Source organism: Echeneis naucrates, chromosome 24 (genome assembly GCF_900963305.1).
Source record: "Echeneis naucrates chromosome 24, fEcheNa1.1, whole genome shotgun sequence".
Classification (NCBI taxonomy): Eukaryota; Metazoa; Chordata; class Actinopteri; order Carangiformes; family Echeneidae; genus Echeneis; species Echeneis naucrates.
Window position 1 is genome coordinate 18,686,954 of NC_042534.1, and position 144,179 is coordinate 18,831,132.

General features: G+C 42.5%; 3 protein-coding genes and 1 pseudogene across 3 annotated transcripts; 3 read left to right on the forward strand and 1 right to left on the reverse strand.

Annotated features, from left to right (window-relative positions):
• The first annotated feature begins 17,051 nt into the window (after window positions 1–17,051).
• Window positions 17,052–55,615, forward strand: lrfn2b (leucine rich repeat and fibronectin type III domain containing 2b). The gene is made up of 4 exons (XM_029496293.1): window positions 17,052–17,135; window positions 25,729–25,817; window positions 41,884–43,280; window positions 53,343–55,615. Exons 2-4 carry the CDS (start codon window positions 25,812–25,814, stop codon window positions 54,310–54,312), a joined length of 2,373 nt encoding a protein of 790 aa, XP_029352153.1. The 5' UTR covers window positions 17,052–17,135; window positions 25,729–25,811; the 3' UTR covers window positions 54,313–55,615.
• An 8,743-nt stretch (window positions 55,616–64,358) lies between these two features.
• LOC115037984 (ankyrin repeat domain-containing protein 9) lies at window positions 64,359–65,511 on the forward strand. Its single transcript, XM_029496784.1, has one exon. It carries the CDS (start codon window positions 64,570–64,572, stop codon window positions 65,452–65,454), a length of 885 nt encoding a protein of 294 aa, XP_029352644.1. The 5' UTR covers window positions 64,359–64,569; the 3' UTR covers window positions 65,455–65,511.
• Window positions 65,512–74,446: 8,935 nt separating this feature from the next.
• Window positions 74,447–82,723, forward strand: olfcb1 (olfactory receptor C family, b1). Its single transcript, XM_029497143.1, has 6 exons — window positions 74,447–74,644; window positions 76,496–76,787; window positions 77,666–78,508; window positions 78,667–78,876; window positions 81,114–81,231; window positions 81,422–82,723. The coding sequence occupies exons 1-6, from the start codon at window positions 74,448–74,450 to the stop codon at window positions 82,555–82,557; spliced, it is 2,796 nt and encodes a 931-aa protein (XP_029353003.1). The 5' UTR covers window position 74,447; the 3' UTR covers window positions 82,558–82,723.
• Window positions 82,724–141,349: 58,626 nt separating this feature from the next.
• LOC115038275 (uncharacterized) overlaps window positions 141,350–144,179 on the reverse strand; it is a 4,351-nt pseudogene continuing 1,521 nt past the window's right edge.

Here is a 144,179-nt window from a genome sequence, read left to right on the forward strand (position 1 = left end):
CTGCAACTGCCTCAACCTCCACAGGGATATTGGAAAAGCTCTGCTGCAGGCGGTAGTTGAAGGCCTCTGGGACGGGAGCTCCTCCAAACATTCCCAGTTCATCCGCACTACACGTTTGGGCTTATATCGTCTGTCCTGAGGCTTCCCCTGCCACTTGACCCCCAACTCACCACCAGAGGGTGATCAGTTGACAGCTCAGCCCCTCTCTTCTCCCGAGTGTCCAAGACATGCAGCCTAAGATCATCGACCTTCAGCCTAGGGTGCTCTGGTACCAAGTACGCTTATGAGACTCTTAATGCTCGAACATGGTCTTTGTTATGACCACTCTATGATGAGCATAGAAGTCCAAAACAAAACACCACTCAGGTTCCGATTGGGGAGGGGACTGGATTGGATAGAGTCCCCTACCAGGGATCAATGCAGGACCTCATTCAGGTTCTCGAAGAAGCTGAACGAGCTGCTGTTCGGTGCATATGCACAGACAAGATTCTGTTTTTCCCCCTGCCACCTTAAGGCACAGAGAGGTGACCTTCTCATCCACCGGGGTAAACTCTAACACAGCAGCACTCAGCTGGGGGATTGTGAGTATCACCACACCCACCTTGGCAATTCTGGAGAAGAGTCCAACCCCTATCAAGGAGCACGGTTATAGAGCCTTGGCTGTGCATGGAAGCCCCACCAGATCCAACTGGTAGCACACACACCTCCCGCACCAGTTCCAGCTCCTTCCCCCACAGCAAGCAAGGTGATGTTCTACGCCACCAAGGCCAGTCCATGCCACTCGGGTCTGGTCTGCTGTGACTCTCCGCTTCCACAGCCACCCATTTGGCAGCGCACCTGACCCCAGATGGTGGGTCCATGTGGCTTCTTCAGGCTTGGCCAAATCAGGCCCTGTGGCAGACCCAGCCATCTGGTGCTCGCATATGGGCCCCCCTTCTGGGCCTGGCTCCAGACAGGGGTCCTCTGTCCTCTTGTCTGGGTCATGGGCCTTTTGGACCATTCTTTGTCTGGCCCCTCACCTGAGACCAATTTGCCACAGAGACCCTACCAGGAGCACAAAGCTCAGGACAACATAGCTCCCAGGTTCACAGGGACACGCAAATCTCTCCACCACTATATGGTGATGGTTCCCCGGAAAGGGGGACCATTTCTGTCTCTCTCTTTTTGTCTCTCCCTTCTCTTTCTGTTTGGTGTGTGGAATGTTTAGTTATTCAATGTTGATACTGATTGATGAGTCCCTCCAGGATATCGCTGAGTTTTTCTGTGATTGTTGTGGTACAATTTTTTATTTCTGATTTTATATGGAGTTTTCTCAAAACTTTTCTCAAAAATTGTGTAGCAATTTGTAATTTAAATCAAAAACCACATCTCCAGAACCGTTGGGCTGATCGGCATGAAATTCAAAACGCATCATTTTGAGCCAGGTCTCGACCTAAATTGCGAAGCAGAAGATGGTACATCAAAAGACCTGGCCACCACAAGTCAATCAATTTGCTTCCTTTACTCATTAATATGCAAAGCTCAATGCCAATATCATACACCTTTGCATTAATCGTTCTGAAATTTCTTGTGCACATTGATTCACTGACAAGATATTCCAAATTTGAAAGCAATACATCAAAAAAATATAGTCTGCAGAAGCACTTGAACACACCCATTTTTAAGATAATATTTAATATTTAATATGTGAAAAAAATACTTAAAAATTATCTTCTTATGAACCGTTGATGAAAAAAATGTACTTACTGAGGCTTTTCTTTATGCTCTATTTAAATTTAATAGTGGCTATGTCAAATAATGTCAGAGCTATGTGTCAATCAAATTGCAACGGTGACATAAAGAGTTTCTTAGATTACAGGAGGAGTATGTCAGACTGCTCCTTCGCAGAGTAATACTATTTTAGCCCAACAAGGAACCAGAAGCATTCATACTGCCTGGCCCAGGTGATGAACAGGACAAGTTAAAAAAAACAGTTTCTTAGAGGTCTCATACTTATGTGCTTCTGAGGCAGTATGCTGATTAGCTTAAAAGTTGTTATGTAGCATTCTTACTCTGACCTCTGTCTAATGCTACTTTTTTTTTTTTGTGAGCATTACACTTGAAGAGGTAGTGAACTTGATTATTAATTCTTGCACCTCTAATTCAAACACATTTTATACTGTTCGAACAACCTTAGCTATGTTAACTTACCTTTTATCAATTGAGTCACCTTAGTTTTTCCTGAAGAGTATTTTTGGGCAGTAGCAGAGTCCGGGAACATGCCAGCAACACTCTTGTTGAACTTCTTGTGGAAGGTGAAAGGAATGTTATTCTTGGCGCATAACATTGCCATTTCACCTCTGCATGTGTGACCTGGTCTGCCTCGGTGGTGCCTCTGGTCACACACGCCGACATCGCTTGGGCATGCTTTTGCGCCTCTAGCCCGCGCTTGTGCTTCACTGTATTTGAGTGTTGGCTAACGTCATTCTTTCCACCGTGTGAGATGCAGAAGTCGCAATTACATATTTTACAATAGGCGTGACAAGTCTGCTCCTCCTAAGAAAATCGAACTCACTGTCCCATTTATCTTGATATTTGCAAGGGGTTCTCTTTTTTTTTTTTTTTTTTGCCCGTCTACTATCCATCTTTGCTTTTCCCCGCCATTATTTTTTTCTCTTGCGTTGTTGTCACTCTTCTAACCTAACCTCACGACAACTGCCACCAACAGTACATGCAGTAGGTTTCTGTAGCGAGTGGCAGAGCTCAGACTGGGAATGGGCCGGCTCGCCCCGGGGTAGTATTATTATTATTTTTAATAAATGCAGGGAAAATACTAATACGGGAGGGGGCCGGGAAAGGAGGGTAAAATACGGGAAACTTGAGGTATGAGTGCTGGCAACCAACCATCATCCAACATTCAGTCAATGTTACCTTAATATAATTAGACATCAAGCCAACGTTAGGTTTTTAATGTAAACCCAATTTTCAAATCATAATCATATCATAATCCAATTAAAATCAAATGTTGGGATGGGACGTCACACTAACTTCAGGTTTATGCCATCGCTGGCAATGATAAACCAATCAGAGAACCGTACACAGTACGCTTACCACTGCCACTTTTTGTAATACCAAGGCCGATCACGGATCCTCTCATGGGTAACATGACCACAGCAGATCTCCGCATATCCCTTCAAATAAAGGAGGCAGAAACCAGAAACAACCAACTGGAGGTGCAAGCCATGCATCTGCGCATAAGGGCGCTTGAGCTCGAAAAAGGAGCTCCTGCAGTCTCCACCCCTGTGGATCTTTTTGGCCGCAGCTCTGTTTCTGTTCCCACTTTTGACATTAGTAGGCACATTGCATTAGTTCCTCATTTTCATGAGTCTGAGGTGGACTCATATTTCAGCGCTTTCGAGCGGATAGCTGCCGCCCTGAGTTGGCCCAAAGAGTTCTGGTCACTTCTCCTCCAGTGCAAACTAGTGGATAAAGCCCAGGAGGTCTGTGCCAGTCTATCAATTGAGGATAGCCTTGATTATACGTTAAAAAAGATTGTGTTGCAGGCTTATGAGCTGGTCCCCGAGGCATACCGCCAAAAATTTAGAAACAGTGAGAAAACTGCTAACCAGACATACGTGGAGTTTGTGCGCGACAAGAGTGTTTTGTTTGATAAATGGTGCCATGCGTGTGTTGTGGAAACGGTGGCGGACATGAGAGAGCTCATTTTGTGTTAGCCGGAACAAATTGTAGTTTATCTGAACGAACAGAAAGTGGCGTCCATAACCAAAGCAGCCGTGCTGGCTGACGAGTTCATTTTAACTCACAAAAGTGTTTTTTCTATGCCAGCACCTCGCTCCCTGCCCGAGCGTCGAATAAGATCTCCAAAGCTGGTGCGTAAAAGCACCAAGTATAAATCCTTTACGGGAACTAGAGGTGAACGTGGAGGTTGACCCGCGTTTCAGACCGTTTGTGTCTCACGGGTTTGTGTCATTAACCGGTGAGGAATTGGATAAAGTACCGGTGACAATCCTGCGAGATCCTGCCGCCTACCATTCATTTATGCTGGCTAGTGTTCTACCGCTTTCAGATGTAACTTCTTGTGGTTCAGATTTGCTAGTGTGGGGAATTAAAATGAGTGAACTGAACGCCCCACCTCATATGATCCATTAGCATTCCCCGCTTGTGTCGGGACAGGTGAAAGTCGCCGTGCTCCCACGGTTCCCGATTAGTGGCATTCTGTTTATTTTGGGGAATGATTTGGCCGGAGGAAACGTGTTCCCTCTGCCCGAGGTTGTGAGGGATCCCACTTCGGCTGCGTCTGCTGCCTTCCTCGCCTCTGTCTCTCCGGGTGTGTCTGTGTCAAAGGTGTTTCCTGTGTGCGCAATTACGCGCGCACAGGCTCGAAAATTGAGTGACATTGTTGATTTGTCGGAGTCATTTATGGCTACTGTAGACGAAGGGGAGCCCTCCTTTTCAGTGTCCCCCGCTGCTAAGCGCTAAAAAGTACCAAAAGGTGCTATTGAGTCTGACCACTATCCTACTGACACAGACCTGAGTTTGAATGTAACACGGGAAATGTTGATTAATGCTCAGAAAAATGATCCCACTCTAACTTTGTGTCTGTCCTCTGTTGTAGCCGCCAAGGAAGACAACAAACCTTGCATGTTTTTTCTAGATAACATGTGTTGCGTAATTTCTTTTGGCCAGGAGTAAAAATTTACGTAGCACACTATTGCCGCACTTGTCATACTTGTCAAGTTGTGGGAAAACCCAACCAAACTGTTCCTCCGGCCCCCTTGCACCTGATTCCGGTGCTTGGGGAGCCGTTTGAACGGGTGTTAGTAGATTGTGTGGGTGCATTACCTAAAACCAAATCCGGACATCAGTATATATTGACGGTGATGTGTGCTGCTACAAGGTACCCCAAGGCCATTCCCCTGCGCATTCTAAAAGCAAAACCAGTAGTGAAAGCTCTCACAAACTTTTTTTCAACTTTTGGCTTACCTAAAATCATTCAAAGTGATCAAGGTACCAATTTCATGTCCAAACTGTTTGCTCAGGTCATGAAAGAGCTGAAAGTTAAACATATAACATCAAGTCCATATCATTCAGAGTCTCAAGGTGCGCTAGAGAGGTTCCACCAGACATTAAAATCCATGGTGCGAAAATTCTGTTTTGAATCCAGCAGAGACTGGGATGAGGGCCTCCCTCTTCTGCTGTTCGCAGTACGTGAAACTCCTCAAGAGTCCTTAGGTTTCAGTCCTTGTGATCTGGTCTTCGGCCATACGGTGCGCGGTCCACTTCGGCTCCTTAAAGAAAAGTGGCTGTCAGAGTCGCCTAAACCGGAGCATAATGTGCTGGACTATGTCAGTTCCCTTCGTGAGCGTCTCAAGCAGGTGGGTAAGTTAGCCCGTGAAATTTAGCTCAAAGCCAGGCCAAAATGAAGTGTTGATATGATAAAAAGTCTGTTCTCCATGTGTTTCAGCCAGGTGAAAAAGTTTTAGTGCTGCTTCCGTTACCTGGATCCAGCTCACAGTCTCGGTTTTCGGGTCCATACAAGGTGGTAAAAAAAGACTATGATGTTCAAACCCCAGATCGGAAAAGTAAATCCAGAGTTTGCCATATTAACATGATGAAACGTTATTTTTCCAGAGCATATGATCCTTCGCCACCTCCCGCTGCGCCTATGATGTCTGTATCCGCTGCTTCTCCTCATTAACACCTTGCGGATGATGAGTTAACAGAAAAAAGTGGTTTGTTGCCGGCCGCTCGTTTGAGAAACTCAGAGATATTAGGTAATTTGGAAGGGTTTTTGTCCCATTTGTCCGTTTCAGCCCGTTCGGCTATTATAGCGTTGATTGAGGATGACCTGTTGCTTTTCTCTGACCGTCCCCGCCAAACATCTGTCCTGTACCACAACAATGATGTTGAGGGCCAGAGACCCATTAAACAACATGCATATCGGGTTAACCCCACTAAACGGACCCTTATGCAGCAGGAGGTGAACTATTTGGTTGAACATGGGTTAGCCATTCCCAGTGCCAGTGCATGGAGCTCACCCTGTGTTCTGGTTTCGAAATCTGATAACACTCCTCATTTCTGTACTGATTACAGGAAAGTAAATGTCGTCACAAAAGCCGACTCTTTTCCTCTCCCAAGGATGGAGGATTGCATAGATCACGTAGGCTCTGCCAAATATGTGACAAAGCTGGATCTGTTAAAACGTTACTGGCAAGTTCAATTAACACCGTGGGAAAAATCAGCATTTGTCACTCCCGACACTTTTCTCCAGTATACCGTTATGCCATTCGGACTACGTAATGCTCCCGCTACATTCCAATGTCTAGGGTCAGTCCCATGGGGAAATTTGTGTGGTCCCCTGCTTGCCAGGCTGCTTTCGAGTCTGCCAAGGCACTACTGTGTAGCGCGCCGGTCCTCGCTGCACCCTGCTTTACGCGACCCTTCAAGCTGGAAGTAGACGCTGATGTGCTTTTGCAGGAAGATGAACAGGGTATTGACCATCCAGTCTGTTACTTCTCCAAAAAGTTCAATAAACAACAGCTCCATTATAGCACCATCAAGAAGGAAGCTCTAGCCCTCCTACTAGCTTTACAGTACTTTGAGGTTTATCTACGGTCCAGTCCGCAGCCTGTCCAAGTTTATACCGACCACAACCTGTTAGTATTCCTTTCACACATGTGCAACACTAACCAGCGGCTTATGCGCTGGTCTTTGCTTCTGCAGGATTTTAATCTGCAGATCTCCCACAAGAAGGGCACGGAAAATGCGATGGCAGACGCGCTGTCTAGATGTTCCTCAGACCTCACATAGTTAAACATTTAGGGGTATGTTTCATTCTTAGGTGTGGGGGTGTTATGACTGGAGTCATTATGTTTGTGAGAAGTGCATGGTAGTGTGGGTTGGACCTGGTGTGTGTTTCATAACATGGTTCCATAGAAGAGGTGCCTGATAAGTGAAAGATCTGCCTCCCGATTTACTTTTGGAGATTCTGGGACATATGTAGTTTACTATTGGTCTATGTAAAATAAAAGAACATATAATATGCTTTATTGAGCCCCAGAAGACAGAATTTACATTGACACAGCCAGACAAGAGTAACATTAGAAAGGGAAGATGAAATTAAAAAAAAAATTCAAATAGAAACACAATCAAAAAGATAAAAATATGAGCATTATTATTACATATAATCTATGTATTTATAGTAAAAACACAAATGTACAATAAATTCAATCTCCTTCATGAAATGTTGGATGGAGGCCGCTGTGGCATTGTGCAATCAACAGCTAACACACCCAAGTGCTGTGAGACTCATGGCATTCTTGAGTTCAGTTGAAGCTAATGCGTGACTCAAGCAGTTGGAGTTTGGCAGTGTGCACTGATATATTTGTCCTAGTTACTGAGCACGCTCAAAAAAATTATTTGTTCAATGTACTTAATATAGTTATGTCAACAATTTCCACAAAACTGTGTTGTGTTCAAACTAATTTAATACTACTATTACAGAGAAAATAATAACCTTATGTGAAACCAACAAGACTGTATTAAGTAATTTCAATATTATCTGGTCAAGTTAGCCTTAATTGATCAGGCAATGTTCAGCTAACTAAACAGGTATTCATAACACTGACCTAACTCACTAATGTAAATGTAACTCAGCTGCATTGAGTAAGACTAATTGAACAACCCCTTGTAGTTCCAACTTAACTAACTTGAATAATCCGTACTTAAACAGTTTTCATTGTTATCAAGTTACTGAATAGCGTTGGACTTACTAAACCTAGTTATGTCAACAATTTCCACACAATGTAGTTAAGTAAATTTAAATTACAATGCATTAGTTCTGTAGAAAAATGTTATTTATTGCCAACAAGCACAAACAAACAAATTTAAAACCACAAACTTTGAATTTGCGAGAGTTATACCTTAAAAATGCTCCTGCATATCAAACAAACAATTTTTCAACATGTATAGCTTATTTTTATTTCCCCATTTCTAAATAAAAATGTTTATATTAAAAAATTTTTTATGCTATAAAGTACTCTGTTTTGTTTACAGTTAAATTTGTATAAAAATTAGATACTGATTTTTTAAAGATGAACCATCTACATGAATAGGGTGAACAAATGTCAAGTAAAAATACTTCAAAAATATTTTTTTCCTCCCTGCCGCTTCAGCATTGTAGGGGTTAAAAAAAAAACAAATCAGTGCAGTGTTTTCTAAAATTAAACCACAAAGGGAAAAAAAGGAAAAAAAAAAGTAGTCCAACATACATTTTCAACAGACAGTACCAAATCCTATGAACGGGAACTTGGTCAACATTTGATCACAGCACCATAAACACGATTTCCATTTGTTTCTCTCATCCTCCTTGCTACAACGTTCAATATTCACCTATCACTCTCCATTTCACATTGTTGATGTCCACTTCTGCAACTGACATGAATTCAAACTTCTCGTTTGTGTTTTTCAATTTTGTTATTGTCTCTTCTATTTGTAAACATTATCTTAACTTAACAACTTAACATTCAGTGCATCTGATCCACTCTTCACTGTTCACAGTTCAACATGCAGATCCAAAAATCAGTTTTATGCCAGATGGTCTGAGATGGAGTTTGTCCTCCAAGCTTCATCTGTGCTGCTTAGGAGCACTACACTTGTCTAAAATGTTCCTTCAAGTAGTTTGTTTTTTAGCACTTGGGCCTTTGTTGAGAGTTTCTTGCCATCTAGTTCCATCACAAGTTTTTGCAGAACCTCAAATGTGTACTTCAGGTTTTTTGGATAGCTCAGGTCCAGTGAGTACATGAGGCCAAACAAAATGGCGACTGCATTTGCAATGTTATCAAGGTCATGGAGCACTTCCACACCTTCAATGATCATCCCAACATCTGCCAGGCCATCTGTACACTCTGCACCTTCCATCTTTATGGCAAAGATTCCCAGGACTGTCTGGTCCATAGCCTCCTGGTTGTCTTCAACATCCTCAAACACAAAACAAATACACCTTCAGTTACAACATACACACCATGTATTATCTATCCAGCCTTCAGGCAATCTGATGCTTTTTTCTTGTTGTCCATATATATCATGTTTGGATCCAAGGCACTAAGGAACTGCCAACTAAGAAGTTTTGTATGTGTACCCTAAGCCTGCATGGTATCTTATTCTTCTGTGTGATAGACTTGTCAAAAACTACTAAAATAAGAATCACATTTTCAGTTTCTAGAGAGAAAGTACAGTAGAAATCAAAGGCCAAAATACTCACCATGTACTCTCTTATGAGATTTTCAGGGTCTTCATTGAGGTAAACCATTAGTGCTTTCAGTACACAGGCTCTTCTTGTTTCAACAGCATCATTCTGCAGCAGAGAACAAGGGAAGTGTGTAAGAGAGGTTATATTGGTATTGCATTGTGCAGCAATTACCACTACAGATCATCACTGTTCAGCCAAACTGGTCAGACTACTAATTTTCAGCCCTACAGTAGCCAGCTGGTTAATCTTCATCATAAAAAATAAATAAAATAAAAAGTACCTTATCCAAGTCTGCCATGATAGTCCTCATTTTCCGCCCTGCTACTCCTCCTTTACTTTTGAAGATTGTCATCAGCCGTGTAGAATGATGATCCAGCTGTTGCATGAATTTCGATCTCTGTGGTACAGTGGTGATGCGAGTAAACTCTGCTTCTACCTACAGACATTTAAGAAAGTATAAAAACATCAACACAATACAGGTCAAAGAAAACAATCAAATTACCGGACCAACAAAATGTTGTTGCGACTTCCTAAGATTAAAATGTTGTCACATGATCAGGTACTGTGTGAATCATTTAATTAATGCAATATAGAACTACAACAAGGATATCCCTTAGTTATTTCTCAAAATATCTCAAAAGTTATAATTTTCACAGATATGATTCTGTTGCCCAGTTCCAATGACCACCACATGCTTGCAGTACAACAAATTTGACACAATGATTTTCTTTTAAATTCATAATTCTAATTTTCATCTTTGGGTGAAGATTAAAGCAGCAAATAATCTTGAGATTTTTTTGCAGACAAAAAAATGCCAAAATTGTCCAGTTTCCCTCTTACTCTGAGTGTCTGTGTTGCGAATAAACAGACATTTGAAGACATAATTTTTTATAATCAAATTGATGAAAATAATCTGTTGTTGCAGCCCTAGTGAAGATTCCTTTTAATGTCATCCCTTCACCCCCTAAAATGTAAAAAACTTAGTTATGACTGACCTCATGTTCAGAGAAAAGAGCTGGCCACCTTCTTTTGAATTCAGCAATGAAAGGTTTTTGTTCAATCACTTCATGCCGCCTGTAAGCAAATGTTTTCTCCATTTTCTCCTTAACCACCTGTTGGTTGTTGCTCTTTCTCACTTCGGACAATAATGCCAGTCTCTCTTCCTCAAAGCTCTCTTGGGATTGTCCTGTTGGATAATCTGGACAATAGTTCACCTCTGCTCTTCTAGCTTTCTTCACTTGATTTGGAGATGTGCGTGGATCACCTTGTTTACGCTTGAAGGAATTCACATTCAGCTCAGAACATCCAATATTGCGCAGTTTTGTGCGGTAGTTTGCCATTTTATATTTCAAGCTTATTTTCCACCCATAAAAGCCAGAAACAGAACCTTGCTCCTTTAAACATGGGTGTTTCTTCACGAGTGCTTCAGCTACTGCATCAAATTCAGCATTGTACGGATAAGCTTTATATTTGATTATCTGGGATGCCAAACTTTCAAGAATGTCTGACTTCATTCTTGGACTTGGACTGAAGAGGATACCATTATTTTGAAAGTCAGTATTAGCACGCTGGAGTTGGAGCTCGACATCATAGCCGAACTCAGGCACAGGGAAGACGTCTGGCCATGGCTTACATCTGAGGGACGATGATGATGAGCTAGAAGATGAGAGAATGTCAGTGTCCACAGATGAAATGGAAGCAGTGTCATCCCAACTGGGTTCCACTGAAGACAGGCAAGGGCTAGTAAGAGACGAAGCACTTGGGAGGTAAATCACTTTGAGAGTAGCTTTGTTTTGAATGTCTGAGGTGGACTTCAGGTTTATGAACTCATCAAAGTCACTGTCCTTGTACTGCAGTCTGAAGTCTCCTGACACCTCACATTGTCTCTTTATCTCACTTTTTATTTCCTCAACAGAATCAGGTATTCCTGAAGGCAGGCTTATCTTGGAAGAGTCATTTTGTCCAAGGATGATGCGAAGCACTGCCGATGTAGCCATATTGCTTGACAGGTTATTCTGAAGAAAAGCAGAAAAAAATGATTAAAACGATATGTAACAGAAGTTTGAGCAGACAGCATTCATTGATCATCAGTATGACTATCATGGAGATTAAAAGCATAGGGATAGTGTAAAGAAAGCATCCCTCAGAATGACGCACAAAAGTCAGACACTTGCTTCTAAATTAGCTTACTGTTTATTATGAATCTTGATTTTATATAAATTTACAAAGTCGTCATCAACATTATTTTATGATGCAGTGTAGTGTCATTGTAGTGTTTATTCTGGCTCAAATAACCTCCTCCTGAAGCCACAAAAAGTCTTGTTCTACTTCTGACACATTAAAAGGCACTCATGTTCCTGTGTAAAAATAGCTGTCTTTGAAGAGTTATCTTGTGTATCATTTTAACTGTATTCCCATAAACACGGTCAACATCAAAAATAATCAAGAATAATTACCAGACACGTGTATGTATCTTTTAAGGGTTACCATTCAGCGGGTTCCACACTTGTAGTCAACCAGGGGATAGTCGTCAATTAGTTCACTTAATTCAGCCAACACAATCTCTGTTGCTGAGGATGCTTGTATCTCAAAAGCCCTGTAGTGCTCTCTGTACCATGATGCCAATTTTCTGCATATGAAGATCAATGTGTTTTCCAATATACACATTTGAAGTATCTCCACAAATTCAGGCAATCCACCAACTGATCCATGCACAATAATCATTCCATTTCTATATTGTATGCCATTGGTAGAGACACTCTGTGCTAGAGTAACTGTTGTGAGATCAGGGTATTTTTGACATAGATGAAGCGCCACATCCTCTTTCATGACATCTACAGGAATTGACGAGACATGTGTCACATCAAAGGCTGATCTCGCATAACTCCCTGTATAGATGTGATGGCCAATCATCAGCTGGTGCTTATTTGCCAAAGACAGTGTGATGTTCTTGAAACACTTTGTGTGTCTGACAACCTGTTTGAAAAAACTGTGTTTGGCCTCAAAACGCATTGTCCAAAACATTACTATGGGGCCAAACAGCTTTAGCTTGTTTTGGTAGGAGTCTGTGACCTGGAAATACCTCCTGGTATCGCTGTCTGTGCTCTGAGATTTTATACTCTAAATATGCCACAGACTCATCACAGTGGACAGGAGCAACCACCAGCTCAACAATATCTTTTAAGTCTAGAATCACTTTCCAGGCTGGCTCATCTTCAGGGATCAAATGACCAATCATAAATGGTAACAATCTTAACAAACACCAATTCTCGTGTGCGTTACCACCAATTGTTTTGCGACATGCAAAAGTATGTGGCACCAAGTGAGGGCGATTTTTTTTGTCACCCCACCTGTATTGAAAGTTTTTAATGTGATTATTAAGGTCAACAAGTGAAAACAACTTCTTGGAAATGAGAAGTCCCAAGCACAGTGCAAGCTCAACAGGGACTATGCTCTCAAAAAGATCATGGACAACATCAGGGGGATACCCTGATGTGACACAGAAGTTGGCAAATCTCTCTGTGAAAATACAAGCTTTCTTCACACCAAAAAAAGTACCTCCTTTTGCCTGTGCAGTATTAACATGTAAGTGTTGAAGTTCTTTGTTTCTGAGGGTAAATGCACCTGATTTTACTTCTTTGACTTGAGTTTCTTCCCGCTGAGCCGTGCAAAATCTACAAAAATACTGGCCAGAGAAACTTTCCACAAACCCAGCTATTCCATGTGCTGCAAGGTTGTCTGCTACCACACTCTGAAGTGTCCCCTTCACAAATGTACCCAAATGTGAGACAAAAACACCCTGTTGCTCTAGGGTAACAAGATCTTGGAGTAGTGGCTCAAATATTCTGTGATAGCCAAAGATCTTTACATCATCAGATTTACATAGGAGAGCCAGGTATATTGAGGCCAAAGAGGAATGGCTGCCAGGGGGCAAATTTCCCAAAACCCAATAGACAGCACACAGTTTGTGTGTTTTCCGTGATGTACCGAGGGGGTTACAAACTTCGAAATCATCTATGTATAAACAGAGAGAGATTCTTAGTTCCTCTCCTGTAAGAAATACATTATTCTTCAAGTGCTGGCCATCTTCAAAGAATCTGTAATGCTGCTGGTCACTCACTCTCTGTTGGAGTCTTCTCTTTTCAATAACTTTGCTAAGTACATCCTTTTGATTAAGTAGCTGCTGTAAAACCTTTAGCAAAGGGACATACTGAAAACTTCTATTAGCTTTTGCATCAAGTATAAACTCAACTGGATCAACAATATTAAAATGATTTCTATAATATTGCTTCCGCTTAAATGCAGTGGCTAATGGCCCCTCCTTTCCCAAAGCTTTTGACAAAGGGTTAGATGAAGAAAGTGTGCACTTTAACTCTTTGATGAGTAATTGGTCAACCTGCAAATTACGGTTCCTAAAGAAGTCAGCAAGAATGTTGTTAGCTACAGGCACCAGGGCAGAATTAACTAAATAATGCAACTCATTTAACAGCTCATCAACAGCCGAGGCTGGTACATGGAAACAATTCTCCAACTTTAATAAGACAGATGCCAATTTCTGTTCTATAACTTTGGGCACATCCTCAGGTTCTGGGATCAGTGCATCATCTTCAAGTTCAGCATTGTCAAGTGACTCATTACTATCTGTCAGACATGCTCCTCCAAAAGAACAATTTAATAAATCTGCTGTGGCATTTTTCACAATTCCAGCTTTTAAATCATTCAGTGTATATGTCCTATGTTTTCTGTTCTTGTGAGTTTGATATTTTCTGTAAATATTTGTTTGAAAGGAACAATTCTCAAAAATGCAACATATAGTTTCGTGTTTTTTTAGATGGCTATTAACATGAGTTAAAAATTCTTTCAACGAAGCAATGTGGCTATTTGAACAATGGTGGCAGTTGAATGTTGTGCAATCTACTGATTTTTGAGAGGTCTGATCAAAATGTGATCTACACAGGTGACTTCGCAGTTCTATGTTCTATCACAACATACAGCCACATCGTGGCTGACGTATTTCTCAAACTCTGCTTTCCTCAAAGGCACTGCATAGTATATTTTATCACAAAATGTGGCTCTATACTTACACACAACGCTATATTCCTTTTCAAATGCTGACTCAGCTCTGAGTGAGCAGCGCAGTCTGTCCTGACCAAGCCCTGACTGAACTCCCTCACTCTTGGACGCCCACTCACTCACTCCGCTAGCATAAAAAAAAAAAAAGTCACTCAACTATCTTACCATTAGCTGCTGGCCTGCAGCTAAAACACAAGCTAATGACACTGTTTTTAACCAAGCTGTTTAAAAAACTTATGGTCCCCAACTTGTAAACCGCCAACACAGCTTTTAAGGTCGCCTTACCATGCTACCAGGAGCTCTGCAATGAATTGTAAAAAAAAAAAAAAACGGCATTAAAACTAAACCAATGTGATGTTGCATTTGGTGAGATGCTAAAACTAGAATTCCAGAATTAAATTGTTATTTTAATGTATGTCTGTCATCTGCCATTTTGTTAATTGGCTAGCTTGTTAGCTAGCTAGCATGAGCTAACATGTGCTCATATATGCTAGATTTTAGCAAGACAAGTACAATAGCACCAACAATATCACTCTCTAACCATTCACAAATGTTCCAACATCAAAAAAATATACTTACTCAGACAGAGATAGATGTCAATGGATGAAGGGTAAAAACTTGACCAGAACACAGCCGCCCGCCAATTTGCCCACAGCAACAGTTTGTGGAATCAGCTTCTGAGCATGCGCAGAAAGCCATCTAGAACATTCTTAGTTTGATTGTGCAATTCACTCAACAGTGTTATGTTGAATTTACTTAACTGGCTTCTTTTGCTTTGAGAAGTTTTCATTTTCAAGTTAAGTTAGTTATTAAAGTGGACTTGGTTTTAAAACCAAACACAGAAATGTTAATTAAATGTAATATATGATCATTTATTTAATTCAACAACTCACAGAGTTCACTTTTTTGAGTGCATGTAGGTTCCTTTTAGTGCAATGACTTTGCTTTACAAAGCTGTGACACAGCAGCTCTGCAGTGTCATTGTTTATACCAGTGGTTCCCAAACTTTTTCTGCGCTCCCCTTTGGTTGATGAGAAAACTTTCACACCCCACCCCCCAATGCACAGACAAATGTTTTGTGTCCAAAATCCATCGCAGTTTATTTTACACATTGTAATTAATACAAACTGCTACTTTTTTTTTAAGCAAATAAATGCAATTTGCAATAAATTACAGATTGCAATAAACTACAACCTCTTTTGGAATAAAAAAATAAACAATACAATAAAAAAGCACCTTAACAGTGTAATTATTTTCTTCTTTTTTTTTCTTTAACAAGGTAATAGTATTCAATATTGTTGTGGGTGTATGTTTTTGCCCTGCATCTACAAATTACTTTCATTTGGATTCCAGAAAGCCATCACTGAGGAATGTAAGCTTCATGAGGAACTTGTTACAGTTAAACTTGCGAGAAAGATCACTGCCCTCTTTCTCCAAAAATATGGGTTAGGGCTAGGGTTGCGTTTTGATGTAGTTGACTATGGCAATGACAAAAGTCAATACATTGTTCAGCTCAGGACATAGCTTCACAGTGTATCACCCTAACCCGTCCTGCAATGGCTTTGCGCCCCCACTTTGGGAACCACTGGTTTATAAGAAGGACCATCTGAACACTGAAGGCAGCTGATGTAGCGATCAGAAATTGGGACATCCCCTAACACACACGTAGGATGCAGAGGAACATGGTGGGACGAAGCACAAGAGAGACTTATCCTTTCTGTCTTGATAACTAACATGAGATCACTGAACAGCAGAGGTGACAAGTAACAAAGTACAAATACTTTGTAACTGTACTTAAGTTGAGTTTTCAAGTGTCTGTACTTTACTTGAGTATTTATTTTTTTGATGTGTTTTTGACATATGTACTTTCTACCCATTGCATTGTAAAAACAGTCTCATTACAGGTAACAGGTAACTTTTTTTAGTACTGCCACCTACAGTACATGCAGTAGTACATGCCCTAATGTGGATCTTTGTGTCTTGTCTAGTCACTATGTATTTAAGACCTGTTTTATAAAGAGTTTGGTCTAGACCTGCTCTATATGTAAAGTGCCTTGATGTAACTTTGTTATGATTTGGCGCTATACAAATAAATCTGATTTGATTTGATTTGATTTGATTTGATTTGATTTGATTTTCTGTTTAGTCCGCATCAGATCCTTGTCCCTTGTTCACTTGGTGGTGTTTGTCTCGTTTCACCTGCCGGCCCTCTTTCCTGACTCTTGCCTGTCTCTTTGCTTGTGGTTGCTTCTCTCTGCCCCCCTGCTTGTCTCTCAGTCTCTCTACCTGTCAGCCTGTTGTCTCGGCCCGTTGTCTGTGTTTGTCTACCTGTCGTCCCTCAGTCTCAGTTTTGTAGTTTTGCTTCCATGCTTCTTCACAGTGTCTCAGTTATTATGTAGTTTATGGTTTCCTTTGCTATTACGTATACTTATTATATTTTTCACCTCCATACCCAGTCTGGCTCCTGCATTTGGGTCCTCATTCCACCACCATTCCCTCACACAACACCACCAACCCTGTGACAGATACAGCTCCAGGAAGAAACTCAAGATCCTGTCAGCTCCATCCTAGCCAATATAGTACTAGACTACCAGAGGTGAAGTGGACCTTGGACCTGATTTGTGCTAATGTTACGGAGGGCTTTTTGCGCTCCCACATGCATGACATGTGCCTTGGTTGTCTTCATTTTCAGGACCAAAACGATATCTGTCTTTCCACAACAGGTGGTGATGGTAGGGATGTGTCCTGAACTTCATACACTCTGCAGTGAAGATGGACTCCTGAACAGAGACAGTTCCTCACCCGCTACACTGTGAGTTTTACATCTGTTTAAGTCTATGTAATAGTAAAGTTCACATGAGGTCATTCAAATCAAATCAGATTTATTTGTATAGCTCCAAATCATAACAAAGTTACATCAAGGCACTTTACATATAGAGCAAGTCTAGACCAAACTCTTTGTAAATTTATTTAAAGAGACCCAACAGATCCCCCAATGAGCAAGCACTTGGCAACAGTGGCAAGGAAAAACTTCCTTTAAGAGGCAGAAACCTCGAACAGCACCAGGCTCAGGGGGTCGGCCATCTGCCTCGACCGATTGGGTTGAGAGTGGGAGAGAGAGAGAGAGAGAGAGAGAGAGAGAGAGAGAGAGAGAGTGAGATAGGCATTGGAGGGGGGTGTAGGCAGGAACATGTTGCTGCATGAAGTTCATGGAGTTGAGCTGTAATACAGAATTCATGAAATATGGGACCAGCAGGTGTTGCAGGAACATGGGATGGCGATGAGTCACCACCTGCAGGATGAGGACAGGGAGAGAGAGAGGAGAGAGAGGAGAGGAACTGGGAGAGACAGATACTTTGGCAGAACATGGTTAGTAAATGCAGTATAAATGCTTAGAACTGGGTGAAACTGTGTTTTTTAAGAAGGATGGTTCTTATCAGCGCAATCAAGGGGGGAGGAAAGGAGAGTGAGCGAGAGCAGCATAGCTAAAGAGTAGAGGACTTTAACTTTTTAACTATAAGCTCTGTCATACAGGAAAGTTTTAAGCCTGGTCTTGAAAATGACTAAAGAGTCCGCTCCCCGGACCGATACTGGAAGTTGGTTCCATAGAAGAGGAGCCTGATAACTGAACGATCTGCCTCCAGATTTACTCTTGGAGACTCCAGGAACCACAAGTAAACCTCCATCTAGAGAGTGGAGTGGCCTGCTAGGACAGTAAGGAACTATTTATATGTTAAAAGAAGGATTTTGAATTCTACTCTATATTTTACTGGCAGACCATGAAGAGCAGCTAACACAGGAGAGATATGATCTCTTTTCCTAGTTCCTGTTAATATTCCCGCAGCAGCGTTCTGAATTAACTGAAGGCCTTTTAGAGATTTGTTTGGACATCCAGATAGTAATGAGTTACAGTAGTCCAGCCTAGAAGTTACAAATACATGGACTAGTTTTTCTGCATCATCCTGAGAAAGGATGTTTCTGATTTTCCTAATGTTTCTCAGGTGGAAGAAAGCTGACCTACTAACTAACTATCTGATAAATAGGATTTGAACTGCCTTAGTGCAGTTCCTTTAATCCCAATTTCATGTTCCTGTGTCTGTACTAAAATATTATGATCTATGGTGTCGAATGCAGCACTAAGATCTAGAAGGAGAAGTATGGAAGCTGAGCCATTGTCTGAAGCCATTAGAATATCATTGGAGACTTTAACCAGCGCTGTTTCGGTGCTATGATGGACTCTAAATCCTTACTGACACTCTTCAAACACACTATTCCCATCCAGGTGGTTGTGTAATTGTTTTGCTATGGCTTACTTAATGATTTTAGAAATGAATCGAAGGTTCAATATGGGTCTATAGTTTGCCAAAACATCTGGCTCAAGATTCGGCCTTTTTAAGCTGGGTTTTGATGGGTTAGGTCTTAAGACTCTGAGGTACATAACCCAGAAATAAAGTCAAATAAATCAAATCTAGAATGAACGGCTCAATTAAATAAATTATCTCTTTAAAGAAGCTAGTTGGTACTGGGTCAAATAGACAGGTTGACTGTCTGGATGATGAAACTATGGAAGCTAGCTTTGAGAGATTCAGAGGTGAGAATGATTCCAGATGTACAATAGGCATTGCAGTTGATTCAGGAGTTGCTGTATTTCATAGAAGATTATTGTCTAATGTAGGTAAGACCTGATGAATTTTCTTCTCTGATTACGAGAATTTTATCTGTAAAAAAGTCCATAAAATCATTACTGTTGAGAGCTCAGGGTATCACAGGATCAATTGAGCTATGACCCTCTGTCAGCCTGGCTAAAGAGCTGAAGAGAAACCTGGGGTTGTTCTTGTTTTCTTCTATTAGTGCTGAGTAATATGATCTTCTAGCACTACTGAGAGCTTTTTTATTTGTTTTTAAGCTATCTTTCCAGGCTCTGTGAGACTCTTCTGACTTACTGGAATGCCAATTTCTTTCTAATTTCCTTGATGTCTGCTTTAAGGCACGGATTTGGGAATGACACTAGGGAGCCAACCTCCTCTGTTTGAATACTTTCTTTTTGAGAGGGGTGGCATTGTCAAGATTTGAACATAGTGTGGCCATAGTGCTAATAACAAGGTCACCAACCTCAAACATAATGAGGTAATGGTTGGTCAGAAGAGTGTTTTGAGGAAAAATTGTTAACTTGTCAACTTGAATGCCATATGTTAGAACAAGATCAAGGATATGATTATAGCAGTGAGTGGCTTCATTCACATGCTGGGAACTAAGGCTGTCACTTTCAACATTAAGATGTATATTGAAATCTCCCAGGATAATGATTTTATCTGTGCTGAGTACTAACTGATATAAACTCAGAAAACTCTGATACGAATTCTGAGTACGGACCAGGTGGACGGTATACTGTAACTAACAACTGGTTTTTCATCTTTCCAGTTTGAGTGGGAAAGAGAAAGAATGAGGCTTTCAAAAGAGCCTAACCCTAACCCTGGGTTGATTAAGAGGCTTGATTGAAATATCGCAGCCACCCCTCCTCCTTGACCTGTGGTACGAGGAATATGAAAATGAACATGAGTGGGGTGTGTAACTTCATCAACTAACATACTCATCCTGCTGCAGCCAGGTTTCTGCTATACAAAATAAATCAATACGATGATCAGCTATGAGATCATTTACTACTAGAGATTTTGATGATAGTGATTGAATATTTAACAGTCCACATTTAATGGCAGTGTTATTTGAGACCAAATTTGTGGCTGTTTTGATTTCAGTTAAGTTTTTGTTTTTAGCTCCTCTTCTGTTTAATTTTGGGTTGAGTAACTTTTCTAAATGTAGGTGGTCGGGGGACAGACACAGTTTCTATTGACCTAAAAATAGACAGAGACTCTGTTCTGTTCTAGGCAGGTGACTGCTCTGACTGAGGTGCAGAGGAGCATGCTAAACTGCGGCTCTTCCTCCTGGTCTCGACACGGGATTGTCAGGGTTTTGGATTTCTAATGAAATCGGCCAAATTCCTAGAAATGAGAGCGGCCCAGTCCACAGTGGGATGGACACCATCTCTCCTCATTAGACCAGCCCAGGTTATTTTCGGGACTCTGCACAGAAAGGCCCCACGCCCGAGAACCGAACCCATGACTTTCTTGTTGTGAGGCAAAAGTACTAACCACTATGCTACTGTGCTGCCCGGCAATAATTCAAGTTTGGAAAAAAATAAGAGTGTCTATCTACTGATGAGTTTTCTTTTGTGTGCTGTGTTGGAGGACCAAATGTGTAGAGTGGAAATCAGTATGATGCGAGGGAATATGAAAGAGAAGAATATGTTTTATCTTCCTCCATGTTGAGGTTGAATATAAAGTGAAACAATAATTAATATTGTAATAATGAAAAGAAGATAGTTAGATAAGATAAATTAGATGAGATGAATTTATATAATCAGAGAGGGGTTCCCACAGTGGGGTCCAAAAGTCTAAGGCACCCTCTTTACATGCACATGTAGTGGGTCCTAGTTTAATTTAGTCAGATTCACACATGATTCTCGTGTGAGTCATGCTTACATTTTTTTAGTGAAGGAGTAATTTTCCTCGGAAGCTGCGAGCCCAAAGCCCAATTGATCACAAATAATAATTGTTTTTCATTTTGTGCGGGCAAAAAAGCTCATGAAAGAAGGCAATATATAAATCCTTAACATGTGTTTATTTAAACTGAAGAGCAGATGTGGACTCCAGATTGCAATATATAATGTAAGAACAAAACAAAACAAAACAAAAAACAACCACATCATATTTAGAAACCAGTATTTCTTTCTTTAACCCTTTTTTTTTTTGGGGGGGGGGGGGGGTAAACAAATATCCACATTAATGATGATTGATGTATCGATTACATAAATAAAGTCTCAATACTAATTCATAAATTTGAAATAAATTTACATGTGTCACTTCAGAATTTTTTCCTGTAACTTACTCCAAGGTTTTGTGCCTTCTCCAAGGGACAATCCTGGATACCAATGCTCGGGCGTGCTCTGTACTGCCGGCTGCCATCTTGGACAGCGACTCACGGCAACTCTGCTAACCCACAGTTTCCTCACTGCCTGATATGTCTAACCAGAGATGTTTTTGTTTTCTTTTTTCAGGTTTTTGAGAAGCGTTAATTGTGTTAAAAAAATAAAAAAGGGAATGAATGTGTTCATGTAAGGGCAGCAAGGCAGCATGGTTGTTAGCACTGTTGCCTCAAAACAAGAAGGTTGTGGATTTGATTCCCAGGCCCTGGGGACTGTCTTTGTTTGCATGTTCTCCCTGTGCCAAAATGGGTTTACTCCCGGTACTCTTGTTTCCTCCCACAGTCCAAAGATATGTATGCCTAGTTTAATTGGTGACTCTAAATTGTGCATAGGCGAGAGTGTGAGTGCTTGTCTGTCTCTGTCTGTCTCTATGTGTTGGCCCTGCAATAGAGTGGCACCCTGTCCAAAGTGTACTCCGCCCTCACCTGGAGCACTCGCTGGGATTGGCTTCAGTATCCCCCATGATCCAGAAACATACAAGCGAGACAAAATGATTGAGAGGCTTCACCTACGTGTAAGCCCTCGTGTAGCCTACCTTGTGTTAAGACCAATATCGGTCTACAGTGGGTCGTAGTTGAATTTGGTCAGATTCACACAGGATTCTGACGTGAGTCTCATGTCTTTTTAGTGGATGAGGAATTGTGTTTTCTTCTGCAATGTACCCAAACAACTAACAGGGGGCATCTGTGAGTAGGAGGACACCAATGAAATAGAACAATGCAAGTGTTCCGTATTCAGAAGTCTCAGGTGGAGTTGCAGGGTTGAGTGGTTAATTTGTCCTAACCCCCAATTTGACCAGTTAGCCATTGGAGGTCCTACCAGGAGCATAAAGCTCATTGTCCATGGCAATGCTTTTTGCAGACAATACGGTGCTGTTTGCACCATTGGTCTGTGATCTTCAGCTCTCACTGGATCACCACCTCTAAATCAGAGGCCATGGTTCTCAGCAGGAAACTGGTGAGTTGTCTACTCTGAGTTAGTAATGAGTCCTTATACCCAAGTGAAGGAGTTCAAGCACCTTGGGGTCTTGTTCGCGAGTGGGGGGACTTTAGAAAGTGAGATTGGCCAGAGAATCAGAGCAGAAAGAAAGCTCAACCAGAAAGCTTAAACTTTGTTCCTATGGTCATGAGTACAAGCAGCCAAAATGAGCTTACTCAGAAGGGTGGCTGGCTTCTCCCTTCAGGATAGGGTGAAGAGCTTGGTCATCTGAGAGGATCTCACAGTAGAGCCACTGCTCCTTTGCATTGAGAGGAGCCGGCTGAGGTGGTTTGGGCATCTGGTTAAGATGCCTTCTGGGCGCCACCCTTAGGAGGCATTCCAGGTATGTTCAGCTGGGAGGAGGCCTCGGGGCAGACCGAGAACCAGGTGGAGAGATTATAACTCCACTCTGGCCTGGGAATGCCTTGGGATCCCCCAGTCAGAGACCTTACAGATCTCATGTCCTAGTTCCCTCTGCCACCTTCCTGCTCATCTAGTATCAGTCCTTTTACAACTCTTATTTATGATGAAACAATCTGCTATCACAAATTATTTTCTACTACTTGTATTTTCCACTTCCACCAATGGACAGAAATTTCTGAGCAGATATCTTTGCTTCCCTTTATCTCAAAAAATTCTCAAAAAATTTTACTTGCAGGAGTACATGTCCCAGGTCAAGGATGTCTCATTTCTTTCACTCTCCCAGGATCAATGTTCCTGCATTGTGGTCACCAGCATGTTAAACCCCAAACTGGATGCAAGCCATATGTCATTGTGCCAACAATCATCTGGTTAATATTTTAGTAACTGTTCAAGCAGGCTCAGGTAACTGGTATTCAAAAGACTTTCACTCAGTCCATTTCAAATTGAGAGGGTTTGCCTACTATAAATTTGTTTTCTTATTTATGGGTGTCAACTGTACAGTTTTCTAACCTGTACTAATCCTCTCATGGAATGACTTTGATCCAGCTTGATTGGGGTCTAAAAGTGAATTCCATTAAAATTGCTCTTTTCTATGACAAAAGCCCTCAGGGTTAGTAGAGTAGCAGCCTCTTCCCTAGGTCTTATCTTGCTGAGCCGATAAACATCTTATGAGGAGGTGAACCACCATGTTTCTGCTATTGTCTCCACTTTCTGAAGCCCGATCATTTTTTTCAGGTTTATCCTATCTTCGTGTCCCTCTCTCAACCCAATTGGTCAAGGCAGATGGCTGCCCTCCCTGAGCATGGCTGCCTTGTAGAAGAAATTTTTCCATGCCACTGTTGTCAAGTGCTTGCTCTTGGAGGGAGATGTTGGGTCTCTTTACCAAGTCCATAATGATTTGGCTGAAACCTGCTATATGTAAAGTGCCTTGATGTAACTGTTTTATGTTTTCCCACTAGATAAATAAATCTGATTTGATTTGGTTTGGTTAGTGCTGTTGCCCCACAATAAGAAGGTTGTGGGTTCGGTTCCCAGCATGGGGCATTTCTGTATGTCGATTATCACATGTCGACAATGGACAGACATCATATCCCACACAGGAACTAATCTAATTTTAAACAACATTAAAACTACACATTTTTCTTTTTTTCAAGTTGGCTATAAATTTACAAACATTACATGCATTCACCCTTGGCCTTTGGATTGTACATTTGATATTTCAATTTTGAAACTGACAGAAATTTATACAACATAGAATAAAGAAGGGTGTGATCACCCAGTTGCTTAAAGTCTCATGAATATGCTAATGCTAGTTTCTTGCAGGTTGACTCAACTTATTTACATTTTTTTTAACTATTGCAGAATTAGGCTGACTTGTCAGTGCATCTTATTGGCTTATTCCCAGACAGGATTTGCAGGTAACGACTGGCCTTCCAGTTGTACTCTTCTGTTAATTGCTGTGTGAATTAGCTGAAAACACAAAGACAAAACCCATCCAACCTAAATGCACTGCTCTCCTCAGTTTCCCAGACAAAAGTGATGTCAGAGTGAGTTGCAAAGCCCATGTGATGACATGTACTAGTAAAGTCACATTGTGTGAACCAGGGGCGATTCTAGGCTCAGCGCTTTAGGGGTGCTGAGCACTCAGAGCACTGGCTGGCCAGGAAAGATAAATTTCACTGTAATGTACATTTTATCGAAATTTTGGGCCATCATTCCCACAATTGTGAAAGAAAAGCATCACACATTTTGGGTAGAGGAAACACTGTGAATAAACCAACAAATCTAAGAAAAGTTCTTTAAATGCTGAGCGACAGCAAAAGAGGAATGGATTGGAACATGTACATATACACATAAACATAAACAGTATATATGCATGTTTCTGGAGTAAAACAGCCCCCTATAGTGAGTACCAAAAATACCAAAATTGGACCTTTGTCTTATTTTTGGACTTTTATTTGAAATGCAATGCACAACATGTAAAACACATTAACAGATTTTGTGTCTCTGCCTTTTTCCTTCTTGTCTTTATTATATAATACAAATACATACATAAATATCAACTTCTAAAAAAAAGGAAAGTGCTTGAAATATCCACAATACTAATACTAATAATGAATAATAAAATAATAAAAGAGAGGCCACCCTGCCTAAGGTACAATGTTGACTGACCACCTGTTGCGATCTACTCAATGCAGCAGAAATAAGGACTGCTGATAATAATGTGTTGGTATTGACTGGTAGAAGTAAAGAAATATGTCACTTATCCTGGTTTAGGCTATGTACTTACACATCACACTCTCGAAGGGCATTGTTAACGCTCTCTGCAGATGAAGCACTCAGGGCCGGGGATTGGCTTGATCAAACCATTTTCGATAGATGTGGGGTGCTGCTGTATTTTTGTTTTTAAAATATTACGTTTAAACCACATACTGTATATGTTTCTGACATTTCTTCCGCTTATTAAACATGGAAATACAGTAAAAAAATACAAAATAAAAAATCTGGGTGCTGGGTTTCAATTTAGGGGTGCACCACTGAAAACGGGCTAGAAACACCTATGGTGTGAACTTAACAGAAATCATAATCAAAACGATTCCATACTAAAACTATTACTAATAATTTTGGTTTCAGCAGAGCTTCCATGGAGACTAGTTACCCTAGCAGCTCTGTTACAGGAACTGATCTCAGAAGGATTTATCAGCACTGACGCACTGATATGGTATTCATCGCAGATAAGAACATCTAATTCCATATTTTCTAAATTGGAACTTTTTGACGAACATAGAACTTCCTCTATATTTGTCTTTGCATGTAAGCAAATCAATTCATTTATGTGGAATAAATGCTTTGAATTATGAAGGGTGCTTGTTAGAATCCACATCCCTGCCTGTGTGCCTTTTGTTGCTGTGTGATAGCACATGTCTCAACTAAATGCGTGTTGTTATCCTTTGTTCCCCAGATTGTCTGTTGGAGAAGTGAGACGTGGAGGCTGTGATTAACGGGCTGAGCCAATGAGTGAACCTATAGCCATGAGACAGCACAATGCAGGTAAGAAGGGCCAGAAACATAGAGGGACAAACTGTGTCCAACAAAACAGAACCAACTAGAAGAACATATCTGTGGTGGGAGCCTTCTATTGCAGAGCCTTGAACACTATGATAATCTGAAGCTGCAACAGTGGGGAGAGGTACAAGACTGGTAGACAACTCAGGAATTCAAACTGATGATGAGCCCGTGGCATTGATATTTCAGAGATAAGCTAAGCTAATATAGGCTGCTAAATTAATGCTAAAATTGGTATGCTGGGATTCCCAAAATGACAATGCTGACATCTTTCACATACTCGGGCCAGTCCCAATACACCCACTACCCCTAAATTTTGCACGTTCCTGTGAGGGCAGTGGCGTCCCAATTCCTTTTTTCATATAAGGGTAGTGGGCTATGAATCTAGCCCAAGGGCCGGCAACCCACGGCTCCAGAGCTGCATGTTGCCCTTCCAACCCTCTCCTGCAGCTCCCTTTGGCTTTGGAAAATAAATAATGAATATTTTATTTTTATTTATTTTATTTTAGTATGTTTTTTTTATGTAATTCTCAATTTAAAGTCCATGGTGATCTTTTATTATTAAAATAAAACATGGTTGTTTTTTTGTTGCCCAAAATTTGCATCACAACTGCCAAGGTGCGACACAGATGACGACGATAAAAGGATGAGGGCTCATAGGCGGTAGTTTTGATTTGGTGCAGGTGCATAATTTAAGTTCAGCTTTTTATTTCAGAAATACGAGGAGGACTCAAATAGACATTGAGTATTTTATTTGGAAGTAACCTTCAAACCTAGTGTCTTTCAGTTCAAAACATTTTTGGTGCCTGCAAAAATAAAATGTCACTTTCTTTGTTGCATGTATTTCATTTCATAAATGCAATAAATGTAAGCATAGAGGCAAAAAAAAAAATTAAATAAATATATATATATATATATATATATATCTTCATTTTAGGTGTCAAAATTATTTTATGGCTCCCAGTGATCTCTTTTCTGTGAAAAACAGGTCCATATGGCTCTTTGAGTGTGTAAGGTTGCCGACCTCCAATCTAGCCCTTCAGATCGAGGGTTTTCCGATGTTGACTTCCCGAGGAAGGGCGAGTGAAAATTTACCTGAATGCTTTACGCCTTCATTTGCATACTGAATCAAACAATGGCCACCCCCAGAGAGCAAGAGGATGTGGAGAAGTCAGAGAAGAAAAACCACAAAAAATTCAAAAGAGACAACAGACATCAATAGTGTATTTATTAACCAAAGCAAGATGAATGCCAAAAATACGATCGCAACCGTAGCCTACATGTTGCTGCTGGGACTATGCAGTTGCTTGCATGAAGGGGTAGTGGGTGAGGGCTAGTGGTTGTGAGTAAAGGCTAATGGTAGTGAGAGGGGTGAACATTGGGAGCAGGATTCATCAATTTTTCATGATGTGACCCAACACGAGCTGGCAAGTAAAAACCCGACACGTGATTGGGCACTCCCTAAATATGAGTGAGACCATCACCAGGGACCAGGATTGGATCACAGGCCCAGGCTCCCCATGCCCACCAACCCGTGTCTGGGAGCGCATGAGGTACCAAGCCCAGAGAGCCACCACAGCTATGTGACGCACCGGAGGCACCTTACCGGCCGAAGACCGACCGCAGGCAGACAGTGGTGAAGCACCCAAAGGGGGAAGGGCTGCAGGGGCATGGACCAAAGAGACTACAGGAGGAGGAAAACCCTCAAGTACAGGGAGGAGCCCCCGAAGAACAGAAGAACAGAAGAACAGAAGAACTCGGGTACCCAGCCAAACCGTCTGCCATCGGGCCCCTAGGCCGCCGACCCTATGTGCCACCCCACCGTGGAGGACCAGACACCCACAAGCCATGCTACGACTCGTGAACAGAGACAGAGGGCTGCAGCCCATCTCTATCCTGTCCTCTATCCTTGAAATCTTGTGTCGGGTGTTTGTAGTATACCTAACTGTGGCTATGAGAAGTAACGTAATGGAAAGTGTGTGTGATTCCTTAGATTAAGGGCATTTAGTTGTCAAAGCACTTATACATACCCTGGAAAAAGAATTGCTGCTGGGAGCTGCCAGCACCAGGGTCTGACTGAATACACCCTTGTATCCCCTCCATGATCGGCCGCCCCTTATTGTTTGCAAGGGCCAGCTCCCCTGAGGCTGTGTAATCTGCTGGAGCGGGCCCCCTCCTGTTTTTCTCCCCTCATTTTTCTTCTTGTTTGCTTCAGATAATATTAACACGTAATATGTTAGTAGTGTATCATCCACATTATACTAAAAGAGTGATGAATACATACCACTTTGGATGATACTCTTGTGCTTGGTCCAGATTTGCTGCCAAGACCGTTTTGCACTGCTGGCACTACAACTAATAGAACGGCAGTTAGAAAAATAGTTTAGACTTTATCACAAATAAGACAAATCAAATAAAATTCACTTTGATTTGGCCCTAATCTAAGTGATTTCCATGTATCCTTCATTGTGAGACAATGTCAATGAGGGAATTAAACATATGATATACATATATTTATAAAGAGTTTGGTCTAGACCTGCTCTATATGTAAAGTGCCTTGATGTAACTTTGTTATGATTTGGCGCTATACAAATAAATCTGATTTGATTTGATTTGATATATCATATACATATGATATTATATCGGCTATATTAACTTACACATTTACATGATCTGCAATTTTTTGCCAGGCTTCCTCTCTTGCCTTGTTTGAAGCAACAGTGTTGCTTTTAGCTGTTATTATTGGTTTGAACTCTTCATAGTTCCCACATTATCATTATCTGCTCCACGCACTCCACTGATATATGCGGCCTGTAATCAGTGGCATAAAATTATGCCCAAATGCCCCTTTTTATGTGAACACGCACAGAGCCTGATGAGGCAAGCCTGGGTCGACAAATCAAGTTGACAACCACCATCGTGATACTCATTATCTGTAGTTGGAGCTTACGGCTTTGTTGAGCCAGCTCACCCAAAGTAAGCCCGGCTCTGTTGAGCTTCCTTTGTAGTATACCCCTAGGGTCTTTTCCCAATCAGAAACCATGGATGTCTGCAGAAGACTGCTGAAAAAGCACAACTCTGCTTTCTGGTCCAGGTACAAGGAGAAATCTAGCTTGGTGAGAGCGTAACTGCAGACAGATATCACCAAAGCAAAGGCGGCCTACAAGAGGAGGATGGAAGGACATCTCACAGACAACAACACAGGGCAGGGGTTAAAACATATCACAGACTACAAAGACAGTTTTGAGGTAAAGAGAACTGCTACGGCCTGGCCTCCTCCACTTCCTTTCTCCAACATCAAACCTCCCATTGGGCAGGAACATGAGGTGAGGCGTGAATTGAAATTAGTCAACCCAAGGAAAGCTGTCGGTCCTGACGAGATATCAAGCAAGTTTCTTCAGTCCTGCAATAGTCAGCTCGTTAGGGTCTTAACTACGATTTTTAACACCTCCCTGTCTCAGAACAGGCTCGAACTGAATTCAAGTAACGGCAGAGACTATAACATGTAACTATGACAGCATTTATGTAAGTAGCTCTAAAGTTATATCAGGATGTCCTTCAAAAGACACTGCACTACTAATTATTAAACAGGAATTCTGTGTAGGCCACTGCAGCTCTAACATTCTATTATTTCTAAGGATATACAGTCCCTCACAAAAGGAATCACAAAAGGAATGACCAATTGGAATCAGAAATGGCTTATATGAAAGGCAAAGGCCTCTAGATTATATTTATTATACCAAAATAAAGTTGTGTATCAGTCATTGAGTTTACCTGAATGCTTTACGCCATTATTTGCATACTGAATCAAACAACAATGGCAAACCCCAGAGAGCGAGAGAATGTGTAGAAGTCTGAGAAGATAAACCACCAAAAATTCACAAGCGCATTCTTATCCGTGTACCTCTTGGTTTTAATTATCAACCAAAGCAAGATGAATGCTGAAAAACTGATCGTAACAGTCGACTCCATGTTGCTGCTGGGACTACGCAGTTGCTTGCGTGCCCAAACATAAATTACGCAGGGACGTCTAAGTGGTGTCCAAATTCCTAGGGAAGATTACAAAGTCCTACACCTTGTGGCTTCCGTTCAAGGGTGAAGGGGTAGTGGGTGAGGGCTAGGGGTCTCTGTCTCTCCCAGTTCCTCTCCTCTCTTTCCCTGTCCTCATCCGGCAGGTGATGAGTCATCACCATCCCATGTTCCTGCAACGCCTGCTGCTCCCTTATCGTAATGAACTTCATGCAGCATCAAGTTCCTGCCTACACTTGTTTTGAATATCCCCTCCTCCTGCTCTCATTCTCTCCCTACTCTAACCAGCTTTGCCCCCTACCCACCGTGCCTTTCTCTCTGCTCTCTCAACCCAACAAGTCGAGACAGATGGCTGCCCCCACTCAACCCGGTTCTGCCCAAGATTTCTGCCTCTTAAAGGAAGTTTTTCCTTGCCACTATCGCCTAGTGCTTGCTCATCGGGGGATCTGTTGGGTGTAAATAATTTTATAATAAGTTTGGTCTAGACTTGCTCTATACATAAAGTGCATTGATGTGACTTTGTTTTGATTTGTAAAGCATATGGAGCCAATACATTTATGGTATCTCCACCTCACCTGAGTTTTAAACAGTGGAAAAGAACCCTGTTTGATACAAAATTTGATGATGTATGAGTTTGTCACACAACATTGCAAGCTATTACTGGCCAGTGAATCCAGACATGATGAGTGAGTCAAGTAATGACCATTCAGACCAGAAAATTTATTTAACACAAACCAATAACTGAATCATGAAACAGTTTAATAATGAGTTACTACACGTGCAAATTGGACTGATCACAGAGAAAGACATGAACACTAATCCACAGGCTTTAATTTTGCCAACAGACTAAGGTACGAAGAAACATAAGAGTAAGTGGTGCCGATATATTCTCCACCTAGGCATTATGAGTGGAGGTCTGCAATTAAAAATATCATGGCTTTTCCATGGTCAACTATACCATCTGTTCTCACACATCAACAATGCTGTTTTCATAACATCATTCATTTATGCAACGATGGAGAACAGAAAATTGTGTCTGTGAATGAACAGTACACTCTAGAAAATTCATGCCTCTTCAAGCTCCTCTCTTTTACCTTGTGTTTGTCAAAGATGCAAACTGCAGTTACCCCTAAGGATAAAGATCCTTTTACGGGACTTACTTTGACTGAACAAAGTATAAGACAAGGAATATACACCCACATTAATATTCCATTGTGCTTTAGTCTCTCTCATTACTTTAAGATTACTCTGGTTCTGGTGATAGATTATTCAGAGGTAATAAACCTACTGTCTTACAGTAAGTAGCCCGGTTGTAGGGGCCTGAGTACACCGCTTGAACCCTCCTCATGAAGCATCTTAACAACAGCAAACTCAACAAACGTTAAACAGTGTAAAGTGGGTCAGAAGCTCTGCACCATTTATGGAGCACAAAAGACTGGATCCCTGCAGAGGATTGCATTTACATAAGTCTTCATGCTGGTTTACTGACAGAACAGAGAGAAATGCAAAAAAGCAGTTCAAAATGGTTTGTGCCAGGCCTTATTGTATTTAAATGCCATTTGAGGTTGTAGGGAGTGCTGTGGCTGCAGTGCATTCAGCTCAGGTGATAATATATATTAAAAAAGTCAAAATTGTGTTAAGTGGGAATTCAAAAATTTTCATTTTTTTCTTTGGCTTGTTTGAAATTTCATAGGCACAAAAAAGAGTCTTGATTATATATATATGATTATTTTTATTAACATTTTTGCAAAGCAGATAACAGATTACATACAATAATAAAAGAATCAGAGCTTGAGGGTTCAGGTAGGAACATACACAGTGGATGAAAAGTTACACCAAACTATGCTTCTAGATCCTGATTCCAAGCCAGTTCTATGAGTCCCGACTTAATACTTTGAGCCTTGGTGGCCCCAGATAATCGATAAAAGGGTCCCACATCTGGTAAAATAAGAAAGGTCTATCCTTCAAGGCAGTGGAGAAGGCTTCAAAAGGGATAATTCTTGTTACAGTCTGCAGCCATTGATTTGAAATGGGAGCCTTCTCAGATAGCCACATTAGTAGAATACACTTTTGAGCATAATGTAAGAGGATATGCAAAAGGTCTCCTGAAGTCAGCTGGCAGCTCATCCTTCAGTCCCAGCAGGCGCCAAGGTGTAAAAGGCAGAATCTTAAATTGCCTTTCCCATATTGAATTAGATGTAAGAATGCTAGTGGATTGGCTGCAGAGGGTGTGCCAAGCTTCCAAATCAATTACACTACCCAGATCGATAGCATACATTTTGTTTTACTGTGTATTTTGTTTATTTGGGATTCAGTTTTGTTTGTTTGCTTTGCATTGTTTTATTTCCCTTAAATCCCATAAGTTGCAAAATTGATTGGTACTACAGCTCTCATGCCGGCTGTCACCGTGATCACTGATTGACCAGTATCACTAGTTAAAGGACCAATACCCAACCTGTGAACTCAGTTCGCCGGTTTGGCTATTATGTAGTGATATTGTAATAATCCGCTTTGGTGACCTCATCTGCAATCTCTTTCTCCTTCTCTTTTCTTCCCCACACACACATTCACACGCGGCAATCAGTCGCCATCTTGGCTCTGACGGGTGTGTAGCCAATGTCACTCCATCACCATCTTGGCCATTGAAGATGTCACTCACGTGACTCTCCGGCCATCTTTACTGCTCACACATACACACACACACCAACACTCCCACACGCATATACACACGCACACCCACTCACACACACATACATACATACTGATTTCATCAATTTGGACATTGGTCCCTGGTAACAGGGTGGTGCCCAGAAATTTACTACTTATAATTGCTAATTGCTCCTACTGGTGCACAACAATGGATTGATGAAGACATTGTTTAAATTTTTTTGTATACAGTTCTTCACCTCAGCCAGTGTTAAGGCCTACATAGATCCTCTTTCTGCTGAGTATTAACTTTTGGGCAAATCAACTTTTGCAAAAAAATCTGGCATGTCTTGATTGGAGCTAGCATTAAATTGTGAGGTATATAGCTGTTTTTAATACATTTTAAAAATATAATTACTTTATTTATTATTGTACTTAAGGGTGCCCTTTGAGTCTTTAATATATGCAATGCTCTGCGTATAGGATTTATTGTAAAGGAGATTAGCCAAATAATGATTAGGTTTATTACACCCTCTGCCTTTCAAAGAAAAGAGACTTCTCAGCCTTTTTTAAGGTAAGGTTTCTAATGAAGTTTTAGCTATCTGGATTTTGCTTATAAGTTTGTCACAGGTGGAGGAGTTATACTTTATTTGGAGTTCATGGAACTCCAGCTCTAGCTTTCTTTTCTCCCTCATTTTCTTCTTTATAAGCCCGGCTGTATATGAAATAACTAGGCCCCGAATATATGCCTTTGCAGTATCCCACAACAGACCAGGAGATATGCCATGAGTTTTATTCCCTCGAAAAAAAAAAAAAAAAATAGCTTGCTGATCCCTCAAAAACTTTTCAAAATTAGGATTGTGATTTAAAATGGAACTATATCTCCAGGGCCCGATCGGGCAGTCAAGCCCAGAACTGCTCAAACTTATAAAAATTGGAGCGTGATCTAAAAAGATTAAATCTTTCTAACATCTATCTTTTTATATTGCTCAAGGAAATTTTAGGGACAAAAAAAGAATCGATTCAGCTACTTGTTTTATGCACTATTGAATAATATGTAAATTCTTTATTAGTAAGTTGTAGATACCGCCAGGTGTTGGCTAGGCCAAATTCAGAGCAAGTGTCTGAAATGGCTCTGGCCCTTTTAGACATTAAACTGTTTGTTGGTGGGGATCTATCCATCATGGACAAGAAGTAAGAGTTAAAGTCTCCCACTACCTGTGTTATCACAGAGCCAATCAGTAAATTTTGAGAAAACATGAGAGATGAAATCAATAAATTGGACAGGTGGAAATATATACTCATTACTGTTATTATATTATAGCCTTATGTATCCACCATGTTTATCGGAAATTATTTGAACGTCAGACGAAGGCAGGTGCTTACGGATTAGAATAGTCACCCTTCTACCCACCACCCAGTCATTCTTGAAATTAGTGTAACGTTGGTGTAGTGCTAGCGTTACTTATTTCGTCTACATATATATATATATATATATATATATATAGGATGGTAGCGTGGGTAAGAACAACACTGGGACAACTTCCTCCGATGAGAATGCTCGAGGTTCTCTTTTTTTAATCTCCATTCTTTTTTTTCTTTTTTTTTAACCACACCGAAAAAGTAGGTCTGCTCAGCATCACTGCACACCTCACTGGGCGGCATACCCCTCCAGCAACACCAAACCAACATTGAAGATACTCTTCCCCCTCCATTGAGAAATACAAACAACACATTCGTCAACCACAAGACACAAATTCTCATACTTACATTAGCATGTTCATTACCAGCCACTTGGGTTTACCGAAGTAGGGCTATGTGGACATGTTCCTTTTTTTGAAAAACTGATTTTTTTTTTTCCTTTTAAGAGGTTTATGTATCCCTCTCACATTCCAGCTACAGATTTATAACCCTCCTGTTGTATTCGGGTCAAATCTGACTGATTTACAACTTAAAACACTTAGTTAAAAATATTGTGTTTTACATCTAATTGCCTCAAGGTTTTATGATATCCTCCACACTATGCACTTGAACATATAAAAGGGATGATCACCTCTTTCATTGAATTTTGAGTGTTGTAATCAACCTCGTTACACCTATGGTGTTCCCGGTCAAAAGTGACCGCCATAGGAAATTAATGGGTATCCAGACTATATTCATCCATCAGACACACCACCCCAACTCACTCACTCACTCGCACACACATTTCAGACTGAACAATGTCTTTTACGGGTACACATCTCTTTCCCGCGCTTATGTGCCGATTCTCCCATGTGAACCAACTTCCCGATTGAAACAATGTATCATATCTTCACACAGACTAGACAGGTGTCTGTTATGTGAACCATCTCTTTCCCACGCTTTTGTGCCTATCCCCCACGTGAACCACACCTTCCAGACTAATCAATGTATCATCTTCACACTGACCCCATATATATATAGCATGATGTTTGCCTTGCACTCCTTTTACTCTGAGCACAATGAGTAGGCCACTGACCAAGCGGTTCTCTGTCAAAGAGGTTCTGGTCCAGCTTTTTGGACATGATGAAGAGGGCACTGAAAATGAACCAGAGATAGAGGTGGATGTCTCGGAAGTGGAAGACAACCTAGATTTTGATCCAGACATTCCAGCCCAAGAGTGGACACTTGCTCTGGATGCAGAGTCTGGGAGGCCTATATTCCGGGCAACCTTACAAGAGTTTCATGTCCTTTCAAGAATTATTCGATTTGATAACAGAGATCCGCTGGCGAAATGACAAACTGACTACCATCAGGAACATTTGGGACAGGTGGGTGGCGCGCCTACCACTTATGTACAATCCAGGCCCTGACGTGACAGTTGATGAGCGCCTGGTTCCTTTCAGAGGTCGCTGTTCCTTCAAGGTGTACATTCCATTATGATCCAGGACTACAACAAAGGAACAAAAAGAACAAAGGAGCCAAAAATAGCATGTGTATGAAAATCTAGGAGGCACCTAGAGCTCACAGGGATAAGATTTCCACACTTTTAACCACAGCTGAATTTGTGGGAATCAACTCTCAGCTGCCAGTCCACAGCACTATATGAATCAGTATGATTGTGCATAATTCAGTAAGTGAACAGTATCATGGCTGTAGAGATATTCAAAACCCAGAAAGAACATGTGAGCTGTACAAACAATGAGCCCACAGTATCACAAAAAAAAACAATCTCTATAGGACATAACTGAGAGGACTGGAGCAACAGCAACAAACACACCAGGAGAATAAGTGTCAGGGTATTAGTCCATGTGCTCACCATCTCGCAGTCCATGTCCAGTAAAATTCACAAGTGTACACCATCCTGAACTTGGAGGAGATTCCTCAGTTTGGGGAGGATATTAACATATCCTTGGGCTGTTTAAAGAACCTTTCCTGCCCATTATGCCCCACTCTGAGGTCAGCTGGGTACAGCATTGCATAGATGATTCCACTCTCCTTGAGCTGCTGTTTAGCCTGAGTAAATTCTTGTCGCTTTTTAACAACAGCTGCTGAGAAGTTCCCATTCCTGTCTTCAGTTGTAAGAGTAAAAGCAGCAACACCATTCATAAGAACACACATACATACAGAAACACAGATTCAGACACAAAAAGACACACACAAACCCAAACAGGTGATGAACACAATGACTATGACTAATTCTGCCAAGGAATTTTCTAATTCCCTTAGATCTGTCAGTAGATGTCCCTCTTGGGAGGTAGCATGAGCTGTCTCCAAAGCTTTAAATTATTTTGTTTAACTTTGTTTCAAGAGTTTTATCCTGTTCTTTTTCTTATATGAAGAATAAGATATTATTTTGCCTCGCATGACTGCTGTTGCTGCCTGCCATTGGACGCAGGCTGAGATATCAGGCTGGTCATTTATTTCACAGAATATCGTCCATTCCCCTTTTTAATAAAATTGGGGTCCTTGAGCAATGATGTATTAAATATCCATTGTTTTCACAGTGGTGTTTTAGTTGTTGTTTTTTTTTTTGTTGTTTTTTTTTTTGTTTTTTGAGTATCAGAATGACTGGTGTGTTGTCACTGATGGCAATCGGGTGAATTTTGGTGTCAGAGACATCCTTCATAATTGAATTATGAATCAAAAAGTGGTCTAAATGGGAATAAGAGTGGTGGATTGGTGTAGATGTATTCCTTCAGCGTGGGGTAACATGAGTGCCAAGCATCGCAAAAGACCAAAATCACTCATATACTTGATTATCTTGGATGATTGGTATTTGAGTTGACTAACTGCCCTACTGGTTCTGTCCACTTGTGGGCTGAATACCAGGTTGAAGTTGCCTCTTACTACACTACTACGTTTAACATGTTTTAGATGAAAATTTTAAATTTTCCTATGGCCACCACTGGAATATGTCAACACCATCTCTCTGTTATGATACTTTTTTCAAACCATAGTGGAATCAATTAAAGCATCATTATCATCATCTTCATCTGCTTATCTGGGGCTGGGTTGAGGAGGTAGTAGCCAGCAGACGATTGGTGACAGGAACACCTCCCTTGGGAGCCATCCCTGTGGCATCCTTATCAGATGCCCAAACCACCTCAACTGGCTCCTTTCCACGTTGATGAGCAGCAGGAAACCCATTTCGGCCCCTAACCCTAGCTAGAGAGCTTTGCCTTCTGGCTCAGCTCCCTCCTCATCACAACAGTGCGGTAGAGCGAACGCAACACTGCCACTGCTGCTCCGATTCTCCGGCCAATCTCATGCGCCATCTTACCCTCACTCGTGAACATGACCCCAAGATACTTGAACTCCCACTTGGGGTAAGGACTCATTTCTTACACGGAGTATGCATGCCACCTTCTAAGAACCATGGCCTCAGATTTAGAGGTACTGATCCTCATCGCAGCCGCTTCGCACTAGGCTGCAAACGTGTCCAGTGAGCACTGGAGGTCACAGACCGATGGAGTCAATAGGACCACATCATCTGCAAAAAGCAGGGATTGGATGGCCCTCAGCAGAGAGCCCCTCACCCTATACTCCCGCAGCACCTCTGACATATCTCGGGGAACCCGGTCATACGCCTTCTCCAAGTCCACAAAACACATGTAGACTGGATAGGCATACTCCCAGGCCCCCTCCAGGATACGTGCAAGTGTAAAGATCTGGTCCATTGTTCCACAACAAGGATGGAATCCATATTGCTCCCCTTCAATCTGAGGTTTGGCTATCGGCCAGACCCTCCTTTCTAGCACCTTGGAGTAGACTTTCCCAGGGAGGCTGAGGAGTATGATGCCCTGATAATTGGCACAAATCCTTCCCCTTTTTAAACAAGGGCACCATCATCCCGGTCTGCCACTCCTTTGGTTCCAAACTTCCACGCAATATTGAAAAGGCGTGTCAACCACAGCAGCCCCCCTTCAACATTTCCGGACAGATCTCATCAATCCCTGGGGCTTTGCCACTGTGGAGTTGTTCAACTACCTGAGTGACTTCCTCCTGGGAGATCGACACTGATCCTCCATCATCCTCCAGCTCTGCCTCCACCCCAGAGGACATGCAAGTTGGATTCAGGAGTTCCTCAAAGTGCTCTTTCCACCTTCTGACTACCTCCTCAGTAGAGGTCAACATTGAACCATCCTTGCCATAGATGGCTTGGATGTTCCCCCACTTTCCCCTCCTGAGATGCTGAACGGTTTTCCAGAAACACCTTTGTGCCTCCCTCAATTAAAGCATTTTATTGACATTATGGAGACAGCTAGCAATAGCCAAAAAACTAGTTGCCAGTTGCTAGCCAGTTGCTAGTTTCATCAACTCTGTCAGGTTTTATGTCTGACGGAGCTTATATATTATATTTTATTTCATATTACAGAAACTAAAGTAACTAAATGCTGTTACTAATACATCAGAACTTAAGATTCTATTATTGTTATTATTATATAATTATATACTTTTAGTGTGTCTGAAGGAGTTGACACAACTCTTTAAGGTAAGCATGTGAATTTGTTGAAAATGTTTTTTAACCTCCAGCCTGCACCGTTGCATGTTTAACTAGCACAAATCTTTATCTATATGAATATATAACCCTAATCAATATAGTGTAAATTTTCAAAAAGTTTTTCTGAAAGTGTTTTTGTCCCGACTCTCAAGAATTAGTGATATTACTTATAGGCTATAGGCTAATTATTCATATTAGATATTATTATATACTTATATTTAAGCAACATCCAATCAGGTCATGATATAGGCTCACATGGGCATTGGGAGACAATCACACCCCACAAGTGAAGTGACCATTTTCAGAACCATCTGTAACTAAAACAATCCCAAAGGTTTCACAAACTATTTTTGTCTCTGTAAATGGCAATACAGTAGGGAAAGGAGGGAGGGAGGGGGGCATATGGGCAGGCTTTGATTAGAATGCTTGCAAATAAAATTAAAGAAAGTTTCCCAAAGTGACAAGGCTGAAGAGACACAAAATATGTTTCCTCACTGCTCATTTACTCAATCGAATCACAACTTTTGGGGCAATTCAATCACACTTTGATCCATCATATTGACATTTAGGCAGAATGTCCTGTGACATAGACTGCAGCATAGAGCAAACTCTGTAACCACTACACAAGAAGTGTAAACATACATGTGCATACTGCCAAGTTTTCTCCTGGTGATGCATGGGACCTGGAATTTCAACTTTCCAAAAGTTGTACAAAATTACTTCTCTGTGAGAAATATTACTAAACATTAAGTCTCCAAAATTACAAGCTATGAAGTGTTTTGACAAATGAAGCAAAAGCAAAAATAGGCAATTTAAATAGAATAGGTCTGGACTAAACTCTTGATAAAATTATTTAGAGACCCAACAAAACCTTCCATGTGTGAACGCTTTGAAACAGTGGAAAGAAAATCTTTCTTTAATTGACAGTATCAGACAAAACCAAGCTCAGAGAGGGAGGAGCCATCTGCTTCAACTGGTTTGGTTGAGAAAGAGAGAAAGGAGGTGACAGAGAGGGACGGAAAGAGAGAAGGAGCAAGATGAACGAGCAAAATAAAGTAGATGAGTATTAATGTATTAATTAATGTGAGTATTAGTGTGTTATGAGTGTTGATGACTCATGCTACTAAAGGTACATTACAATAGAAAAGGTGAATACAAAGTGTTGTTGAAAAGTGATCAAAAGGCAATATGTAAACAGATGAAAGGTAGGGGCCACCAAAAGGAGGATTGAAATAAAATACAGTTATGGAGTGATGAATAAGGACAACAGCATACACAATACACACACACACACACAGACGAATCCTTGTTGAAATAACAGTCACCTCTAGATTTAAGACTCAAATTTAGAATAAACCTAAGGATTTAGTCAGATTTGGAGTTAATAATTCTATTATCTCAACTGCTCTTTGAAATTTACCACTACAATCTTAGAGTCGATTCAAAAGGAAGCCAATAAAGTTAGCCAGAAACCACATTCATGTTGTAAAAAGAGGTGACTTATGGTTTATTGCAGAAAAGATGTAATCTATCTGTCCAACAATGTTAACAGATGTGAAAGTACAGAGCCATGCTGCGTTGCATTTATCCCGCCATTCTGCACTCATTCATATGGGGCCCCTAAAGTGTTAACAGTAGGTTAACAGTAGGCTAAAAGCGTGATAAGCTTATGCTTTGAAAACCCACGGGTAAGTTACATTTATAGCTTTTAACAGTTTGTTGATTTCTCAGGTTTGTTTTAAACATGGTGGCACTCATTGCTTTATTGGAATAGTAAATTTTTTTGGTGGGTGAGAAAGTTGAAGATTACGGAGCCCATAAAGTCCTAAAGTAGTTGTGATTTTTTTTTTTTTTTATGATTTGCACACAAGGGAGGGAACAGAATATTAAGTTGTGTACACAAGATAAAAAAAATACCACCTTTTCGGACTTTAGGGGCTCCATACATTCATCTACTAAAGTGCAAACTCAATTTAACATCTTGCAGACTCAGCAGTCTTCTAAAGATGATAGGCAAATTTCTATTGTATCGAAATTTTGGTTATCATGATAACATTGATAACACATTTTCAAGTCCATCTACAGTTACAATACTGGCCTGCCTCTGTGCAGATAAGTGCTGCTGGGAAATGATTCTCCAGCAACTGGGGTCTGACAGTTGAAGCCTGGCGTCCCCAGGGTCACCAAGTGCCACAAGAGCCCCTGTGAGCAATGTTAACATTGAGGCCCTCCACTGACAACTGCTCTTCTGTCTCAGCTCAAAATTTGGACGGACAACTTCAACAAACAACACATCCTTCCTGTTGATTTTGTTGATTGTTGTTGTTTGTATGGAGAGTATGAGTACGTGTTTCGCCGTAAATGTAACACTGCTGCAGCAGCGAAGGAGAGAGAAACGGCATAACAAAAATTTGCTACCCGAATCAACGCGTAAGTTTGATTGTACTCTTCCATTAATTTTACATTTAACTGTAAAAGATCGTAGCTTAGTTATAAATATAAATGGGAATAAAATCAGATTATCATTTAGGTGCAATGCATCAGAGGAGAAGCATACTTCGAAGTAGTTAGAAATTCCATATAAAAACATATTTCAAAAAGTTAAGGCATATTTAGCTGGGCTATGATTGTACCTCACTTTGATTTTCATTTTATTTATTTTTTTTTTTAATTGACTTAAGCTATTAAAGTGAATTTTAATTCAAGTAGTAATTTAAACCCCTAACACAACGGTGTTTTAACGTCATCTCATGTAATACCCCACCTAGTAGATTAACACATCATACAATGTTTGGACATGTCCTTTGTCCCTCACATAAAACAAGTCAGTAGGGCAGCTTTCTTCCACCTGAGAAACATGGACTCTTTAGCAATTTTCAAGAACAGGCTTAAAACTTTTCTATATGGCAGAGCTTATAGTTAAAGTCCATCTACTCTTTAGGTATGCTGCTATAGGCCTAGGCTGCTGGGGAAAGTACTGAGCATGCTTCTCAGAAATCCCCATTTCTCCCAGTTCTAAGCATGTGTACTGCATTCACTAACCATGTTTTCTCAAAGTCTCTGTCTCTCCCAGTTCCTCTCCTGTCTCTCTGTATCCTCATCCTGCAGGATGACTCATCATGACTGTGGAGAAAAAAGTTGGGACAATAATATTGTTTCACAATGGCTGTTAAGTTCTACAATGGCCACGAAGGACCACACTTTTATTGACCACATCCTCCAGATAATGCAGCCCCCAAGATGCTAATTTCTGATTTGCATTTGGCTGCTTCAATAATAGTTCACCACCAGCAGCCTGTCTACCTGATTTAAATAATCTCCACAGATCAGTGTATAGCTGTATAATCAGAATTTTCAACATGAAACTGTGTTGCCTCTGACCTCTCATGTTTTTCCTCTTTATTTCTTGCACAGGTTCTGATGTATGATACTACCATGGACCACATCATCTGTTGCCTGGTGCTCCTGGTAGCCACAGCAATGATCACTGATGCATGCCCCAAGCATTGTGTATGCCAGAATCTGTCTGAGTCCCTGGGGACACTGTGTCCTTCTAAAGGTCTCCTGTTTGTGCCTCCGGATATAGACCGGAGCACAGTCGAGCTCCGGCTGGGAGGCAATTCCATCCTCCGCATCACGCAGCAGGACTTTGCCAATATGACTGACCTGGTGGACCTGACCCTCTCCCGGAACACCATCAGCTACATTCAGCCCTTTTCCTTTGGTGACTTGGAAACACTCCGTTCGCTTCACCTGGACAACAACAGGTTAATGGAGCTTGGTCCTGATGATTTGCGAGGTCTGGTCAATCTGCAGCACTTCATTGTTAACAACAATCAACTGGGACACATTCATGACAAGGCCTTGGAGGACCTGGCATCAGCCTTGGAGGATCTGGATCTCTCCTACAACAACCTGATGTCTCTGCCTTGGGACACAGTACGGCAAATGATTAACCTGCACCAGCTTAGTTTGGACCACAACCTACTTGAGTTTATTCCAGAGGGCACCTTCATTGAATTAGAACGACTGGCAAGACTGGACCTAACCTCAAACCGCTTACAAAAGCTACCCCCAGACCCTATCTTTGCTCGTGCCCAAGACTCAATGATACTGACTACCCCCTATTCTCCTCAGCTGTCCTTAAGTCTGGGCGGGAACCCTCTACACTGCAACTGTGAGATGCTATGGCTACGCAGGCTTGAAAGAGATGATGACCTAGAGACTTGTGCCTCCCCTCCTACCCTAAAGGGTCGTTATTTTTGGAATATAAAGGAGGAGGAGTTTGTGTGTCAGCCTCCCCTCATTACCCAGCACACGCACAGGATGCTGGTGCTGGAGGGGCAGACAGCCAGCCTAAGATGTGAAGCTACTGGAGACCCTTCCCCTACTATCCACTGGCTCTCTCCTGATGATCGGCTACTTGGCAACTCCTCCCGAACCGCAGTGTACAACAACGGAACCCTGAGTATCACCATCACCACCTCCAAGGATTATGGTCCCTTCACTTGCATTGCTGCTAATGTGGCTGGGGAATCCACAGCATCTGTTGAGGTGTCAGTTGTTCAGCTTCCCCACCTAAGCAATGGGACCTTGCTGCCAGTGCATCCTAAGTTACGCCTCTCTGATATCACAGGCACCACCAGGATCAGCAAGGGGACTTCCAAGGGCCAACAAGAAAGAGCTGTGTCTGTCTCTGAGGTGACAGCTGTTTCAGCGTTGGTTCAGTGGATGGTGACCAAGTCAGCTCCCAAGGTGAAGATGTACCAGCTTCAGTACAACTGCTCTGATGATGAAGTTCTGATCTACAGGTAAATATTGAATGAATTAATATTTCAGCATCAAATAACTATAACTTATGTGAACAGTTTGACGTGTGAGCAGTGAGCAACTCACAGCTGTATATCACAAATTCTTCTCTTCCCTTCAGCTTTTCCAAAACCTTTTAGCAGTTCAGATTTCACTCAATTTAGCAGCAGCAGGCAACTCCTCGTGGTGACGAGCTGAACTTGATCAAGCTCAGCCATTCTTTTTTCTTTTTTCTGGTCTGCATTGTTATAGTTAAGCACCACAGGGTGTCAACATTGTATGACCCAGGAAATGCCATCATCATTAGCCATTCTAAACCTCAGATGTATTTCTGCTCAGGGCAAGGGTTTCTGTATTACGTATGTATTATTTGATGAGTGAAGCAATATTAGTTGAGCTTTGTATTTTACCACCACAGCCTCTAAAATAAACATGAAAGCAGCAGAAAAATCCAGTTGCTTGGTGCTATTTGCTTGAAATCAATTCATCCTATTAAAATCAGGGATACAGTCTCAGGACTGAGCCCTTGCTGTCATTTCCCTTCATTGTGAAGCTTATTTTTATACTTTACTATACTTTATTTTTATATGCTCCTTGATTATAATTTAGCAGTGTGAACTCTAGCAAAAGCTAAAGTAAAAGCTTAATTCTAGTCAGCATCTTTTTTTTTTGCATAAAACATTTTAAAGTGAATATAAATATGTGGAAGATTTTACAATGCAATGGGCAGCATACATTCATACAAATTTAAATTGAATATGCACCATGCATAGCTCTTACATAGAAATGGCAGATTTTGTTGTGTTAATTCCTCCATTCATCATACATGCAAAAAGCCTGCATACCATAGAAATAATTGTTATTATATTTATACTAGGCAGGACAATTTTTTTTTTCCCTGGACTGGTTGTTTAGCCTTAGAGAGAGTAGATTGGAGTTCCTTTGACGATTTCGATCAATTCAGTAGACATGGAGACACATTCTGTTTCCAGCTGCAACAGTGTTGTTTTATAAGTAGGAATGCTTTCAGCCCTTTGCCACGTTAGACTGACATACCTGATTCAGAAACAAACCCCTATGTTTCTCTGGTGAGGAGACCAGCAGAAGGTCTGACTTTTAAAAATGTGATTGTCTGCCTAAAATAATAATAATAATAATAATTTCTTAAGAATGTGGCTACTGTTTTGAGTTCTTCCAAAGTTTGTGACAGTGATATGATCAAAGGTGGGTACCGAATCCAAATTTGTACTCAAGTAGAAGTTAGTAGTCATTAGAATAACAGTTTGATTACGTAAATTCAAGAATGTTGTTGGGTAGAAAATGAAGAGAACTAAGTAGTATATTTTGTCTAACATGGTTTAACCAGCTTTTGATCTTACTTTGTTTGAGGTAAAGAATTAAACCCATATCTGATAAATCAAATTCAGTCAGGGCAGAGTACACCCTGGACAGGTCGCCAATCCATTGAAGGGCCAACACACAGAGACAGACAGAGACAAATAACTCTTTCAGTAAGTTAAGATGTATGTGTTAAGCACAAAGAGTTAAATGGATCAGAAATGTCTCAGCCTGCTCAATAATTATAATATAATAATTATATTATAATAATTATAATCATGGTTGCCATGTTATAAGACTATTGATTTACTGGGAATGGGACTGGAGCTGAAATGGTTACTAGTTTTTTTCTAAAGCGCTGTTGAAATGCCGGAAATATATATATATATATATATATATATATATATATATATATATATATATATATAGAGAGAGAGAGAGAGAGAGAGAGAGAGAGGTTAATTGCTGTACCTGATTTAACTGAATCTAGCTACTGTACAGCCTCAAATATAGACATATGCAAGTAGCAAAATGGGTTTATTTTCTTTCAGTCATAGCATGGGGGCCATTCTGTCCACTGGTTCCTGTGCAAAATAACTCTCTGCACAGGCACTGTAATGTGTTCATTGAGTTGCTGCCACTGCTACATTGAAAGCACAGGTTTAGCTTTCACATCTGCACATGTGAGTTTGAGTAATATAAATGATCACAGAACGGTAGAAGTTTGATGGAACTTAGTACAGATAGCGTAGCACTATTCAAAGATTTAGATGTCAATATAAACACTCTAATGAAGCTGCTTTTTGTAAATGATGCTACAGTCAAGGCGGATATAAACAGTGAGCTGATCACAGTTCATGGTATAATGGGACAGATATGTCATAGATATAATTGCAGCTGCAGACAGCTGAATCTACAGTGCAACTTCTCAAAAGGCTTGAAGAGTTGCTATCCTGGACTGGATCTCTCCTACAGCAACCTGATAAAGATAAAATTTGCCAAGTCCTGCAGCCCCTCAATCCACAAGGGCAAACAATTAGGCTAAGTCTCCTTCCAAGTAGCTGGAGAGAGAATCCCAGTGCTTGTCGAATAATCAATCAGGAGCCTCGGCAGAGACTTTACAGCTGATCTCACAGTTAGGCACATGGTAAATGCTGTCACAAAGCAACTAAATTAGTTCCTGGAGAGGATTGATCAGAACTACCTTCCTGGCAAATATAAAGTCTGGTGTTCATACTCTACCCATGCCTTATGTGGCCACTGAAGATGACAGCAACAACAGTGAAAAAACTGGATGCCAAAGCCTTTCGGCTATCACTGAAGTGCATTTCAACAGAGTACAGGCTGTAGAAGAATAGCCTGGTGCTTGAGCTCAGACAGTCACCACTTGGTCAGGACTGCTGGAGCTAAGACCTGAACAGGCAGTGCATGGAAGGCAGAAGAGTGTGTGGACATAGATATTCCCACAGATAGATAGTGTTTGTCTTTGTGTCAAACATACAATGAAATTAGCAGCGCTGCTCTGCTTTGTGCTGTTCAATCAAGGTAATCATGGGAGACATTCCGACCAGGACATATGAGGAAATGCAAGTGACCTGAAATGAGAGGAGAGCTATTTTTCAAAATAAAACAGGAAGTCACGAGACACAAACAAAACTCAACATGGTATGACAAGTCCTGAGCCCAGTTGCTTTCAATTCAGTTTTTGGCTGGATATGACTATGACCTGGGTGAATGAGAATATACACAGATATATTGCTGGAACTTTTGGGTTGGATACCCTTAAAATTGTGCGAGAATATGAAAGGTTGGCTCTAGAAAAAAAAATACAAAAATTTGGGGGACCACAGGAACCATTTACGGTTTAACCTGAGATGAAGGCAAAACAGGCTAATAGCTTTCAGTTGCGTGCCACAGTGAAAGGACAGAAAGCTAACATTAATACTAGAAAGGGTATTCCTCCACATCCAACACAAAAATTCTAACTAAACTGAAATTTTGAATGGGAGTCCAAAGACAAACCAACAAAAAAAGGGAACTGCAACACAGATGGGTAAAGAATTTGTCAGACAGGGAACTTACCCACTCTAAGAAGCAGGTCTTAACCAAAGGACTGAATTTTTCTGTAACACTAAATCATGTTCCTATAGTTGAACCCATAGCAGAGTCTGCTATAAGGAAAAACATTCTCTGTGTAGCGCATGTAGGCCTCACCTTAAAACCTTACCAACCATGAAAGAAAAGCCATGGTATCTCTGAGCAAAGATGAAAACATCACTATCCTTCCAGCTGACAAAGGGAGATGCACAGTAATTCTGAACACTAGCAACTACCACACTAAGGTCTCCACACTACTCAGCGATACCAACACCTGCCCTAAGATGAGACCCATCCGGCGGGTATAATAAAAAAAGTGATGAAATGCTTGCAAAAGTTACAAAAAGAAGGAGCCCTGGGCCGACCGCAGTCCCTACGGCTCTACCCCCCAGACACTATGCCATGCTTATATGGACTCCCCAAGATCCATAAAGAAGGGGTACCGGTACTGGTTGGTAGGTGATCAAATACTAGCACCATACTAGCATCATTCAATAAAATGCAAATTAATTATTTAAAAGTCATACACTGAATTTCTGGATGTTTGTTTTAGATTCTGTCACTCACAGTTGAAGAGCACCTATGCTAGAAATTGCAGACCAGGTTCAATAAACTCTGAGCCCATCCCTGAACTCTGAGTTCAGGGTTATTTTCCCTGAAATCCCCCAAAGACTTTTCACTGTGGTCTTTGCCCTCTTTTCTCTGGCCATGGCATTTTTCTTCTCTCGCTTCAGACTTTCCACTCTTGCCAAGGCTTCATTGAGTCTTGTCTTAAGAGCAGCAGGAGAAGCAGGCTAGGAATAGCCATGAGCCTTAGAAAGAGGGACACATGCACACACACAGATTATCCGCATCCAGTAATGCGGAATAACGTGAACAGTCACTTTACTGGAACTTTCTGGCTGAAAAATACAAACAATTCAAGTGGTTGAGACAAAAAAATACAAACCACTAGCATGAGGCACAGAGCTCTCAGGCAAAGGCAAAACTACAACCAGGCATGGCTTCAAAAAGGTAGGGAAAGAGACAATCAGGAGCACAGGTTACAATCTGGCAAACAACAAAGGCAACTGACTGGCTTAAATGCAGACAGGTAAATGGGACAACCAGCCACAGGTGTGGCAAATGAGAAGGAGGCATTATCATGGGCGTGGGAGGTGCAATGGAAGGAAACAGTTGGCAGAAGCTGACTGGAGGCTGAGCAGAGGGGCGTGTGCAGGAGAAGCTGAAGCAGGGAGGGATTAAGAGGAGCAGGAAGCTCCAGCAGGGTCCATGACAGGGATAACTATCTCACCCTCTGCTGTGATTGATAATAGAATATTTAAATTTATGAATGCTAATAGCCTTATTATGACACACCTACTCTTTGGAAGCTGAAGATGGATGGAATCAGACCATCTGTGAGTCAAATTAACCAAAATTGCTGAAATTATGAATAAGCTTGTCTGCAAACTATTCTACAGTCAGATTTTCTGTTGCCTGCATTTTTAAGTGGGGTGGGTGTGAGGCATGCAAGGTATCTTACTTTTGTTAGGGAGAATTACATGTGAATAATACAGTCTGTGCCACCTTCACTGGTTAGTGTTATACCAGCCATATTTGTTTAATTTCTAAATTAGCATTCTTGTGTCCATTGTAATTTAAGTCTGTGTCATGGAATAGGACTTATAAAGTCTCAGTTAATAGCCAGGTGAACACCAACGCTAAACATAGCCTAGCTAGCTGGCTACAAATCCGCTGGTGGACATAAATACAGTATTCAATCTTACTTGTGAAAAGTAATCCCCCGAGCCCTGTTTTCAATGCTTTGGTGCACACATCAAAACAGACAAAGCTAAATACAAACTACCTGAGGTAGTTAGTGAAGGCATCTTAATATTCACTTAGTTTGACCTTCAGGATTTCACTTCACCCTTGAGGTCTCACTAGATTGTGCTCACATTAGTTTAGACCACTCAGTGAAACAACTCAGAGAATCTAAGCTTGGAATATGTAAACCCAAAAAAATTTTGCAGTTGTATATTTACAAAGAATGTAATAGAAACAGTAAATCTGAATGATAATATAATATTTTTTATCCCTTATAAGGACTAAGTATGAATTGAAAGGGGTTGTGTAAAATCCAGCAGAAGACTAAATCCAAACAAGACAGAAATGTGCACCATGTTCTGCTTTCCTTCTAACATCACAATAAATGTTTCATCACTCATCATCTCTTATGGACAGACAAAATATAGTCACTTTAATAAACTATGAAACGGCCAGTGTTATTTTTGATTCGATCTCATGTAGCATTTTTTTTTTCCTAAAAAATGCCTCCCGTGTGTAAAATGGGGGGTTTTTGTGTTGTTGTTTTATTTGTTTGTTTGTTTATTTTTTGCTTTTGTTGTTTTCATTTTTTACATGACAGAATGTGCTAATCTGGTTACTGCTGAAAACAGTGATAAACATAAACACTATCTCAAATATGTTCGCAGGGATAAACCACTTACATGTTTTTGACACAAAAAAGGCCCCCTTATACTATATATTTGTACATTGTTTAAGTTTCCTGGGAGCTGTGCTGTCAGATGCAATTTAATCCATTCATCTTCTGCCGCTTATGGCTGATCGCAGCTCACATTGGGCGCTTAGCAAGATGCACCCTGGACAGGTCCCCAGTCCACTGCAGGCCAACATAGAGAGACAGACAGAGACAAACAAGCGCTCATACCACTGGGCAATTTAAAGACGACAATTAATATGCATGTCTTTGGACAGGGGGAGGAAACTGGAGTACCCAGAGGAAACCTGTTATGGTTTCACAGGGGTGATGACCCAAGTACAAGAGCAGGAGGCAGCGATGAAGGTGGAAACTAACACTTTAATGTGAACCAAGGACTGAACTGATACAAAAATTGTGACAAGCACTGCACTACACTGGAACGACTGAACACGAGAGAACCTGAATGCATCAGAACGCTACAGGATAATACAGAACTAAAGAACAATACAGAATAACACAGGATCTGGCAAGGGGTGAACAGAAACCAAGACTTAAATACAAACTGAACTAACGAGACAAAAGGCAGCAGGTCTGGAGACAGGGGCAGGCAGGGAGCGGATTGGTTGTGAAGACACAAGGAGGAGGGAGACAGCACACAGGCGGGAAACTAGAGGACTTCAAAATAAAACAGGAAATGACAAGACAAAACATGGAAACAGGACAAAAACCCAACAATTACATGTTTGTGCATGGTGACTAAGCTCAAACAGGTTAAACTAATCTGAAATTGATCTACATTGCATGCTAGCTGCGAGGACTCAGATGCAGGAAAAGTTTAAACATAGATCCAACAAATGTAGACTCCTTTCTATAGAAACAAATTCACTGGTGTCAGAAACAGATAATCCCCTCTAACTTGGCACAAGGACTGGAGAACATGCAACCTCCCACGCTTGGGAACTTTTTGTGGGGCGACAGCACTAACCACTATGCCGCTGTGCTGCCCCAACAATGGCCTAAATGAAGATGTTGTCTAGGAGCTGCAGCAACTCACCAACAGCAACCCAGGTTCTCTTCTTTCCTCATACAGTTAAAGCAAGCAGGAGAAAGAAAAATATCACAGCCACAATGTACAGTCATTGTGGAACAAATGGTGACAGGCCATAGCCTTTTTCTTATGCAAGCATAATTAAATTTCCCAGATGCAACCCAACGTTTAAATAGAATCAATAGAGCATGAACCAATTTGCCGTGGCCTTGTTAGTGTTTTGCCCAGAGATCAAGCTTAAGCAAATTAATGACGATTATAAATAATTTTTTTAGAGAGAATCCTGCGCCATGAAATTAGGTAATTGTTGATGCAGCCTGTGGTAATGATACATTTGTTTTGGCCACTCTGTCTTTGAACTGAGAAAACGTGTAGATTTTTAAAACTGTAACTGACATATCAGATGCGATAGAGCTTTTTTCTCCCTATGATAAGCATGGGCATGTCTTCCTTTGGATTAGGGTGTCTGTTCCGTATGAATTAAAATGAATTACCCAGTCAATTCAGACAACCTCAAATTAACTGGACCCAGATATATAGGCAAGAAGTATACAGAAAAGCACAACAAGGCTAAAGAATTTCTCTGCCAGGCTGAGCAGCCAATTATAACAGTGTAATTAACTGTGGTACAAATTGTTGAAGAAGTGGAACTTTTTTATTGGAAAACAGCTTAATTAGTTTGAGCTCTGGAGACTGACTTCAGAAGACAAAAACTGATGTGATGGTTTTGGTCATGGATTCAGCTTAATGTAATATGTATTATTTTTTGTTTACTGTGATGCAAATTACCTGAAAAAATGGGCAAACATTCAGTTCCTGCATGGAGCACATCTGGAAAATACTTCAGTCATTTTTTTTTTTTAAAGACATTATGAAATTACTGCCAATGCTAGTTAATTTAAATAATCGACAGCAACAATGACTAAGTAGCAATCTCAGCTAAATGTGAAGGTAGCCAATTCCCTTTAGAGCCTCGGTTCTAGGTAGAGGCAGAGTGAAGTGGGCATTAAAGGCATTTTTAGTTTTGTGTAGCCATGTCTATCGTTTGTAGGTTGGTAAGGTAGGTAAGGTTTTTGCACATGATAAATGTTAAACAGAAATTTTACCAAACTACAACCCAGTCTTCAGTATACTGTCATCCAAGTCAGTGCCCCATGCATCCCCTCTATACTACTCCTCCCTTTGCAGAGGAGAGTGAGTTGTGCCACCCAATTCTGTGTGATTTGAAATTGCAATGTAAAGTTCCTTGATGCAACTTTGGTGTGATTTGGTGCTATACAAATAAATCTGATTTGATTTGATTTGATATTAATGAAATTATTACGTCAAGAGGTTTAGTTATAAACTCACCTTCTTCTTCTATGAATAAAGGTACATTGTTCCTTGTATTCCTACCCACAACTTCATTAAGTGTACTCCATAGTTTCTAATTTTTACATTCCATTACTTTACTTACTTACTTTTCAACCCTTTTTTTGGTAATTTATTAGACATTTTGGAAAAATGATCACATTTGGGTAACACTTAATTGATAGATGTAAACACAATGAGGTTAAGCACCTCATCATCAGATGGAAGAATGGCCTCAAGCTATTTACAAAATCTTTTTTATTATATGATAAAGAAAAATGTGGAGAGACACTTTTCTTTAATAGACTGAATTACACTTTTAGAATGAAACCCTCAATTTCTTTTTTAGTTTCTTATTGTTTTTTTTTTTTTTTCAATATGTTGTGCTGTGGAAAGCTGAGGGGGCGGCCCTGCTAGTGCTTAGCGCTGTTGCTCCACAATTAGAAGGTCGCAACTTCGGTTCCCTTTCTGTGTGGCGTTTGCATGTTCTCCCCAGGGTTATGTAGGTTTCCTCTGGGTACTCTGGTTTCCTCCCACCGTCCAAAGGCTTTCATGTCCACATTATTTGGTGACTCAAAATTGCCCATAGGTCTGAGTGTGACAGTGAGTGGTTGTTCATCTTTGTCTGTCTTTATGTGTTGGCCCTGTGATGGACTGGCAACCTGTCCAGGGTGACCCTGCCCTCACCCAATGTAAGCTGGGATTGGCTCCAGCACCCCCTGTGAACCGGAACCAGGTAAGCAGTAGAGGATGAATGAATGACTGGAAAGCTTATTAAATTTTTTTAGTTGTTTTACACTGAAATTTGGAAGTGTTGAAAGAATTTTGAAAATACACTAATTAAAGTTTAACCACATAAAGAGTTTGGTCAAGACCTGCTCTATATATAAAGTGCCTGGATGTAACTTTGTTATCATTTGGCACTATATAAATAAATTTGATTTTATTTGATTTTAAATGTGCCTTGAATGTTTGTAATGTCATGTAATCCCAGCTCACACTGGGCAAGGGCGAGGTCACGCTGGACTCCACAGAAAGACCCCAGGCTGGGAACCAAACCCAAGATCTTCTTAATGTGGGGCAACAGTGCTAACCACTATGTCACTGTGCTGCCCCTTTTTATACTCAAACTCAGCAAATACCATTTGGTTTAAGACTATCATTCAAGTAGTATTCTAATAGGTGACTTTCACTTTTCCATTCAGGTAACTGTAATTTTATTCAAATATCACTTGGATACAAGACTGACATACGTACACACACACACACACACACACACACACACACACGCACACACACAATGTACACGAGTTTCACATACTGAAGCTTAATGTGCCAGCACCTCACTCCCTAGTATTGTTGCTTGTCACGTGCCAGGTCTGAGTAGTCCAAATTCTCTGTGGATTGGCCATTAAAAATGTGCTCCACTCTTCTGTCTACTAACTACTAGGAACTACTATCACTACTCCAGCGCTCCAACATCAAATGGACCGTCTGTTCACTGCAGCAAGACAGATGGCTCTGAGAGATAAAGCCAATTACTGTTGGCTGTTAGTTAAGGCAGTAAGCATTGATATTTAGATGTTGATTGCTCAATTATTTACAGCATGCACTGCTTCAACCCTTTAGGTTTCTACACAGGCCTTGGCACCTTTAAAGGAGATATCAGGCTGGCACAGAAGATTACCTCTATCCCCATGCATTAATTAACCTGCAGGCTTTAATAGTTTTTTTCTGTGTGTTAAGGATGATTCCAGCCTCCAGCAAAGCTTTCCTGGTGACGAATCTGGTGTCAGGGACTCGCTATGACCTGTGTGTGCTGGCAGCCTGGGATGACACCGCCACCATGCTTACAGCCACCAGTGTTGTGGGCTGCACATACTTCTTCACGCAGGATGACTACCCTCAGTGCCAGTCTCTACCCAGTCAGCTCCTGGGGGGCACCATGATCCTGGTGGTTGGGGGCATCATCATTGCTACATTGATGGTGTTCATTGTCATCCTCATGGTACGGTACAAAGGTGTCGTTTCTGAACCCCCTGTGGGAAAACTGACCAGTGTCAGTGAGACACACTCTCAGACCAATGGGGGACGACTTGGGCAAAATGGACTTTTCATGTCCCAGTCTCAGCCACACCCTAAGCCTGCGCCAAAGGTCAAGGCCAAAGTAACTTTGCAGGATGAAGTAGTTGATTTCAAGTGTGGCTCCCTTCAAAGCAGCCTTACCTCTTCCTCCTCTTCCTCTGGCTCCATGGCTGGGGCATGCCCCAACAGTACACTTGCCAACATTTGGAGGTCAGCGCCCTCCAAGCCCCATTCCAACCTGGACCACCTCCTGGGGGTCTTCAACTCACTTGACCTGCGGGGTCCACAGGGTCATGACCTGGGAATCCCCAGTAGCACTCCAACGACAACAGCAAAGCCACACACGGACAGGGAGCCACTGCTGGGCCGGACACTAGACTCTAGCCTCAGCCGTCTGCTCATGCTACCTCTGGACTCCAAGCTGAAAAGAAGCCAGTCCTTCAACATGGGAGACGCAACAGGTGCTGGCACCTCTCAACTGCGTAACAAGCCATGCAGGATCAACAGTATCTGGACTAAGAGGAGTATGTCCGTAAATGGCATGCTGCTGCAGTATGAAGAGGAGGGGGATACAGTGGGGAGCAAGGGAACAATAGACAGCACTGACTGGGTGATGGAGAGTACTGTCTAGAACAGGAGCAGGGGTCGGCAACCTTCCACATTAAAAGAGCCATTTGGGCGTGGTTCTCACCAAATAAAGCCCACCTGGAACCACAAAGCCGTCTTAGCTTACTGGGGGTCAAGACCTCAAAATAAGTCACCAGCCTCTTGGCAACAGGTGACACAGACAAGGTGGGATGCATATTTTGATTAACAAAATATATTATAAATAAATATATCTTATTTCGATATTGCAAGATCACCTAAATCTCTAGAATAAAATTCATTTAAATTAAACAGCTATTATTTATTCAGATTTTTTTCTCAAAGCCACAGGGAGCCACGACAGAGGGATGAAACAGCCGTGGGTTGCCAACCCTGGTCTCCAACAATCAAAGATACTCAATCTGTCAAATACTGCCGAAATTGATGACCAACAGCCATGCAAAGACCGACCTCCTGGTCTAAGCTCTTTTGTCCTGCATGAAGCACAATAATTTATCTTTGCACAGCTCAGACTCTGTCTGACAGAAATTGGGGTTTTCACCTTTGGAGCCAAAGACAGATGTTTGGAGAGAAAGTGAGGTAAATCACACTTTGTACGCATTAAGATGCTTGAACTGGCAGGAACCGACAGAGCAACGATGTCTATTAAAATTTTGTGGCCATGCTTATGGACTACTATGATACTCCATAAATTTTAAGTATGAGTGAGAATAAAGTTTTATAATTTTTATTTGCTGGTCAAACACAAATAATGCATTAGTGGTCTCTGTTACACTGTAAAATCTTCTGCTGTAAATTGATCCTTATTTCAGTTACAAACTGATGATGATGCAGTTTAACCTCTTCTCACTAAATGGTGCAGTATATTTATCTGTAAAGCTTTTGATTACTTCAGATTTTAGAAAAAAAAAACTGAGTTCTGTGTGAGTATATTTACTTTTATACAGAGTATAAATTTACAGAGTATATATTTGAGGAGTCACTCAAATTATTCTGAATGCTATTTATATCAAATACCATGCAAATTTAAAGATTATAAACGCCACATCTCTTAAACTATGGCTGTACTAAATATGCCAAATTATTGAAGAGGAACAATGAACAATGAAGCCTCTTTAAGTTGTGTACATTAGATTAGTTGCCAGTTTAGTCCAGTGTATAAACTCATGTTGTAATTTTTCATCTGTTGTCTCAATTACTTTTGTGATATTTCTTATACAAATGCACGTTTTTGTACCATACTCCAGCACAAACGTGGGCGTTAGCAGCAGTTTCACTTTGCTGTTTCAGTGCAGATCTGCACATTTTGTATGGTCAAATTTGTTGTTTTTGCTACGACAATAAACTAAAACTCTCCTGAGACACCCATGAGTATTTTTCTTCTGTTACTGCATGATTTGGGCTATAACGGAAGATACACAGTCATGGGAACACTGAGAGGTACGAAAGAGGACCAGTTAAATACTTGAGAGTGTTCCATGGACTAAAGATTATGGTTCTGGTGTGGATGTGGATCAAGATCATTATGTCAGTGGCACTAGCAACTGCAGAGATTTCCAGATGCAGAAGCACTGAGTGAAGAAGATTGGTCCAAGTACGAAGCCCTGTGGGACTCCATAATTGGCGATAGAGCGTGAGGAGGCGCTATTGTTAACATGAACAAACTGATGTCTGTGTGATTTATAGGATTTGAACCACCTTAGTGCAGTTCCTTTAATTACAATTTCATGTTCTGAGTAATATGAGCTTCTAGGACTGTGGGGAGCTTTTATAAACATTTAAGCTTTTTTCCAGGCTTGATGAGACTGAGGTTGTTGGAACTTCTTTCTAATTTCCGTGATGTCTGCTTTAAGGTACAAATTTGAGGACTATACCACGGAGCAAGCCTCCTCCTGATTAATAAGCTTGAATGAAATATCGCAGCCACCCCCCCCTCCTCAACCTGTGGTATGAGGGACATGGAAATTAACATGAGTGGGGGGGTGTAGTTTCATTAAGACTCCTGCTGCAGCCAGGTTTCTGCTACACAAAATAAATCAATACGATGATCAGTGATGAGATCATTAACTAGTAGAGATTTTGATGATCATGATCAAATATTCAACAGTACACATTTAACTGCAGTATTATTTGAGACCAAATTTGTTGTTTAGATGATGTTTAGATGTTTGGATTTCAGTCAAGTTATTGTTTTTAGCTCATCTTCTGTTTAATTTAGGTTTTGTAACTTTTCAAAATTTAGGTGGTCGGGGGACAGACAGTTTCTATTGACCTAGACATAGACAGAGACTCTATTCTATTCTCGGCAGGTAACTGAGGTGCAGAGGAGCGTTTTAAACCGCAGCTCTGCCTCCTGGTCTCGACTCGGGGTTGTCAGGGATTTAGCTTTCTAATAAACTCGGCCATTTTCCTAGATATAAGAGCAGCCCCAACCACGGTGGGATGACACCATCTCTCCAAATTGGACCAGGCCTTTCCCAGAAAGTCTTCCAATTATCTATGTAGCTCACATTGTTTTTGGGACACCACCTTGACAGCCGGTGGTTAAATGACGGCATACAGCTGTACATGTCACAGTGAGATGGACACCATATTTTCTAATGATGATGAAGCCAATTATCTTCAGCTGACAGTCTACTTGCTGAAATTCATGTTCTCTGTCATAATGAAAGTACAGAGAAAACAGTAACAGCTGAACAGTGTCATTCAATGATCAGACACAAGGAACCTTTCTACTGCTCTTGCCGCAGAGTGTCAATCAGAAAATCAGAGTGTGTAATTGCTATATGAGCATGATACAGCCTGATCTGCTGTTCTGGTTCTTGACACTAAACTGCAATACCAAAAAGTATTTATAAGTCCAGGTTTACTAGCTACAGGTAAATATTGAGGTTTAGAGACGGTTGTGGTCTGAGGCAGTACTTCTGATATGTGAGGACCACAGTGCTCGTCAATGATGTCTCTCAATGTTGCCTTTTACTGATAATTTCAACAGTTTTTTTGATTCACAATCATTTTGATCAGCCCAGACCCTGTGACTGCTGTTGCCACCTGTTAGCTTATATTCTTTGTCCTGAATGTAAACCTGTCCTGTTCATCAGCTGGGGCAGGCAGTATGAATGCTCCTTGTGCCATGTTGTGCTGAAACATTTTTAATCTGCCAAGAAAGAGTCTGACGTACTCCTGTTGTCATTTAACTTTATTGGCAATGGTACTGTTTGATGGTAAAACTACCAGGCTGAGGCTCAGGAGTGCATAGAAAGAGAGAACAGGAAGAGGACAGGGAAGACATGAGGGGGAGGGGCTAAAAAACCACAACAACAACAGCAGAAACACTATTTACATGGGGAAGACGGGCTCACAGAAACGACAAAAAAAGCAACAACAATATCAACATAAACCATGCAATGTGAGTTGTGCACCTTGTATATATGTGTGTGTATGTGTAAGTTACGGTTTGTCATTGGATGTTGTGGGTAGCTGACTGTAGCTGATGTGGGGGGCTGGAACAATATGCCCCCGGCCCCGGATAGCAGGCAAGTCGGAAACAAGCAACCAGGGCACCCAGCTACCCCAGGCCACCGCCAGCAGACAGAGCTGCCCTCCCACTCCCCCATCCATCCTGGCCAACCCTCCACCCCAAAGGCAAATAAAAAAAAAAAAGGAAAAAGAAACGCCCCAATCATCCTCCACCCAAACAGGGACCAAGCTCTTGTCAGGCACAGATTTAGTCCAGGGTAACCCAGACCCAGTAAGACCACCAGCCAGGGTCCTACCGCACAAGGCAACCAACTTCAGGCCAACCACCACAACCCCCCCCCCACCCCGAAGAACGATGAACGCCTGGATTGAAGCCCCCCCCACCTGCCAGGTGTCAGAGCCCCAGCCCAGTACTGGTGCAAATGGCGACAGGCAGCAGTTGGCCCATGTCCTGCCCCAGCCACCTCCTCCATGCTACCATGGGTGTAAGTACATGTTATGCATGGGCGTGTAGATTTGATGGTGTGGATGCCTATGGTGTAGTTAAAATTGGGGAGGCAGGTGGCAGAGTCTCCCAGTGCACCCCCATGCACTCCCCCAAGCCCTTGCTGTCTATGTTGTGATTAAAGTTGAGGGGTTGACGAATGCCTTCCGCCTGGCTGTAGCCTACCTCTGGTGAATCTGTATAAGTTTGGCGACATTACATGTGTAGACCCAAACCAATTGAATGTGCATACAAATGATTTTCTGGGCAGTGGGGCTCCATCAATGTTGATTTGTGTGTGTGTGTGTGTGTGTGTGTGTGTGTGTGTGTGTGTGTGTGTGTGTGTGAAAATGTGATGGCTGTACTTGTCACTTGGAACGACTGAATAACAGTGTCTATTCCCTCAGTGTTTTCGGAGATTTAAATAAAGTGGCTGAACAACTGAATGTCTCATGCTAACACTCTGACAGCAATCAAAACCCAAACCTGAACACTACAAGCGAGAACCCTCATACAGCTATTGCAAGGTGTCTCAGATCATTCAAAAATCTTCAGTATTTTTGTTCCTCACTATGTAGCATTTACAAGAACAGACACAGACATTTCTCCACTGATTCAGTACAATGTAGCTACTGTGTTTTCAAACCAACCTTCCTTTTATTAAGGAAATGGTTGGTGTGTTATGAAAATTTACAGTGATAACAATCTTTTTCTAACAAAGTATAAAAGAGACATGGTGTTTCATCTTCCCAAAAGTGTGGAGTGCTAGATTCTGCTGTTTCTTACTTCTCTCACACGGTACAGTAAAATTCTACATGTTGACATCCACAGACTACACAACATTTGATTCAATCCCAAAACTGGTTGAATAGATGGTGTAATTGAAATGTATATTTCTGGTCAAGTGATAAACCCACTGGGTATCTGGACTCAGTTTCATCATACACATTTATTTTACTGATATAAAACACTATCTGGTAGTGTTGAATGTAATGGCTACACAAGTACTTTTTAATGAAAGGGGAATTGAAGGGGAAATTAATGTTTACGGGGCAGACAAGGCATAGGGCAAGTAAAGTCAGACAAGGCAAGTGTACTGTTCTCTTTCTTTGTTATGTACTTCCAAAGTGACATCGATAAACAGCCAGCCAAACTCCTTTTCAAGAGCCAGGAAAGGGAGGGTGCTTGCTCCTTTATTCACTTCTTTCACAGCAGGTAAGTTGAGATGACAACATTAATTGGAGTGAAACTAAAAAAGAGAATACAAAAACTAGACTTAATAAACTGCTATGTCAGCAATAGGTAAGTATGAATGACTTGCAGGACATTAATATAATAAACAACCAGGTGAGTAGCAGGAACTATATGATGGCATTGCTAGCTCACAGGCAGAAACACATCACGCTAATATATTCATACAAACTTAGAAAATGTCCACAAAAGCATTACTATCAAACATCAAACACATGAGACTTACAGCCATTGCTTTCTGAGCAATACACATGGATTGGCTTGGATTAGATGTGACAATCTGCAGATGAAACCATGCTTGTCTTCAGTTTACAGAGCTTTCCTGTTTTCTTTTTTCTCCACAGTTGCTAGTATCAAAATAAAACCCTGACAAATATTTGTGTATATATGTGTATATGTGTACAAAACACGTTGGGCTCCAAGGGCTGCTTGCCTTTGATGATGGACACAGCACCGCAAACCCCATCATGTGAGCCACAGACTCACTATTTGGAGCGATGTTCCCAGAGAGAGAGAGATTCACCTGTGCATCTCAAGGACTTTGTTAGAGTGAGATTGTTCCAGGAATAGAGCAACAATGTGCTCTGGATCTCACTGGATGAATCTTCCTTCCTAGTAAAGTTATAAAGTAAAGGGTATTTAAAAAAGACAAAAAACTGAAGGTTCTGTGTTGATGTTTATGTATTATTTGGCATATACACATACATTTTTTGTTGAGAACAAGTTGCTGAGGGGGAGGAGCTGTGGCATTACAGATAATTATTTATGTTGTTTATATATTTACACTAATTATTTACATATTTACATATCTATATTGGTTGCAGTTGATACTCTCTGCAGAGAGAATTAATAGTCCTTCAGTGTTACATTGCAGTATCTAGGAGTCCAGTAGAGGGCAAAATGCAGTGGTTAGAGTTGCTAAGGTCAATGTTAAGCATGCTGAAGAAGTAGACTGTAGAAGGCACAAAGCCAGAGTGAGTGTATGATGCTATGTTAAGTAAAGACCTATGAAACAGACTCCACTTGTGGACCTTGTATTATTCTAAAGATGCAACAAATAGTCAGTATAATAACTGTTATATACTCATTTATGTATGGAATGAATGTATTTAAAAACTATAGAGGAGAAACTTAACATAGACCACAAATAAACAACAAAGTTCTACAGTCTCAGAAAACAAAAATGGCAAAGTTAAATTTTTGCATGTGTCAGTTCCAGGCCATTTGACCAGTGCATGCTGGGCCAGAAGAAAATAATGTGGCCCACATGTGAGCATGATATAGTTTGCTGTTTCTCCACTGCCACTAAAAGACAGAAAAGGGAGTAATGGGTTAAAATTCACACCGGACATTATAGTAGTTTGCAATATGCAAAATAAAAGGACATCACACTTGCCCCCCATGCCTCTCTTGCTCTCTCTCTCTCTCTCCTATTCTCAACCCAACCGGTCGAGGCAGATGGCTGCCCCCCCTGAGTCTGGTTCTGCCCGAGGTTTCTGCCTCTTAAAGGAATTTTTTCGTTGCCACTGTCACCAAGTGCTTGCTTATTGGGGGATCTGTTGGGTCTCTTTAAATAATTTTATAAAGAGTTTGGTCTGGACCTGCTCTTTATGTAAAGCGCCTTGATGTAACTTTGTTATGATTTGGCGCTATACAAATAAATCTGATTTGATTTTGTGATGTGTGGATGTGAACCCTGTGTGCCAACTTGAACCAACTCAGATCAGCTGTTCTGGAACCGGATACTCAAAGTTTTCCATCTCAGAGTAAGTCAACTCAGAGTATTTTGAACCTCCTGCCTGAAATACCCCCCTGAGTTGGTTCAATCAACTCTGAGTATGTTCACTTTGAGTTGCGCGCATGCACAACCTCTATAAAAAGCCATCATCAATGGAGCCCCGATACCACAAGTCCCCATGACAACCGAGAAAAAAAAATCCAGTTATTTCACCCCAATGGAGTTGGAGGTCTCACTGCAGGCCTATGGAGAGTATGAACATGTGTTTTGCCATAAATGTAACACTGCTGTCAATGTGTAAGTTTGAATGTACTCTTCCATTAATTTTACATTTAACTGTAAAAGATCGTAGCTTAGTTATAAATATAAATGGGAATAAAATCTGATTTTCCTTCAGGTGCAATCCATCAGAGGAGAAGCATTGGAAGTAGTTAAAAATTACATATAAAAACATATTTCAAAAAGTTAAGGCATATTTTGCTGGGATATGATTGTACCTCACTTTGATTTTCATTTTATTTATTTTTTTTTATTGACTTAAGCTATTAAAGTAAATATTAATTCAAGTGATAATTTAAACCCCTAACACAACGGTGTTTTAACATCATCTCATGTAATGCCCCACTTAGTAGATTAACACATCATACAATGTTTGACCTTTGTCCCTCACATAAAACAAGTTAGTCGGGCAGCGCTCTTCAACCTGAGAAACATTAGAAAAATCAGAAACATCCTTTCTCAGGATGATGCTGAAAAATTGCTCCATGCATTTGTAACTTCTAGGCTGGACTACTGTAACTCATTACTATCTGGATGTCCAAACAAATCTCTAAAAGGCCTTCAGTTGATTCAGAACGCTGCTGCACCAATATTAACAGGAACCAGGAAAAGAGATCATATCTCTCCTGTGTTAGCTGCTCTTCATTGGCTGACAGTAAAATATAGAGTAGAATACAAAATCCTTCTTTTAACATATAAAGCTCTCAATGGCCAAGCTCCATCATATCTCAGAGAGCTCATAGTTCCTTACTGTCCTAGTAGACCACTCCACTCTCTAGATGGAGGTTAACTTGTGGTTCCTAGAGTCTCCAAGAGTAAATCTGGAGGCAGATCTTTCAGTTATCAGGCTCCTTTTCTATGGAACCAACTTCCAGTATCGGTCCGGGGGCAGACTCTTTAGCAAGACCAGGCTTAAAACTTTCCTGTATGACAGAGCTTATAGTTAAAAAGTTAAAGTCCTCTACTCTTTAGCTATGCTGCTGTAGGCCTAGACTACTGGGGGAAGGACTGAGCTTCTCTCTCTCTCTCTCTCTCTCTCCCTCCCTCTCGCTCGCTCTCCCTTCCTCCCCCCTTGCATGCGCTGATAAGAACCATCCTTCTTAAAAAACACAGTTTCTCACAGTTCTATGCATTTATACTGCATTTACTAACCATGTTCTGCCAAAGTCTCTGTCTCTCCCAGCTCCTCTTCTCTCTCTCCCTGTCCTCATCCAGCAGGTGGTGATTCATCGCCATCCCATGTTCCTGCAACATCTGCTGGGCCCATATCTTCATGAATTCTGTACTACAGCTCAACTCCATGAACTTCATGCAGTAACATGTTCCTGCCTATGAGGAGGACATCCCGGGGGTAAGCCCATCGAAGCCTTTTCACCCCATAGGACACCCCACAGATGTTAGTATACACTTGTGTCTTAAAAATTAAAACTGATATATAACATTCTTATATATTAAAATCTATATATTTATATTATATATTAATCTATATTAAAACCTCCAACCCCCACCCCCTCCAACAGTTGTGGATGGTGTCATCTGCCTCGATCAGCCTCTGACTGAAACCATTGAACACCCGGCACCTATAAGTATTCCATACTCAGATCTTGCCTCAGATGGCTGTTCAAAGTACTCTGAAACAGAATCTTTTCCAGCATCACAGGAGGAGGAGGAGGATAGTGATGATGAAGAAGAAATGGCTGTGTGCTGCCACAAGTAGACCAGCAGAATGTATGTAATTAAAAATAATATATGGCTTCTAAATCAGTCACCTGCAATCCTGTGGAATTCCTCTTTGATGTTTCTTCTAGGTTTGTGTCCCGCGAACACTACCTGCTTTGTTAACAGCCGTTTCAGTGCAAGAGTTACTTTTCTCACAGCCTACACACTGTTGCCTTTCCATAGTGCTCTACATCACTGATGCTATGACTAAACTAATGTTTGCAAAAAAAATTGCACTATGCATAAAATTTGCTGTGATGTGCATGTCCATGGTGTGTGAGGTTGGTGATGTATGGTCGGAAAATGTTATTGAGATAAATGATACTGTAGCGTTCGAACTGATACTCCTCTGGAAACGCCAGGACATCTAATCTCTGTCAGAAGATTCTCTTGCCACGTAAGGCCTTTTGAATTAGCTGGGCTTCAATATCAATTGGATTGGGAATGAATGGGCAATCCATGTCTAACAGCTGTCCTTGTCTGGGAGGAGACAGGCAGAAACTTAGGGTTTCTTAAAGAAAACCCACCAGTGAGTAGGTTATGTTCACAGAGTCTGTTACCATGGTGATTGACTTAGAGTTTCAGATACCCAGCTTTCTGGAATAGATAACTCAGAGTCTCCCTCATCTCAGGGTTAACATACTCAGTTTTCACATAACCCGCTTTCTGGAAACCCCGCCTGGCTTGACATATACGGGCCGTTTCATCCTAGCTCGGCAGACGTGCAACCAAGTAAACGGGGATGAGCCGACCAGACTAGATCAAAGCCGCGCCTGCTCAATTATCCCGGATTTCTTTTTTCTACGTTTGTGCAATACCCCCATTGAATCATTTCTCAGGAGCCTGATCAATGTTTTTGGTGTTGTTGTTGTTGTTGTTGCTGTTTGGTTTGTTTTTGTTTGGGGGTAAATACAAGTTTTATCCCTGGATGTTAATATTCATTAATAGTTTACATTCAGGCACATGCTGCCAGAAGCATTGGCTGGAGCCTGGATCCCAACTGAACATTATTCAATAATGAGGGTTTTTCTGTTTACAGACTAATGGAATAAAATTGTACCAATGTTTGTCAATAAAGTTTCCGAGACACTTCGTGCGCATGCGCATTAGTTCTCTAATGCAGAGAGGAGTGCTGCAGCTGCCAGAGACGCGGAGGAATGTTTAGTCTGTCGAGTCACTCATCACTTTAAAAATTAACCTGTGCAGCTGTGTCTTTTGTCCTGTTTCCCGTGTCCAAACAGAATCCCTCTGTGATCCGTCTCGCGTGAATGGCTCAGCAAAAATGAAGGGCACTGTGTAAACCGCTGAATGCAGAAGATAATTGGGTCGCCATGGCTTCTCTAACCGTCACCTTGGCAGGTCGGAGCATCGAGAAGCATCGAAAGTCCTTCTCGCTGCTCTTCTACAGCGCTGTGAGGGACCTGAAGCCGGTCTGGTTGTTAGAGGACATGCGCACGATGGAGACGTTTTACCAGGAAGAAGACGCCAGTTTTAGGATTTACACCCCGTCGGAGGCATTGCTCTACGCTATTGTTCACGATCATCAGGCATATGCCCAGTACCTGCTTAGTCGGTATACCGATGAAGCGTTAGACATGCCCGGGGAACGCTTCTGCTGCTGCCCTTCCTCCGCCCCACACTTGGCTATGGCTGTCCGCTACGACAGGCGCTACATCCTCGGCCTCATCTTACAGGAGACTCGCCGCATACCCAGCACGCCCCCCTACACGGACCGATCCGGCTGTTTCCACCGAGAAGACGGCAGAACCCCTTTACATCTAGCCTGTGAGCTCCTCCGGCCGGAGGCAGTCATCATGCTGCTGGGGAGCGGAGCGTCACCGCACGCCCTGGACCACAGCGGCTTGACCCCGCTGGATGTCGTTCTGGAGAAACTAAGGGAGTCCGAGGAGGTGAACGGCGGGGAGAGGAGACAGTGCTTGGACAACCTGCTAATGTTCATGCCAAAGGTTCACTTTAAAATGAAAGGAGCTTTGGACAGAGAGCCGGAACGCTGGGGCAAGGTATTGGGTGAGGAGACGTACAAGTACCTGGCAGGACGGAGCCCGGCACCGCTCGTGCTCAGCGCAATGCAGACCGTCCTACAACAGCTGAGCCCGGTAGGCTTCCCTGACAGGCTACACGAGCTGCCCATCCCCTCCTCCCTCAAACCGCCAGGGCTGCGTCTGAGCCAGCGCGACAGGCATAGGGTGGTGTAGCATCGCGACACGATGCCTGCTCGACTGTGGACTGTTTTAGCATGGTGGGTGTGTGTGTTGGGGGGGGGGGGGGGGGGGGGGTTCAGAGCCTGTGACGCTATCAACACTTGGTAATGGGGTTGCATTGATAAATACAACCAGTCAGGGAACAGCTGAATGACCGTATCTGATGGTGAGATCAACTGGACTGCAGAGACAGTTTTGGGGCAGACAGTGGGCAGATGAGGGAATATACAGCCATAATTTACACACTAATTAGAATCAGGATTTAACAATTAGTTTATCTGTCTAACCTAATTTTTAATTATTGCTGATACTACTACAATTGAAATACCAGAGGACACTTAAGGCAAGTCTAGGTGATGTGTGTAACTGGTGCATTTTATTTACTTTGGTTGTATTTAACTGTAATGTTGCAAAACATGTTTGAAACTCTTTGGATGACTGATTATTTCTAAATAAATAGAAATCCAAATGGTATTACGATTTCCTGTTTCCTGTAGTCAACCATTCAAGCCATTCAAAAATCAAATCAAATCAAATCAGATTTATTTGTATAGCGCCAAATCATAACAAAGTTACATCAAGGCACTTTACATATAGAGCAGGTCTAGACCAAACTCTTTATAAATTTATTTAAAGAGACCCAACAGATCCCCCGATGAGCAAGCACTTGGCAACAGTGGCAAGGAAAAACTTCCTTTAAGAGGCAGAAACCTCGAGCAGAACCAGGCTCAGGGGGGGCGGCCATCTGCCTCGACCGGTTGGGTTGAGAGAGAGAGAGAGAGAGACAAGACAAGACAAGACAATTCAAGACAAAGGAATCCAGTGTGGGTATGCAGGTCTAAACTTGTTGACCGTAATGTTTTTCTGGAGTTTTGCAAACCAACACATCTCACAGTCTTCTAAATAAAGCTGAATCTGCATGGATGGATGTACTACAGGACGTGAATTAAGTCTATTACTTTGTTTTTTGGGGAAACTCACTTTATTTATAGATGGAAGATTTCTATGTATTTGGACATTTAGCAAAAACCAGTAACGTTAACTCAAATTAGTCTGACATAAAGGGACATCAGGGTTTTATACTCAGTGGACCTGAAGCATATAGCGTGGAATGATCTGAGAAACTGCTTTGTTGTGAACTGAATATTGTATGAAAGAACTAGAATGAACATCCATGTTTTTGACACAATGCCCTGTCTATAAAGATTATATTTGAGCTACAAACAGAGGTGAAATCAGAGGCTGTCCAGCCAAACATATGTGTAAAATGTAAAAACAAACTATTAAAGAATATCCTTCAGCTGTATAGTAACACATATTATATTTAAACCCCATATATTGGATATCTGGAGTCACTGCAGCTTTTTGCAGACACATATTAAAAAGCAGACTTCAGCCGTTTGCAGTGACAGTATGTTTATGGGATTGAGATTTTCTTTTTTTGTTTGGTTGTTAGTTTTTTGTTTTTTGGCTCACATTTTCATAAATCAATCCCAGCATAAATACTTCTGAGTTTAAGAGCTGGTCCTGCTTATCTCTTCCCATCTTGTTTAAATATTGAACATGGTCAACGGGGATGGATAGCATTGTCAAGGAAAAGACAATCATCAGAAGAAAGGACTTTAGGATTGTACTAAGAAAATTTTGCCATTTCTTCATTATGGTGATATAATTTATTGAAATTTCAAAGGTGCCTGATAACTTTTAATGATTGTCAAAAATAATCAAAAATTAATTTTAAGAAGTACTGCTCTGAGCTCTACTGAGTACTGCTTTACTCCAATGAGTACTACTCTTCTTTCTACTAAGGATTGCTCGACTCACTACTGAATATAGCTCTTTACTTCTGAGTAGGGCTCTCCTCTCCACTAAGCACTGCTCTACTCTACTGAGTATTGCTTGACTCTGCTGTATGTATTAAATGTATTTAATGTGGACCCCAGGAAGACTAGCTCTGCTTTAGGGCACAGCTAATGGGAATCCTTATAAATAAAAAAAAATATATATATATATAGAAATACTGAATACTGCTGTAATCTCTGGTGATCAATGCTCTACTCTAGTACTGTAAGTACTGCTTTAGTCTAACAGTAATAACAGTAATAACATAACATAGACGTGAGTGATGAGGATACAGAGGTGAGGTGAACTACTTTTTCTCTAACATCAAAACAGTTGTGTTACAGTGCTGAGGCAGCCACTTACTTTTGGCTAATATAGGGATAATCTGGTTTAAAACTACTCCCACTATAGCTCCCACTACATGTGAACCTTGAACTCTCCTTCTTAAAAGAGCAGCAGACTTCAGTGAATGTTTTCTAAATGTGCATCACAACTCAGGCCCCCCAGGGGAGGAGGTAGAGCTGGAGCCTGAAGGGGTAGGCGATAGAACTAGGAGACTGGGGGCATGGCTGGCTGTAAACCAGTTCAGTAAAAGAGGACTGGAGGTTCTACTTAGAGGCAGTGTGAAAGCTAGGATACAGTTTGACTCAGTGGCTGTACATGAGGTGGGCTGAAGAGCGTCTTTCATTGCCCTGTGGGTTGTACACCTAGTCATGGCAGCATAGTTAACCACCAGTCTGCAAGTAAGGTTTGAACATCTGTGCTACCCCATTGAGGCTAAATGGCATCAGCAGGAAGTCAAAATGGTGTGATAACTAATGTCTTGATGGTTACCTATTGGTGAAGCAGCATCTGGTGCTAGATGGTGGCAGATCCATCCATCTTCTACTGCTTTTCGGTTTCTGGGTCGTGGGATGGTGGTCGATGAAAGTATCAAATTTAGTGGCAGTGTTCGTCCTTGGCCCCAAACCTGCTATGTTAAAAGCTCAGCCTACTGTCACATTGATGGCAGGCAGCCACAACTACAGCAGTGCCTGTTTTGTCCTTTAGAAGTGAGGGTGAGGTCTGTGCAGGGAACAGTGAATGGGCAAACCTTTAAATGCTGTGAGAGAGAGGATTTTCCTTGCCAAATGACAGTGTATGGCAGTCCATGGTAGAGGACAAGAAGCGCTTGCTAGCACAGTGTGTACAGGTACTGAGAGCTGTCATCGAAAAATATGGGTGTAGAGAACAGATGGGTCCAATGAGCCTAAATTAGCCAAGATCGTCCCCATTAAGTCAGAAAGCTTGCTATTGCCGAGGCTGTTACAGAAATCCTCACTTTTATGAACTCACCATTCAACCTCAACAAACACATTAAAATTAAGTTACAACCATTAGCTATGACTGTGATGTTAGCATTAGTTACATTATTTAGTTAACTGAATGCTAAAGATTTTGAGAACCAAAACTTGTTCAAGATAAACCGTGGATTTTTCAAAGATTAAGTGTTAATTTGATTGTGAGTTAGTGAATATGTGTGTGTGTGTGTGTACTGAGGGCAAACTGAGTCCCACCCAACAGAGCTGCACTGTCCCTGTACTGAATCCTACAGGCACCAAGCCCAAAATAAATGATAACCTTGTTTTCTTGGCTGAAACGGTACCAACCTCTCTTGGTAAGAAACAACCAAGAAAGGTTGGTTGTTGGTTGTTCATTGGTTTTTAAAAATATGCAAATTGTTCATGATAATAATAATAATAAATTGTTAATAATTTTTGAAAACCTGTCTTTTTTGCTGGCATGTATACTTGTTTAAAATACTGAATACTTTCAGTAATTAAGTACATTTAATATCAAATACATTTTGACACCCAAGTACAGTACAGAGCCTGTAATTTAAACTTAAGCTAACTGTGCTTTTAATCAAGGAGGGCTTTTGAAAGTAAGTGACATGCACATACTCCTTCATGGGTTGCCCATGTCTTTGCATGTGTGGCCATAAATTGCCAGCAGAGATCAGCATTGTACAGCGTCCATCCCAACTGTTCCACATGATGATCATTCTGAGGCTGTTAATTCTAACTTCACACGTCACACCAGTACTTATACAACCAGGTGGAACAGCATGTTTCTAACACATATCTGATATGACGTACAGTCACTATATGCTTGTAAACCACAGTAATCCTTTTTTTGAGAGATTAATTCATGCAAAGTCGGGCTAATCAATTAAAAAAACAAACAAACATGTATTTATTATTTATTATTAATGTATTATTTTAAATGTCACTTCTTAGGGGGTTTGTTGTGTGTGACACTTCCTGTTTTATTTTGAAGTCCCGTGCTATCTTGCCTTCGGTTCTTTTACTTCCTGTTTTTGTCCTTCCCTGATTACTGTCCCTGCCCTAATGTCATTCACAGGTGTCTCGTTTTATATATATATATACCCGGTGTCTTCTGTCTGCATCCTTCGTGAGTAGCTTTCCAGTGTTACAGCCTTGCGTTTGATACCCAGTGTTCGACCAGTTTTGTGTCTGTCTAAAGAGCTCTTTTTGCCTCTAGCGTCTCTGTGCCTTTGCCTGTGTTTTTGATCTGTCGATTTTGACGCTCACCTGATTTTTGCCCCATGTCTTTGTACTGCCGCTTATTTTTATTGCCTGCCTGTGTACTGAACCTAGACTGATAATAAACTACTTCTTCTTTTTAAATTTTATTTATCTTTTATTATTTTCTGTCAGGGCCGACAGACAAACTGGGACCCACAGAGCAGACCAGAGGCAGCGAGTAGCGAGAAGTAAACTGCACTAAGTGGTCAACAAATGCCTTTGCAATGACTATTATTTATATATATATATTATTATTATTATTTTATTATTTTTTTTAATTGTCTTCTTAATTTTGGTTACAAAATACATTCCCAACATCAAATATTTTTAATTATCTCATTCACCCACACAGACACAGGGAGAACATGCAAACTCTGCACAAAAAGGACCCAGGCTGGGAACCAAACCCAAAAAACTTCTTATTGTGGGGTGACAGCACAAACCACTACGCTGCCATGCTGCCCCAGTTTCTTCTTCTTGTTATTGTTATCATTAATGATAATAATAATGCATTTTATGTATGTGGCACCTTTGAGGTCACCAAACAGAGAATAAAAACAAAACAATAAACCAAAAATAGGAACCTAATGGAACCTAAAATATATTCAAAACATTGGAGTAAAAACACTATTTTGTGGAATGGCAGTGCAAGGCCCCCATGGGGTTGGAGTGGCGGGGAGTCCTGTGGTGGTTGAGTGGGGAGTCCTAGAGTGGTCAGTTAGAACAACATTTATATTCTATTCAGGATGTGACAAATGTGTGAACCAGGATTTTAGTGCTGAGTTGGGACAGTGATGAGTCTGGAGATATTATGGAGTTGGAAGAATGCAGCCTGGGTCATCTTTTTACTGTGTGGTACAAATGAGAGACTGCTGTTGAGAATTTTGCCAAGGTTTTTGACATGAGGTTATGAGGTTATGTACCTTAACCTCTTAAGACTGCAGTCATCAAACCCCAGCTTAAAAAGCAAAATCTTGATCCAGATGCTTTGGCCAACTATAGACCCATATCGAACCTTCAATTCATTTGTAAAATAATTGAGAAAACATGTCCATCTGGATGGGAACGGTTTGCTTGAAGAGTTTCAGTCAGGATTCATCATAGCACAGAAGCACTCACTCATCTTCATCCACTTTATCCGTATCCAGGTCGCGTGGCTGCTGGAGCCATTCCCAGCTCACATTGGGCGAGGGGCAGGGTACACCCTGCATAGGTCGCCAGATATTCAAATGGCTTCAGACAATGGATCAGCCTCCATACTACCCCTCTTAGATCTCAGTGCTGCATTTAACAGCATAGATCATACATTTTTGTACAGAGACTGGAACATGAAATTTAAAGGAACTGCACTAAGGTGGTTCCAAACCTATCTATCAGATAGACATCAGTTTGTTTGTGTTAACAACAGCTCCTCCTCATGAACTGCTCTTTATCTGCTTCCTCTAGGCAATATTATCAGGAAAGACAGCATCAACTTTCAGTGTTATGCAGACGACACTCAGGTGTACTTATCAATGAAGCCAAATGAAGTCAGTCAGATAGTCAAACTGCAGACATGTCTTGAAGATATGAAAGTCTGGATGACCCAATTTTTTTCATTCCTGAACTCTGACAAAACTGAAGTTATTGTACTCAGCCCTAAGTACTTCAGAGAAATGCTATCTAATTATCTAATCAGTCTGGACAGCATTAGTTTGGCTTCCAGCTCCACTGTAAGAAACCTTGGAGTAACTTTTGACCAGGACATTTCCTTTGTCCCTCACATAAAACAAGTCAAAACAAGTCGCGCAGCTTTCGTCCACCTGAGAAACATTAGTAAAATCAGAAACATCCTCTGTCAAGATGATGCAGAAAAACTAGTCCATGCATTTGTAACTTCTAGGCTGGACTACTGTAACTCATTACTATCTGGATGTTCAAACAAATTTCTGAAAGGCCTTCAATTGATTCAGAATGCTGCTGTACAAATATTACAGGGACTAGGAAAAGAGATCACATCTCTCCTGTGTTAGCAGCTTTTCATTGACTGCCAGTAAAATACAGAATAGAATTTTAAATCCTTCTGTTAACATAATAAGTTATTAATGGCCAAGCTCCATCATATCTCAGAGAGCTCATAGTTCCTTATTGTCCTAGTAGGCTACTCCACTCCCTAGATGGAGGTTTATTTGTGGTTCCTAGAGTCTCCAAGAGTTAATTGGCACTAAAGGAACAACACTAAGGTGGTTCAAATCCTCTATTAACAATTGCTCCTCCTCACACACTATAGCCAATTATGGGGGCCCAAAGGGCTCAGTACTTGGACCAATCCTCTTCATACTATACCTGCTTCCTTTAGGAAACATTATCGGGAAACACAGCTAAATTTTTCACTGTTATGCAGGTGATACTCAGCGGTTCCCAGAGTCTCCAAGAGGAAATGTGGAGGTAGATCTTTCAGTTATCAGGCTCCCCTTCTATGGAACCAACTTCCAGTATCGGACTGGGAGCGGATTCTTTAGTAATTTTCAAGACCATGCTTTAAGCCTTTCTGTATGACAGCGCTTATAGTTAAAACGTGAAAGAATATCTACTCTCTAGCCCCCCCCCCCCCCCGACCCTTTGTGCCCCTCTCTCTCCCTCTCCCAACCCAAAGAGTTGCCTGGTTCACCAAATCATAACATCGTAACAAATTACATCAAGGCACTTTACACATAGAGCAAGTCTAGACCCAACTCTTTATAAAATTATCCCCCTATGAGCTAGCACTTGGTGACAGTGGCAAGGAAAAACTTCCTTTAAGAGGCAGGAACCTTGGGAAGAACCAGGCTCGGTGGGGGGTGGCCATCTGCCTCGACAGGTTGGATTGAGAGAGAAAGAGAGAGACACACACAGGGCGGAGGGGAGCAAAGTTGGGTAGAGTATGGAGAGAATGAGAGCAGGAGGAGGTGATATTCCATACAGGTGGAGCAGGAACACATAATGCTCCATGAACTTCATGGAAATGATACAGAATGGAGTTCATGAAGTTCATGAAGAAGCAGCAGACATTGCAGGGACATGGGGTGATTGGCGATGATTCACCACCTGATATGAGGACAGGAAGCGAGGGACTGGGAGAGACAGGCTTCGGGAAAACATGGTTAGTAAATAGCTACACATGATTAGAAGTGTGAGAAGCAGGACTTCGGGGAAACATCACAGCTAAGTAGAAGAATGAATTGTTGGGGTGTGGCTCGGGTTTTTCCAGTTCATTAGTACCAACCAAACAGGTTAGCTGTGAAAGTTATGTGTAGTCTTCCCTAACCCTAACCCTCCACAAATGGTGATAACCTCTTCCTTACATTCCAGATTTAGATGAGGAGAAACCAGGAGTCTACATAATCTGTGAAAGACACACAGCAGTTATCTTCACAGGATCAAAAGTCTGGATCTGATATATATATATATATATGTAGAGAGAGAGAGAGAGAGAGAGAGAGAGAGAGAGAGACCAGAAAAGGATTTCAGCAGCTAATTACCCCGATCTAAAACAGACTTAAGATAATCCTGAGTGAGCTAACAGGAAAAGCACAGGATCCTTCACTCCACTAGTCCCTACCAGCACCACCTGCTTCCCTTTACCCGTCCATCCTCCCACACCTTCTCTGTCCTATATTCCTCCATGTATTCACTGAGGTGTAGCACTGCCCTCCCTGCCTACACAAAGATCCTTTCACTCAATAAAGATCAACAAACTAGCTTCAATGGAGGGCTGGCGATGGTCACATACATGCCCTGAAATAATAAAATATTTTGCTGCATAATTTTATAAAATATAAAAAATATTTATCTGCATAATTTTGCAAATATTTAAGTCATTTATTTCAGAAAAAGTTGACTCACCTTGTGGTGTTAAACTTTGAGGACAAATGCAGGCAAAAAAACAACAACAGACTTAAGAAACATTTGTCTTGCACTTTACTGTTCAAATTCCATTTACTCCAGCAATGTTGAGCAACCACTGTGTGATCAGAGTTGGTAAAAACCTGATGGTGTTCGATATAGTCACGGTAATAAAGATCACAGGCACCGGGCCCAGTCTTCCTCTCCACTGAGTTTCCATTCCTCCCATTAGAGAGGAACCACACCAAGCCCATATTTGAGTCATTTGTGACAAACTGCAAACAGCTACAATTAGCAAATTTTGATGGAGTCGCATCTTACTGTAACTTATAAATCCAAAGCAGGATAAATAGATTTATGTCTTTTTTGTGCTGTTTTCTTTTATTCATGTTAAGTACTTATAGTGTTGATTACAATTACAAGAGCTATTATGAACCAATTCTTCTAGTAATGACTAGCAGGACACAAATAGAAGGAATTGATATAAAGCATTTGATTATAAGGTGTGAAGTTTCTCAGCAGTCTGAGAAATTCCTCACCATGCATGGTGCTTGAGATTTGATCTATGAAGCATTCTTTCAGCTTCTGCCTTAAACTGGTTTGCTGTAGATGCCGTGTCTAGCCCCTCCCAAATTCCATGACAGAGATCAAATAGTCCCTGTGATTCCCTGCTGTGGTTACTGGTCTATCAACATGCTGATGTTCGGATGGCTGTGCAGCCTTGTCTTAGCCCTGATAATGACTCCATGTGTGGATGGGTGTGATGGTGTTCAGCCTATTTGTGGGGCGTATTCACCTGGGAATATTATCATTGGTATAATGTTGCCATGTCACCAAAAAGTGAAGAGAATCAATGAACGGATTAAACCTGACAACTTCCTCTGTTCAGAGTGAGTATAACATTTTTGCTTTTTTTACTTTTTTTTACATCAAAGTTAGCAGCAATAAGAAGGTTTTTTTATTATTATTATTTTGTTGTACCAGCTGCAACCTCGCTTACACTATCAAGCAAGTTGAGCTTTATGGTTAGAGTGACGACCACAAACACAAACAGTGACCCTGCATACATCACTTCCTGCACATTAATCATTATTAAGCCAGACTGTGGTACTGTGATTGCCTTAAATATCTTTCACACTCTAGATTGTCCGTATGTCTGAGTGTGAGTATGAGTGGTTGTTTGTCTCTGTCTGTCCCTGTATGTTGGCCCTGCAATGGACTGATGACCTGTCCAGGGTGACCCTGCCCTCGCCCATATTGAGCTGGGATTGGCACCAGCACCACCCGCAACCCGGAAACAGAAAAGTGTTAGAAGTTGGATGGATGGAGTTTAATGTGTCTGGCCCCAGGAAAGCCGTAGCTCGCTCTGTCATCTCAGCTCAGTATAGTGGATGTGTTGCTTTTTTTGTCTGCATTTGTGCTCAAAGTTTAACGACACATGGTGTCAACATTATATGAGATTGATGCAAGTTAATAGTCTTGCAGCAAAATATTACTGTGTAGATCTCTGGAGAGATGGGAGTCCAGATAGGTGAAGGTGTCCCAACAGAGGAGCCAAAGATAGGATACATAGTGATTGAACTAAAGAGCAGCTCAGGCCATTTTAGGCAGAATTCATCAATTCTTCATGATGTGACCCAACATGAGCTGGCAAGTGAAACCACAACATGCTAGTGGGCATTCCCTAAATATGAGTGAGCCCATCACCAGGGCCCAGAGCTGGGTCAGGGGCCCAGGCTCCCTGGCCTGTCACCTTGTCTGCAAGAGCACAAGAGGCACCAAACCCAAAAAGCAGCCACAACTCGTGGTGTGCCAGGTGGGCGATGGTGAGGACCACTGAACCGCCTAAGCAAGCGCAAGAGTGGTACAGGAGGGCCCCATGCCCCTACACCGGCCTGCGTCGGACCGACAGAGAACACCAGAGAGCCACCACAGATCCAGCACCACACAGTGCCAGAAGGCAAAGCCCAGCCACCAGGACATAGAAGAACCCAGGCACCCGACCGACCGTCCACTGTAGGGCCCCCAGGCCACCTGACCAATGTGCCACCCAATCGTGGAGGATCGGGCTCCCCGAATGATGCCATGATTAATTACAAGTGAAAGTGTGCCTTTTCCTGCACATCTTCAATCCCCGTCGAGGAAGCATTGCCGTACATCGTGACCCTGTGACCCTGGATGTGGTGTGATACATCAAGATTGGGAGAGAGGAGAGGAGGGTGGGGTAAACAGCACAACTAGTTGCTGTGTTTCTGATGTAACAGCACTGTGTAGGATATGTCAGAGAGGTGATTACAGTAAGAAATATACCATTCATTCATCTTCTACCGCTTGTTTGTTTTCAATCCCAGCTCACATTGTGAAAGGGCAGGGTACACCCTGGACAGGTCACCAGTCCATTGCAGGTCCAATATACAGAGACAGAGAAGACCAACCACTCACACTGACAGTAATACCTCCAGGCAAATTACAGTTGAGATATTCCAGCAGGAAAATGAATAGATGAAAAAATTATATTGCAATTGCCTTGTGGGCACAATGTCATGCTGCTTCTGGCACATGTAGATATATATGTATATATACATATATGTATACTGTGTGTGTGTGGGTGTGTGTATATATATATATATATATATATTGCGTTTGTCTTAATGGGTGTACAAAAATGTTTGAACAATACATCATTTCAAAGCACTACTTTTAATTTAACCAGCTTTCTTTTCAACATTGTCTATTTTCAGTTTTGATCTGCAATCATTTCTGAAGTCGTTGGCTACAATTCATGAAATCGAGGAGATAAATGCAGCTGGTTTCCTCCCAGGAGTGCATCTTGGATATTTGATGTGTGACACATGCTCTGATGCAAGCAAAGCTCTGCGAGATGTGGGGCACATGCTTGCAGTAAACAACTCTCTAAATGTACAGTGCAACTACACCGATTTAAGGCCCACAGTCAAAATTATATTAGGAGCACTGTACTCTGAAGTGTCCATTGCTTTGGCCAGACTGCTTAATGTGTACATGGTCCCTCTAGTAAGTATCAAATCAATGTATGTTTTTATTCTGATGGGTGATTCGAAAACCAGCCATTTTTCAGCCGTTAGATATAGGTGGCTGGATCGTTGTGTTGTCATTGTTTCTGCTGCATTCCTAAGCATTCTTAAGCATAAATATGTAAATATAAATATATGTGTAATTATTCTAAAATTATGTAGAAGGTAATACTGATAATATAAATTATATTTTCTATAGTTATATAAATCCTATTAAGACATACCCTTTATTTTGTTGTTTAAATTCAAAACACTCTTGTGTGCGGTGCGATTTTTGGTGCTTTAGGTAATACTAGCAGTGTGAATGAAAAGTCTGCAATAATTAAGCATGCATCCGCACTTCCTCATTATGACATTATAATTTAAGCTATTACACTGGGTGGCTTCATGTAATAGGCTAGCACTCCTAATAAAGTGTTCAGTGATTGTGAGCGTATTCTATATTTGGATGTGTGTGATTGTTTGTGGGTGTATATATTTAGGTCATTTTAGCAATATATACATATGTATATCATGGAGGAAAAAAACATTATAGTTAGTGTCAGAAATGCTTCAAAATGTATTTATTAGATAGTCTGGGAGAAACCTAGCAAATAGTCTGGCTATTTAGGAGTCAAACCTGACGTCTGCTGCTCAGGACATCAGAGCCCATATTGTACACTCAATCATGCCCTTCACTGCTCCTTGTCATTAATTTACTGTAGGGATGACCAACATTCTTCCAAAAGATATTCTCTCTGTTGGTCTTTTCCTATATTCTTCAAAGTAAAATTCTTACCCTTTTTCTCAAAATTTTCACCAATATCATGTGTGACTATTTTTCTACATATAAAATTCAGCTTTGTTTCATCCTAACAGCTGAGCAGCACATCATCTTCACCAGAGCTGAGTGATAAGCTGCGCTATCCAGTCTTCCTACGCACTGTTCCTAGTGATTATCATCAGACAAAAGCAGTTGCTAAACTGATGCATCACTATAACTGGAACTGGGTCGGGGTTGTGTATGGAGACGATGAATATGGAAAAGCAGCTTTCCAGAGTTTTCTTGAGGATGCTACGGCCAATGCTGTGTGCATGGCCTACCATGAGATGTTATCTCATGACCTTAATGATTCACACAGCAGGGAACGTATCAAGCATATCGCTCTGCAGATCCGTTCCTCAAGTGCCAAGGTAGTCCTGCTTATCCTCAAGGCAGAGTTGGTGGAGGCCCTCTTTGAGGAAATGATAAGGACCAATACATCTAGGATCTGGATTGCCAGTGATGTGTGGTCAAGGAGTTGGTCCCTTGCCCAGATGCATGACATCAACAGGGTTGGGGACATCTTGGGTTTCACATTTGTTGCCAGCAAGAGTGAAAAATTTGATAGGTATCTGCAGAATCTTACAGTGACCCCAGGAGGTTACAATTTTTTCATTGAAGAATACAAGAACCTGAGGTTCAACTGTTCCTCTGAGTGCTCCTCAAACCAGCACCCACCCAACTGTGGCTCACCTAATGTAATGAAAATGAAATCTTCAATAGCTTGCAATATCAAGGATCCCCATGAGCAAAATGATGACTATCTTGTGACAGCTGTGGATACAAACGAAACCTTCCTGAATAGAGTTGCAGTGTGGGCTGTAGCAAATGCTCTTAAGAAACTATTGAACTGCAACAGCTCCTCCTGCTCTGGTGAAATGGACTTTCCACCATGGCAGGTGAGAATTAATGTCATCTTTGCATAAAGTGTAACTTCTTCATATTCAAAGAACTGAAATTTGATGAGCACTTCTCAAATATTTTTTAACTGATCAGTTCCAGTGATTCATATTAGGAAGGCCCAGTCAATATTGAAATTCTGCCCTATGCTTTGCAGCTTCTAAAACAATTGAAGGAGGTCAGTTTCACGCTTGACAACCAGAACTTCCAGTTTGACAAGAATGGTGATTTTGTAAATGGGTATGATCTGATCTTCTGGGAAAAATATGAACACCACAGAAGATTTCGAAGTATTGGAAAATACCATGCCCATTATGAACGAATCGATGTGGAAAGTTTCACCTGGTTTTCATCAGGCAATGAGACGGTAAGAAAAACAATTTATTCACAGGTTTGAGCACTGCATAATCAGAGGATTCCCATGGTTATCAATGGGGTTTGTTTCAACTACTGATGCTAGCTAACACATAGAATGTCTTAGGCAAAGTAGTACTGAAGTAGGCCAGGCGGTCACCAAAGGCCTTTAAGTGTGGCCATTGAAAACTTGGCCTGTAGATGTGATTGGATGTATGTGCAACTTACTGTGGTATGTGTCAACTTCTGATTTTATTCAATCATTCATTCATCTTCAACCACTTTATCTATTTCCGGGTTGCGGTGCTGCTGGAGCCAATCCCAGCTCAAATTGGGCAAAGGCGGGGTGCAACTTGGACAGGTCTCCAGTCCATCACAGGGCCAATAACACAAAGACAGAGACAGAGAACCACTCACACTCACACTCAGACCTATGGACAATTTAGAGTCATCAGTTAATCCAAACATGCATGTCTTTGCACAGTGGCAGGAAACCCATGCAGGCAAACATGCAAACTCAACACAGAAAGGCCCCAGGCTGGGAACCAAACATGTGACCTTCTTATTGTGGGGCAACAGCACTAACCACTATATTGCCATGCTGCCTGCTGGGCCATATTAAGCGTAAATTGTTCCATCTTTAGTAGAATTAACTGAAAATAAAGTGTCAAACTGTCATGATTTCATGAAACTGTCAGTCGTCCTTGAACAAGTAGGTAGATGTTTGGAGCCTGGTATCAAGGAAATAGATTTCCCCAGACAAGTGAAAACACATTGGCCCATAATTATCATGAAAACATATGCCAGAAAAGAGGTGTAATTTGAAAAATTAAAATACCAGTTCATTTAATGTAACAATATATATAATTATTTCATGGTCCTGTTGACTGGTAGTGCAGTGTTGTAAAATCTGTGTGTAAATTAGATAGTTAGAAACAATTCAGATTGACAGATTTCAAGACAGTATTATTATTATTATTTATCAGTCGTATTAATTTCAAGTGCAGCAACCCACTTTTTGTGGAAATTTTCAAATCATGCCATTTTGTTTTCACCTAAGTGTAAAGAAATGTGATGTAGGCTATTGGCCCAATAGCTTTTGTTTACATTAGTGTAATTAACATGGTATTCTGTGACTCCATGTCATCGGTTGCAAACATTTTATAAAGCATCACAAAGATCGAGTGTTGATGTGTGAAAATGTGTGCTGAAAACAATTCAGCAATTGTGGTGTAAATATCAGGCCCAAAAATGTCCTCAGTTCAGTTCATGGAATCACAGAATAAAAGCAAGCACAAAATCTTTGCTGAAGTGGAACTTGAAATAATAATGAGGTCCAAGGGAACAAAGTGGCTCTATTTGGCAGCCTGTGTCACGGATGTGTGAGTGCTGGGGTGAGGACCCAGGTGCAGGAGCAAGCAGAAGTGGGTTGAAGGGAGTGGAAATATATATATTCAATAAACAAAACCAAGACTAGCAACAGACATAAACATACTCAAAATCAAGGCAGGGCTCTCAAGAAACAGAGGTGTACAGAGCAAGGAGAACAAGACAAAGGACAAGGATAGTCAGGATAGCAGGAGGCCAACAGGACAAAGAATCCAACACAGACTAGACAAACACCCAGACTTAAATACAAACTGAACTTAACAAGACACAGGTGAAACACATTAGGCCAGGGAAGTCAATCAAACAGCTGAGGTGGAAAACAGAACACAGAAGGGAAGTAAGCTGACAAAACTGAGGGGAGACAAGACTTTCAAAATAAAATTGGAAGTGGCAAACAAACTAAAACTGAGTTAACAGAAGCTAACTAACAGACTGACCTTGACAGCCTGAAAAGATTTGTCAAAGACTGCCAGAAGGAAGGTCAACAGCATTGATGGTGATTTTTTGCAACTGGGTCTTGACCTGTTTCTACACTTGAATAAATGAGGGCTGATGACTTTTTGACTTCAAAATTAAGAAAAATCTTAATTTGACTCACTTGCTTGGACTTCTGTGGGAGTGTAACTATTGATATCAATGGGTTATGTGAGGTCTGGACCTTAAGCAAGTAGTTTCATTTACAAACTGTTACATTACAAACTATACGAGAGGGAAATGTCAATGAAAAACACAATGGTTTCTCTTTAATTAATCCTCTGGATATCAAGTATATCTGGCTTGAATATCGAAATTTGGCTATTAAAAACCTACAATGGCAAAGTTTCATATGTTTCAGCCTGCCTTTTTGTTTTGCTCCCACAGACACCTGAATCCAGATGCTCCGCAAGCTGCCCCATTGGCTGGGTAAAGAAGATCTTGAATGTATCCTGCTGTTACAAGTGCACCCAGTGTGTGGAGGGGACCTACTCAGACAGCCCAGGTATGATTGTTTGAGTGACTGATTTTATGCACAGTGCCACATGTTAATCTTCTTGTAATATTGATGCTATTACAGATGGCCAAGGTTTTAAAAGTGAAGTCAGTCTGTTCATGTGCAACTTTGGTGTCCGGTTGCAGACCTAAAAAAATTTGAATGGGCTTGATGCATATACCTACATCTTCTTTGACAGATCTTGATAACTGCAAAAAATGCCCCAATGGAACTTGGTCTCTCAAGGGATGGGATCACTGTGAACCAAGATGGGAGTCTTTCATGCAATGGAGCGATCCTCATCCTATTGCCCTGCTGGCAGCTTCAGCATTTGGTATTTTGCTTTTGCTAGTTATGCTCATTATCTTTTTAGTCTACAGAGATTCCCCACCCATGAAAAGAGCTGAAGTGAGATTATCCTGTGTGATTATGGCTGGTCTGGCAGTAAGCTTTGCAAGTGTGATTTGTTTCATGGGCAGGCCAACTGTACATCTCTGTCGGGCCCGCCAGGTCATGTATGCCATGGGCTTCACCTTGTGTGTGTCCTGCATCCTAGTCAAGGCTTATCGTACCTTCCTGGCTTTCCTTCCCTTTGGTCAGATAACAAACAGACATCTACATAAATTATACAGGCCATCTGTAATTGTCACTGTGATAACTTCTCTCCAGGGGATCATTTGTCTTCTCTGGCTGATCTTAGATTCTCCTCATATTGATGACACAGAACCACCCCCACAAACCATGAAACACATAATCCAGTGTACTGAAGGTGATAGAAACATAGGCTTTACCATTATGTTGAGCTACATTGCTCTACTGGCATTGATTGGCTTCCTCTTGGCCTTCAAAGGCAGAAAGGTTCCACAGAAGTTTAGTGAAACAGGTTATATCATTTTTAGCATGCTTATGTACCTGTTTGTGTGGGTGTGTTTTATACCAGTTTACATTACCAACAAGGAAAAGGGTAGTCCTGTTCAGGCCTCAGCCATTCTAGTATCCAGCTATGGCATTATCTTTTGCCATTTTTTACCCAAGTGTTACGAAGCACTTTGCAGGCCAAAGGATGATCCACTGGAGAGGATTCTGAGGAGATGGCAAGTTATATCCGGTCCAAATCCAGATTCTGAAACATGCTCAGAGACCTACATACACAACACAACCTCACAAAATAGTAGCAGGTTTTCTATATCAAGTACAACAACTATACTGGAAAATGAAGTTGGTCCCATTGATTCTGTGATAATGCCTACACCTGAGAAAAGAAGCAATTTAAATCCACTCTCTAATACATCGGGAACAAGAATAATGAGGAGGTGTAGAAGTGTATCTGTCTAAAATGTGATACATTTTTCCACTGTCCCTAAGATGTTTTTGTAAGGTCATATGCTATGAATTGTAAAGTAAAATTTCTTCCAAATATCTTTCTATTCTTTAATACTCAGATGACTAAAGTTGACTTGTTGTTTTGTAGTGTTCTGAGACCACAGTGCCAATAAAACAAAAATGCTTTTTAAGTGTTTGTTGTTGTGGATTCCTGGATTCCTGAACTGCCTTCCCATTAATATTATTTACATTTACATGCATTTGCGTTTAATCATTTGGTGCAGACGCTTTTATCCAAAGAAACAAATTATAAAGATGAAATCAAGTACAGTAGATGGCCTTAGTCTAAGTGTTAAATGTTGCATGTATTTAAGGTGTATGGAGAGAGTACAGGGATGTGCAGTGACAAGCATAAGTGAGTGTTAGACATTTTCTGGTTGTAGGAGAGGAGATGGTCTTGGAATAGAATTTAGCTTCTCACCTTCTGCTCTACAAGAATTTAAACATTTGCTCAACCATTACAGAACCACTGACCAGTATTGTCTGGACTCAGAAGGTCTTGTGTGCAGGGATGGTGATGCTAGAGACTATTCTGTGAAGAAAGAACACAGCTAAGAAGGACCATAGGCTGAATGATCGAGTAAGAGTAGCACAACCAGGGGTCACAAGACAAACATTGGTGATCAATTTTGATTCAGTTTAAGGTAAAAGTGACATATGACAGTTTGGGCTGATTTAAGGTCAAATATACTGCTGTACTGATTGAGGTAAGACCTGATTTTTCTAATGATGGGTCACACATGTCAGTGGCCAAGGCATAATTTTTTTAGTAGGGTAACAATGACCTGTCGAGATCTATTGACAGCATGGCACTGGAGGGGGGAAAAGAGCACAACAGAAAATATCCAGTAACTAAACATATATTGTGCTCTGCAATGAACTGGCAACCTGTCCAACTTGTGCAATTTATCTACTTTTGTCGTGCAACTCTGAAACAAAAAAAGCTGACAGAAATAGCAATTTGAGACTGCTACACAAGTGTCATCCAATCACTGCTGATCCACCTCAAGGGTATTAATCCCGCTTTTCCCATAAAAATTTCATTTAGGCTCATTTAGCCTAAATTGTCAAAATAAAAATCAGATATTGGCCAGAGCAGAGAAATGTGATTGTCAGCTTTCATAGAAAAGGTCGAAAACTTCCTTGTAAAAGAAGATACCATTATGTTATTTCCAGCTTCCTGTAATTCATGACTGAATGAACTGATTTTATCAAGTGTTGATGTGCAGGAATTCTCCATTAGTAAGATAGATAATACCTGTGCAGAGGGTTGAGAAAAGGTGAGCCATTTCTCACATGAGCACCTGCCCCCTCAAAATGTCAAATGTCATGTAGCCCTTGGAGCATTGTATAAAGTAACACATTAAATACCTCATGCTAAGAGACAAAAACAGACTTTCAGCAGCTTAAGTTCCTTCTGCTGTGTTGGCCAATAACTTGCTCAATTTGTGTTAGTGATATACACCTGGGTGTGGGTGGCATGGATTACAGAGATGCTTTGAGTCAGACTTACTAGTATGTGATTAGACTTTTTGTGACTACCTATTTCCTGAAAGTCTATAAATATTCAGTTAATTCACTTGAAAACATTCATGTATTTGCCAAACTACACCTAAATTTATACATCTTACATCTCAAATAATTTTTTGTGTCAGTCAGTATTTTTGAAAGCTTGGTCACCATATTAGGTCCATGGGCTTTTATTATGGTCTTATTATAGTATTTTTCAATTGATTTCAATATTTTCAGACTCAGCTCATGGTCCCAATTCCACTACTGTAAAATGCTGGCTGTATCTAATGTAATTTCAGTTGCTTCAGATCCTGATTGGTGATCATATATTTACATCGGGTATACATGCTGGCATTTAAATGGTATTTATTACTAGTATGTATGTGTGTATTTTTAATTGCTTATAATAGATTTAAAAAAAAATTTACACAATTATTACCTAGTAATAAAGTCCAAATGGAACTATGATAATGTTAAACTTTCTCTCTCTAGTTCAGCTAGATTACCACCTCCATTCAGTCTTCCATATTGCTATTTTTCCCTCTCTTTCTCTCTCGCTGCCTGTGTGTGTGTGTGTGTGTGTGTGGATATGCTTGAAAGACAAAATTATAAATGCAAAGGCCAAAATGCGCATGCAACCAAATAGTTGCAGCACAGCTGTGGATAAAGCTTAAAACACCACCTGACAAACTGGGCTCTGATTAACCTGATGAGCTTAAAGTCTTAAATGTAAATGCCTGTGTGTGTGTATGTGTGTGTGTGTGTGTGTGTACGTGGATGTTTGAACAATCCTGTGTACTGTATGTGTTGAAGCACTTTACATGACCATCTGTGCTTGCTGAAGAAGAGAGAGAATATCTCTCCCTCCTGCAATCAGTTTTATCCATTCAACTACTCACAGTTGCGAGCCCTGGTAGTCAGTTCACTCGACAAGTTGTTGGTATCTTTCCCACAACACTTGGAGGATTACACGGAAAGTAACGATCAAGTAAGGACCAACAGAAAGCCATTGTTTTAGGATCCAAGAGGACCTGATCTCCCAATATTATTGGCAGCAACTCAGGATTTACACTTATTTTTCTCCAAACTCCTTTTTTTCCAAAGATTTTTACACTTTTCTTGAATCAGTTCAGATTAAAAAATGGGCTGCTCTCCATCCAAAGGAAAGTTATTTTCAAAACCAGGACTAACTGATGGTGACCCTCACAAGGCTCTGCTGAATGACTCATCACAGGACAGTGTTGATTTTAGACCTGTAGAAGAGGAGAATACATGCTTGGAGACCAATGAGAAGGATGAGGACCAACCATTACCCACTGAAGAACATCCTTCAAAAGCCACTGCATGGTCTCAGCTGACCTGCGACACAACAGCCCAAAATACAGAGAACATTACCGAAAAAGGGGACAATGTAATGTCCCAAGAAGAAGTCAGACAGTGTGTACAGACAGATGCAATTAAAAAGATAGAGAAAAGAAAGAAAAATAAGAGTAAAAGAAGGTCTACTGAAAAGTATAGGAAGTCCTCTATCATTCAGACAAAGTTTGACCTCCAACCACACATGGTGAGGGCTCATCAAGCAGGTTATGACTTTCTGAAACTGAATATCTCTAGATATGAGACCTTGTTGCATCTCCTGGACAGTGCTGCACAGACACAGTTGACCCTTCAGCCCATGATGTCTGCTTTAGTGTTGCACTTTGAGGAGATCAACCAAGCACTAGAGGAGATGGCTGAGGAGGGGGAGCTGATGTTGAAGGAGCATGGAGACTACATGGCCTTTCCTTCTGGGATGATGTCTATTATCTCAACTAAACATAGCTCTGACACACCAAATTCCACCGATCCACCACCAGATCTTCTACAGCAACTGCTCCAGCACGCAATAGAGAAAATGAAGCTTATAGGTGGTTCAGTTAAGGCACTGGGTGACACAACACTTGAGGAAGTCATGGGATACATTTCTTTCTTCTCTAAGCAACTGGTTGAAAAACTGCAGGCCAAGCAGGCAGTAGAGCAGAGGTTGGCTCATGTGGTGGCACACATAGAGGGAGCTGCCATTAGGAAGTCTTACCCTGAGGATTCAGCTCTGCACAGTGAAGACAGTGGTATTGGGGGAGAGAATGAAAGTCTGACAGGATCTGAGAGGCACCGCCGCCGCCGTGGGAGCGCTGGATCTGGAAGTTGTGGGTCTGGAGTCAACATTCAACAACACAGTGTGTTTGATAGTCTCCCGAATAATGTAGCCAGCCTAATAGGCCATAACAAAGAAGATGAAGAGGATGAGGAGAAGGATGATAACGATGAAGAAAAAGATTACAATGATGATGAAGTTGATAGGCTTGGAAGAAAGAGGTCAGGTTCTTCCCCACCTGATCCCAGTCAGCCTCTTCTTTACATGCATGCAAATTGCAAGAAGGAGCAACAGCCTACAGTTAAACGACCCCTGACTGCTAATGCCAGAACACATCCTGAACACACCTCATCTTCTAGATATATGAACATAATGATGGAGCAGCAAAAGAATCAGAGAGACTTGGATCAGCGAATGAAAAAAATGGCTGAAATACACGGAAATAGAACATCAGTAGGCCCTCATTATAATCTTTATAGAGCTGGACTAAGACGGCATTCAATAAGTGCATCAGAATGTGCACAAAAAGGGCCCTTGAGAGCAAATCACTTACCGTATTGCTTACCATCATTACCACCCCAGCCACCTAAGTGCCATTCTGTTAGAAGGCTAATAAATACCTTTAGCCAAAGGGTTGATGGTAGCCCAGAGCATAGCCTTGCTAATGTTACAACTCATATCAGGAAGCTTGGGAAAAGCAGGATCATTCTATCATCCAACATGGGAGATAGTAATGAAGGGGGTCCAGTTATCAATGACAACAATAACAGCAATGGCTGGCATGACTGCAGGGATGGTCTTGATGTGGACAACCTACCACCTCCACCTCCAGAGGTCCTGATGGACAACTCTTTCCAGAGCACTGAGGATATACCAGGTGATGAGGAAGGGGTGCAGGGAGATTCAGCACAGACTCTCCCGACGATAAACCTAAAAGCTGGAGTTTCCCAGCGCTTGAAGGTATCTGTACAGAATGTTGAAGTGCAGCCGAACCATGTGAGGCCAAAGTCAATCAGTCAATCACTTGTCCGTCCTGTCAGACAGGATGCTGTTATGGGGGCACAAGAAACAGAGCAGCTGCCAAAAAGTGATCTTGATCCAGACATTGAGAAGGCTAACTGTCTCCACCAACAAGCACACAAGATCATTCATCCATGTAATGCTGCAGAATCTCTTGACAAGAGAAAGAATGCTGAACTGACTGGCCTAGGACCATTACCCCTTCAAGACAGAATGAGTCAAAGGTGTGAAAGCAATGAATTGTATGATGGTGAAATACAATCTTGGAGCCTGCCTGTGACTGCACCACCTGTCTCTAGAGTACGCCTACCACCATCTTGCCCCTCTGTGTGCCATAGATTTCCAAGCCCTCCTGTGTGCAGACCTCAGTCCACCTCTAAACTTTCATCTAATCCTAATTCTCCAAGAACTATGACACGTGCCACAGGTAGCCACACTGAATTCTTCATCCCATCTGTGTCTTTTCACGATGCCCGTTCAGTCTTCTGTCAAAATGACCCTCAGTGGAGCCTTTCATCCAGAGGTTCTGCTGTTCCCATACTATGGGGAGAGATACCCCGAGGCAGGCTACCCACAAGAGGGATGGAAAACCCAACACGTCGCACCCAATCGGAGCAGAGACCTAGTATGTCCTCCCACTCTGAATATTCTAAAGACGGCAGCTCATCTTCAACTCAAGGAAGTAAGCTAGTTTCAACGACATATAGGTAATATCACAAAGTATAAAATATATATTATAATATATATTATTAATAATATATTTATTATAGTATTATTTCATCTATATTATTTCATAAAGTCAGATACACGTTTTGTATATTTCTCCAAAACATCCATGTAACGAAAGGTCTGCTACTCTTTAAAACATTGGCAGGATTGTTTTTTTTTTCTTTACAGAAACAAAGCAAAACGGTTAGAATGACCTTTGGGGTTGTTTACTATTAATCCTCACAGATGGCTTTTGATTCAATTAGCTGTCTGGCTTATTTTAAGTGAATGACATCAACAAATCAGGCCATCTGCATGCAGCAGATACCAACAAGATTGTATCAACTGGTATCTTTATCTACCTGATGCAAAACATTCCTCCAGTTTCTGTATATCAGCTGTACTAGGGCAGTTTTTCTATTTTAAATATAATTTTTAATTAAGATTAATGATTTTATTTGTGAAACATTGGATCAGTTTACATGTTTGAAAATCCACTGGTTCAAACTGAATAATTCAATTCATAATACAATCTGCCAACATGACTCTTGTTATAGTGTTCTATTGTCAACAACCGCATGTGTGGCAACACCGTGAGAAACAGGTCAAACAGGTGAGGGATGACACCAAAACTCTACACATGCGGGACTGGAGGCAGAGATATCTGACTGGCACACAAGATAAGGGTGTTTTTATATTGTTTTGAGTTCAAGCAGCATGCATCTATTTATATGTATGTCCATACATTCATTGTGTGTATGTATACAGAATATGATATATACAGAGTATGATACAGAAAAAAAAATGTTTAACTTCTATTTAACTTTAAAAGAAAAAAAAAATCAAGATGGGATAATGTGTTACAATTTGTAATGTGCCAAGTTTCTCCTGTCGTGGAATGCAAATCAACCGATTATAAAATTATTTATAGTAAAAAAAAAATATTATGTATTGCTAAATTACTGAAATGGACACCTAATACAATAAATTATCAACAGAAAACATTTGATTGTCTGTACCAGCTTTCTGTACCATGTAATTGTTGCTAATGGAATTGGTGTTGTAACGATGGAAACAGTAATTAGTTGGATATTGAAAAATGTCATGCCATTAATACTCTGTTTATTGTAACATTGTTATTACCATCACTGAACACCAGGGGCTGCGAGTCACTCCTCCGACAGTAACAGCAGAATATCTGGTTGGTCTCAAAGGTTCTAAGTCTATTATAATGCTGCCAGAATTTGTCTGCTCTCAGATGTGCAGTTTAAGGGGATTTGGAGGTAACAGGGTTCATAAAGCATTAACAGGTCAAGAGATTATAAGGTTTATGGGTTCATAAAAGGTCCACTCTTGATTTTTAGGTACTGGGCCCTCTAAGGATTATCTGGCCCTGTGTAACAGAGACAGGCCAGGGATATGTTTATCTGACCTTTATAGTTTGATTTCTACTGTTCTATTGTTGAATTAAAGTGCACCATACAGCACAGTGTGCAGACCACTACAATAATTTTTTTTTAACTGTTTCACTTGAATTGAAAGATACAACTCCAGCGCTTAGTTGTATGTTTTCACATCAGCTCCTGCAAGAGAGGGTGCTTGGTTTAATCCAGATTAGCCTCCCTTCCCCATTCTCCAAAGGTAGTTTCTTAGCCTGCAAACTCACATAATCCATTCATCCATTAACACTTCTCCTCTAATGTTTTCTTATAGGGTGGGAAGCCCTCTGATGAGTGAAGACAGCATCCAGTCGGATACAAGTACTGCTTTGATGACAGCATAGAGCCAAGATGTGATTGGCCAGAGTTTCTGCTATTAAATATAAAATTTGAAGGGAATTAAGAAATGGATTACAGATTAGCAAAATTCACAAACCCAGGCCTTTTTGTATTATCTTTTCTGAATTAACAGAGGAAGAAAAACCTCATAATAACTCAAGTAGCTCTTCAAGGCCTGCTCATTGTTTCTGATTTACTTAAATAATTACAATTATTCATTAGTTACAAAGGTTCACTTTTACCTAGTTTTTGTAAAATTTAGGTAGATAGATAGCTCGACAGACAGCTAGGTGTACCAATACTTTAATATGTTAATACTATGTGGCCAGCTGCTCAATCATTCAGCAAAACAGTGACAGCACTACAACATAATACATAAATAAATAAATTGCACTACATTCTGTTAAATTAAAAACAGTAATAAATTGATAAAATCTAAAAAAAAAAAATGTGTAAAACTTACATTAGTTTTATACAGTGGTTTTTACACTTACCCCCCCAGCTCCTCAGCACACCTTCAGTAGCCTTGGGCTGACTGGGCCAGCCGCTTTTCTGGGGTTCGGCCTTCCCAGATATAACCTATATTGAGTTTGTTTAAAGTTTAATGTACAGATTTTCTTAATAGCAGTGATTGATACACCTGAATGTCTACTTAGCTTGCTGAGCCACAGAGCTTTTTGGGAATGTTACAGTCAGTTGCAAGTGTATACCTAGAAGTTACATAAATTATGTTATTTTCTCTCTCTCTCTCTTCTCTGTTGTGTTTGGATTGCTTGTACTAGATTCTTAACTATGTTAACCATTATTTTATACCTATATGTCATAATATCAGGCTATGTCCCAATAAAAGAGAAAAATCCACCCAAAGCCTGTTTTATAATTTTCTTTAACAGAAACAGATTGCAATCATGACACATCATGGCAACATTGTTGCCTCACAGCAAGAAAGCAGTGGATTAGATTCCCGGACCTGGTGCTTTTTTGTGTGGAGTTTGTATGTTCTCTCCATGCTTTGTGGGTTTCCTCCAGGTACTCCAGTTTCCTTCTACAGACCAAAGACACGCATGTCTAGGTTGATTGGTTAGCCTACTCTAAATTGCCCGTAGGAATTATTGTGAGTGGTTATTTGTCTCTGGGCAGCACGGCAGCGTAGTGGTTAGTGTTGTCATCCAATAAATTTTCTGTAGGTCTGAATGCAACTGTGAGAGGTTGCTTGTCTCACTGTGTGTCTCTGTGTATTGGCCCTGTGATGGACTGGAGACCTGTCCTCACCCCTGGGATTGGCTCCAGCACCCCTGTGACCTGGAAACGGAAAAGGAGTAGAAGATGGATGGATGGTTGTTTGTCTTTGACTGTCTCTATGCATTGGCCATGCGCTAGACTGTAAACCTGTCCAGGGTGATCCCACCCTCGCCCAATGTGAGCTGGGATTGGCTCACATTGGGTAGATAAGTGGAAGAAGATGAATTAATGATTGAATAACACATTATGTCGAGGCATTTACAGTCAGGTCCATAAATATTGGGAGATCAACACAATTCTCATCTTTTTTGGCTATAGATAGAATAGATTAAGCTCTGTCATTCAGGAAAGTTTTAAGTCTGGTCTTGAAAATTGCTAAGGAGTCTTCCCCCAGGACTGATACTGGAAGTTGGTCCCATAGAAGAGGAACCTGACAACTGAAAGGTCTGCCGATTTACTCTTGGAGACTTTAGGAACCACAAGTAAACCTCCATATGGGTAGCTGAGTGGCCTGCAAGGACAGTAGATCAGATCAGAATTGAAATTCTAAAAACTACCATCAATTGCTTATGTCATGTTGATCAAAATGTATATAATGGCTCTCTGTTGAATAGTCTCACCCCCCAAATCATTGAGGAATTAGTAATAGAAATAATATAAGTCCTTACATGCAAGACAACAAGATGTTGTGATAGACTACTCATGATGTGTTTATAATCTATCTTGAATGACCAACCGGACGCCTTCATTGCAACTCTGTAGCTCTGCTACTTTTTATTTCCTCTCTCTTGGTAACAGTTACCATTGACATGTGCTTGTCCTTACATTCCACCGCTGGTGCTTATATTCAGAATAAAAGCATTGGTACATGGAACATCATAAAAACATTACATCTCCCTTCAACAAAAAGGAAAATAAAAATAAAAAAAACGCTGTGCTTATGCATGTCGTAAATAGCAAATAAGAAAACACTTTGACGGTCCATTAGAGTGTCGTACATTAAATAACACAGTCTCCTGTAAATTTTGAGTTCTGCTGTGGTAGCTCCGTGGTGTTTCAGCTGGTTTGATGACTGTTGCTAGTTTCCATGTACAATCTCCTTGCTGGAAATGGATGGGTCCCCTGGTGTGTAGCAGTGATAGGGGATGATAGGGGGTGATTTGCAGATCTGCTGTAATGCTCTTTTTGGCACTGCTGGCAGGTCTCTCTCCTTGCTCGTATAGTGTCTTGGGAGGTTACCTGATGGAAGGCAGCCTGCGACTCATCAGGATTTTAGCTGGTGATTTAAGTCCATCAACAGGAGTGTTTCTGTACAAGCAGGCTGAGGTACGGGTCTGTCTTGTGCTCCTTGGCCTTGGTGGCGATCCGTTTTGCAGTCTGGACTGTTTTATCTGCTAGGCCGTTGTTCTGCAGATAATGTGGGCTTGAGGTGACATGCTGGAATCCCCACTAGGCTGCGAACTGTTTAAACTTATGTGAGCTGTAGCATGGCCCATTGTCACTGATCTCCTTTTTTGAGATGCCATGCCTTGCAAATCCTGCCTTCATTCTGTGAATAACAGCAGTGGTGGTGATGTGTCATAAACATTCCATCTCAAAGTACCAAAGGTACCAAAGTACCAAAGGTACTTTGAGATGGGTAGGTAGTCACAGGTAGTCACAGGTAGTCACAGATAACAATATAGTTCTCTGAGTTCCATGAGAATAGGTCTGTTCCTACAGTTTCCCATGGGTTCCTACAGTTTCCCATGGGTTCTCTGGGATCTCATGTGAGAGCATCGCGCTCCTTATCCTATTGGCGCTGCAGTGTGTTTGGCAGATGTCACACTGTTTCACCATATACTCTATCTGCTGACTCATGCCTGGCCAAATCATAATGTCCCATTCACTGTGTTTGCTTTTCTCCACTGTCCAGTGTCCAGTGTCTATGAAGCGTAGCATGTGAGGTCTGAGGCTGTGAGGATTAATTATTTTCTCACCTTTTAGAAGGATGCCATCAGCCCCAGTGATTTCATCACGGTCATTCCAGTACTCACTGACATGTGGGTGACACTTTTTTCTTGTCTCTGGCCAACCTGACCAGATGACCTGTTTGAGAACGGATAGTTGTTCATCTTGAGCAGTTTCTGTTCTGAGGTTGTTCATCCTGTCTGCGGTTTCAGGTGCTGCACTGATCACACTGTGTATCTTGGTCTCCATAGCTTCAGATAGCAAGCTGTCCTCATCATCCATGGACTTCCTGGCCTGTGCATTGATGCTGTGGTGCTGGCGGTAAGCGTGTTGCGTCATTTCCGGTCACTGGCGGTTGTGTTCCCTATTGTGCTTTGTCATCTCGGTGTGAAAATAATTTTCTGCCTGATTACTCGAGTGAATTAGGAAATAATAGCAGAAGAACAGTGGAAACAACACAAACACCAGGTTTTAGAAGTCAATATCTCCCCTTTCTCCAAAGGTTATAACCGTTTCTGCTCCTCCGCTAATCAAACTACCCGATTAGCGATGTCCTCTAGCTCTCTGTCTCCACTCTCTGTTCCTCCTTCTCCTCCTCCTCTCCTCTCCTGTTCTCTGTGCCTCATGTGTAGTTATTCTTCTGCCTCCTTTTATGATAGCACCTCTTGTCATAGATGTAGGATGATGGCAGAAATGGAGGCGAAGATTTATGAGTTAGAATCCCGGCTCCGCACTTTAGCTAGCCCAACCTATGCTAGTGTAGCTAGCCCCCCCTCTGTAGCCGGTGCGGGCCAACCTAGACGAGCTCATGTAACGGACAAGGAAAGAGTTTTGTATAATTTTTTGTTTTATTTTATTAATTTCACCAAAATCCTTTCTATTATATGTTTTGACTTATTTTTATGATTATTTTTATGTTATCTCAACATTATTCAACATTGTTTTCAGAATGAGGTAACCTTATTTATTAATTTTGGCTTCACATTTTATGGTTATTTTATTTTCATAGTCAGCACTTTTATTTTGAAGTTCCATGATGTCGGTTGTGATGTCAGATCCGCCTCTCCTCAGTGTTCGTTAACCTGATGGAGAGCGGTAAGTGTTTGAAATAGCTTAAACTAAAAAGTTCTTTTTTTTCAAGTTTTAAGTGTAGTTGGAAGCAGTTAAATTTGAGAATATTGGTCTGTGATGTGTTTGTAAAGGTTTTAGGTCATGTATGGTTTGTTGTTCATCTGCACGTTGAACGAAGAGAGCAAGCTAGTTTGCCGGAGCTCTCCCTGTGTGTGGGTGCGGAGGGGTGCGTCTAAGCACACATGTTAATTCATCTCTCCTTATCTTTGTTTCTTTGTTTTTGTGTGTTAGGTAGCCGGTCGTGGAAATGTGTAAACGCTCACACTCAGAATGTCACATTACAGGTATGGGTGCAGCTGATTGTTTATGGAGGAATGTTTAGTTTAAAATTTATTTCATTTCAAAGGCTCAGTGTTCGTTAACCTGATGGAGAGCAGTAGCCGGTCGTGGAAATGTGTAAACGCTCACACTCAGAATGTCACATTACAGATTGTGGGGAACAGAATAAAGAAAATTCACGTGGCAGCATCTCCAGTGTCCGGTATCTCTTATTGCACCTGAACACAACGCAGAATTGTCGGGACTTCAAGGCTGTTCCGGCTACATTGGTGCCGTGACCCGGATCTCTTCGCCACGGATCATCGCCAGAGTGATCACCGGTGGTTGCTGGAATAAGTAGAGATTCAAAAAAAAAGAGATAAAAAAAAAAAAAAGTACATACGTATGTTACAAGTTGGTTATATTGAACGCCATTGACACTCTTGTTTTTGTAAATTGATTTTGTTAAGTTTTTTTTCTTGAACTGTGTGTATGCCAAGTGTTACTAACCTTTCCACATTACTTTTGTACGAATGTCAACCTACCTGGTTAAAATGGCTAATGGTAGGGATGTAAACAGGCCACCTAATGATGATGAGGGTGGTGTAGTAATGACTCTGGGGCGAGGCAGGTTTTTGGGTGATTCCACTCCAGTTAAAGGTGTCAGCAAAGTGGGCCACCCAGTTTTATCTTCCACTCGCATGCACCATGACATCACTAGCCCACAACAGCAGACGCCTAATCCATTCAGCTTTACAGGTATGGGGAGAGGTGCAAGCGCAGTACGTCCTCGTACATCATTTTCCCCTCACATGCTCGCTGATGAATTCTCTCCCATGCAACAAAAAACTAATGAAGATATCAGCTCTCAGGACATAGGGAACCTCATAACTCAACTAGCACATCAAATTGGCGAGAGCATTGCAAACCAGATACAGAAGACCGCAGGTAAACAGAATGACACAAGTGTCCCCACACCCAACATAAACACAGGGGAAGATCATCCTGAGTTAAACCTGACAGGGGTGAAGCTTGTAATGCAGGCAGATGTCAAAGAGCCGCCACACTTCAGGGGTGATGGGACAGACAAACACACAGTACACGAATGGGAGGAAGTTATGGACGTCTATCTGAAGAAAAGGGGTATTCCACCCAATGAGCACTCCCAAGAGATAATGTCAAAATTGGTGGGAAAGGCTAGAGATGTTGTAAGGGTGATTTTGCGCAGCATCCCCTCTTTAAAACCTGCTGAAGACCCCAAGCTTGTTTTTGATATTCTCAAACAGCATTTCAGTGAAGTAACATATTCCTCAATGCCCCTAGCAGACTTCTACAACACCGTACCTCTGGCTGGAGAAAGCCCCATGGACTACTGGATCCGCCTGAACAAAGCCGTGGATGTAGCAGATGAGTGTCTGAGGAGGCAGGGGAAGAATATCGGAGATCCCGCTCATGAAGTCACTATGATGTTTGTAAAGCATTGCCCTGACCCTGCACTCACCAGTGTCCTGAAATGCAGAAAGGCAGAGAAATGGACATCACATGAAATACAGGAACATCTCATTGAACATCAGAGGGAGGCCAAGACAAGAAATCAAGGTAAAACATACCGGCCACCACAGCAGAGGCAGGCTAGTGCTCACGTTCAGGCTTCAACACTGGAAGATGTATCTACTGATAATGTGGGGGAGCACACTTGTGAGCAAAACATGACAGGGCCATTGTCCACTCCTCTTGCTGAGAGTACTTGCATTCAGTCACTCATCAGTCTGCTAGATCGTGTTTTGGAGCAGAAGACTCAGACAGCAGTCAATATAAGACCAAACAGAGAACAAGCAAATTCTCCCCAAAGGAGATGTAAAGTCTGTCAGGCAGCTGATCACTCTACTACAATGCACTGCAGACAGGAGAACTTGTGCATGAACTGTTTCAGACCAGGTCACTGGAGGCGAGAATGTCGGCAACGCAGGTCAGGACGCAATGCCCCGCCCCACCTCAGCCAGTCTCCACCCACAGAAGGGCAAGCTACAGCACCTTTAAACTAAATAGCTCACACTCGGAGAGGGGACGTGTGGGCATCAAAGAGGGAACCCTCGAATGTGGTGAAGATTTAAAGGAGGTGTATTCAAAAATATGCAAAGCAATGTCTGATACCACAGTAATTGTTCAAAACATCCACAGGGTTGAAGCCTTTGGTGAATTATTTCACGCTCCTGTGACCATAAATGGTTCTGTTCAGCTGCGAGGATTACTTGACTCTGGATCGATGGCTTGCACAATCAGTGAGGTTGCAGAACGGAGACTCTTATCTGAAAATACCTTGATCCAACAACAAGAAATGACACAGAACATTGTCCTTGTTGGTTGTGGAGGAGTGCGGGTGAGCCCAAAGTGCATGTATGACATGGAACTGACATTGTATGGGATTAAGTGCACGGTACCAGTTTTGGTGGTTGCTGGTCAGAATGATGAACTCATTGTAGGCACCAACCTGTTGAAGTATGTAGTCCGTCAGATGAAGAAGGATGATACTTACTGGAAACTTGTCTCATGCAATGGACAGGAGTCTGCAGAATGCGAACGGTTCTTGGAGATGATGGCTGGCCTCACAAGGTGGAGAGGGGAGGATGTGCCAGACAAGGTGGGAACAGTCAAGCTGACACAGGCAGTGACACTACAACCTCAGCAGGAGTACTTGTTGTGGGGCAGGTTGCCAAGTAATGTCCCTATGTCACCTGGGAGTACAGTGATGGTGGAGCCCACCTCATCTAAGTGTGCCCCCCGAGGCATAATGGTCGGCAGAGTGGTCACACACTTATGGGGAGATGGCTGGACTCCAATGAGAGTGACAAATATCACTGGAAAGCCCCTCACCCTAAAAAGAAACTGCAAGCTAGCAGATGTCTCTCCTTGCGTGGCAGCCGAAGACTTCACATTGCTTCAAGGCTCCTGTCAGAAAGAAAATGACACGGATAAGACAACACATGACCGACATAAGACTGTGGATAACACTGACCTGAAACATAAACTGAAGGACCTTGGACTGGGAGATGTTGACATTGACGGTTGCCAGGTGAGCCCCTCTACCAAGAATCAGTTGGTGGAAATGCTTGAACAATATCAAGATGTGTTCTCAAAGCACCATCTAGATTGTGGGGAAGCCAAGGGCTTTGTGCACAGGATTCGGCTCACAGACGACCATCCCTTCCGCCTCCCATATCGCAGAGTGCCCCCGGCTCATTACCAAAAATTGCGCCAAGTCCTCACTGAAATGGAAGAGCAAGGAATCATTCGAAAATCAGTGAGTGAATTTGCTTCCCCTTTGGTGATGGTTTGGAAAAAGAACGGTGACCTCAGGATATGCACAGATTTCCGGTGGCTGAATGCGAGAACCATAAAGGATGCTCACCCTCTGCCTCATCAAGCAGACTGCCTTGCTGCCCTTGGCGGGAATTCGGTTTTCAGCACCATGGACTTGACATCAGGGTTCTATAACCTGCCCATGCATGAGGAAGACAAGAAGTACACCGCCTTCACAACACCACTGGGCTTGCATGAGTATAACAGGATGCCACAAGGCCTGTGTAATAGCCCTGCATCCTTTATGAGAATGATGCTGAGCATCTTTGGTGACCTCAACTTTAGCACCCTGCTGTGCTATCTCGATGACCTCCTGGTCTTTGCTCCGTCAGAGCAAGAAGCCCTCAACAGACTGGAGGCCGTCTTTCAGAGGCTGAGAGAACACAACCTGAAGTTGAGTCCAAAAAAGTGTCATCTATTGCGACGCTCCGTGAAATTCCTCGGCCACCTTATTGATGGTGATGGGGTGGCTGTTGACCCAGGAAAAGTGGAGGTCATTGTCAGGATGACAAGGAAAGATTTGATGGAAGATGACGGCTGCACACCTTCAGTTCGGAGAGTGAAATCGTTCCTTGGAATGATATTCTATTACCAACATTTCATTCCAAACTGTTCCTCTATTGCCAAGCCTCTGTTTGCTCTCTCAGCTGGCCAAAAGCGAAGAGGAAAGACTGGCAAATCAAACCAGAAGACAGGGGTTTTCAGAAAGCTAAAACCTACAGATTGGACCGATGATTGTGACTCCGCCTTCCTCAGTCTCAAGGACAAGCTCCTGAACTGTGTGGTCCTCGCACACCCAGACTTCTCCAAACCGCTGGTCCTCTCCATCGACGCCTCTCTCAATGGTCTAGGAGCGGTTTTGTCCCAGATACCAGAGGGTGAGACAAAGGCCCGTCCAATCGCCTTTGCAAGCAAGACTCTGACTGGCTCACAAAAGAGGTATCCCGCCCATCGCTTGGAATTTTTAGCGCTCAAGTGGAGTGTTTGTGAGAAATTCGGTCATTGGTTGAAGGGACATTCTTTTACAGTGTGGACCGATAATAATCCATTGACTTATTTGATGACTAAACCAAAACTTGATGCCTGTGAACAGCGGTGGGTGGCCAAGCTGTCCCCATACACCTTCAGCATCAAGCATATCCCCGGAACGAAGAACGTTGTGGCGGATGCCTTGAGTAGAGACCCTTTTTCCAGGTCAGTGAGTCAAAGGCTGATCAGTGAGCCATACGAGGATCTCGTGGCAGAGGCTAAGGCTACAAAGGCGGAAGGAGTGCAAGATGTTTTTCGGTGCAGGGTTCAATGCTCTCAGGCACCTGACTCAGTCTGTGCAAGTGCAAATGTTTCTTGTGGCAATCAAATTGGAAGTCAGAGTTCCTCTGATGTTAAATCCATTTGTGTAGCTCACATTGAGTGGGAAGAGGCAGCAGAGTCACGAGCGGTACAGTTTTTTAAGGCTCTTCCTCAGATAGCACCATCCGAACAAGAGGCACTTCCAGCTCTGTCTCTTGAGGAACTTCGGCACAGTCAGGAGTCGGACCCAGACATTCGGGGGGTTTTGCTATTTGTAGAACGGGGAGAACCGCCATCCAGAAGGGAGAGAAGTAACTTACCTCATAAGGCACGAGCACTCTGTAAGCAATGGCATCGTCTGAGAGTTCAAGATGGAGTCCTCTATAGGACAATCAGGGACCCATTGACTAGACACACAAGGTATCAACTCGTCTTACCATCGACCTGTAAAGCCAAGGCCCTTTCTGGAGTGCATGATCTTGCAGGGCACCAAGGACAAGCCAGAACCCTGCACCTTGCCAGACAGCGCTTTTTCTGGCCACAAATGGAAAGAGACATTAAGGATTACGTGAAATGCTGCCTACGATGTGTCCTTGCAAAAACCCCTGAACCAGCTGCCCGAGCTCCATTGGAGAGCATCCACACCTCAGCACCCATGGAGTTGGTGTGTATCGATTTTTGGAGCGCCGAGGATAGCAAGCAGAGATCTGTGGATGTTCTGGTTGTAACAGACCACTTCACAAAGTTGGCTCATGCTTTCCCCTGTGTAAATCAGACGGCGAAACAAGTTGCAAAGAAGTTGTGGGATAATGTGTTTTACATATATGGTTTTCCGGAGCGGATTCATTCCGATCAAGGAGCCAATTTTGAAAGCAAACTAATATCAGAACTCCTCAGTCTCGCAGGGGTAGCAAAGTCACATACAACGGCATATCATCCTATGGGAAACGGACAGACTGAAAGATTCAATAGGACGCTAGGCAGTATGCTACGTTCCTTACCACTGGCAGCAAAACAACACTGGGCACAGCAGATACAAACCCTGACATTCGCTTACAATGCTACTGTGCATGAAACAACTGGATATGCTCCATTCTATCTGATGTTCGGTCGAATCCCTAGACTCCCGGTAGATATGATCTTCCAGCAGGTCCTTAAGGACACCAATGTGGTTGACTACAAGACCTATGCTGGCAAACTGATGGCGAGCCTTCGTGAAGCTGCTAGTATTGCCCAGCAGCATGCAAGAAAAGAACAGCAGCATCAAGCCGATGGCTACAACAAAAAGGTCCGGGGCACCTGTCTGAACGTGGGGGATAGAGTTTTGCTTGCCAGTAAAGCAGAGAGAGGGAAGAGAAAGTTGGCAGATAAGTGGGAACCCACAATCTATACAGTCATAGACTGTAATCCCCAAACTCACATCTACAAAATCAAGGATGAGAGTGGAAAGACCAAGGTGGTGCATCGGAACTTGATATTGGATGTGAGCTTTTTACCAATCCCCGAACAAACCGGTGCAGAACCCAGTTCAGCCACCACAGATGAGATCAGAGGGTCTCAGACTCGGCTAGCAGATGCCTTGAGGGGTCTGTCAGAGGAAACTTCAGAGATCCGGACCAACTCATGGGTGAGCATGTCATCGGATGTTGACTGTGAGTCATTGGGGGATGGTAAGGAGACGAAAGAGATGGATGAGAGGTCAGAATCCTCAACTTTGGACACTGATCAGATGTCATGTGCAGATTCTCATGACAATTCTGCAGATGGTGGGAGTGTGGAACAGAGGGAGGAGGTTTTACCTCCGAGAGACTTGCCTGATGTTATAGTGGATGGTGATCAAGCACCAATGCAAAATTCAGGGCTTGAGAGACATGCTGTCAGGACCCGTACAGGCAGGGTTGTTAAGGCGGTTAATCGCCTAATTGAGAACATGGCCCAGAAACCACTTCCAAGGGGTATTATGAGAGGGTTTGGCAGAAAATCTCAGTCTTTGCTGACTCTGTTCTGAGGTGTGATAGATGGGGGTACAGCTACGTACAAATTGTAGTATTTTTTATTTTTTTTATTTATTTATTATTTTTTTTTCATTCATTATTCATCATCATTCTTATGTATCTTCTTGTTCATGCACGATAAATGTTTTCATTGGTAGGGTTGTGTGCCAAGATTGGGTGTGGTGTATAAGGCACCATATTAACTAGGAGACACAGTAGCCTGATCAACTTCTGTCTTCTCTGAACTTATTTCATAAGTAGCTTTTCATGCTGTATTGAGGAATCTGATTCCGGGGGTCATCTTGGTTTGAGTGAATGTGACCATTGTAGATTGCACAAATTACTGATTACAGTTCCTTCCTAATGTTTGGGATTTTGGAGAAATTAAGGAGGGGTGAATGTAACGGACAAGGAAAGAGTTTTGTATAATTTTTTGTTTTATTTTATTAATTTCACCAAAATCCTTTCTATTATATGTTTTGACTTATTTTTATGATTATTTTTATGTTATCTCAACATTATTCAACATTGTTTTCAGAATGAGGTAACCTTATTTATTAATTTTGGCTTCACATTTTATGGTTATTTTATTTTCATAGTCAGCACTTTTATTTTGAAGTTCCATGATGTCGGTTGTGATGTCAGATCCGCCTCTCCTCAGTGTTCGTTAACCTGATGGAGAGCGGTAAGTGTTTGAAATAGCTTAAACTAAAAAGTTCTTTTTTTTCAAGTTTTAAGTGTAGTTGGAAGCAGTTAAATTTGAGAATATTGGTCTGTGATGTGTTTGTAAAGGTTTTAGGTCATGTATGGTTTGTTGTTCATCTGCACGTTGAACGAAGAGAGCAAGCTAGTTTGCCGGAGCTCTCCCTGTGTGTGGGTGCGGAGGGGTGCGTCTAAGCACACATGTTAATTCATCTCTCCTTATCTTTGTTTCTTTGTTTTTGTGTGTTAGGTAGCCGGTCGTGGCAATGTGTAAACGCTCACACTCAGAATGTCACATTACAGGTATGGGTGCAGCTGATTGTTTATGGAGGAATGTTTAGTTTAAAATTTATTTCATTTCAAAGGCTCAGTGTTCGTTAACCTGATGGAGAGCGGTAGCCGGTCGTGGAAATGTGTAAACGCTCACACTCAGAATGTCACATTACAGATTGTGGGGAACAGAATAAAGAAAATTCACGTGGCAGCATCTCCAGTGTCCGGTATCTCTTATTGCACCTGAACACAACGCAGAATTGTCGGGACTTCAAGGCTGTTCCGGCTACACTCATACGGCAGCTAAGATAGTTTCCTCCCCCCCAGTGGCTCCCGGGCAGCCGGGATCTAGTCAGGGCGGCTGGGTGACTGTCCGAGACAAGAGGCATAGTCGTAGGCAGCAGCCCCCGGTTCACCACCGACCAGTTCACGTTTCCAACAGGTTCTCCCCTCTCAGTGACACACCCGCTGAAAAGCCGGCTCTAGTGACGGTGATTCTATTCTGAGGAACGTGAAGTTAGTGACACCGGCGGCCATAGTGAAGTGTATCCCGGGGGCCAGAGCAGGCGACATCCAGTCTTATCTGAAACTGCTGGCTAAGGGTAAACGTAAATATGCTAATATTGTTATTCACGTCTGCAGTAACGACACCCGACTTCGCCAGTCAGAAGTCACAAAAATTAATGTGGAATCGGTGTGTACTTTTGCTAAAACGATGTCGGACACTGTAGTTTTCTCCGGCCCCCTCCCCAATCAAACCAGTGATGACATGTACAGCCGCATGTCGTCATTTAACCGCTGGCTGTCGAGGTGGTGTCCCGAAAACAACGTGGGCTACATAGATAACTGGAAGTCTTTCTGGGGGAGACCTGGTCTAATTAGGAGAGATGGTGTCCATCCCACCGTGGACGGGGCCGCTCTCATTTCTAGAAATATTAGAAATTAGAAATCCAAAACCCTGACAATCCCGGGTCGAGACCAGGAGGCAGAGCTTAACACGCTCCTCTGCGCCTCAGTCAGAGCGGTCACCTGCTGAGAATAGAATAGAGTCTCTGTCTATGTTTAGCTTTATAGAAACTGTGTCTGTCTCCCGACCACCTAAATTTAGAAAAGTTAAAAAACCCAAATTAAACAGAACAGGAGCTAAAAACAAAAACCTAACTGTAATTAAAACAGCCACAAATTCAGTCTCAAATAACACTGCGATCAAATGTGGACTGTTGAACATTCAATCATTATCATCAAAATCTCTACTAGTTAACGATCTCATAGCTGATCACCATATTGATTTATTTTGTATAACTGAAAGTGGCTGCAGCAGGATGAGTATGTTAGCATTAATGAAGCTACACCCCCAACTCACGTTAACTTTCATATCCCTCGTACCACAGGTCGAGGAGGTGGGGTGGCTGTAATATTTCAGTCAAGCCTATTAATCAACCCCAGACCAAAATCTGGCTGCAGGTCTTTTGAAAGCCTCACTCTTAGTCTTTCCCACTCGGACTGGAAAGGTGAAAAACCAGTTCTGTTAGTCACAGTATACCGTCCACCTGGTCCGTACTCAGAATTCCGATCAGAGTTTTCTGAGTTTATATCAGAGTTAGTACTCAGTACAGATAAAATCATTATTCTGGGAGATTTCAATATACATGTTGATGTAGAAAGCAACAGCCTTAGTTCTGGGTTTCTTTCCCTACTAGACTCAATTGGCTTTTCCCAGCGTGTGAATGAACCCACTCACTTTTACCATCATATCCTTGATCTTGTTCTAACTTATGGCATTGAAATTGACAAGCTAACAATTCTTCCACAAAAGTCTCTCCTGTCTGACCATTACCTTATTACATTTGAGTTTACTTGAATGGGCTCCACAGCATTGAGGAATAAATTCAGCTATAGAAGATGTTTATCTGAAGCTGCTGTGGCTAAATTTAAAGAGAACATTCGGTCATCATTCCCAACAATGCCATATCTAAATTCAAATGAGGATTTCTCCCATACGCAGGTTGATGACCTTGTGACTAGCACTATGGCCACACTGCGTTCGAATCTTGATAATGCCGCCCCTCTCAAAAAGAAAGTATTCAATCTGTGGAGGATGGCTCCCTGGTATAGTTACCAAATCCGTGCCTTGAAGCAGACATCAAGGAAATTAGAAAGAAACTGGCGTTCCAGTAAGTCAGAAGAGTCTCACAGAGCCTGGAAAGACAGCCTAAAAACGTATAAAAAAGCTCTCCGCAGTGCTAGAAGTTCATATTACTCAGCACTCATAGAAGAAAACAAGAACAACCCCAGGTTTCTCTTCAGCACTGTAGCCAGGCTGACAGAGAGCCATAGCTCAGTTGAACCAGTGATCCCCTTAGCTCTAAGCAGGAATGATTTTATTAGTTTTTTTTCAGACAAAATTCTCATGATCAGAGAAAGAATTTATCAGCTCTTGCCTACGTTAGATAAAAATCCCCTTCTGAAGACGGCGACTGCTGAATCAGCTGCGGCGCTTCTTTTACATCTGGAATCATTCTCACCTCTGAATCTCAGAGCTAGCTTCTATAGTTTCATCATCCAGACCGTCAACCTGTCTATTAGACCCAGTACCAACTAGCCTCTATAAAGAGATCTTTTATGTAATTGAGCCTTTCATTCTAGATTTGGTTAATCTGACTTTATTTCTGGGTTATGTACCTCAGGCACTTAAGACTGCGGTCATCAAACCCCAGCTGAAAAAGCCTAATCTTGATCCAGATGTTTTGGCAAACTATAGACCCATATCGAACCTTCCATTTATTTCTAAAATCATTGAGAAAGCTGTAGCAAAACAACTACACAACCATCTGGATGGGAACAGTTTGTTTGAAGAGTTTCAGTCAGGATTTAGAGCCCATCATAGCACAGAAACAGCGCTGGTTAAAGTCTCCAATGACATTCTAATGGCCTTAGACAATGGATCAGCCTCCATACTTCTCCTTCTAGATCTTAGTGCTGCATTCAACACCATAGATCATAATATTTTACGACAGAGACTGGAACATGAAATTGGAATTAAAGGAACTGCACTAAAGTGGTTCAAATCCTACTTATCAGATAGACATCAGTTTGTTCATGTTAACAACAGCTCCTCCTCATGTACTGTAGTCAGTCATGGAGTCCCGCAGGGTTCGGTACTTGGACCAATCCTCTTTACGCTTTATCTGCTTCCTCTAGGCAACATTATCAGGAAACACAGCATCAATTTCCACTGCTACGCAGACGATACTCAGCTGTACCTATCAATGAAGCCAAATGAAGTCAGTCAGATAGTCAGACTGCAGGCATGTCTTGAAGACATAAAAGTCTGGATGACTGGAAATTTTTTACTTCTCAACTCTGACAAAACAGAAGTTATTGTACTCGGTCCTAAGCACCTCAGAAAAATACTATCTAATCATCTCATCAGTTTGGACGGCATTACTTTGGCTTCCAGCTCCACTGTAAGAAACCTTGGAGTAATTTTTGACCAGGACATGTCCTTTGTCCCTCACATAAAACAAGTTAGTCGGGCAGCTTTCTTCCACCTGAGAAACATTCGGAAAATCAGAAACATCCTTTCTCAGGATGATGCAGAAAAACTAGTCCATGCATTTGTAACTTCTAGGCTGGACTACTGTAACTCATTACTATCTGGATGTCCAAACAAATCTCTAAAAGGCCTTCAATTAATTCAGAACGCTGCTGCACGAATATTAACAGGAACTAGGAAAAGAGATCACATCTCTCCAGTGTTCGCTGCTCTTTGTTGGCTGGCAGTAAAATATACAGTAGAATTCAAAATCCTTCTTTTAACGTATAAAGCTCTTAATGGCCAAGCTCCATCATATCTCAGAGAGCTCATAGTTCCTTACTGTCCTAGCAGGCCACTCCGCTCTCTAGATGGAGGTTTACTTGTGGTTCCTAGAGTCTCCAAGAGTAAATCTGGAGGCAGATCGTTCAGTTATCAGGCTCCTCTTCTATGGAACCAACTCCCAGCATCGGTCCGGGGGGCGGACTCTTTAGTAACTTTCAAGACCAGGCTTAAAACTTTCCTGTATGACAGAGCGTACAGTTAAAAAGTCCTCTACTCTTTAGGTATGCTGCTATAGGCCTAGGCTGCTGGGGGAAGGACTGAGCTTCTCTCTCTCTCTCTCTCTCTCTCTCTCTCTGTCTCTCCCTGTCACCCTCTCTCCCCCTCTCCCTCTTTCTCTCTAACTCCCTCCTTGCATGCGCTGATATTAACCATCCTTCTTAAAAAAAAAAACAAAAAAAAAAAAAAAAAAAAAACAGTTTCACCCAGTTCTAAGCATTTATACTGCATTTACTAACCATGTTCTGCCAAAGTCTCTGTCTCTCCCAGTTCCTCTCCTCTCTCTCCCTGTCCTCATCCTGCAGGTGGTGACTCATCTCCATCCCATGTTCCTGCAACACCTGCTGGTCCCATATAGCATGAATTCTGTATTACAGCTCAACTCCATGAACTTCATGCAACAACATGTTCCTGCCTACACCCCCCCCCTCCAATGCCTGCCTGCCTGTCTCTCTCTCTCTCTCTCTCTCTCTCTCTCAACCCAACCGGTCGAGGCAGATGGCCGCCCCCCCTGAGCCTGGTTCTGCTCGAGGTTTCTGCCTCTTAAAGGAAGTTTTTCCTTGCCACTGTTGCCAAGTGCTTGCTCATCGGGGGATCTGTTGGGTCTCTTTAAATAAATTTATAAAGAGTTTGGTCTAGACCTGCTCTATATGTAAAGTGCCTTGATGTAACTTTGTTATGATTTGGCGCTATACAAATAAATCTGATTTGATTTGATTTGATTTTGATTTGTTTTAGATACCCTTGCATAGTGGTTGAATTTTTACACTTCATATATTGTTTGCCTTTTGCAGGGCATTCTGCTGCGTAGTGATGGTTTCCTCCACACATACTACAGGCTTTCTCCTGCGTCCCTATACGTTCCCTGACTATTTCATCACTGTTTGTGACTGAGCTGAAGTTGCTTGTTAAGGACTTTGGCTACACAAAATGTTTAAAAGACTCACTTTCGGGGTGAGGTACTCCGTGAACTCTGTTGTAATATGTCTTTAACGTCTTTACCTCGTTGGCCGAGAGTGTCCAAGTGTTGCTGATGTGGCGTCCTTTATCGCCGATCCACAGCAAAAGAAAGCTACCGGTAAATTGCACGTCTACCTTTCTCTCTCTCTCTTTTTTACGTGGCGGTTCCGTAGTCAAATTAGTAATCTCTGACACCATGTTGTGATAGACTACTCGGATTCATTAAATTTCTTTGAAGTACATTTTGCTGTGTTTGTTTCTAGACTTTGTTTAATTGTCAGTTGGGTTGTTGGTTTTGTTAATTTATTTGTTCTCTGTGTCTTTTGACTTGCAGTGCTGCCTGGGTGTCCTCAGGTGGAGGCTAGGCGCCATGGTGAACACTGTTGCAACCACACTTGCTATGCTCCTCTCATGGTTGCTGTCCCAAAGTCCAAATTAATGTGAAGACAGGTAAACTGGGTGAGGATAAACACTTCTTTATTCAACAATCGTTGGAGAGTATTACATGCAAGCGCCGCGTGTGAAAATGCTCTGGACAACAAAGAGAGGTCCCAGTCTTTTGTACCCCCGGATTTCCCTGTTTTTTTTTTTTTGTTATATTATCCTATTATGGAGTTGTTTTTCTGCTTTCGAATGACAGTGAGTCTTTGCAGCTCTAGGATCCCCCTCCCCTTCTTTCTTGTTCAGAGCAGTTTTCTCAAGGCCATTATTACATAGGCTGTTCTGCTTTGCACAAGCAGCTCCTCAAGGCCATGATTACGTAAGCTGCTCAGCTTTACTGTTACACTACTAGATTATGATTCAAACATATTATATGAATTCTTACAATTGTTACAGTACCAGATTATGATTCAAACATATTTTGATTCAAACATATATGATTTCTCACACTTGTTACAGTACCAGATTATGACTCAAAGTTATTATGTGAATTCCCCACAACACCTTATTTGTGTGCATGCAAGGAGGCATTGGTGCACCCTTAGTGCTTGTTTGTTTGTATTTTTTTGTAGTGTTGCACCCCATATTAGGAAGAGGGGGCACTGTCCTGGTCGTCTGCCTACCACTGAGGTCCCAGCCCACTGCTTTTAGTTTCTGTAGTTATTATAATTTTAAATTCATTCAAATCAAATCAGATATACTTGTATAGCGCCAAATCATAACTAAGTTATATCATTATATCAGCACTTTACATAGAGAGCAGATCTTTATAAAATGATTTAAAGAGACCCAACAGATCCCCAGATGAGTAAGCACTTGGCAACAGTGGCAGAACCAGACTCACGCCATCTGCCTTCGGTTGGGTTGAGGGTGGGAGAGAGAGAGTGAGAGAGCGAGAGAGGCACGGTGCGGGGGTAGTGTAGGGTGAGCAGGGGGGCGAGATAAAGAGAGAGAGATGCTCAGTCCCCCAGGGCTATAGCAGCATAGCTAAACAGAAGATGGACTTTAACTTTTTAACTATAAGCTCTGTCATACAAAAACGGTTTAAGCCTGGTCTTGAAAATTGCTAAGGAGTCTGCCCCCCAGACCGATACTGGAAGTTGGTTCCATTGAAGAGGAGCCTGATAATTGAAGGATCTGCCTCCCAATTTACTCTTAGAGACTCTAGGAACCACGAGTAAGGAACTATGAGCTCTCTGTAATATGATGGAGTTTGGCCATGAAGAGCTTTATATGTTAACAGAATTTACGGATTTTAAATTCTACTCTGAATTTTACCGGCAGCCAATGAAGAGCAACTAACACAGGAGAGATGTGATCTCTTTTCCGAGTTCCTGTTAATATTCATGCAGCAGGGCTCTGAATCAACTGAAGGCCTTTCAGAAAGGAGGAGTAAAAAATTTTGGGTCATCCAGACTTTTGTCTTCAAGACATGTCGTCAGTTTGACTATCTGGCTGATTTCATTTGGCTTCATTGATAAGTACAGCTGAGTGTCATGTGCATAACAGAGGCAATTGATGCTGTGTTTCATATTCGGGATCATATTGCCGAAGGGAAGAAGATGAAGAGTAAAGAAGATTAGTGTGATTAGTGCAGTTCCTTCAATGCCAATTTCATTTTCCAGTCTCTGTACTAAAATGTTATGATCTATGGTGTTGAATGCAGCACTGGCATTTAAGAGAAGAATGGAGGCTCATTGATTGTCTGAAGCCATTAGAATATCACTGGAGACTTTAACCAGTGTTGTTTCTGTGCTATGATAGGCTCTAAATCCTGACGGAAGCTCTTCAAGCAAACCGGTCCATTCAGATGGTCGTGTAGTTGGTTTGCTACTGCTTTCTCAATGATTTTAGAAATGAGTGGAAGGTTCGATATGAGTTTATAGTTGGCCAAAACATCTGGATCAAGATTCGGCTTTTTAAGCTGGGGTTTGATGACTACGGTCTTAAGAGTCTGAGGTACACAAGGTCAAATTAATCAGCTCTAAAATGAACGGCTCAATTAAGTAAAAAATCTCCTTAAATAGGCTAGTTGGAACTTGGTCTAAAAGACAGGTTGATGGTCTGGATGATGAGACTATAGAAGCTAGCTCTGAGAGATTCAGAGGCGAGACTGATTCCAGATGTGCCACAGGTGTTGCAGGTGATTCAGGAGTTGTGGTATTCAGTAGAAGATTATTGTCTAATGTAAGTAAGAGCTGATGAATTCTTTCTCTGATTGTGAGAATTTTATCTTTAAAAAAGTCCATAAAATCATTGCTGCATAGAGCTAAGGGGATCATTGGTTCAATTGAACTATGACTCTCTGTCATCACAGCTACATTGCTGAAGACAAACCTGGAGTTGCTTTTGTTTTCTTCTATTAGTGCTGAGTAATATGAACTTCTAGTAACATCTTTATAATTTCCTTGATGTCTGCTTTAAGGCACAAATTTGGGAATTGTACCGCAGACGCGTGTTAAACTGCGTCTCTGCCTCCTGGTCTCGACTCGGGGCTGCGTTTTGGCCTCCCAATAAAATCGGCCATATTCCTAGATATAATAGTGGCCCAACCCACAGTGGGATGGACACTATCTCGACAGTCAGTGGTTAAATGATAACATGCGGCTGTACATGTAATCACTGGTCTGATTGGGGAGGGGGCCTGAGAAAACTACAGTGTCCAACATTGTTTTGGCAAACTTGCAAACCAAGGGGGACCAAGATAAGTGGGCTGCTCCACTCGCTGGAGGATTGCTCAATGACCCCCAGTTCCCTCATCACCTCCAGATCCTTCTTCAACACTGGCAGCAGGTGTTCTGGGACCCTGTATACTGGCTGGTGAAGTGGTTTAGGATCCTTTAAGGTGATGTGATGGTGGATGACCTCTGTGAGACCAGGAATTTCCAGGAACAGGTGCAGGGGCAAAATCTGAAGAAGCTCCTTCATCTTCTCCTCTTACAGATGGCTCAGATCTAGCTGTGGCTCCCCCTCTGGTTCTGGTAGGTACTGCTCCACTGGTTCCTCCTCCTCCCTCACAGCCTTAATAAAGAGAGAGTGAATTGCTGGTGGCAGAGGGGTGGGACTAGGGTGCCATTTGTTGAGCATGTTAAAGTTGAAAGTCTGCAAAGGCTGCTTCTTGTCAGGCATATGGATCTGATATGTCACAGGACCCATTTTCTGCTTGACCTCGTAGGGCCCTTGCCACTCTGAAAACAGTTTGTGCTCAGACGTAGGCAACATTAACAGGACTTCCTCCCCAGGTTCAAAAGTGCAGCAAATTGATTTGATTTGATCTTTGTCTGGCTGATCAGTCATACCACTCCTCCTGCTGCATAAAGCAGCTCAAAAGGTGAAAAGCCCATTGCGACTTGGGATACCTCATGGTATGCAAACATAAGAAACGGCAGCCACTAGTTCCAGTCCTTCCCATTCTCTGACACGTCACGACGGGAAAACGTGGTGCAGGGAGGACCCAAATGCAGGAGCCGGAAAACCAGGTGAAGGAGATGAAGAAAACACTTTAATAACGATCGGACAAGGCAGGAACAAAACGACAGGGCATGGGCAAAACAACAAGGCAGGGCATGGACAGGGCATGGACAGGGCTTGGACAAGGCAAGGACGAAATTACAGGGCAAACGACAAAATGACAATGATCCGACAAGGACTAGGCTGAAAACAGGACATAAATACACAGTGCTAAACAAGACGCAGGTGATCCACATTAGGGCAGGGAAGGCAATCAACATGGGACACAACCAGGAAGTAACATAACGGGGAACACGAAGGAACCAGGACTACAAAATAAAACAGGAAGTTACGAGCATGCTTTTCAGAGTCTAGTTGAACCTATCAATCAAGCCATCTATATGAGGGTGGTAGAGGGTAGTCCTCAATCTCCTGATCCCTAAGAGCTGATAAGCCTGTAAGAGCGTGTGACTCATGAAGTTGGGACCCTGATCCCTAACCCTAACTTTAACCTCTCCCCCGCCTCTTTTTAAAAAAACATTTTATAAAGTGCATAGGCCACCTGTGCCAGAGCAGCTCAGAAAAACAATGAGCTTCTTGTCCCCAAACCTAACCCTTCCTTGCGGATCCCTATCTGAGAAAAACATTTAAGTAAGGCTGAGGCTACCTGTTTAGCTGTCACCTCTCTCAAAAGGAATGCCTCAGGATATCACGGTGGCATAGTCACTAACAACCAGAACTTGTTCCCTGCCTGACTCCTCTCCACTGGACCCACTATGTCTACTCCTATACGTTCAAATGGAGTGCTGATGACAGGAAGTGGAATCAGAGGTACAGGAGCAGTAGCTTTCCCTGCTGTTAATTGACCCTCACTTTACTTGGCTGTACGTCCCTGGCCAGTAAAAACCTTTGGAGATAGGCATGAATGTATTCATAAAACCTAGGTGACCTGCCCAATTGATTGTATGGCCTACCTTCAAAACCTCCCTCCTACAGGAGAAGGACTAATTGTCTGCCATAGTCACTTTGGCTCATTTTCAATCAGGAACCGCTCACTGAGGACAGTGGCTAAGGGGCCCTTCTCTTCCTCCTTAAAACAGTGCACAAGAGTTAAGTCTTCCTGCTGCAGCTTAGCAAGGTCAACAGGCAATGAATCTACCTGCAGCTCTGGAGTTGAAAGCTCTAGCTCTGTCTGCTCTGTTGGCTGAAGTATAAATTCCCCCACTTGCTATCTGCACTTTTCCAATCTGTCCTCCTGTGTGATTGTGGGCCCTACCATGACCTCCCCTCCATGGAACGGCATTAGCTGCAGCGTGTCCGTCTGTATGAATTCTTGTTGTGCTTATTGACAATGTTGCTTTACTATAATTAGACGTCAAGCCAACGTAAACGTAACGTAAACCCAATTTTCAAATCCATATTGTTCCAACGTCACACTAAATTCAGGTGTTTGCTATCACTGGCAATGATAAACCAATCATCAATATGTTTTATCATGCGCCTTATAACCCGGTGAGCTTTATGTATTAAAATAGACCTGTTCATTGATATGGCGGCGCCTAATAATGTGGTGTGCCTTATGGGCCGCAAAATACGGTAAATAAGAAAAAAAAAAAAAAAAAAATATATATATATATATATATATATATATATATATTAAGTGTAGATTAGTGGGTTGTAGGGGTGCAGTTATGTGGACTTTTTTTGATTTTGGTAAAGTCATATAAACTACACACATTTCCAGTACACAAGTAACTTACACTAAGTTAAAATAACAAGTATCTAGCTATAGCTTTAAATTCACTGTTCAGACATGAGATTTGCTGACTTGTATCAACAATGCAAATAAGGACACCTAAATGTCAGGCAGCAAAATTTAACTGTTGTGTTGGGCAAGTGTGCTGTTATTGCCGCTACCTCAGGTGTGATGGGTGTTTCTGCCTGCTGCGTTGCTGAAAACAACTGCTAGCAGGGTTTCTGGGGCTGGAGCAACTACCACCTGCTTTTCCTTAGAACGTGTGACTGCACCACAAAACCTTTCCCTGCTCTCTTAGATGAGGTCATACAAGACTGGAAAATCTGTCCCTAGCAGGATAAGATAGGGTAGTTCTGGGGCAAAACAAACTTTAATGAGGTAAACCTGTCCTTTAACCTCAATGTACACCTCAGCTGTGGGAGCCTGCTCCCCATGACCGTGGACACAGATGATAGGGACTGTTTCTTCCTTATTCCACAACTCCCTGGGGAAAAGTTTAGACTGAACAAGTGATTGGGTACAACCAGTGCCTAACAGGGCTGTGTGCGGCTTTCCATTTAGCTGCACAGTGGCTAGGGGGGTGTCTAACTGGTCTTCAAGGGGAACAATGAACTCAGGTCTAGGGGTACAGCAAAGACTGGTGGATTTATGCTTTCTGATGGGGCATACAGTACATGCATGTCCCACCTCACCACAGTTATAACAAACCACCTGTGCTTTGTCACCTGGCTGCACCCTGCTCTTAGTGTTCTTCTGGAACCCTTGTCTTCTTGGCCTAGGCTGGCTAGGAGAACTACTGACTGGACTACCCCCTTAAACCATTCCCTCAGACTTACCCCTGACTTACCCCTGCCATTGTGCAGTCCAGCATAGTAGTGGGCCCCCTGGACCCTTTCGTGCTGAGACATAGATGTCAAGCAGCTCTGCTGCCTCTGCTGCTGTAACAGATCGCACTCTCTGACCCAGGTCTTCATCTCTGGATAGAGGACCCTGAGGTAGTGCTTGAGGCCCATCTTCTCCAAGATTTCCTCCTTGCTAGCAGTATCAAAGTCGACCCACTTACAAATACTTATTCTTCTATACTGGTTTGACCCCTCCTTTCTTAGCCTTGGTGCTTTTCACCTATCTTATAGCGACTACTAGCCTGCGCAGAGCCCCCCCCCATTGAAATTCCACCTGCTTCATGTTCTTTATTCCACCACCACCACACTTGTCCTTGATCTGTCTTTTCCACTCATGGCATATTCTCATCAGCTAGTACTCTTTTAAACAGTTCTTTTCTTTTCTGGCCCTTTCTGGCTTTTCTTACTGCAACCCATTATATGTGGTCTTCAGTGTTCAACACAGTATTATAATGTGCTCATCAGTGTTCAAGGCTACAGTCACCACAAATGGAATCATGTCACAAAGCTTCACTTTGTAGAGGGGAACCAAGGACAAGGGTGCCCCCTCTCTCCCCCACTGTTTGCTATAGTCATCAAACCACTGGCATCAGCAATACATCAGAACACCAGTATCAAAGGTTCCACTATTTCAGAACCTAAAATCAATTTAGATGCTAATAATGTATTACTTTACTTGTAACAACCTCAAAGATCATTACAGGAATCATACAAATGTATCCAAAATCAAATCAACAATATTACCAATAACAGAGAAAATTGGCAATTTGCCTTCTCCACAGGCATCATTAAATACTTGGGGATAAATATCTCAAATAAACTATCAAAGCTAGTCCACCTGAACTTTGATCAACTTCTGGAGAAAAACTGTGATGACCTGGGCATTGGAAAAATCTTCCTATCTCTTATGGCATAGCTACGGTTAAAATAAAAATTTTACCACAAATCAACTATTTATTCTCCATGGGATCATGGAGAATAAGTAGTATTCAAACCCACAGCAAAGTGCTTCCGGAAACCACTCTAGAACCCGCAGGTTCCTAACTGGAACCCTGTATGTTCCCCCTGATTTGGCATAATCCAGCTCAATTTACTTTTGAAACACACTCATTTATTTGAGACTAATACCTACAGGTGATCAAGACAATCAATAAGAAAATTCCAACACTCCAGAATACAGTACACCCCCCAGAAGTAACAGTAACATCACAAAATTTTCTTTAAACAGTCTCTAAACATCTCCCAATGGCTGAATCTCATTTCAGAATATGTATAATTGGAGAAACTATCTGCTACCAAAAAAACAATAGAAAAAAAAGGGGGGGGGCAGCATTCAGTAAAACCGAGCTAGCATCTCTGCACATACATGTACCTTCCCTGTACTATAATATTACTCTTTATGACAAGGTGATAACTTCTAATTATGAGAATGTTTTTATTACCCTCCACATCCAGGATCACTACGGCAGATCCCTGGACCACAGCACCTTGAGCATGCATTAGGGGTGTTCCTCTTCTCCTCATCCCTGCGTTCATTCTGGCTATGAGGGGTCTGGCCGGGTGACCTCCCTCCTCATCACGCAGGGATGTTCTCTGGTGTCGTGCCCTGTGGCTCTTGGGCCTGGGGGTCATGGTTGCTGGCTCCTGCTGGGTTGCCATACTGGCCTAGGCAGTGTAAGCAGGCGGACTCTCCGGCTTCTCCTCTCCTCTCTTATGTTGCTTGTGGTGTGTGGGGCCCAGGCCCTTCCAGGTGATGTCTTTTGATGACTGGCCTGAATTGGTTTGCAGTGGCTGGTGTGTCCCTGTCACTGCGGGGCCTGCAGGATTCCCTGGGGCACCTGCCCCGCCTGCGGCCTCCAATGCTGGCTAACGTACAATGGCTCACTGCACATTTCACTCTCCTTTAGTGTCCTCAGTCTATTTGTGCTGGGGGTCCGGTACCTCATGGCACCACAGCTCCCTGCCCCTGAATACCTTCCCCCTTTCGGGTGCTTCAACGGTGTCCACTTGCAGGGACATGGCTCAGGCTCTCTGTCTTTTCGGTTGGTGGGGTGCCTTCCAGTCCAGTCCTACATGTGTTTGCTTGGGTGGTTCAGTGGTGCTCCTGTCTGGAACATTGACAACTCTGGGCCCTGGTGATGGTCTCACTCATATTTCGGAAATGCCCACATGCATTTGTGGTTACACTTCCCAGCTCATGTTAGATCATATCATGAAGAATTGAGGAATCCTGCCAAAAATGGGCTGATCTGTTTTTCTTGTCCTTTCTTTCTTTCTTTTTTACCTGTCCTGTTCATCAGCAAGGGCAGGGAGTATGAATGTTCCTGGTGCCTTGTTGTGCAGAAACAGTTTTACTCTGCGAAAGAGGAGTCTGACATACTCCATCTGTCGCCATCTGCATTTAACTTAATTGGCAATGGTATTGGTTTGCTGGTAATGCTATGAGGCTGAGGCTCAGGAATGGATGAAAACAGAAACAGGATAAGAAAGACAGGAGACAAAAACAGCAGCAGCAACTATATTTACATGGGGGAGACAGCTACACACAGATGACGACAACAACAACAGCAACAACAAGATCAACATAAAAAGTGAGAACAGGGTTTTCACTGCAATGTGAGTTGTGTACCTTGTATGTATGCGAGTGTGGCACTGGGGTGGTAAGGACCCAAAAGCACAACACAGGAGAGAGGTAGACAGTCGGGAATAACTTTTATTGCCAGGGACAGGTAAGGAGCAGGACCTGCAGAGCGGATCACCAGTGCTGAAGTATCGACGAGCAGAGAGCAGAGGAGCGGGAGAGACAGGCGGAGTGGTCAAAACCAGGACAGCAGTCCAAGGTGGTGTAGGTAATGACAGGGAGCAGGCAGAGGATAACCCAAGGACAGGCAGATAGATCAGAGCCAGGAGAGCATACAGAAGCCGAGAACGTTGAGGTCTTGTGGTTGGGGACGGAAAGCAGGCAGGTACACCGGGAAGGAGTGAGTGTGGAGCTGGTGAATATATACCTGGGTTGATTGTGGGTGATGGGCTGCAGGTGTGCATGGCTGAGTGAGAGCAGGTGTGGAGTGAGGAGTGGAAGCACATAACAACAGTGGCAAGGAAAAACTTCCTTTAAGAGGCAGAAACCTTGAGCAGAACCAGGCTCAGTGGGGGCAGCCATCAGCCTCGACCGGTTGGGTTGAGAGAGAGAGAGAGGCGGCAAAGTTGGGTAGAGTAGGGAGAGGGATATTCAATTCAATTCAATACATGTGTAGGCAGGAACATATACCAACATATGATGCTGGAGTTCATGAAGATATGGGAGCAGCAGGCATTGCAGAAACTGTCAACTGTCACACCGTGGTGAGGTTGTCTTGTCTGGGCTCACTGTGTCTCGTCATTTCCTGTTTTATTTTGAAATGCCTAACTCTCCTCTCGTTTCAGAACACTTGCCCTTCCTCATGTCTCTGGTGTGTCCTCCTGATTACCAATTGTCTCCACCTGTTCCCCATTTTCCCCCACAGTTCAAATAGTCTGTCCTCCCCTTGTCTTGTGCCAGTGTGTCGTCGTTTCATGTCCCACACCAGCGTTACGTCCATGCCACAGCCCTCGTCTCTTTGTGTAAGCCTTTTTGATCCTCTACTGAGTGAATTTTCGTTTGTAATTTCTATATCAGAGTTAGCTCTTTTTCAACATAGCCTTTTGTTTTTTTCCTCTATATGAGTGACTTTTTGTTTGTAAATTCTGTTGTATAGATTAATGTTCATAGCTTTTGTGTTTTCCTCCTTGAGAGTGATTTTGAGTTTCATAACATTTTCAAAGAATTACCATGATCCTCCGCTTAGTAGCGTGAGTGAGTTTTCTTTAGTTTTATTAGTCAGGTTTTTCCTCCATACGGAGTGTTTTGTGTTGTCCCCCTTTTTCCCTCGTGACTCCCCGTTAAAGTTAATGTTTCATAGCCCTGTTTTCTTTATTCACTTGGTTCTGAGGTCATTGCTGCAGAGAATAAAGTCTGTGACTTACAAAGCCTCTGCTCCTGAGTCCTGTTTGAGTCCCGGCAAGACAGTACACACTGGCCAGTATGGACTCAGCAGAGGCGGCCCAGCTGATGGCTGCACTACGTTCCCAGGAAGCGCGAATGACCCACCAGGAGGCGTTCCAGGGGGCGCTGTTTGCGCGGCTGGACCAACTGTCAACCCAGGTGCAGACCCTGGCCGGACATCCGCGGCAAGCTGCCGCACCACCCATTGAACCAGAACCATCAGCTCCAAACGTGGTTGCTGTTCAAGCTGCGCCCGTTGCTGGGATCGGCATCAGACTGGTGTCCCCAGAACGATTCTCCAGGGAGCCCGGACTTTGCAAGGCGTTTTTGATAGACTGCTCTATTCACTTCGAGCATTCCCCCGTGCCTTTTCCACTGACCGAGCCAAGATTGCATTTATGGTGTCCCATCTGACCGGGAGAGCAAGGGCATGGGCCACGGCTGAATGGGGTCGTGATTCCACACTGTGTCACTCACTCCGAGATTTTCAAGCAGCTCTCCAGAGAACGTTTGACCCGGTAACCACAGACCGGGAAAAGGCCAGAGAACTAGTCAGGCTGACACAGGCCGATGGGTCAGTCAGTGACTACGCCATCCGCTTCCGCACCTTAGCGGCTGAGAGTGGATGGAATTCCGCGGCACTATACGACGTATTCCTCAAGGGACTGTCTACACCCATACGGGAACGGCTGACTCCGGTGGACTTACCCGGGGATCTGGACTCACTCATCGCCCTAGCCATCCGTACGGACAACCGGATGAAGGAGCTCCGCCAACATCGAGGACAGAGGCTGTCGTCGGGGAGGTTCCGACGTTTCCAGGGACCGGCGGGGGAGTCCGAACCCATGGAACTAATCTAACTAACTAATTCTGATTTACCCCTGGTTGTGTACCCATAACCCCCACATTGACTGGAAGACCGGAAAGGTCATAGGGTGGGGGGGGGATGTGTGGAGCACACTAGATGTGTCCAGAACCCTGAAACGGTCTTGTCGAATATTAATCATGTTTCTCTCCATGTCACTACAGACTCAGAAATAGACCTTACATCCGTCCCGCCCTGTTATCACCACCTGCGGGAAGTGTTCAGCAAAGCCAAGGCCTTGTCGCTGCCTCCCCATAGACCCGATGACTGTGCCATCGACCTAATCCCTGGCTCCAGCATCCCCAAGGGCCACCTTTACTCGGTCTCCGGGCCAGAGAAGGCAGCCATGAAAGAATACATTGAGTCCTCACTGAAGGCGGGGCTGATCCGCCCTTCTTCGTCAGCTGCTGGAGCCGGATTCTTCTTTGTGGCGAAAAAAGATGGTTCCCTTAGGCCTTGCATTGATTACAGCCCCCTCAATGACATCACAATAAAAAAACGTTACCCGTTACCTCTCATGTCCTCCGTTTTCGACCAGATCCAACAGGCCAAAATATTTACCAAATTAGACCTCCGAAACGCTTATCACCTTGTAAGAATCAGGGAGGGGGGTGAATGGAAGACTGGGTTCAACACTCCGATCGGCCACTATGAATACCTGGTCATGCCCTTCGGACTCACTAATGCACCGGCAGTATTTCACGCCATGATTAATGATGTGCTCAGGGACTTCCTCGACCAATTTGTATATGTATATGGAAGCAGCTGGAAACCGGCCTCCATTGCCTAGTGTCCCAGAACCCCTCGACATGGAGGAACTACCTGGTCTGGGTCGAGTATGCCCACAACTCCCTACCCACCTCGGCCACCGGATTCTCCCCCTTTAAGTGTGTCTATGGGTGTGACCCACCTGTTTTTTTTTTCTGCCCAGGAACCTGAAGTAACGGTCCCCTCTGCCCACGCCCTGATCCGCCGCTGCTGACGCATCTGGGCAGCGGCTCGACAGGTGTTGATCCGCCAAGGGGAATCGCACCAAGAAAGCGGCGGATCGCAAGCGACGACCCGCACCCGCTTACCATTCAGGTCAGAGAGTATGGCTATCTGCCAAGAACTTACACCTTCGGGTTCCCTCTAAGAAGTTGGCCCCACGCTTTGTGGGGCCCTTCCCCATCACCAAGGTCATCAGTCCAGCCGCAGTCCGTCTGCGCTTACCTCGCTCCCTCCGGATCCACCCCACATTCCATGTCAGCCAGGTCAAACCTGCCAAGGAGAGTTCCCTGGTCCCGCCCCTCCCACCCCCTCCTCCTCCTGAGGTGATTGATGGGGGGCCCGGTCTACAAGGTCAAGCGGCTGTTGGCCGTCCGCAAGAGGGGCCGGGGCAGACAGTATCTAGTGGACTGGCTGGGGTACGGCCCTGAGGAGAGACAATGGGTCCCTTCGCGGTTTATTATAGACCAAGACCTAATCACGGACTTTCACCGTGATCAGCCTGGACCGTCTGGTAGCCGGTCCTAGAGAGGGGGGTTCTGTCACACCGTGGTGAGGTTGTCTTGTCTGGGCTCACTGTGTCTCGTCATTTCCTGTTTTATTTTGAAATGCCTAACTCTCCTCTCGTTTCAGAACATTTGCCCTTCCTCATGTCTCCGGTGTGTCCTCCTGATTACCAATTGTCTCCACCTGTTCCCCATTTTCCCCCACAGTTCACACATATTAATAACCATGCTTCTCTGAAATCCCTGTTTCTCCCAGTTCTGAGAATGTCAGTGCATGTAATGGGGGGGGGGGGGTTATGTGAGGGACAAAGGACATGTCCTTGTCAAAGTTACTCCAAAGTTTCTTACAGCGGAGCTGGAAGCCAAAGTAATGCCATCCAGTCTGATTAGATGATTAGATAGTCTTTCACTGAGGTGCTTAGGGCCAAGTACAATAACTTCAGTTTTGTCAGAATTTAGAAGTAAAAATTTATGGGTCATCCAGACTTTTATGTCTTCAAGATATGTCTGCAATCTGACTATCTGACTAACTTCATTTATAAATACAGCTGAGTGTCAGCTTCGTAGCAGTCAAAATGATGCTGTGTTTCCTGGTCATGTTGCCTAGAGGAAGCAGATATAGAAGAGTGGTCCAAGTACCAAACCCTGTGGAGCATAATTGGCTATAGTGCATGTGACCTGGAGGACTCTAACATAAGCTGAGGGGCTAGCATAGACTCCGCCATGTCAAATTAAAAAAAGCCATGTAAGTTATGTACTTAGAAGATGCAGGAAGGCGGAATAATGTGCCTGTAGTGGGCATACCTGAAAATGCAGAGAAACAGGATCTAAGCGAGGTGTGCTCAACACCTTGGTTAAAAAACTGGGACTCAATGTAGATGTGGGATGTGAACTGGCGCAAGCCCATCGCATCGGTCCGAAGTGGGACAATGGTTGTCACCGTCATTTTGGCTTGCTTTCTGAGAATCAGTGCTAGAGAAGCCGTTCTTCGGGCTGCCCGTGAGAAGAGGACAGTTGATTGGCGGGGCAACAGGATCTCCTTCTTTCAGGATCTTTATAGTATCAAGTTTTTTGTCATTATTCATCTAGTAACAAACTATGGGTGAACTGGTTAGATTGGCACAGTGCCCTAGAGAGAGAAGAGTTGTGACATTCTTATCTCACCATGGGGTGGTCACGTGGTTCATGTAAACCCTTATAGTTCCAAACACATGCTGTGCTGGCATGTTCTTCTATGGGACAGACAGCAGCAATTGTGACATGCATGGTAAATCTAAATACAATCACATACCTAAGTACTTGTTGACTTTTATTGCATTATTCCATATTTGTAAATGTCAGTTTTACATTTGGAGTGGTCGGGTGATAACTGAAAAATCTCAAAATACGTTTTTAAGTTTTGGAGGGAAAGCATCACACTCATGTTATCATGGGAAATGTTTTGTTTTAAAACGCAAGATGATTCAAATGCTCTTCTTTATAGACGATACTAATACTCCGCTAATCAAACTACATGATTAGCAATTCCCTGTAGCTCGCTCTCGCCACTCTCTCTCCCTCCTCTCCTGTACTGTGTGCCCTACCGTGTGTACTTTGTGCCCTATTCCAGCTCCTACGGCAGCTAAGAGAGTTTCCTCCCCCCAAGCAGCTCCTGAGCAGCATGGATCTAGTCAGGGTGGGTGGGTGACTGGCCCACCAGCAACCAGTTCATGTTTCCAACAGGTTCTCCCCATTCAGCGACACACCCGCTGAAAAGCCGACTCTAGTGATTGGCAATTCTATTCTGAGGAACATGAAGTTAGTGACACCGGCGGCCATAGTTAAGTGTAACCCGGGGGCCAGCGCAGGCAATGTCCAGTCTTATCTGAAATTGCTGGCGAAGGATAAACATAAATGTGGCAAATTTGTTATTCACGTCAGCAGTAACGACACCTGACTTCACCAGTCGGAAGTCGAAAAAAATTAATGTGGATTCGGTGTGCAAGTTTGCCAAAACAATGTCAGACACTAGTTTTCTCTGGTCCCCTCCCCAATTAGACCAGTGATGGCATGTGCTGGTTGTTGAGGTGGAGTCCCAAAAACAATGTGGGCTACATAGATAACTGGAAGATTTTCTGGGGGAGACCTGGTCTGATTAGGAGAGATGGTGTCCATCCTCTGTCCCCCAACCACCTAAATTTTGAAAAGTTACTGAACCCAAATTAAGCAGAAGAGGAACTAAAAACAAAAACTTTACTGAAATCAAAACAGCCACTAATATCGATCTTAAATAGCATTGCAATTAAATGTTGACTGTTGCATATTCAATCACTATCATCAAAATCTCTACTAGTTAATGATCGCATCGCTGATCATCAATTTATTTTGCATAGCAGAAACCTGGCTGCAAGTTGAGTATGTCAGTATTAATGAAACTATACCACCCACTCGTTAATTTTCATATCCCTCATACCTGTGGTATGAGGGATATGAGGGGGGTGGCTGCAATATTTCAGTCAAGCTTATTAATCAACAGTAGACCAATATCTGGCTGTAGGTGTTTTGAAAGCCTCACTCTTAGTCTTTCCCTCTCAAACTGGAAAGGTGGAAAACCAGTTATATTAGTTGCAGTTTACCATCCACCTTATCCGTATTCAGAATTCCTATCAGAGTTTAGGCAAGGCCAGGCAAGTTTATTTATAGAGCACAATTCATACCCAGGATAATTCAGAGTGCTTTACAGATACATAAAAAATTACAAGAAGGCTGTCAGGAGTCAAAAAGTAACTGAACAGAACAGACTGAACCCACAATACAGATCTGGGCAATGATATTTATTCCAACAATGAAAAACTCAAAAAAGGAGAACCAAGGCCAGGCTGGAACAGGTTGCTGGAGACGACTGGGTTGGGCAAGGCAAGACTGAGGGCAGGCTAAGGCAGAGCTGGAGGAAGGAAACACAAAGACAGGTGAGTCACGGAAAATTCCGGTCTGCGCTGGAGTCAAAGGATTCTTTCTTTTAGTAGCAATCACTAGAGTAGAGGCCGAGAGCGTTACCACATGTGGGTGAAACAACGAATTGGCAATGAACTGGCCCAGCCCTGGGAGAAAAGAAAAACATGGACACAGAGCAGAGACAAACTGGATCCTAACAAAGGCAGATAGAATCATTACATAAATCATTAAAACATGTAATAATAATTGAATGAATTAAAACCTAAAAAAAAAGCGCAGATAAAATACGTTCAGCTGTTATATGCACATCTAAATAGAACTGTTTTGAGTTTATATCACAGTTAGTGCTCAGCACAGATAAAATCATATTGTTCATGTTAACAATAGCTCCTCCTCATGAACTGTAGTTAGTACTTGGACCAATCCTCTTTACTCTTTATCTTCTTCCCCTAGGCAGCATAATCAGGAAACACAGCATCAATTGCCACAGTTATGCAGACGACACTCAGCTGTACTTATCAATGAAGCCAAATGAAATCAGTCAGATAGTCAAACTGCAGATATGTCTTGAAGACAAAAGTCTGGATGACCCACAATTTTTTACTCCTCCTCTCTAAAAGGCTTTCAGTTGATTCAGAACGCTGCTGCACGAATATTAACAGGAACTACGAAAAGAGAGCCAATGAAGAGCAGCTAACACAGGAGCGATATGATGCCAGTAAAATATAGAGTAGAATTCAAAATCCTTCTTTTAACATATAAACCTCTTAATGGCCAAGCTCCATCATATCTGAGTGCTCATAGTTCCTTAATGTCCTAGTAGGCCACTCCGCTCTCTAGATGGAGGTTTACTTGTGGTTCTTAGAGTCTCGAAGAGTAAATTTGGAGGCAGCTCTTTCAGTTATCAGGCTCCTCTTCTATGGAACCAACTTCCAGTATCGGTCAGGGGGGCGGACTCTTTAGTCATTTTCAAGACCAAGCTTAAAACTTTCCTGTATGACAGAGCTTATAGTTAAAAAGTTAAAGTCCTCTACTCTTTAGCTATGCTGCTATAGGCCTAGACTGCTGGGGGAAGGACTGAGCTTCTCTCTCTCTCTCTCTCTGTGTCTCTCCTTGTCATCCTCTCACTCCCTCTTTCTCTCTCCCTCCCTCCCTCTCATTCACTCTCCCTTCCTCCCCCCTTGCATGCACTGATAAGAACCATCCTCCTTAAAAAACACAGTTTCACCCCCAGTTCTATGCATTTACTAACCATGTTCTGCCAAAGTCTCTGTCTCTCTCTGTCCTCATCCTGCAGGTGGTGACTCATTGCCATCCCATGTTCATGCAACACCTGCTGGATGGCTCTGCTCGAGGTTTCTGCCTCTTAAAGGAAGTTTTTCCTTGTCACTGTGGCAAATTGTTTGCTCATTGAGGGATCTGTTGGGTCTCGTTAAATAATTTTATAAAGCCGATGTGAGCCGAGTGAGTTTTTTTTTTTTTTTAGCATTTTAAAGCATATTTATATTCAATTTTAAATTAAATATATAAAATACAATCATAAAACAAAACACATCTCATTCATTATCACAGAAACATTTTTCCCATCTGCCAGCAGCAGTTTTTAGTATTTTTGAAGTTAACAATATAACGAAGGGAGCTTACATACCTATGTGAAAACACATAAAATTCCATACAGCATTTTCTCATGACCAGTCTCCACAATGCACACCTTTTAAAAGAAAGGTACATAACAACAAACTGCATCAGAGATGGTCACATTGCTATGCCAACCTAGCTTGAAAACAGCTGCCTTTCCAGCAAAAATAACAGTGCTATACACTATAAAAAAACAGACATACCGGTTAGAATGAGCGGCCTGCTAATAAAATATAACGTGTGACCCATTCAAAGTACAATTTGCTTAACGTTAAAATTTGCTTAACGTTTTTGCCATGTTTTAACACTATTTACAGGGGCACTCATTGCATTGCAAAGTGACATCACTACAGTGTCAAGGGTCGCACAAACAAAACAAATTAATTTAACAAGATAAAGGCTCCCCAAAATAACAAAGAAACAGGAATTTTCCATGAAAATTAACAGCAACATAAGCCTGTATACAATGATACACATGGACACCTAACCACACTCTGGGATTTGTCTGGGATTAACTGTAAAACCTTATTTTCACCATCAGCATTATGAGCTACCTACTGCATAGGTTCAGAGAAAACATAAGGGTGATCAAGCCTTAGCCCCTCTTAGATATGATGCCTTTTACACCATATAGATGTCCCACTACTCTCAACACATGAAGCATAGTGCATATCAAACAGCATAGTGACGAAGTCTCACAGATACATGTTCACTTACATTACAGGCACAAAAAGAGAAACCAAACTCATGTTCAACCTCTTAAAACAATGTAAGGAGTGACTGAGATCTCTTGCTAACTGAACTTGCAAAATATCTGAAACCAAAAGGCTTCTGAACCATAGATTCAATTAACCTTTTTAGTGACTCTGCTTACTCGTGTTCTGACAACCTGCTCCGTTTCTGTGTCTTTACGGGGCACCTGAGTAGCTGTGTCATGAGTTGAGCCTGCTGGTTGTGGCTCAGTGCTGCTCTCCACATCTGCTGAGGGTAAATGGGCATCTGGGAGCACTGAAAATACATCTGACATGAGTGGCAAATCTGACTCGGGTTCTGCAGGTACACTGTTCAAATCACTGTCTTTGTGAGGAGGGGCTTGGTCATTTGAGGGACAATGAATAGTATCATCTGGAGACAACAATTCTTCACTGAGCTCTGAAGCGCCCTGACGCCAAGTGTCCTCTGATCCACCCATTATCATGCACTGGTCCTATCCTCTGTATCTGTCTCCTCCAAATAGTCCAGGAGGTCAGTTACACTTGACCCTTCCTCTGATTCAGTATCACATGACTCCACTTCAGCTGTCACCACTGGCAGGAAACTGATGTCCAATACCAGGTTGCGGTGTACTATCTTTGTGTCACCTTTGCCATCCTCCAGCTTGTAGATGTGAGTCCGCAGGTTTCTGTCTCTGACCGTGTACACTGTTACATTCCATTTATCAGCCAGCTTTTTCTTTCCTCTTTCACCCTTGTATACAACGAGTACTCTGTCTCCTATGTTCAGGTGAATGCCTCTCAGTTTTCGGTTGTAACCTTTTGCTTGTTTGTGTCTTTAGTGACACAGTTTAGGTCTTAAAGCCTCTCCCACTGCCTCCCACTGATTTGCACCATCGCCTTTGTGCCAAATCCTGCCCTATCACGCCGGGAAGGGCGCCTGCCACGGGTGACAAATGGCATGGCTGTAGAGACAGTGGAGTCGAGCTCTTGGCTGTGCTGAAGCTCCTCCAGCGTGAATACAGGGAGTGAGTCTTGTCCCAGTGGCAACAGGCCTTGAACAGACTGAACTAACTCCACGGCTCTCGTCTCAACAGCAGCCTTCCAGTGATCATGAACATCCAAAAGAGCCTTAACAGTCACAGCATCACAGTCATACCTAAGGGGGACAGATTGGGGTTGTGAGCTGCTGCGGGCTGATCTCTTCACCTGACACTGGACCTTTAGCCGGAAGGTATCTTGAATGCAATCATGACACCCTCAGCAAGAAGATGGCTGTACTGCTCTGTGATAAGCCTGTGACTAACTGTTTTTGCAAAGGGATCTCTGTTGAGAGCGTCAGCTACTATGTTTTTGGAGCCAGGTATGTGTTTCAAGTCGAATGCGTAAGGGGCAAGCTTGGATACCTAGCACTGCTCGCACGCATTCAGCTTGGGTTTTGTCATGATATAAGAGGATTGTTAATTGGTCTATACTGTGAAAGAATGGCCTCTTAACCAATGACTAAACTTCTTGCACACACTCCACTTTAAAGCTAGAAACTTGAGCCGGTGCGCTGGGTATTTCTTTTGGGAACTGCTCAGAGTGTTACTGGCAAAAGCAATGGGGCGTGCCTTTACTTGACCAGCTGGTATTTGGGACAAGACAGCTCTAAATCCGTCTAGTGAGGCGTCAATGGACAGAATCAGGGGCTGAGAGAAATCTGGGTGACAGAGGGCAACACAGTTTAACAGAGCCTCTTTCAGTATAGTCAAGGCTGCATCACGTTTGTCTGTCCAATCAGAGGGTCTGAGTTTTCTGTAAGAGCCAGTATTGGAGTTTGTCCTGACTTTTCCTCATCTCTTTTGTCCCGCAGTGACAGTGAACAGTGGTTTGGCTACTGAGGAGGAGTTGGGAATAAAGTGTTGGTAATAAAATACCATTCGCAAAAAGGATTTGATCCTCTTTACTGCTGGTGTACAGCCATCTTCATCCATCAGGTCTGCCCTTGACATTTTGGATATGACCTCAACTTTTGCCGGTTCCACAGCCACTCCTTCACCATTTATAATGTGGCCAAGAAACTTGACTGATCTCATCAAGTGGCATTTCTTGGGGCTGAGTTTCAGGTTATGGAGTTGGACACACTGGAAAACAACCTCTAACCTCCTCAAAGCCTCCTCTTCAGTTGCAGCAAACACGAGCAGGTCGTCAAGGTAGCACAACAGACTGCTGAAATTGAGATCTCCAAATATGCTGAGCATCATACGCATGAATGAGGCAGGGCTGTTGCATAAACCTGGTGGCATCCGATTATACTCGTATAATCCCATTGATGTTGTGAATGCAGTGTATCGCTTGTCCTCTGCCATTGGGATGTTATAAAATCCGGATGTCAAGTCCATTGCGCTGAAATAGGTGCTCCCACCCAAGGCAGCCAGGGCAGACTGACTGGTGTGGCAAGGGGTGTGCATCTTTGAGGGTTCTGCCGTTAAGCCACCTGAAGTCTGTGCAAAGCCTCAAACTGCCATCCTTTTTCCGCACTAGCACAAGGGGGGAATCATAGTCACTTACTGACTTCCTTATTAACTCTTGTGCCTCCATTTCAGACAGAACCTGTCGCAGTTTCTCATAATGGGTTGGTGGTACTTGCCGATAAGAGAGGCGAAACGGTCTCATCAGTGAGTCGGATGCGATGCTGAAAGCCTTTTGCCTCACCACAGTTCAGTGTATGTTTAGAGAAGATGTCATGATATTCTTCAAGCAGCTCAACAAGTCTTTCCCTGCTTTGTCAACATGGCACTGTTCAATGTCTATGTCAGCAAGCCCGAGTTGCTGTAGTCGCTGCTTGAGGTCTCTGCAGGCTTGACATTTTCAGGTTGGTTGACACCTTGGAAAACCTCAAAATCTTCCACAGCTAAACAGGTAGACATCTGCCAGTTTACTGTTTCTCTTCGGGGTGATGGGCTTGTCTGACGGAATAGTAACTTTCATGGGAATCCATCTGTCCCCCCACAAAGGAGTGATGACACGGCCGACCATGATGTTACGAGGCATAGACTTGGATGAGGTGGGCTCAACAATCACTGTACTGCCTGGTGACATGGGGACATTCTTCGGCAACTTACCTGAAACCAGATGTTCTTGCCTAGCTAGCAGGGTGACTGACTGCTGGAGCGGTCCCAATCACATCTGGAAGCTCCTCACCTCTCCACCAAGATGAATTTGCCATGAGATTGAGAAACTGCCTCTGGGAGAAGGTTTCCACTGGAGACAAAACACCAATACTCACTGGTTATTTTCAACAGGTGCATGAGGAACCTGATGACATTTGTGCCCATGATCAAATCGTCACGCTGGTCTTCCAAGCACACACATCCCCTTGTCAAATGCGGGCCAGTTAGTTTAAATGCTCAGTGTTTTGTGGCAGGGAGGCATGCTGAAATCGGCTAGGCTGGCGATTTGGGCAGCCTTTTTTTTTTGGTATGACTGGGCTGAAAGCATGCTAGGCATAGGCGCCCCCGCCTGCAGTGGGCAAGGGTGGAGTGCTCCAGTAACTGACAGACTCTGTAGGATCTATACTGGAACTGATCAGGTGGGATTGGCTTGCCTGCAGCTTGGTTGTTTTGTGACAGTGCACGATCAAAAAGGCTGACTAGTGTTTTCAAACAGTTATTACAAGAGACTCCAGGAGTGGCACTTTTCTCCCCCTGCACAGCTAACTCTGCTGGGTGGGATGTTATTTCTGAATTGTCTGATGCAGGCGCCTGAGTATAAACTGTCAGAGGTTTAGGGCACTTCAACTTGGAAAGCATCTGTTCTTTCATTTCAGGCTGATGGCAGTCAATGAGCTCTTGGACTTCACTAGCTGTCCACTTATTTGGTGCTTTAAACTTGAAAACAACGGCAAGGTTGGGATCTGGGCAATGTTTCACAAACATCATGGTTACCTCCTGACAGGGATCTTCCATGTGTCATCCTAGCCTTTTCAACCCCTCCTCTGCAGCATCAACAGCTTTGTTCAACTGAAGCCAGTACTCCACAGAGTACACATGGCAACCACATGGCAACCAACTGCTGAACCGTTGGCTCAATTAGTGGAGTGCTGGTGGTGGCTGGCAGACTCTGCAGGATCTATACTGGAACTGATCAGGTGGGATTGGGAGGAAGAGCATGGGACTGTGGAAATGAGGTGGCAGGAACGTGTGGACTCACCACTGTGATCACAGGCTGAGGTTGGCAATAGACTGACATGGGCAGTGTCCATATACTGAGACGGGGCAATGGAGACATGGCTAACTGCTGGCTGGCCTGCCACCAACACTGTCTGAGGCTCAGGTGGACATAGGTGGTAGGACGAAAACAGCCATAGGTCTCTCAATGTAATCTACCAAAAGAAAAACATGCTGAGACCGGGCAATTGATCTCATGTTTCTCATGTGCACATCCAGATGTTCCTGGACCTCAGCTGCAGTCCACTGTTTGGGTGTTTTCAGTTGAAATGACATGGGAAGAGTTCGGCCAGGACAGTGATTGACAAACATCACAACCACCACCTTCACCGCCAGTGGAGACAGTTGTCTGCAGCATCAAGAGACTTGATAATTAAGAAATGACTTGGAACAACTACAATCCTCTTCTCCCTCATGTTGTTCTCTGCCTTAAACACTGACATTTAGATAAGCAGGTTTGTTGATAGTGGGAGTGGCCAAGTGGAATGTCTGCCATAAGCATCAGTGGCAATGAAAAATTTCCTTGAAGAGGCAGAAACCTTGGGCAGAACCAGGTTCTGGGGGTGGGGGGCAGCCATCTGCCTCAACCGGTTGGGTATCTGATATTAAATGTTAATGTGCTGTTTTTAGCCTTTTATGCGTTGGTAACTATACTGATCAGATTGGAGTCCCTATTGTTTTGTTGATTTCCTAGTTGAAGTAGTCTCTGACCTGGAAGTATCTGAACTCATCTTCTCTTCCCAATCTGTAAGATTTTGAGATTGTGAGGTAGCCTGACCAGAGTGGCTGGTCATTTGGTAGGAGGCAGACGCAGGAAACCTTGTTCAAGTATCAATAGGTGGTTTATTTACAAAAAGTGGCACAATGCTGCACATGTACCATTAAAAAAAACCCAAAAAGGATTATGTACAAAAAGCACAAAAGACCTCTAATAGTTAACTGATCAAAAACTCCACTTAAATTAACTTTCATCATGTGCACACAGCTACACACTGATGTCCTAACCCCCTGACACCTAAAAAGCAACTGCTTACATAGCTCTTCTATCAGCAGTCCATCAGAGGCAACTGGACTGTACCATTGCTGCAGGGATATAACATGTCTCTCCTAAACACAAGAGATAAAGTTAAAACGATCTCACCAAGTTCCACAATGAACCCTTTTCCATTGGTTACCACATAACTCACTCACAACCATACATAAACAAAACATCACAATAAATAATAAAATCCACATAATCTACTACCACCTCCTGACGTGGTCCAACCTAACGACATCACCAATGATCTCACCTGTGTATAAATTGAGGACATGACTGAGTGCCTCCTCCTTTTGTCTTTGGAGCACATGGTTGGTATGGTAAGTAGCAGAAAAAGAATGACTGAATTATGAAACAGAACTAAGCCAATAAGTAATAACTAAACTTAACAATATTTGTCTGTTTTACTTTCACGATAGATGTTATTGAAATGTGAACTTAAACCAAATATAATGCAAACTACAAACAAACCCGCGATAGTGTCTGCAAAATGATTCATTCTAAACAGTAAACAAGCATGGTTAAATCAGTAAGCTACGTGGCATTGATGGTAAAAGTAGGGACAAATGGCGTTTTCTCACCCACTTTGTTACAGAGATATTGATGAAGAACTCTAGGCTGTCCTCATAAATAATAGTACAGTCGGCTGTTATACCATCGTGTGACTAAGGGCTCAAAAACGGTGGGTCTTAAGGGGTAACCCATATCATGCTATCTCTAGCATGATAGGTTGTGTAAGGTGGCCATTGATTCTTATTCTGGCAGTGGGCTTAGAGTAAAGTGATCAATTACATTGAACAGATTTATTTATTTATTTTTTATTTTTTTTTTTTGAGTTTTTGAGTTTTTTTGAGAGTTTGTCCTGTGTTTGTCTTTGTCAGATAAACCTTGTTTGGTATAAATATATTATTTCAGAGACTGTGTTCTATCCATTTGGCCATAATTGAAGCATATAGATTATAGTCTGTATTCAAAATAGATATTGGCCTATTGGATCTCCCTTGGATATTCAGGTCCCCTGACTCTAAGGTTAAGTCAAGTATTTTTTAAATGAATGATCTGTCCTTGCCTTTGACTAGGATATAGCAATCTTTCTAGTCTTTAGTTGAAACTTATTTTTGTGTAAAATTGCCACTCCTATGTCCAGATTGTTGAGGAAAAGAAAGTGTTCACAAATCCCATCTTTTTTTATGTTTTTCATGTTCTGACAAAGATATGTCTCTTGCTAAAAAGCCACTTGAATAGTTTCCCTTTTAATTATGTTAATAACTTTGCTTCTTTTCACTGGGTTGTGTACATCTCGAATGGTACATGGTACATTTGAGATGTACCATGTACCATTCGAGATGTTGGGGTTCCTCACCAGGGCGCAAGATGTGAAAAAGTGATCACATGTAATGCTAGGCCCATGATGTCTTTCAGCACAATGCTTCCTCAGGAGTGTTCCTGTGTAAACCTGCATATTGCGGACATAGCTGGACTGTGCATCACATGCTGAGTAAATTTTGATGCTGTATTTGGCACATTTACTCAGCATATATTGTCGGAATGGACACAGCCCATGAAATACAAGAAAGAATTGATCAAAAATCACCCTGCAAAGTATCAAAGTTCTCACAGGAATTATGCTTTCCATGCCCCCTTGTCATGTAGAAACTCAAAAGTATCAATTCTGCACTTGCAGGTTTAGGAATATGAGGTTGGTCAGTCGTGACCGACACGTGTCGAAGGCGGTCGCCCCCCTCGCCTTTACCATAGCGAGTGAAAGACATGGCGTGAGTTAAACAGAACTGGTCTGTATCGGACACAAATATGTTGTGTCAAAATGTGAAACAAAGCTGTGTTTGTTTACATCGGAAGTAACGTCTACTACTGCTTCCTAAATTTCAGACAAGTCTGCGTATTTCAAAATAATATATTCTGTTCAAACATGAGAGGTCTGTAAGAAAACGCCATAATCGGATCTATCTTTTTGGGTCTATGTAAACAATAATGCTCTGATCCAAATTGTAATGAGATTGAAAAAAAACATGTAAGCATAGCTACTCATACGTGCAACATTTGTACAGAAAATTTCAAATAATATTTTATGCTCAGTTGTTCCCCTCAAATTAGGAAAAGTCATGAAATATGAAGGCAAAAAAGTACAATCAACTATCATTTTTTGAATGATGATGAAACATTGAATGGGGTCAAATTGACCCCCAGGTTGATTGGAGGATTAAATTAATAAGAATTGGATGGCATTACTTTGGCCTCCAGCTCCACTGTAAGAAATCTTGGAGTAACTTTTGACCAGGACATGTCCTTTTTCCCCCTCACATAAAACAAGTCAGTAGGGCAGCTTTCTTCCACCTGAGAAACATTAGGAAAATCTGAAAAATCCTGTCTCAAGTGGATGCAGAAACAATCCAAACTGCAAACACCACAACTTCAACTTCCCTGGAAGCCCTGATTTATCTATTCTGTCCAGTCCCTCAGCAAGATCCTTCCTAAACTGCAATACCTGTCCTCCGTCATGCAAATCTGCCTTGTACCACCTACCTAAGCTCTTTACTGGTTTTTCCCTAATTATTGGAATTGCCTCTTCATCTATTACAAACTTTCGATCACTTAATCTTCCTCTACTTATTGAGATACTTCTTGACTGAATATACTGTATCAACTCTAAAATTCGCATGAGAATAAACTCCATTCTATGAACATAAGTTTTTTGTTTTGTTTTTGCAAGCTGTCTCATTTTGGCAAATCTGCAATGTGCGTCTGTTTTGAAAAATGAATAAATGTATGTTGATCTGCAAGGCTGGGTGTAAGTGAATGGATGAGAGAGTGTGAGAGGAGACCGTTGGAAGTGAACAAATAGAATGAGGTGTTGAGGACAGGTTGTGGCGCAGAGAGGAAATTGTCAAGTCAGAATTGAAGGAGCTAAAGTAAAGAGGAACCCCTCCAGGCTCCTCCTAATCAAGTGTGATTGGTATGAGTGAACAGTGGGAAGTGAAGAAGGCGCGTGTGGGTGTGGTAGTACAGTCAACTCACAGTTGGTAACTGGCAGAGGAAAGTACACAGATGCAGGAAGCTAAAAATAGTCCCCCCTCCCTTGTGCTTTTCCCAAGTCCTGCACAGACATAGAATTTTTTCTTCTTTTTTCTCTCCCTCCTTTCGTTATACATCAGTTAATATCAGATTAAAAAGTGCTAACAGCAAGATGAGTATTGTGCCAACAGCCCTAATGGGGGCTATGGGGGGCAACTAACAAAAGGAATGACCTCTGCATGCTGCAAGGATGGTGTGAGGACATGGAAAGGTGAATCAAAGATCATAAAATAAAAGACAAATGTAAGAAAAGACAAGATGAAAGAGACTTGGAGCTTAAAGGTTTTAAACACATTTAGAGAAGAAGGAGAAAACTCCAGGAATTTCCTGAAGAAAGGTTTGACTGAATAAAAAGTAAAACAAAATAAGCGTTATAAAAGCCCCAAGCAGGAACTTGCAGTGGCGTAGCCATCCCTGGCTGGGATTGTCAGCTTTTCAGGTGATTTTGACTTGTTACTGCAGGCTGAGTCAGTGTGACCCAAATGATAGTTCAAGAAAAAAAGAAAATGCTCAGATGACAAGTGATTATGCTAATGGTAATGCAGTCCTGGAAAGTAATGCAAGCAACTGGGAGAACGCTCAGATAAACAGAACTCAGTAAATGGGGTTAAACAGAACAGCAAGCCAACCTTAGATAACCATGCCTCCAATATACTGTAGCACTGAAAGAGAACAACCAACAGTGCTAGACTGTTATGCAAAACATAATGCGTGTGCAGGGGAGTCATTGTACTGGCTCGAACTTGACCAAACAGAAATGGACTTGCAAAGAGGGAAGGAGAAAAAGAAAAAAAAATTGCACAGTGATTTGAGAAATTGAGAAAGAAATAGACAGCTTACATAATAATATAACTTGAAGGAAGCACAGGTAGCCAGTAACATGAACAAACCTGCTTTTTAAAAAAAACAACAGAAGGACAACATGGGGGTCAAACGTATGACTTTCGGCTAAGACCAAATCTGAAACAACCTGACCGCTACACAGACAGCCAATATCGTTCTCCTTAATACTAATTAAAGGAATTGAAGGACAATATGTACCGTGGCTAAGACTCGACCTCACTGGGTTGGTTAGCTGGCTGCTTGATATCCATGAAGGTGCGAACAAATGGATCGGAGCTTTTAAGGAAGAAACTGTGGGCAAACTGCTGGCCCTGGGACGTTAAAGCCGTATGGGTGCAGTGTTGTGGAAAACATACTAAAAACCAGCAAAAAAAAAAAAACATGCAAAGAAAAATTGCACATTTGCAATTGGATGATCTGCAAGGAAACAGCAAGGCAAAGTCACAGGCTGCAGTCATGACGACCAAGGACACTCAAGCAGTAACGGTGCAGCCGAGTGAACTCAGTGCACCTGTTCTGGTGGAGGGGGCACAGAATGTTATCCCACCCCAGCCATTGACACAACCACCAGCTTTTGGAGCTCCCCAAGCTAAGCCACCACCAGTGCTCAATGTCTATCAGCAACCACCTGACATGCAACATCCTGGCAATCGTCATCAGGGGTCATATCGACCACAAAGGACGTATAGAGGAGGTGGACGTGGTGGTGGTCACACAAAAGGGTGTTGGAATTGTGGTGAATATGGACATAAGCCAAACCCCAATCAATTTATTAGGAAGAGATGTGCTGTGTAATTTAAAAATTAAAATTTGGTGCTCTCCTTTGGGAGTTTATGTTGACAAAGACAGCCTGGACTATCAGATGTTGATGAGAAAAACTGAAAGGGCTAAAGTTTATTGGCTGGGTGAAATCTCTACACCAGTAACACAGGTGTTAGAGAAGTGGGGAAAGTACATCCGGGCCCAAACCCCAACAGCCTCTAAGCCATCATTTGACTATCATTAGCATTGCACAATGTTCTATGATGAGACAAAAAGTGAAAAAGTAGAAGAAGAATGGCTCACTAATGGCTCACCTATGCCTGCCCCACAACTAATCGATGGTCCTCATAAGGGACCATCGATTGAGCAATTACAAGTTGGGCTAAAAGCATACATGAAACAACTAACTGCTATCCATAGATCTATATACTTGCAGGAGAAAGCCCAAGAGGTCAACCAGGACCAGGATCCGGCATGACCAGTGGTGCTAGGAGATCAGGTGTATGTGAAAGTCTTCCGATGAAAGTGGCACGAGTCTAGGCGTGAAGGACCTTCCAAAGTTGTAAGAGCAACACTGATGGCTGTCCAGGTGGAAGGAAGCAAGATTTGGCATCACCTAAACATGAGTCCCTTCAAATCCAAGACTTGACGAAATCCAGTGGTTTTTGTCACAAGGAAGTAGGTCGAATAGAATCTTTTGGGATGCACCAGAGGATCTACAGCCTCGATGGTGCCCTAGGCCAGGAGGGTGGACAGCTCCTGGTCCAGTGCCAGAGCTCTTGCTGGGTTTCTGTCTGAAACTTCAGCAGCATTTGCACTGCTGATGGGCCAGCATAATGTGTGCTAGGGAGTTACTGATGTGACCAGCCTGCACCCCACCATCATAGGGTTTTGTAAGGAGCAGCAGAATTCTCTAACCCGACACTGAGGTGAGGGGCACCTGGTGCTGTGACACAGAGTCTCGTTAGGAAACACGATGAGGGATGCAATGCAGGCTCAGTAATAGGCATGTGGTCCAGGCCAACTCTTGCTGCTTCATGCATGGCTGCCAGGGCTTGGCCAGCGGTCTGAAGCTGGGAACAAGCCCTACTATCTCTCCAGGGCGCTTGTAGCACCCTCAGCTAGTGCTCGGAGTGAGGAACACCAAAGACCTGGTGTAAGTCTAAAGACGGCACTAGAATAAATTGATTCTGCTGGCTGTGGTATGTTCAGCCCCAGGCAGTCCAGGGCCATGCACAAAGTGGCCCACATGGGAGCTTTGCTCTAAGGCAGGGGAGGTCCCACCTTCTGTGTCCCCTATAACTCAGTAGATGAGGCTGCCAGAGAAAGAGCATCATCCTGTGGAACCAGCACTGGCATCTCTCAATTCTCCAAGGAAGTGTTAGCCACCCCCCCAATGGAGCCTCTGAGCTCTCCATTGAAGCATGAGAGCAGTTGGCCAGGACCACCCATCTCATTTGGGCCAACTCTGCAGAAGGATCATGATCATCTTATGGCTGAAAGTGAGCCACACAAGATGCACAGTGTCAAGGGTTATCTATTACAGTAGCGAAATTGCCACAATGGCAAACTACACTGCTTAGTGTTGGCTCAGAGCAGGTGATACAGCAAAAACAGTACCGGCCCTTGCCACACATTCTGTAATGAAAGATTCAGAGTTAACTATTAAACCAAAACTGAGTGGAGATTATTCTCTCTCCCTCCCTTCGTTTTGGCAGACTTCCATCCCTAGAAGTGGAACCTGTAACCAGGCTACTCTGCTCCACTGACCTATGTGAGGATAACATGTTACAATATTGCAAAAGCTTATCTTCCACTCTCTGTCATCTCTCAGCAGGTAAAATCAGCCCTCCATCACCAGTACTGCTCCATGACTTCCAGCCTGGTGACTGGGTGATGATGAAGGACCTAAGAAGGAAGCACTGGCACTGCAAATGCTGGTGAGGTTCATTCCAAGTACTCCTGACAACGCATACTGCTGGGAAGATCACTGAGAGAGCGATGTGGAGTCACGCCAAACACTGCAGGAAGGTTCTGGAGCTAAGAGGGGAACTCAGCTGCCAGCCGACAATGCAAGAACACCACAAAGAATAACTCTGAAATCAAAAGACACCAGATAGACATGCAGGACTGATGCAACCCCCCCACCAGACTACACCATTACCGCAACTCAGACTCTGATGACATGTAAATAAAGTTTTTTTTTTTGTTTGTTTGTTTCATTCTTTTGTTTTTCTTTTATCCTTTTGTTTACTCTTCAAAAACGGATAAATAAGTTGTGATTTCTTTTTTCCTCTTGTTTTTTTGTCGCTTCTTGTTTCTTCTTTTCGGTGATTAATTAATAATCAAAAGGGAGGAATTGTAATGGTAATTTCTCGTACCTCCCACTCTGAACAAGTCCATGTGTAAATACCGAGTCCCACACAGAACACCATGTTGTGCATACAGGTCAGCATCATTACACAAACATTGTCCTATTTGCTTGATATTTACAGGATGTCTCTCCCACTCTCAACCCAACCGGTCGAAGCAGATGGCCGCCCCCATGAGCCTGGTTGTACTCGAGGTTTCTGTCTCTTAAAGGAAGTTTTTCCTTGCCACTGTCGCCAAGTGCTTGCTCATCAGGGGATCTGTTGGGTCTCTTTAAATAATTATAAAGAGTTTGGTATAGACCTGCTCTATATGTAAAGTGCCTTGATGTAACTTTGTTATGATTTGGCGCTATACAAATAAATCTGATTTGAATATATTCACTATATTGTTCACTTCCTCATGATGCACAACTTGTACACAACACACACAACAATACTTTGGACACACAACACTCCCAACAAAATGTTTCAAGTTACAAGGCGTTTGGGGGGCATTGAGTTGGGCGTATGAGGGGCCTTATCTAATCTTACCTAATCGCTTGTCTTGTCTTGCTTGTTTTTACTATGATATCCTTTTTGCTACGAATAACAAGTCATCTTTGTTTTCTTCCCGTCCTTTTTTTACCTCATTGCTCAATGTCTTTTATTGCTTTAGATATCCATATAGTTAAAGTCTCAATGTGGTCTATAGTTACAAATAAGGGCTAGGATCTATAGTCATGCTATTCAAGCATCAGAATGCTCAAACCACAGAGAAATGCAAAATCTGCATTCAGAAATTGAGCCTTAAAACAAGGCAATGAGACGTCTGTAACTTTGTCATGTTAAAATAAAGAAGCCACTGTTATTAAGTTCATCCACTGGTATCCACCATCCAATTTCGCAAGATCATTTTCTTGATTTTATCACTTGCCAGAAATCTGCAATACCTTTATTAAATCAATCAGAAAATATTAGTCACAAACCTGTTGCTGGGCCTCCAAGAGCAAAGCCTGAGAGAGGAGATGTTAAACTACTGTGAGATGGTTTTTGGGTCTTAAAATTCCAAATATCTCTTCTTGTGAATATCAAAGTGAAGATCTTTGAGCTTGTTTAATGTTATGAAAGATGCGTTCATAATCAAGTTAAGTATTATTGCCATTATGAAGAAGCCACATACTATCCATACCCATACTAACTAAAAGAAAATAAAAAGAAAACTAACCCCCACGTCGTGTCCCATTTTGAAATAGATTTTTCTTTTTTCTTCACGCTGTATTGTTGCTTTGGGTTCAACAATTTTTCAGTAACATATTTGCCTGATACAGACCAGTTCTTTCCAACTCTTGCCTCTCTTTGGTTGCATATATATATATATATATATATATATATATATATATGCAACCAAAGAGTTTTTTAAGGCAAAGAGGTGGAATGTTATGCAATGGCCAAGTCAGTCACCTGACCTGATTCCAGTTGAGCATGCATTTAACTTGCTGAAGACAAAACTGAAGGGAAAATGCCCCAAGAACAAGCAGGAACTGAAGACAGTCGCAGTAGAGGCCTGGCAGAGCATCACCAGGGATGAAACCCAACGTCTGGTGATGTCTATGCATTCCAGACTTCAGGCTGTAATTGACAGCAAAGGATTTGCCACCAAGTATTAAAAAGTGAAAGTTTGATTTATGATTGTTAGTTTGTCCCATTACTTTTGGTCCCTCAAAAAGTATATAGAAAGTATATATAGAAACTGTTGTAATTCCTACACTGTTCACCGAATTTGGTTGTAAATACCCTCAAATAAAAGCTTAAAGGCTGCAGTTAAAGCACATCTTGTTCGTTTCATTTCAAATCCATTGTGGTGGTGTATAGAGCCAAAAAGATGAGAATTGTGTCAATGTCTCAATATTTATGGACCTGACTGTATATTGTGTATCGTGACATGGCCTAAAAATATTGAGATATTAATAAAAGGCCATATCGCCAGGCCCTAAGTGTACAGATCAGAAAGGGAATCACAAACACAAACCGTGTCCATTTTCAGGAGGACTGAGCCAGCGCATGTCACAGCAGGCAGGGGAGATAGTGACTCTTCAAGCCTGACTCTATATAAGTACCAATACAATTTCTTTCACATTTGGTGAATGCAAATGCTTGGACATTAGGTGGACTGACACATACGTCCGTAAAGGTTTTGTCATGCCTCAGGCTACCATTACCATATGTCGGTCTGAGTCATCAGTCTGTCTCTACCCCAGATACCCCAGCAAAAGCTACTGTTTTTAGCCACACTCACACAAAACCCAGAGAAGCTCCAGCAGCTGGGTCTCTACCGGCCCAAACTCTTTAGCTCCACCCACAGTAACTCTGACAACACACCAGGTGCTCAAGCTCACAAACAAGATTGCTGTGATTTACCCAAAGGCCTGACAGTAAGAGATAACCTTTTACCATTGGAGAAGAATTCTGCCAAACATGGAAGTGAAAAGAAATGTGGAGCAAAGCAGTCAGACAAAGAGTAATCATCAAGTCGTTATGTGAACAATTGCACTTTGTTTTTTAGGAGTATTAGGTCCCTTGTACATTGAGCAAGAAGCCCCTCCTTATCCTCCACTGCATCCAATGTATGAAGCTCAGCCCCATCCTTTGTTTCACCAAATCCAGAGAGACTGTACACATGTTAGAGGGCCATTTGAACTGGTAACATGTTTCCTTCCAGTTTTTACTGTCAAGAATGTTTAGACTGTATATGTTTCCCCCTGCCTTCCCAGGCTGTTCCAGCTGGTTCATGCTGCTGAGTTCTCCTCCAGACTAGGAAGGAAGACTCTGAAGAAATTTGAACAAGCAAAGATCCAACTCTGAATGTGTGTTTGTGTGTTTAAAAAAAAAGCTAATGATGTTTGTAGGCCCTTAGACAGATAGGAATTTGTATATGAAATGATAAATGTATTTTTGTACAGAAACATTGGTCAAACATTTAATTTATGCACTAAGCTGGAAAGGGTTACATAGTCAGCTCACCCACTGAAAGATTGTTCATGTTTTTATATAGAATCATAACCCAAGTGATGTTAAGATACTTTTCCCATGAAGCAGATTCTTCATGACATGAACAAAATAAAGCATAAGCGGAAGTGATTTGTCTTTAATTTATATTCAACATGTGTCCATGTAGAGGCTATTTTCCTTGTTCAGATTTATTGGGTATTGATAATATCTGATTCCAGTAGTTAAGAATTCATGCATACCTGAAGGAATCATGTCATCCTGAAGGCTGATCAGGACAGATGCAGCTGCTAGAGGCATCAACATCAACAGAGTCAAATGTGTAGTGAATTACGATGCACCGCAGTACATTAGGACATACATCCACAGGTGAGCTGAAGAGCCCCAGTCCTCTGACCAGGCCAGTGTGGCAATGCCACCTGGGTTATGACTGTCTCTTTTTATCCAGGTTTGGAAGAACAGCAAGAGCAGGAAAAACTGGCCTGGCCTTCACTTTTCTGTTTGGAGTACAGGTGAAATTACTCGGATAAATGTACAGCCAAGCCCTGACAATCGACAGAGACAGTATGGAACTGATGAGTTTGTTGGTCCACTCAGGAGAAGAATTTCCTCCAGATGATGGAGAAAGCAGGAAGCCCTGGGATTAATAAGCAGATTGTTAAACCTGAGAACCTGAGAAGTATGGAAGCCTTGTGACATACATCAACCATTGATGCAACCTGGACACATCATCAGTGATGTAACCTGGGATCATCAAGTGTTTTGGGTCTTTCAAACATCATACATTCTGCTCCAGGCAACCCAGCTGGGGGTGATCAATCCCCAGCTTGTGTCCAGGTAGCGTTACCCTACCCACGGATCTCCTCTCCTGATCCACAGCCACCGTGAGGCAACCTCTGCTGCCTCCGTGGCCTCCTTGATGGCCCATCGCTTACTGGCTCCTGTGATGCCCAGGATGCTGTAGACCCTGCAGAGATATTGGCCAGCGAACCCTCTGCAACCCACCTCGATGGGCTCACATCTTGCCCGTCACCGGTTGAGCCGACACTCCTCCACCAGATCCTCGTACTTATCCCTCGTTGCAGTCTTCCCACGGTACCGTGAGCTCCAGGAGCACGACCTGCTTGGAGGTCGCTGAGATCAGCACCACGTCTGGCCTTAGCGATGTTGTGGCCACATTCTCTTGGAACATTACTTGTGTCCCCAGGTCAACTTTCAGCTCCCAGTCTTGTGCCGTTGCTAGCAGGCCAGAGGAAGAGGTCCTGGCAGCAGCTGGTGGTTCTTCCCCAGCTCTGATGAAGGAGATGGACTTTCTCATTGGGCAGAGACGCTTGCAGTGGGCAATTCCACTACAGATGGTGTTTGCTATGGCCTTCAGTACCTGGTCATGGCACCAGCGGTAGCGCCCCTCGCTCAGGCTTCTCGGACAGCAGCTCAAGATGTGCTCCAAAGTCCCTCTCTCCTGGCACAGAGCACAGGCTGGAGACTCTACCTTCCCCCAACAGAACAAGTTAGATGGGCTTGGCAGTACGTCATAGATGGCCTGGATCAGGAATTTTATGCGCTGGGGCTCGGCTTTCCACAGCTCAGTCCAATTGAGTTTGCGCTCTGCTGTCTGCTCCCAACGCGTCCAGGCTCCCTGCTGCCACATTCCAACCATCCTGCTGGTTCGCTCTTCTTCAACTGCTGCTCGCACCTCTCCCTAGAGCAGTGCCCTTCCGCAGGAACCTGCTGACTCTCCTCTCAAAGCTCTCGGTTGTCGAGATCGGGACTTCGTACACCCGGAGGGGCCAGAGAATCCTTGGGAGGATACCATGTTGGGACACCCAGGCCTCGAACTTGCCCAGTAGCCCTGATTTATCCACAGCGGCTAGTCAAGCCTCCAGCTCTTGGTTGGTCGACTGTGTCTTTCAGGCTACAGTTGAAAACCTCCCCCAGGCTCTTCACTGGTTTGTCAGTGATGGATGGTATTCGGGTGCTGCCAAGACTGAAGTGGAACTTGTTGGTAACCTTTCCTTTCTTCAGAACAAGAGATCTGGATTTCGTGGGCTTGAATGTCATGCGGGCCCAGGTGGTTAGTTCCTCCAGGCCTTTCAAGATCCACCTGTTCCCTGGGACGTTCGGTGTTGTCACAGTCAGGTCGGCCATGAAGGCCCTGATGGGTGGCTGCCTGATGCATACTTGGTTAGGGGCCCTCTGCATTGAACCTCAGCAGACTTCACCAGCATGTTCATGGCAAGAGTGAAGAGGATGACAGAAATGGTACATCCCGTTATGATTCCCTTCTCCAGCCTGTGCCAGCCCGATGTTGTGGACCCTGCTGAGGCCCTCAGTCTGAACCTGCTGTAGTAGTCCAGAATGAGGTCTCTGAACTTGGCTGGGACATGGTGCCGGCGTAGTGCCGCTTCGACCAGCTTGTGGGGTATGGATCCATATGCGTTCGTGAGGTCCAGCCACAGCACAACTAGGTCGCCCTTGTTCTCTCTGGCTTCCCTGATCAGCTGGGTAGATAGTTTCCCTTCAACACTAAGCAGGGAGATGGTTCTAAACTGATCGAAATTTTTAGATTCTTCTTCCCTTGGAATCCATACCCCTTCTGCAAAGCGCCACTGTTCAGCAACCTTTCCCCTCCTCCAGATCACCTACATGATCCTCCAGAGCCTGTGAAGTAACTTTGGGCAGTTCTTGTATACCTTATAAGGTACCCCACTAGGTCCTGGGGCTGAGCTTGATCTTGCCTTCTTGACCACCTCCTGGATCTCCTTCCAGCTGGGCTCCCTCCCATTGAAGTCCAGAGCTGGTTCAGGTGGGTCAATCAGGGACTGGCAGTCGCCAAGTCCTTGCTCTCTGGATACATCTCGGAAGGTTGCATTTAGGTGACAGTCAACCTCTGCTTTGGAGCAGGTAAGTTGGCCACTACACTTCTGCCTCAGCAGCTGTTTGTAAACCCAAATGGGTTTGCTAGAAAGGCAGTGTGCTTCCTGGCTCTCTCCTTCCTCCTTCTCCTATGCCACTCAGCCCTCCTCAAGGTCATGAGCTTCTTGTGGAGTATGCCACGTAGTGCTGACAGAGGTCCCCTCTCCTCCTCTCTTGCCTCCTTAAACTGCTGCCTCAGGGACTTCAGCTCCTGCGTGAGCTGGTGGATCTTGTTCGCCCGATTGCTTTTGGTATAAGGAGGTTTTGTCGCTTTCTTCTCCTCCAGGCCAAATCTCTCGGCTGCTAGGCTGATGATGATGGTGGTCATGGTCTGAAGACGGCAATCGACTTCCCCTTAGCGGTTACTTCCAAGATGGAATTGGTGTCTTCATCAAACTGGCGCCACTCGTGCTCCTTGTTAGCTTGGGGCCATTTAACCCGCCAATGTTCAACCAGTTCACGTTCCCAACAGGTTCTTTCCACTTAGCGAAACACCCGCTGAAAAGCCGACTCTAGTGATTGGTGACTGTATTCTGAGGAACGCGTTAGCGACGAAGTTAGCGACACCGGCAGCCATAGTTAAGTGTATCCCGGGAGCCAGAGCAGGCGAAACGGAAAAATGGTAATATTGCTATTCACGTTGATAGTAATGACATCTGATTTTGCCAGTCGGACGTCACAAAGATTAATGTGGAATCGGTGTGTACCTTTGCTAAAACAAGGTCGGAC

Bases quoted from the DNA above. Each gene is read 5' to 3' on its own strand.
- lrfn2b (XM_029496293.1), top strand. The intron at 43,281-53,342 runs GTAAATATTGAA...CTGTGTGTTAAG, and splicing joins GATGAAGTTCTGATCTACAG to GATGATTCCAGCCTCCAGCA.
- LOC115037984 (XM_029496784.1), top strand. From the start codon at position 64,570: ATGGCTTCTCTAACCGTCACCTTGGCAGGTCGGAGCATCGAGAAGCAT.
- olfcb1 (XM_029497143.1), top strand. From the start codon at position 74,448: ATGCTGATGTTCGGATGGCTGTGCAGCCTTGTCTTAGCCCTGATAATG. The intron at 76,788-77,665 runs GTAAGTATCAAA...TCATCCTAACAG, and splicing joins ATGTGTACATGGTCCCTCTA to CTGAGCAGCACATCATCTTC. The intron at 78,509-78,666 runs GTGAGAATTAAT...TATGCTTTGCAG, and splicing joins TGGACTTTCCACCATGGCAG to CTTCTAAAACAATTGAAGGA.